General features: G+C 52.0%; 3 protein-coding genes and 1 long non-coding RNA gene across 9 annotated transcripts; 1 reads left to right on the top strand and 3 right to left on the bottom strand.

Moving 5' to 3' along the window:
- Nucleotides 1-3,342: 3,342 nt before the first annotated feature.
- On the bottom strand, nt 3,343-38,000 carry NECAB2 (N-terminal EF-hand calcium binding protein 2). 3 transcript variants are annotated; one of them, XM_054452632.2, is made up of 13 exons: nt 37,397-38,000; nt 34,092-34,116; nt 27,558-27,666; nt 25,299-25,324; nt 25,036-25,133; nt 15,527-15,663; nt 11,760-11,878; nt 11,466-11,545; nt 8,835-8,888; nt 7,782-7,894; nt 5,328-5,405; nt 4,179-4,270; nt 3,343-3,794 (listed from the first exon to the last, which is right to left on the bottom strand). In XM_054452632.2, the coding sequence occupies exons 1-13, from the start codon at nt 37,595-37,597 to the stop codon at nt 3,766-3,768; spliced, it is 1,161 nt and encodes a 386-aa protein (XP_054308607.1). In that variant the 5' UTR covers nt 37,598-38,000; the 3' UTR covers nt 3,343-3,765. The 3 variants fall into 3 exon arrangements, with proteins under 3 accessions (XP_054308607.1, XP_063510210.1, XP_063510209.1); XM_063654140.1 differs by lacking the exon at nt 25,299-25,324 and having other exon boundaries at nt 37,397-37,598; XM_063654139.1 differs by lacking the exons at nt 25,299-25,324; nt 34,092-34,116 and having other exon boundaries at nt 3,346-3,794; nt 37,397-37,626.
- Nucleotides 38,001-40,119: 2,119 nt separating this feature from the next.
- On the bottom strand, nt 40,120-78,615 carry OSGIN1 (oxidative stress induced growth inhibitor 1). Of its 4 annotated transcripts, none has more exons than XM_054452627.2 (7): nt 74,764-78,615; nt 56,218-56,321; nt 48,742-48,840; nt 47,093-47,229; nt 45,729-45,920; nt 45,417-45,508; nt 40,120-41,391 (listed from the first exon to the last, which is right to left on the bottom strand). In XM_054452627.2, the coding sequence occupies exons 3-7, from the start codon at nt 48,806-48,808 to the stop codon at nt 40,446-40,448; spliced, it is 1,434 nt and encodes a 477-aa protein (XP_054308602.1). In that variant the 5' UTR covers nt 48,809-48,840; nt 56,218-56,321; nt 74,764-78,615; the 3' UTR covers nt 40,120-40,445. The 4 variants fall into 4 exon arrangements, with proteins under 4 accessions (XP_054308602.1, XP_063510208.1, XP_054308603.1 ...); XM_063654138.1 differs by lacking the exon at nt 74,764-78,615 and adding an exon at nt 56,608-56,678; XM_054452628.2 differs by lacking the exon at nt 56,218-56,321.
- On the top strand, nt 74,939-81,034 carry LOC129015048 (uncharacterized). The gene is made up of 3 exons (XR_008494499.2): nt 74,939-75,090; nt 77,620-77,688; nt 78,603-81,034. It is a non-coding gene; the product is annotated as an uncharacterized LOC129015048 (long non-coding RNA).
- Nucleotides 81,035-88,689: 7,655 nt separating this feature from the next.
- MLYCD (malonyl-CoA decarboxylase) lies at nt 88,690-105,712 on the bottom strand. The gene is made up of 5 exons (XM_054452630.2): nt 105,130-105,712; nt 97,743-97,855; nt 96,571-96,727; nt 92,479-92,628; nt 88,690-89,908 (listed from the first exon to the last, which is right to left on the bottom strand). The coding sequence occupies exons 1-5, from the start codon at nt 105,655-105,657 to the stop codon at nt 89,375-89,377; spliced, it is 1,482 nt and encodes a 493-aa protein (XP_054308605.1). The 5' UTR covers nt 105,658-105,712; the 3' UTR covers nt 88,690-89,374.
- Between the last annotated feature and the right edge of the window lie 16,184 nt (nt 105,713-121,896).

The raw sequence follows: 121,896 nt of genomic DNA, 5'->3' as shown, positions 1-121,896 counted from the left end.
ACTATCACTACTCAGGACAAAGGCTTCTATCTCGATTCTATGACAGGTCGATGTGATCCTCCCATGACTGGATGCAAATTATCACAACGCAAGGACACAGCTCATGCAATCACAGTGGTAGAAGCTGGGATCTCACCTTCCAGCCAGATGTCCTCAGGGGCCAGGTGACAGTGTGTAGGGCTTCCAGCACACGGGCTCTGGGGCTGGCAGATGACTTGACTCTGCCTGCCACTTACCAGCTATGTGGCCTCGGCAAAACCTGTTCCTAGGATGGTGACTGCAGGAAATCCCTGCCAGCGCTCTCCTCGGGCTCAGCACGCTTCCTCTGGATGTTTTCCAGCCTTCCAGTTCAGACCTTTTTGTCCTTTTCCGAAATGAAGCTGTGGACAGCCTCTCCCTCCCAGGATGGCTGTGAGTCTGAGCTGAGGTCCTTGCAAAGCCCTCGACACAGAGTGTGTCCTGTTGCAGCATCTGGCCAAGGGTGACAGCGGTGTGTCAGTGTGGAGAGTCAGAAGTGACAGCTTTGAACATGACCCGGTGATGCTTCATAGTGCAAATGCCCTGTGCTCCCGCTCTGAGCATGGTAGGCTGCAGAGGAGACCTCTTTCCCTTGGCTCAGGGGCCCAGTCCAGGGCACTGCTGGCCCTAAGCGCCTCAGGAGGAGTTGCCCACCCACAGATGCTTCCTAGGGACAAGTGGCAGGTTTTGAACCGGGCCTGCTGAGTATGCAGCTCTACTGGCTAAGTACAGATGGTGAACTGTTTTTGAGAGTGATTTGAGATTCTTAAACATTGAAATGCAACTCACATAGCGTAAAACTAACCATCTTAAAGCATAGGATTCAGTGGCCTTTAGTACATTTGCAATGCTACGTCACCATTACTTCCCTCTAGTTCTAGAACATTCCATCCCAAGGAAAGCCCCCTGCGCATTAGCCGTCCCTCCCCTTTTCCTCTTCCCCATCCTAGAGGCAGCCACTCTGTGCTTTCTGTCTACGTGGATTTGCTTATTCTGGATGTTTCATGTAAGTGGAATATTAGATGCCGTCTGTTGTGTCTGCCTGCCTTCACTCAGTGTGGGGTTTTCGAGTCACCGACAGCCCAGTCCTTCACTCCTGTTGATGACCGAATGATAAACTGTTTGGAGAGACCGCATTTGTTTATGCCTTCATTGGCTGATGAATATTTGGATAGTTTCTACCTTGTGGCTATTGTGAATAGTGCTGTTATGAGTACGTGGGCCAAGTAAGTGTTTGGATGCCTTTTTCCATTTCAGGTAGAGTATATCCCTAGAAGTGGAATTGCTGGGATACGGTACTTCTACGGGATACGGTACTTCGCCATTAGCATTTGGAGGAACCTGATTCTGATCTTAATGGGTTAATCTGAAGCCGTTCTTCCTCGTGGGTTGATGCTGTGTGGCGCAGGGGTTAGGCACAGAACTCTGGGTTTGGATCTGACTTGAGCCACTTACTTGCTGTGTGACCTCTGGTGAGTTGCTTGCCCTCTCTGTATCCATCTCCCCACCCTGCCAAGAGCAGGACAGCATAGGGAGCATGGAGGGAGATGGGCCTGCCAAGTGCCTGACTGTGCCAGGCTCTGAAGTGTGAATTAAGTGGGAGCTCTTAGAGCTTTTAGGCTTGAAACATGTTCTTGTGACAGCTCATCCCCAGCCACTCAGGTTCTGAGGGGTCCCCCGAAGGCTTTCAGTGCACATGGGCTGCAATCAGCAGAGATATCACCCCCCATGGAGGGCTGGGCAGATGTGACATGTGGGAGGGGAACAGGGCCAGCTAAAGGAGGTTCCTCAGCTGTACCCCAGAAAGCCTTAGCCCTTGAGAATGTTGTTCTTAAAATAGCTGAGCTGGTTGGAATGTACCAGCCTTGTGGGTGGGGCAGGAGGAGCCTGTAAGTGGCATTCTCGTGTGCCAGGCAGTGAAGCCCCTGATCCTTCAAGGGAGGGGTCTTTTCCCCACTTTACAGGTGAGAAAACAGGTCCTGAGAGGCTGGTATAGGGACATTCAGCTTGGAGACATATAGATGGTTCTTGAACCCCTTTTCTTTTCTTACAAGCTCATGTCGTGTTTTGCTGGTTTTGCAGTGGCGGGCATCACACCCCGCAAGGAGGTGGCAGGACCCAAGGGGGAGGGACCTGCCCTGGGAACAGGGTTTCAAAGCTCCTGGCAACCACAGGGGGCTGGACAGTGTGGGCAGGGACCTCGCTGGGTGGCGAGTGTTAATAACCACATGTGGCGCTGGCCAGCCCTCCAGGCTCCACGCAGGAGGTAGAAAGGTGCCCATTCTGGGTCCTGCCCCTTCCCCCCTAGGGCTCCCCGCTGTGCCCCGGCCTGTGATGGTCTTGGCTCTGCCCTGTTTTAGGAGAGAGACCCACCACTCTCTTTGTCCTTTGAACTTTTGTGTGTGATTTGTTTTGAGACAGTCTCACTCTGTTGCCTAGGGTGCAGTTGTGTGATCTCGGCTCCCTGCAACCTCCACCTCCTGGGTTCAAGTTATTCTCCTGCCTCAGCCTCCCAAGTGGCTGGGATTACAGGCGTGAACCATCATACCCGGCTAATTTTTAGTAGAGACGAGGTTTCACCGTGTTGGCCAGGATGGTTTGAAACTCTTGACCTCAGGTGTTCTACCGGCCTCGGCCTCCCAAAGTGCTGGGATGACAGGTTGAGCCACTGCACTGGGCTGTGAGTGACTTCTTTGCTGCTAACCAGGACTGAGAAATAGGAAGAAGTTACAAAGCTTCCAGAATAAGACTTAAGACATGATTTCCAGTTCATAGGTGGGGTCTCCTGCTGTGTTGAATGGCTAATGCACAGCTGTGCCAGGAAGTATTCACCCGTCCCTGGAGCGTCCTGCCTGGTGAGAGTGTCTGTGTTGGGCCACACTGCGTGGTCTGTGCCAACCATGTGATTTATGGTGGGGTGTTGAGCCATGAGGTGTCAGCCGTGTATGCGTCACTGAACCCCAGTAAGACTCGGGACTACATCCCTGATTGGTGATGCTCTATCCGCTGAAGCTGGGAGGGTTCAGTGCTATGGGCCTTTACTGGTAGCCCTGTGCCTGGCCCCCACTCCGGGAGCCTCTTTCTTTGCTGGATTTTGTCTGTCATCTACCCTGACTGTGACTGACAGGTGTGCCCAGTCCTTTGAATTACTGACCTGAGGGTAGGTGTGGTGCTGAGCTCCTGAATAGGCATGAGCCTAGTTACCAAATACCACATAGAGTGACCACCACCATTTTAGGGTTCGGAAAACTGAGGCTGGGAGCACTTGCAGGTCCCTGGCCCCCTGCTGTTGTCAACCAGGAAACAGACACAGAGCACACAGCCCTTCCCAACCAGGGTTTATTTGGCGCCTGGGCGCAGTGGCGGCTGCCTGGCTAGCTTGGGCACTACAGGGTCACGACTCCTACCAGGTAGAAGAATGTCACGGAAGAGGGCAGGGCGTGGTGAGTGTGGGTCATGCGTGGCCGTGTGAGGGTTGGGGGAGAGGCCAGGAGGCAGGGGTGCTGGCTCCAGGAAGCCGCCCCCTTCACCCACAACCTTGGGCTTCACCAGGACCTGGCAGCGCAGACACTGCTTTGCCTTCTCAGGTTGGGGCAGGGGAGGCCTCCTTCACTTCACAGCAGGGACACACCTTCTTGTGGAGGATGGATTGAAAAGAAGCTTCTGCACCAAAGTTTCTAGAAAACAGGGGATTTCCTTCACAAGCAGAAGGGCTGGTGGGCTCCTCCACGGGCCTCTGGGAGGCTGTCAGTCTTGTCCCACCGTGCACCAAGCAGCTAGGAGGAGAGAGACACGTTAGAGAGAGGATTGCCAACGTGGGCAGCCTCGTAGCTGGTGGTGGTCGTCTTGAAGGGCAGGTGGGGGGATGGCTTTGAGTCCTTGCTAGTCACCCCGGTGCAAACCACACACCTGGGAAATTCAGTCTGGCTTGGAAGTAGGGGGCCGTGGAGGGGGTGCTCTGGTGCAAGCTCTGGCCGGCATACCTGTATGTGGGGCCACCTCAGGGCTGGCTCTGAGCCTGGAGCCTGGCATTGGTGTCAGGAGCTCACAGTGGGCCCACAGCAAGCAGCCAAGTCCCCGGGAGATAGGGGGCAGCCTCTAGGCTCTTGCCCTTCTCTCCAGTCAGGTGGCCACTGCGGTTCCAAGCCTTCGCCCCCTACCTGGCACCGAGATCCTAGAGAGGGCCTCAGGCTGGCTCAGTGTATCCACCTTGACGTGCCGGAAAGCCTTACACACAGGGCTCTGCAGGTGCCTGTGACACAGGGATACGCGTTAGTCAGGGATGGCAGGAGTGGAGCTCCACGTGTGGATCCCCTGTTAATCCTAGCTCTGCCCAAAATGGGGAGCTTATCAATCAGCAAGGGGGGGGGGTCTGTGGACTCAGAGCCTTTGTGGGAAGGTGAGGGAGTGCCCAGGGAGGCTGACTCTGGGGTGGGCAGTGAGCTTCTCTTTTCCCTGTGAGCCATATATGGGCAGCGGGATCCCCTTCTTCAGTGCCCAGAGCCTCTACCTCCCCCTTTACCCTAGGAGGAGGAGTGGGGCCATCCTCTGGCTGTGACCCATGACAACACAGAAGCTGCAAAGGGTTTTAGTCCCTCGTTTTATGAGTCACTGAAGTACAGACAGGGAAGGGGTACCCTCACTTCTCCTGACAGCCCCTGTTCCCACGGGGGTCCTGAGTTTGTCTGCAAACTGAGTGTTTACCAGGGAAGCAGGAGATGGGGGCATGGGCTACCCCTAGGCCCCGCTTCCGGCCTGGCTTCCTGCCTGTGGGGTCTGGCGCATCAGAAATAGTCTCCACCCAGAGTGTGGAAGAACCTGTCCCAGATGTGCTCTGAGCAGAGGACAAAGGCCTAAAGCCCATCAGAGCTGATGACACCCTACCCCATCTCCCTCCCTAGTACCAGGCACGCAGCTGGAGGGGAGGTTAGTTGCTGGAACAATTGATCACATGGGGACTGAGTTACCTTCTAGGTCAGGCCCTCAACTCTACAGGGTGGTAAAGAAGGCAGTGCCTCACCCCCCAGGGGTGTTCCAGGAGGACAAGCTGCTCTAGGGGCACAGAAGCAACCCTGGGGAAAGCAGGAGAGCCCAGCTGAGTGTGGTGGGGGCTCTCACTACCCCCCAAGAGCTCCTGCCTCTGCCTTCCACCGGGGTTTACTGAGGAAAGCATGCCAGGGGGTAGATGCCTTGGGAATCTGCTCACTGGACTCAGCATTACCCTCCGCTCCAAGGATGCCTGGCTCCAGGAAGACAGTCCCCACCCTTCCCTCTGTCCCCTCACCTGCTGTGGGGACCCAGCATCTCACCTCTTCCATGCCTCCTCTGTGTCCCAGAACTCATAGATGACAAAGGTGAAGCCGTCCAAGAGCCTCATGGCAGTGATGCTGCAAAAGGAGATTGGGGGCGGGGGGAGGCTGGAGCTCAACCGAGGCCACCTCAGTGCTGCTCCCCTGGGGTGGCCTGAGGCCCACCACTATACACAACGGCTGCCTTCAACGTTTCTTCCTGTCTTGACCTCCATTGAGACGCGACAGGGTGACCCCACCACAGGGAATAAGGCCTGGCTTCTTATAGTGGCCAATAGCTATTTGTTAAATAGAATCAATGCAAATAGTTTTTCTTTTGAGACAGGGTCTCACTCTGTTGCCCAGGCTGGAGTGCAGTGGCGCAATCAATTCAGCCTTCCAAGTAGCTGGGACTAGAGGTGTTCACCACTTGGCCTAATTCAAAAAATGTCCTAGTAGAGATGGGGCCTTGCTATGTTCCCCATGCTGGTCTTGAACTCCTGGGCTCAGGCAGCCTTCTCGCTGTGGCTTCCCAAAGTGCCAGGATTGCAAACTTCAGTCACTGTGCCCAGCTGAAATGTCATGTTAAAGTGTGAACGTTTATTTAAACAAAACCAGTTGGCTGGATGTGATGGTTCACGCCTGTAATCCCAGAACTTTGGGAAGTCTTGAGGGGTCGAGGCAGGTGGATTACTTGAGGCCAGGAGTTCAAGACCAGCCTAGCCAACATGGCAAAACACTGTCTCTTAAAAAAATAAATACAAAAACTTGCTGGGCCTGGTGGCACATGACTGTAATCCCAGCGATGCAGGACACTGAGGCATGAGACTCACTTAAACCCTCTGGGGGGAGGCGGCAGTGAGCTGAGCTTCCACTACTCCACTCACACTCCTCTTTTGAGATTTGGTCTCAAAAAATAAAACCTTATCTTTACAAATCAAAGCATCTTCCTTCTACTTGTCCTCTCATTTAATCCTTGCAACAACCCCACTGCACTGTACCTGACCTGACCAAAGGAGGCGGAGGGGAGGGGGTGTTGGGCCACGGAGGAAGGGGCTGCAGGCAAGTCCCCAGTTGCTCTATGGGACCCAGGGGACAGCACTCACCTCATTTTAAAGGCGCAGATAGTCTATGCCACCCCAGAATCCTCTCTGCAAGTGCACTACAATGAGGAAGCCCCAAGTGACCATAAAGGGGGGCCAAGAGCTGGGGGTGAGGGGCAACAGTGCTCATCCTGGAAGGAGGGGGCCAGGCTGGATTCCGTCTTGGGGCAGACACACCTCCATGCAGCTTTAGGTGCACCGTGCCTGGCAAGTGAAATCTCACCAGGCTCTCCAGGCTTGCCGTCTCCAACTCAACAAACCAGAGCCTCTAAGACCACCTTGCCTCCTCTCCGCAGTGCATCGGGGTGGTCCTACTTCACCCTGAGGCCTCCCACTTACTCATGTAATGGAAAAAGATCAAGTCTGGCCCCTGCTCCTGTGCAGTCTGTCCTCCTGGAGGGGAGGACACCATCCTGGCTACTTACTCAAGCATGGTCCCTTGTGGCCACCCCAGGTCTTGGCAACAGCCGCACTCCTGCCCAGCCTGCTCCTCCCCTACTACTACAGGTCAGGCTGTTGTCACTCACGCCTCAGTGCACAGGGGGCCTAAGAAGACCCCTCCCGAAGACCCTGTGCTAAGACTTGGCCCGCCTGGTTCACAGCCGTGCCCCCAGGCAATGGGGTGAATGAATGTGTGCTCTGGGGATGGAAGAAAGCCCTAGAAAGGGAGGGAGTTGGGCACAGCCTTGGTATAGAAATGGGGGGCGGGGGGCCACTACCAGCAAGAACAAAGGGCTGTTGTCTTCTACAGACCCCTCCGCTCTGGCCATGGCCACGTGGCTTAGCTTTACCAAGGAGCTACAGCAGCCTGGGGGGATGAACGGGAATTTAAAGGTAAGGCCGCTTGCCCCGCCCTGGACAACTCGGCACATCGTGGGAAGGAGGGGATGAATGGCGACTACATCGCTGCGGCATTTCCCTTCAGCCTCACCGACTCCCCTTTCCTTCCTCGGTGGTTAACCGAGCACATGCTACATTCTGGGCCTGGTATTAAGTGTGCAGCAACTCCTGCGAGAGCAACAGCTGAGGCTGACTGAGCGCGCGGAGCACACCAGGCCCAGCTGGAGCCCTTCACACTTGAGTTTCACACACTTGATTATATATGCATTCATGATCACCCCAGCAAGGAGTCCTGTGGGTGGCCCCCCTTTACAGATGAGTAAGCTGATACCAGAGAGATGAAGGCGCCCGCCACATGTGCATGGCTGGGAGGAATCTCAGTACAGACCTGAACCCAGTTCTTGTGCACCCAGCTATGTGTGTCCCTGGGGTGCGACTCGTACTTAGGGGTAAGCCTAGTCCTACCCTGTTCCTCCACTGCCAGGCAGAGCTCCCTGCCACCATCCCACCCACGCCTCGACAGCTCACTCACTGGAAGCAGTTCCTCGCTCCAGTGGTCTCCCGCAGATACTGGCGCAGAGAGTCCAGAAACTCGCTCAGTTGCTCGGGGCACACGGCCATCTCCTGCCGGACCAGCTGTAGGTGCTGCCGGGTCACAGCAGGAGTCAGTGTGGGGCTCCATGCCAGGCCTTCTCCCTAAACACCCCATCCGGCCCCCATGACCTCCCTTCCTTGGTCAAAATAAAATAACCCTCCCCCACTTTTCATTCTTACCCATGAATGTATAAGAATAGACTAAAAATGGGCTAAGAAAGGACTAGAACCTCAAGAGCCCAGGGCAGAAGTAGCCCCCACAAATGGGGAAAACAGACGAGGTTGTTTACAGAGGCCCCACCCATGTCCATAGCCGCCTGCACAGCCTCCAGGGCCTGGAGACACAGCACATCCACTGACAAGAAAAACTCATAGTTGATGGACTCAGCATTTTCACATCACTGTCTGGCTGACCACTTTGCTCTAGGCCAAACTTTTTTTGGATCAAAGTCCAGGAACCTCTGGGCCAGGTGCGGTGGCTCACGCCTGTAATCTCAGCACTTTAGGAGGCCAAGGTGGGCGGATCATGAGGTCAGGAGTTCGAGACCAGCCTGACCAACATGGTGAAACCCTGTTGGTCTCTACTAAAAATACAAAAAAAATGAGCCAGGCGTGGTGGCACGCACCTGTAATCTCAGCTACTCAGGAGGCTGAGGCAGGAGAATCACTTCAACCCGGGAGGCAGAGGTTGCAGTGAGCTGACATCACACCACTGCACTCCAGCCTGGGAGATAGAGCGAGACTCCATCTCAAAAAAAAAAAAAGAGAAGAAAAAAAAAAAAGGTCCAGGGAGCCTCAAGAAATACCCCTGGAGTCAGTGGGGTGGCTGCTGGGCCAGGGCAGGGTCTGGGGGCCAAGTGCTGGGCTACATCTCCCCTCATGGTGGTCCAAGCAGGGAGATGGGGGTCAGGGGCATTGAGCCACTTGGATCTTGGCAGTCCTGGCGTGGGCAGGGATGTGGTCCCAGGAGAGAGGTGGGAAGGGGCCTCACCGTGGTGGTGCCATCTTCATCTGACAGGCGTTGCTGCAGGTCGAACCACAGTGCCTGAAACAATCCAGCACACAGTGATGCTAGACCCAGAGCCCTACTCCGCCCCAGGGCCAGGAGCTCTGGGATCCCTGGGGCTACTGGGAGCTCCCAGGGACCCGGCCCTGTTGCACAGGGCTGGGAGACCAACCCTAGGAAGTGGCAGAGACTCCCTCTGGCCCTGGCATCTGCGGGCAATGGGAGGCAGAGAAGCCCAGGTGATCCACTGCGGGGGGCCTAAAACATGTTGCTGGGGTGAGGATGGCTTGAGAGAAGCAGCAATGAGGACTCCAGAGGCCTGAGTCCAAGATGCTGGGGTTTGCCACAATGATGAGCAACAGCCCTTAGAGTCCCTGTAACTTACAATTCACCCCAAATCATAACCCCCAGCACCTCAGGGATCTAATGGGGTGGCCTGTTCTCTCTGGCCTTCCCCAGGCTCTGGTTTACAAATACACAATCTTCCAGACTCCCCAGGGAAGGTGCTGCCCCACTGTAAGTTTCAGTCTCCAGGAACCACATCTGCTCTGTTCACCCACGCCTGGTGGCTACACAGGGCCGAGCCCTCACAGATGATCAACAGTCACTATGTCACGGCAGAGAACCCCAGCTCTGAAGGCACGAAGACATGTGTCAGTCAGAGCTTGGGTCTGAACCCAGTGTCTCTACCTGATGCACAGGCTCATGCTGCTGCTTCCTCTGGCTTGGGCACCCCACTAACCACCTCTTCTGTGGCTATCTCTGTCCATCCTCAATGAGGACAGACCATCTATGGGGTTACACAGGGCACAGGTAAAGCACACTGGCTAATAAGGAAAACAGCAGCAGGTGGATGAGTCTGTGCAGTCACCACCGTGACATTCTAAATGTTTGAGCAAGGGACCTTGCACACTCATTTTGCACTGGACTCTGTAGTAGCTGATCCTGGCAAGGGTATTGCCTTCTGGGGGCACACAGCATGAACACGCCTTGGTAAGTGGTGAAGGTGTGCCTGGCAGGAACAAGTCTGTTTCCACGGTTTTACAAGCATACGTGAGGAGTCGTGCAGGGCTGGGGCTGGAAGAGCCATAGGACGATGAGGAGAGGCACTGTGGCCCCCGTATCTGCCCCATTCTTCTCCCAGCCAGCGGCCCCTAGAGTCTCCATCCTTCCAGCCCACAGGCAGCTCAGGTTGGCCTGTGAAGGGCGGGGCCTGAAGCCAGGCCCGGATTGGCCCCTGCTGACCGCCCGGGCCAATTAGAGGCTGGGGAGGAGGACCTGGTCCCACCCCGTCTCCAGGACGCCCAGGTACTCCGTGGTTACCAGCCAGCCTGGTTGTTAGGGCGACGGTGCTCTAAAAATAAGCTTCAAAGAGTCTCCCTCCCGAGGCGCCCGCTGAGTTGTTATGACAACCGGGCCACGGGGTCCCCTCCGAGCCGCTCCCGCAGCTGGCTTCAGGAAGGGGGTAACGCCACCTCAGCCTCATCCCTGCAGGAGGGAAGTTTGAGCTTCCTCCCTCGGACTTCGTTCCACGTCAGCCTCTGTCTCCCTCCGTGTGGGGAGCCCCTTGTTCCTGCCCCCATGAATTCCTCAGAACCCCCAAACTAAAAGTAGCAACACCCTTTACAAAGGGTGTAAAAAAAAAAATACACAAAAGTAGGAGAAACATAAAACCGCCTCAATCCCAGGGTTCTGAGAGCTCAGTTACCTTGGCTTATGTGGGTATACGGGTGTGGTGTGTGCATGTGGATAGGTTTGGGTAAGAGAATGCCTCATAATAATTGCTAACATTGCTAATATTAAATGCAAGCTACAGCACCCGGCCCTGTGCTAAACCAGAGACATCATTTTGGTTCATCCTAACGACACCCCTATGAGGGTGGGGTCCCATGCTCCAGGTTATCTTCTTGATGATCAGAGGAGGAATCTGAGCCTCAGAGAGGACGAGTCCCTGGCCCAGGGTCACACAGCTATGAAGTGGCACAACCAGAATTCTGACTGATACCTGAGCCCATCTGTCTGTAGGCCCTAAGACAAACTTTTCTTTCCACCAAATGGTCATATTGTGAGCACTCTATCCCAAGTCATGAAACATTCTCTGAAAATGTTTTCTGTAAGGGCTGTGCCATTTTCTATCACCTGTGGACGTCCCATATCACACTTAATACATTTGCTACTGCTGGTCACTTCCTTCCTTGTTTCGAAACTCTCCGGAATCATCATGTCTCTCTCTTGTCCTGGGGCTGCCTTTTTGCCAATACCTGCACCAGCCACTTCAGAGCAAAGTCTCCTTGAAGCTAGGGCCTTGCAACACGGGACCCTGCTGACCACCCTCTGCTCCTGGAGCTGCTCCTGCTGCCTGCCGGCCTGCCCGACCCCCCAACACTCTCTCTCCCCAGGCGTCCCCTCCTTGGGCCTGAACAACACGAGCATCCCCCGGGGTTTGATCCTTAGCTTCGTCCTCGGCAGCTCCACGCCCCACCTGGGGGATGTCTTTTTCATGGTTCCCTGGCTCCTCTGCAGCCCAGACTTTTGTCCTGAACTCCAGGCCTAACTCTGCACTCCACTCCCTCAGGGGTTGGAAGGAGCAGAGGTGGGGGTCAGGCCAGGGCTTACTTTGCTCTCCAGCCTCCCAATCAGCTCTGCCAAGCGGCTGATCTGGGCTTCCAGACCCTCTTCCTTTGCATCCTCAGTGGCTGCGGTAGAGAAAGAGACACACAGACTTCAGTGGTGGAGACACACAGACTTCAGTGGTGGGCAGGGCGAGGGCTTCGGGGGGAAGCTGGAAATACCCAGCCCCTCCAGGGGTGTCAAACTTGCTCCTCATCTCCCCAGTCCCTGTCAAAGGACTCTCAGAACTCCTCGGGACCCCTGGCCAGTACCCCCACCAGGGCCCCCGCTTTCTCTCACCAGATGGAAGGCTCTTGCCTTGTTCCATAGCCATGAGCTTGTGGTTGGGGGCAGAGGCGGGAGTGGGGCTTCCATACCAGGTCTGTGCCACGCTGTGGCTGGGTTTGCTGTGGTTCTGTCTGCAGTTTGGATGGGAATACACACAGACTATGACGGTGGCTTCAGGGCCCTTACCACTTCCAGCAGCTTCAACAGGCATTTTTAAGCACCGACAGTGGGCTCACACATGCACAGAACTTGCATCATGGCCTTTGTTTTGACAGAGGAGGAAATGAGGTTCTTAAAGCAGGTGACTCAGCCAGGGTCATGCAGGTAGCTGGGCAGAGCTGGGATTTGAATTCAGCTCCATTCTAGGACCCCACGGCCCAGGACTTTTCCCCAAGAGATTCAGTTCCAGGGTGAGGCTGAGTCAGTTGCCCAACCCCACCCTAACAGCTCAAAGCTTTTGGGCACCTGTAGAGCCCAAGCTGTGGAGTGACCAAGTCCCCCCTTCCTCCCTCATAATAAGCCCATTTAATGTTTGGTGCCCTCTGGGATGGGGGACCTGGTTTCAAGATCCCCCTCCAACACATACACATAAAAGCGAGACCTAAAGAGACATTGACAGTCGGGATGTAGCAGGACAGAAACTGTGATCCTGACCTGGGACTGGCCCCATCTGGCCCTGGACACCCCTCTCCTGTGCATACTCATGTGCATACACACCCCTGCGTGCCCTGACGGGCACAGCTAGCCACAGGCAGACAGACACAGACACACACACACACACGCACACTGCTCACCTTGCACTGTGTCCAGCACATAGTAGGGACTCAAAAAATGCTCAGTGAATGACCAAATCCTCCCATGCAAAAGGATGCTGAAAAGCTCCCGGCAGACATACAGAAACACAGACACTCCCCCCAAAAGACACACAGAGTGCCCCTGTGCACGGCCCCAACACCCCCTTGGTCTTTGTGCATCACGGTCTTGGTGCATTCTGGAATCTGTCTCTTGTGAACCTTGAACACTCAGCCAGGCTCTCCCCCGTGCGGAGGGAGCAAACTCGACTCCCGCCTTGGGAGGGGAGAGGCTGGCAGAGTCTTTATGGTGTCAATCACGGCTTCTCTATAAACCAGCAGGAAATTAAACGTGTCCCTCAGACCATGATGGGTTGCTCAGGGCTCCTGGGTGGTGGGGTCTGAGCCAGTAGCTTGTGCTAGAGGTGACATCCTGGGAGACTGTCCTGGGGCTGGGAAACAGGATCGTCCTCAGGGACCCACAGCCTACAGCCAAACTAGCTGAGATTTGGGGAAGTTCGAGGGAGGGACATGCGTGGAACAGAGGTAATCACGACAAGCTACCCCGTCTGACAACATCCCCAAGTAAGGTCCCACCATGGCGGCAGGTGGGCGTAACTGCCGACGTGTGATGGAGCTGGCCCAGGGCGGGAAGTCAGCCCTGAAAACTGCGCAGCCATGCTATCTGTTCTGCGGCAGGAGAAAAACAGCAAGTTTTTCATCAAGATAGTAACAGGAAAACCAAGGAAATCTTAGTGTCAGCTTTTTTTTTACAGCGATGACTGCTAATTCTAGGGCACCCAAGAATCACAAGACTGACCACATGTACAGTGTTCTGGGCTCCCGTCCAGGGATTCTAGCCAGTGAGTATGGCCAGGAGCCCGGGAATCTGTATTTTAATTTTCCCAGGTAATTCAGCAGCAAATGCTCAGATCAAACTCACTGGGAAAGTGTGTCTCCGAGTTACCTTCACAATCATATCTGATCAGGACCAGCTCTTCAACCACGAAGAAACACACGATCAAACCCCAGTCCCCCAGCAAACCAACATCCTGGTCCTCAGGTACCTCTCTGCCTGGAAAATTGAGGGCTCAATCGAGCTTGGGTGCCGACACTTGGCTGTTTCCCTCATCTGTTTGCATTTTCTCTTTTTCTTCTGTGTCAAGCACATCAGCTGTTCTGGGAAGAACTGAGCAAAGAGGGGTTTGTCTCAACTTGAAACAGCAAATGGAGGTGGGGGGTGCTCGTGGTCCCCAGGGGGCTGGGACTGCTGAGCCAGGAGAATGCCGCTCCTCTCTAAATACCAGGTCACAGCGCTAACACAGCATCCACCACCTAGGAGGGGACCCCAGATGTATTCCTATGGTTCCAAGCACACAAACAAGGCCTAACACAAGACCAAATATTGTGAGAAAACCACTCCGCTTCCACGTCTCTTTCAGTCCTCCTGAGAAAGTCTCAACTTGCTACCACTGTCTTCAACACCTCTCTGATTTCCCAGTTTCTCTTTTTAACAGAGAGGTGGCAAGCCTCAGGATTCAAGCTGGATCGTGAGCAATGACGGGTGCTTATTTTTACAGTTACTTCACTTACGGCCTGTGATGCTGAGAGTGCAGTTATAACCATATGCCACTTCCTAAACTGCTTTCTAATTTTCAAAAGTGGGCTGGGGTGCAGTGGCTCCTGCCTGTAATCCCAGCCCTTTGGGAGACTGAGACAGCAAGATTGCTGAGACCAGGAGTTTGAGAACAGCCTGGCCAACATGGCGAGACCCCATCTCTAAAAAAAAAAAAAAAAAAATAGCTGGGTGTGGGTGGGACTATGTGCCTGTAGTCCCAGCTCCTTGGGAGGCTGAGGGGGGAGAAGTGCTTGAACCTGAGTTGGAGATTGCAGTGAGCCACAATGGTGCCACTGTACTCCAGCCTTGGGGACACAGCGAGATCCTGTGTTGAAAAATAAAATAAGGCCGGGCTCCATGGCTTAAGCCTGCAATCCCAGCACCTGGAGGCCGAGGTGGGTGGATCACCCTCAAGACCAGCCTGGCCAACATAATGAAACCCCATCTCTACTAAAAACACAAAAATTAGCTGAGTGTGTGATGGCAGGCACCTGTAATCCCAGCTACTAGGGAGGCTGAGGGAGGTTGAGGCAGGAGAATCGCTTGACCTGGGAGGCGGAGGTTGCAGTGAGCTGAGATCTCGCCACTGCACTCCAGCCTGGGTGACAGAGCAAGACTCGGTCTCAAAAAAAAAAAAAAAAAGAAAAGAAAAGAGAAAAGAAAAAGAAAATAGAAAAAGAAAAAAGAACGAATGAGAGAGAAAGAGAAAATAGGCTAGCTGCGGTGGCTCACACCCGTAATCCCAGCACTTTGGGAGGCTAAGGCAGGTGGATCACATGAGGCCAGGAGTTCAAGACCAGCCTGGCCAACATGACAAAACCCCGTCTCTACTAAAAATACAAAAATCAGCCAGGCATGGTGTTACACACCTGCATTCCCAGCTACTCAGGAGGCTGAGGCATGAGAATTGCTTGAACCCAGGGAGGGAGAGGTTGTAGTGAGCCAAAATCACGCCACTGCACTCCTGGGCAACACAGCGAGACTTTTTGTCTAAAATAAAAATAAATAAATAAAAATAAAACGTGGGCCAAACAACAGAATAGTTCTGCATAAACAATAAGTAGTATGTGGATGTGGCAAAACAAATTAGAGTCTGGGAAATGGTGTCTTCACTGTATTAATAAATATGTACACCAGGCATTCTCCTGAGCATTTACTATCTCATTCAATCCTTGCAATGGCTGAGGTTTTAGGTATATAATTGTGCCTATATTACATAGTGGAGCACCAAAGGCACAGAGAGCTGTGGCGACTTGCCCAAGGTCACCCAGCTCTTAGGTACACAGACACCCCCACCAAGCAGCAGGTGGGCACGTGTGCGTGCACGGCATACCCTCTCCATGGGACCCTGCAGGGTCTCAGAGACTCACCGGAGCTGGCTAGTCTGTTCCTCGATGGCCTCCACCGCACTCTCCACTGAGCTCAGCAGCGACTGGATCTGATTGGCCGTCTCCTTCAGGAGGAAGCGGGTCACAAACTGGTCCACATTGCTCCCGCCCTCATATACCTGTGGAGGGAAGAGAAGAGGCACTGAGGGGAAAGGGGTGGGAGGGAAATTGGAGGTGGGGTCTAGCACAGGAGTCGGGGGAAAGCTGGTGCTGGTGAATTTGCTTTGCAAAGGGAAGGGAGGACCCCACGGCCTCCTAGGGTCCAGTCTTAGAGCCTGCAGCGTTTCCAATGCAGAGGCTAGAGGTTTAGAGACCAAATTTGAACTCTGGCTTCACCACTTACTAGCTCTGTGACCTCCCCGAGTATAATGCGGTCACTGAAGTATCTATCTTACAAGGTTGTAGTAAAGATTAGACACCAACATATGTATAAAATGCTCTGCACAGGGCCTGCCACACAGCAAAGACTCAATCAACAGTAGGTGCTACAATATAGATGACGGTGATGGTGGCAGTGATAGTGACGGGTGGTTTTGTTGTTGCTGTGACAAGGATAATGATCAGGCAAGAAGAATCCACAACCTTCCCTCCCTCTTTCCTCCTCCAACAAGGATTCCTAGGGCTCCTGGATCTCCAGGCTGCTACTAAGGAAAACGACAAAATGGAATCAAAAGCAGCTCAAGGGAGGAAACTACGCGGGGCTTAGTAATCAAAAGGAGGCAGCCAGAGAGGAGCCTGGGGGGAATCACAGAGGGAGTCTTAGTGGAACTCTGGGGAAAAGACAAAAAAGAGAGTTTTCTCCAAGTTTTGCTCTGTGGTGTGGAACAGAATTTCCACCTCTGTCCTGAGATTCTGCCAGGACATTTCTCAAGGCTTTTGGATCCAGTGGAGATGCTTTGGGCTGCAAAGACTTCACAGCAGAAGAGAGAAGGCTCTGCTTATCCACGTCGCTCAAGGATGGGATGATGAAAATGATGCTGTGTTGGGGGATCCTGGGTCTCCCAAACCCTGCCCTGCTCTCCTGGCCTCCTCTGCCAAGACCCCGCCTTCCCAAGCCACCTGCCCCAGGCACCTTGGACTTCTCTCCAGTCCCTGGCAAGGCAAGGAAAAACAGGGCTCTCAAGGAAAGCAAATTAAACCATCCATCACTCTGACTGGGAATTAATTAGCAATAATTGCACAATGGGAAACACGGCTGACAGACAGACTGAGAAACAGAGGAGGAGGAGTGGCACATCACAAGACAGCTAAGGCGTGGTGAAGGTGGGCGACCCACCCCCCGAGCCGACGGCCAGACCAGGGCCTGCTGGGGACAGACCCTGACGGAGTACATGGCCAAAAGTATGTCAGGTTCTTACAGCCTGGCAGGTTCCCGCAGCTGGATAAATAGCAATGACCAAAACCACACATGATCCAGTGATGAACAGACTCCAGACACGTGAATGGCCAAAAGTGGACACGAAGACATAAGTTGGTAAAATATTGAAACACAAAGAAAAAGGCTGCTAGAAGTGATCAGCAGAAAAATGGGCTGAAGTGTGTTAAAAGCACCCAGACCAGTGACTGAAGATGTGGTCAGTGATCAGTAACTGTTACTGGTTAGCTGAATTCCAAAGAAGACAAGTTATTTTCCAGGGAGTAAAAAATGAAGCTTTTCCTGATTTCTCCTCCACAATTGAAAAAGCAGCTTACATTCCCCCACGTAAAGATACAATCCCAGATTTGACACGGGGGTACATGTGCCTATTTGTTACATGGATATATTACATAATGGTGGGGGGACTGAGCTTGCCTCAGACAAGGGACCAGCTCCACAGACTCCACAGGGAAAGGCTCAGGTGGAGAAATTTTGCACCCAGTGGACAAGTTACTCATTTGTAGAACAACTGGGAGATCTCCAGAAACCTGCAAATTTCTGAAATTTTACCAGATGAGCACCTTTTCTGCAAACAATGCTTTAGAATTTGTCCTAAGTCACTTGGGCTTGAATTAGAGAGAGTTCTTCATATGGGGAAGTTGTGACAAGAAGTAACAGTGATCGCTCAAATTAAACATTCAGGTTACAGAGGTTAGGAAATAAAAACATTAACCACTAATGGTTTAATTTCAACTATACTGGATTAAGTCAATAAAGCATAGGGAAAAAAAAAGCCTAAAATCTTAAAAATTATTTTTATTCCCAAAGGGAAGAGAAAGTGTTTATTAGCTAAGTATAAAAATAGGATTAAGAATCTTAATAATAATGTATTTTTTAAAGTAACTAATAAAGTGAAAACTAGGAATTGTACATTCCAAATCATAATCCCTGATATAAACAGGGCAGACCACCAAAAGGTAAAATGTAAAAGAGATGAAGAAAGCATAAAAAAAGGGAATAAAACACAACAGTCAGATCGAATAAAACAACCATAATAAAAAAGGCAGCCCGAATTCCCTTGTATAAAGACACAATCCTAGATCTGATTAAACAAGGTCCATCAGAAGCGCATCTAAACCAAAACAGCACAAAGGACTTATAAAGAAAAGCCTGTGTAAAGATTCAGTAACCAACTGTGATTGAACAGCATAAGGTGGAATATCACTATCAAGTTAGAATTTAAATGAGAAAGTATTGCCCAAGAAAGGTAGGAATATAATGATAAAAGGCATAAAGTTGTAACAAAGACGTGCCATTATTAAATCTTCATGTACTGACACAGGATATAGCTATGGGGACTTCGATGCTTACAGCCATCTTATATAGCCATTTTGCTATATATCAAGGGCCATAAACTGCTCAGATTCCTTAACCCAGTAATTCCCCAACTCTGATAAATTATCCTCAAGAAATAGTGCAAAATATGGACAACTATGTTTGCCACAAGGTATTAACTACCTATTACTCATAATAGCAAAAACTTGGAAATAATCTAATATACCTAACAAAAGAGGAAAAATAAGTACGTTAAAATATTTAAAATGATGCTTTTGAACAGTTTTAATAACATAGGGAAAATGTTAAAATATTAGGTAAAAGAGCAGGAAATAGATTTTTGTACACAGATTATAAATTTAAGAAATACACATAAAAAAAGGCTAAAATATTACCAGTGGTTAGGGATAGTGGGAATTAGAAGCGATTTGAGTTTTCTTTATACTTTACTCCCTAAATTTTGCATATCAACTACGTACCATTATATAACAAAAATACTGTAACAAAAGTCTATACGCATCAAACAACATGGCTAAAAATATAGAAAGGAAAACCATTAGAAACACAAAGATTTAATGACAAAACACAATTTAGTATGAGAAATTAGCTAACCACTGTCTCACAGAACAGATACATTAGATAATAATAAATAAGGATGCAAAGGGCACTGTTAGAAAGAATACTGAAAGTCTTTGAAGTGGGCAAAAACGACTCTTGGGTTTCTTGTTTTTCCAAGTTTACTATTTTTTCTAGTTTATCTAAGTCTTTCCTTATTCAGGAGCTACTTTATTTTGTTTTCCAACATTTATTTATTTGAAAGATGGATTTGAGAGCTTGTTAAAGGAGGGAAGCAGAGGACAGAAAGTTGGGTTTTATGTTTTATTATTTTTATTTCAGATTCAGAGGGTACTTGTGCCTGTTTGTTACACGGGTATGTCATAGTGGGGGTTGAGTTTCTAGTGTACCCGTCACTCACATATTGAAAATTGTACCTACGAGGTAATGTTTCAACCCTAACCCCACTCCTACCCTCCCTGGAGTAACTTTTAAAACTCTGTGGATAAAGACCATTTCTAATAATTCAAAGAGTTCTCTTCTGGCTGGGCATGGTGGCTTATGCCTGTAATCCCAGCACTTTGACAGGCCAAGGTGGGAGATGATTGCTTGAGCCCAGGAGTTTGAGACTAGTCTAAGCAACATAGGGAAACCCTGTCTCTACCAAAAAAATAAAATAAAATAAAAAAAATTAGCCCGGAGTGGTGGCACCCACCTGTGTTCCCAGCTACTTGGAAGGCTGAGGTGGGAAGATCACTTGGGTCTGGGAGGTTGAGGCTGCAGTGAGTAATGACTGTGCCACTGTACTCCAGCCTTGGCAACACAACAAGACCCCGTCTTTATCTCTTCCACAGAAATGCACAGGAATTTTGTCTGGCTCTCTCCACGGGGCAATTGGTTGTTGCCCTGGGATAGTGACCATTCATGCGTTTATTCACCAATTGATTTTGGAATTGCTATTTACCTATGTATTAGTGCACAAGTTCTTTCAATTCTCCTTTGAGCCAGTTCCAACATCTTACTGATTCTCATTATTGAGTTAAAGAAAATCTTTGGGCTGGGCACAGTGGCTCACGCCTGTAATCCCAGCACTTTGGGAGACCGAGGCGGGTGGAACACCTGAGGTCAGGAGTTCAAGACCAGCCTGGCCAACAGGGTGAAAACCCGTCTCTACTAAAAACACAAAAATTAGCCGGGTGTGGTGGTGCATGCCTGTAATCCCAGCTACTCAGGAGGCTGAGGTGGAATAATCGCTTTAACCCGGGAAGCAGAGGTTGCACTGAGCTGAGTTCACGCCATTGTACTCTGGCCTGGGCAACGAGAGAGAAACTCCGTATCAAAAAAAAAAAAAAAAAAAAAGAAAAAAACAAAAAAGAAAAAATATTTGATGTGTGCATTTTAATACTTGCAGAAGAGACATAATTTTACCTTTAAAAAAGTGCCTCTTAGCAGCACATATTTCATAACAAAGAAAGGATAGCTGTTTTCAAATCTGATAATTCTGCAAGCACCATCCATATCATCTTAAGCATTCATGAGGTAGTTATAAAAACAAACACAAATGTAATGGAAAAATCTCAGTACATTAAAAAAATAGAATACAAACCTTTCTGGTCATTCAGTTTTATCTTAATACAATGAACTGAAAAATAAATGAGAACATAACAGGCTGCTCGAAGAATAGAGAGGGTGAAAATACTACACATTAACATCTGTGATTGCTATGGGAACATCAACAGTAATTTTTTTTTTTTTTTAATCTGAGATGGAGACTCACTCTTGTTGCCCAGGCTGGAGTGCAGTGGGGTAGTCTCGGCTCACTGCAACCTCCACCTCCCAGGTTCAAGTGATTCTCCTGCCTCAGTTTCCCAAGTAGCTGGGATTACACGCACCTGCCACCATGCCCAGCTAATTTTTGTATTTTTAGTAGAGACGGGGTTTCACCATGTTGGCCAGGCTTGTCTTGAACTCCTGACCCCGTGATCCACCTGCCTCAGCCTCCCAAAGTGCTGGGATTACAGGCGTGAGCCACCGCACCCGGCCGTAATTTTTTTTTTTTTTTTTTTTTTTTTTTTTTGAGACAGAGATTTGCTCTTGTAGTCCAGGCTGGAGTGCAATGGCATGGTCTCCACTCACTGCAACCTCCACCTCCTGGGTTCAAGTGATTCTCCTGCCTCAGCCTCCCAAGTAGCTGGGATTACAGGCGCCTGCCACCACGCCCGGCTAATTTTTGTATTTTTAGTACGGACAGGGTTTCACCATGTTGGCCACGCTGGTCTCGAACTCCTGACCTCAGGTGATCTGCCCGCCCCTGCCTCCAAAAGTGCTGGGATAACAGGCGTGAGCCACTGCACCCAGCCCCCATCAAAAGTAAATCTAAAAAATTTCAACATTATCAAAAAAAGTAAGCATTCCATTTCACATATGAAAAAGAACAGCAAAAACAACAAACCTAAAGTTATAAGAGGGAGGAAATAATAATGATAGGAGCTATAAATAAATGAGAAAACATGTCATGAAATTTAAATAAATGTGCCAGGAGCTTGTTATTTGAAACAGCTAATTAAAACAGGCAAAACTGTCAAATAGAAGGTTTTAAAATGTAGAAAAATAGGAGAAACTTAAGATGTGCGCTATAGCAGCACATTTAATTTTTTTATTTTTGAGAGACAGGGTTTCTCTTGTCGCCCAGGCTGGGGTGCAGCGGCATGCTATGCCTCACGCAGCCTCGACCTCCCAGGCTCCAGAGATCCTCCCACCTCAGCCTCCCAAGGAGGTGGGAACTACAGGCACATTCCACCATACTCGGCTAATTTTGTTTTGTTTTGTTTTTGGTAGAAACAGGGTCCCACTATGTTGCCCCAGTGTGGTCTTGAACTTCTGGGCTCAAGTGGTCCTCCCGCCTCGGCCTCCTGAAGTGCTGGGATTACAGGCGTGAACCACCATGAGTGGCAGATCTTTTATTGAACTTAATCTGCATTAAGTGCCCGCTTGTGTCAAACAATGTTTTAGATTTTTAAAAATAATCATAAAACATTCCATGCATGACTGATTGTGAAAACGACTATGCCCAGGGAAGTTTTGTTTAAAAATATTTGGCCGGGCACAGTGGCTCACGCCTGTAATCCCAGCACTTTGGGAGGCCGAGGCGGGCAGATCACGAGGTCAGGAGATCGAGACCATCCTGGCTAACACGATGAAACTCCGTCTCTACTAAAAATACAAAAAATTAGCCAGGCATAGTAGCGGGCGCCTGTAGTCCCAGCTACTCGGGAGGCTGAAGCAGGAGAATGGCGTGAACCCGGGAGGCGGAGCTTGCAGCGAGCTGGGACTGTACCACTGCACTCCAGCCTGGGTGACAGAGCGAGACTCTGTCAAAAAAAAAAAAAAAAAAAAAAAATATATATATATATATATATATAAAACAATGGACAAGTGAAAAAGTTGACTAAAAGTAGGGATGACCTTAAAATAACTATGAAAATAATCCCCCTCCCCTGTTTAACACCGAGACCCAAGAGTTATGGATAAATTCTATTTTTATGCAGAAAAATGATTCTATGTTAGAGAAGCTGATTCATACACAGAACACATTCAAAACCACCTCACAAAATCATTCCCAAGCTATCATCTGATCTCCATTCCCAATGGAGACAGAGATAAAATTCTTGGCTCATGACAAGGACTCAGTAATGTGATAAAAGAATAATATACCAATTAGGGTTTATCACAGGGAGTGAAGGATTGCTCAATTTGAGACAATCTAAAAATAGCATCCACCCCATCAATAGCTTAGGGGAAAAAAAATCATATGATCATTTAAAAATACCAAAAGGCACTTGAAAAAATTCACTACCACCCTCCTAAGACAAAATGGAAAAAAGGGAATGCAAAAATATTTCTCCAACACGCTGACGAGGATTCTAAAATAAGAGCTGGTATTAATATGATAATCAGCAGAGAAGTACTAGAGATGCACTCGAAAATCAGGAACCAAACAAGCATGCCTGGCCGTGCCCCACCATGATGTTTTGGAACATGAGAGAAATGACACAGGATAGACAGGGAAGCAAGAGGCGCACGTGTTAGAATGCGGAGACAACGGCACTCTTAATAACTGATGCTACGGCTTGACGAAAGCAAACAGTACATACGAGAAAAGCATTCAAAACAACAACCGACAAGCTGCATTTCTACAAACAAAAACCAGTTAGGAAATACGCCAGCAAAAGAAATGCCAATCACATCACACCTGTAATCCCAGCACTTTGGGAGGCCGAGGTGGGAGGATCACCTGCGGTCAGGAGTTTGAGACCAGCCTGGCCAACATGGTGAAACCCCGTCTCTACTAAAACTACAAAAATTACCCAGGAGTGGTGATGGGCGCCTGTAGTCCCAGCTACTTGGGAGGCTGAGGCAGGAGAATCACTCAAACCCAGGAGGCAGAGGTTGCAGTGAGCCGACATCGTATCACTGCACTCCAGCCTGGACAACAGAGTGAGACTCTGTCTCAGGAAAAAAAAAAAAAAGAAAAAAAAAGAAATGCCAATCACGGATGCAACAACCTATCATCGCCACGACTGCCAAAAAAACCACCAAAGACCACCCCTGACATCATACGCGTATGACTTCCAAGAGCAAGATCTCTAAAACCGGTCTAACTTGTATCAGTAGACACTGATGGAGAACTCTGTTATGTTCCTGAAAAGTCTGACTAAAGACCAAGATGCAACCATGGATGTTATGAATGCCTCACAGCATGGCTAGGACATGGGCCCCTTCTAAGGTGAGAAAACCGAGGCTCAAGGAGGTGGTTTCCATTTCCCGGGGTCATCTGTGAACATATGGTGACCTCACACAGCCTGTTTGGAGCACAGCTGGGGTTGCCACCCTTGTCTGGGTGACTCAGAAGCCTGGGGTCTTTCCACGCTACCTTCTAATCCACCACCTATATCTTGATACTTTGAGATATCAAACGATATTCTACAAAGATTAATACTTGAAGGGAGCAGGTCTTACATGGTATTAAAATATACTCTAAAACAGCAAGACTCAAAACAGCATGATACTGGGACAGAAATGGAAATGTGGAATCGTGGAGGCCCAGAATGAGGCCCGACTATTTTTAGATATACGGCAAAACAGAGACTCTCTAATACATGGCGGTCACTGAGAAGCATGGGAAAATTGCACAGAATGGGTTTTAACGTCTGGCTGAGCATACAGTAGGAGCGTATTGATACAAACCAGCAGGTGCGTTTGCTCCGTGCTTAGTCCTGCATGCTCAATAGCTCAGAGGCCTTACTTCACTCAATCTCTGAAGGACTTCGTAATTCATAAGGTGGATGTCTCCATTTCACAGATGGAGAAACTGAGGCTCAGAAAGGGAAATGACCAGCTCAGATCCTTCAGCCAGGTCTGGCTGGCTTTATCAGCTAAGTTCCCTGGCCGCAACCGGCAGACAAGGCTGGGCTTTTCTGGGCTCTCATAGCTCAGGGTGCTGGTGGCTGCTGCCTCGAGCACCTGTGGGTCCCTCACCCTTACCTGCTCCCAGTTCCCTCACCGTGGGCCTGGACCAGTGTGCCCTATGGCTGCTCTCTGCTCCTGGTTGACTGACTCTCCAGTTGCCTCCTGGGTGTGCCTGGAGTCTCATGCTGCACTCCCATGCCTCTTGCCAGGTCCCTGACTCAGTTTCCCCACTCATCCCAGCCAGCAGCTATGGCTGTCTGGCCGTGACTCTGTTGAGTTCACCTTTGTGAGCCTGTTTCCATAGCTGTGAGATAGCGGAGGTGATAGCAACCACCTGTAGGGTTGCTGTGAGGATTAAACCAGGTGCTGAGCATTGAGAACCTGAGATGCAGCCGGGTTCAGATGCATGAACCACCATCCCCCGCCCCACCCCGCCCCCGCTTCCAGTCTTGTAAGCCCACCCTGGAGGGTACGACACCTGTCTGCGGACCCCTTAAGGGTACAGGGTGATTGCGGCCACCCTTTCTAAGACCCGAGCCCAGGATCAGGCCTGACTCCGGGAAAATGCCTCCTGCTCCCAGCCAGAGCCATTCACCAAGCCATTCCATTCCCTTCCCAGTTTATCTCAGCTGCTTGAAAGAGGCCCAGGCAAAGCCCAACCCTGAGATAGGCCTCCCTGGCGCCTGTCTTCAAAAATCCAGGCATCCTTAGGCAAGGGTGGAACTGAAGCAGCACTAGAGCCCTGGACCCCAGGGGGCCACCTACACCCACCAACCTTCTTGGTATAGCCCATGGCCTTCAGGACAGAGTGATTCAAGGTCTCCAGGGAGGCCAGGACGTCCTCATAGTCACCCATGTGGTCCACAAAGTAATCTGGGGAAGGAAAGGCAAAGGTCAGGGGTCACAGGTCCTGCCCCTCCCACTCAGCACTCCTGCACCTCCCGCCTGCGCTACCCCCAGCCTCCCCTGCCTCAGGCCCTTCTCATCCAGCCCCATCCCGGCATCCCCATCTTGGTCCCAGCATAGCCGGGCACCTACCACACAGCTCCTTGGTGTCCACATGGCTGCAGAGACAGACAGAGACAGAGAGGGGGTTAGCAGGCCTGACCCTGCACAGCCTGCGAAACACACATCCTGCTGCTCTTTGCAGCCTGTGTGCTGGCCCCACAAGCCCCGCCTTACAGAAGAGGGTGCAGCAGGCAGGTGACACCCCTGCCCCTGAAGGCCCATGTCTGTCTGACCCCCCACACCACCCACCCTTCTTCTGTTTTCTCTGAGTCCGCTGACCCCATCATGAATAAATGACACAAGGGGAGGGCCAAGCCAGGGACCAGGAAAGGGGTAAAGGGACAGAGGGTGGGGACCCACTACTGTGACAGGCTGTCAACAAAGCTCTCACCTGACCCACTGACCCACCCCCAGGAGACCCTGCCTGCTGGGTCCTGGAGTTCTTGGGGTTGTGGCAGAGCCCTTCTTGCTCTGGTCCCAGCCCCTGGGTCCCACATCCCCATTCCTGCAGCCTGGAGAAGGGTCCTGTCCTTTCTTGGGGGAGCAGGCTGAGCATGAGCCTATCCCCCATGGCAGTGAAGGAGCATAGACCGGCCCCAAGATCAGGGGTGCAGTGCTGGGAACTATGGTGGTTCTGCAGCTTAGGAGCAGATTTGATAAGCTGGGGCCCTCTGGGACTGGCTAGAGATGGTCTGGATAAGGAGCTACTGCCAAGTCAATGTGCAAAGGACCCAGTACGATGGTGGCCCTTTCTGGGCCTAGGTCCCTCATCGTGCTCAGTGGAGCCCAGGCTCAGCAAGGCATCTGCACTCAGAGGTTTTGCATGTTCTGTCAGGAGGTGCCTCCAACCTCCATCTCATATTCAGAGTTCTGGCAAGTCCTGCGGAAAGCGACCCTGTCATTCTGCTTTAATTCATGTTTCACAAAACTTTTTGATGGTTTGTACACTGTTTTGGGCACAAAGTCTATTTAACATCCCAAGGGGCTAATGTTCATGGCTCACACCTTAGGTAATGTTGGGGGAGATTAATCCTAAAAGTCTTTATAGAGCTTTGAACTTCCATAACCGCGAGTCCTCCCTGCACCCCCACCCACCCACACGTACTCTCACAGTTCGACTCTCAAACCAGTGCCGCCTCCTCCCTCCGCCTCCACCCTCTCCTCTACCCCGCTGGCCCTAACCAAAAGGCCCTGAAAGAGAAGGTCTAAATCAATGGGCACCTGCCTGGCCCCTTCAAAGCACCTCAGGAAGCTGCAGTAACAGCTCAGAAATCTCCATCTGGCCCCAGAGAGTTCTCCATTCTACAGTCTGCAGCCTGAAGCCATTTCTTTAAAGTGGCCTTTCCCAGAGGATGGCGTCTGCTCCACTTACCATATCCCAGTCCCCAGCCAGTGCCCCCCAGGACACTCTCAGCCCCAGCCTCTGGTCCAAGCCACCACTGTACTCTACCCCTTGCACACTAGTTTGGTGGTAGCTCCTTGTCCAGACCATCTCTAGCCAGTCTCAGAGAACCTCAACTTACCAAATGTGCCCTAAGCAGCCCTCCAGACACTTGGGTCCTCATCACATGAATAGGCCTGAGAAAGGAGACCAGGTGGGGCTCTGATCCCTCCTGAAAGTGGGGTTGAAGAGGGCTCAGACCTCATCCTGTCTGGGGAATCCCAAGAAAAGGGCAAGATTGGAGGTGAGGCTGGGAAGGATCAAGGGTAAGTCTGAGTAGAATCTGCATTTTCCACTTGATTTAGACATGGGGGGAGCCAGAGTTTTTGGCTGATTCTGAGATGCAGGTTAGGGTTATGACTGTGTTGAAGAAAAGATTTAATAAGGTATAATGGTAGATGTAGTGTTGAGTTAGGATTCTTATTTGGTTTAACACAGGAGTCAGTGTTAGGATGAGGTTCAACCTCACAGTTAATGTTGAGACTAGGAGGATGCACAGGCACTGGGGCTGGGGTGAGAACTGGCTGCTGGCTGAAGATGGCAGAAGGATGAAGCCATTGCCAACTTCCCATTTTCATAATCCCATGTCCACTGTGCAAAACCGGGAGTCTCTCCTTAGTCGGCCATGTGCACTCAGAAGAGACACTTGCGAGAGTAGCCAACGCAATATGAATCTGCACATGCTCCAATCACCCCAGGCAGTGAAGGACTGACTTTTGGATTAGCAAACTTGGGGATTTTCAGTTCTCCTACCCCTTACAGGGGACTAGGAATGGAGACTAGATGAAAAGATGCCTCCACCACGGCCCACACATGCCCCCGCTCTGCCAACCAGGACTGAGGCTCACTTGGTGTTGTCAGAATCAATCGTGTGAAAGAGATCCTCGAGTTCTTTCTCATTGAGGACGCCATCTGCAAAGAAGAGCTGGAATTCCTCCAAGGACAGCTTCCCATCATCTGCAAGGAAGGAAGCAGGGAAAGGAGCTGGTGTCTGCAGAGAGAAGGCTGGTGGGGCCAGTGCATGCACAGCCCCCAAATCCAGGCAATGCCCTGACTGACAGATCAACTCCGGCTCAGATAATCCCTACCCTCCCAGCTAATCCTCAAACTAAAAGACAAATTCCATTTTACATAATCCCTACTCACCCAGCTAATTCCCACACTAACCAGTAAACTCCAGTACACAGAGAATCACTGCCTCATCGAGCTAATTCCCAGACCAATGCCTGTTTACAGATAACCCTCAAACTAACAATAATGCGATAGCCAGCTTTCTTGGGCTCACCATGCACTCAACATTTTCCATGCATTCAACAAATATAGAGTATCTGCCCCCTGCCAGTGAATTTTCTCATTCAATTTACATGGCCACCTGGAGGCAGGTGTTATTTAAGATAACCCAGTGAGAGCAACTTGTCCCATGTCACACCATCGGTATGAAGTGGATCCAGAGCCCAGCAGCTGGATGAGCCACTACTCTATAGCTTCCAAACGCCAAGTGGTCTCCCCACATTCCCAACCCCAATCCCAGCCCCTAAGCCGTGACTCTCTCAGCGCTGTTCTTAGAGTACAGAACAACCCTTTCTTCTCCGCCCCATCTATGTGGCAAACTTCAGGTCCTTCCCCGAGGCAGCATGAGATGCCTGCCAAAGGCTGGCATGAGGTTCTCACTGTTACCTCCTCTCCCATGCCACAGATGCAGCCACCTAGATGCCAAGCCATGCAGGAAGGAGGTGCCAGGCCTGGAGGTGCCAATGCTCTGGCCAGAGGCTGTGCTTCTGAGGTGGAGCTCCACAGAGGGGCCTCCACAGCTGACACATGCCACCTGTCCCACCCATCGCCTCACCTTTTCCCTTCACTTGCAATTGCTGTGGGGACACTTTTGGCCCCACAAGGAAGGTCTCGTGGGTTTGGATCAGATTGGGCCACCAGGGCAGGTGGCTTGAGAAGAACATCAGGGACTCTGGGAGGCGGTCCCTACGCTTCCACCCTCAGCTCCTTCCACCTGAACAGACCTGCTGAGCAAATGCCAGCAAGCTCATCCCCACCTGCCCTGCAGCCACCTCCCCCTCCTCAAGGATCTGTTCCTCCTTAAGAGAAACTATGTGAGGGGCATGGAGGTCAGGGACAAGAGGGAGCCCATGACAGTTCCTGGCTCCCAGCCTCTCTGCATAAACCCCCGGCATTACTTCCAGAGGATCTGCATTCAAAGCTGGGTGCTTGGGACAAGGGCCCTGAGAGTCCACATGGCACCTTCCTGTGGATTAGAAAAAGACACTCCTTTCTCTGCTGAGAGGATAAGACCAGTGTCAGTGCACATGTGTTGAAAGTGGATTGCAGCCTGGATTTGAAACCCTCTACTTCCTGGGGTGGGTGCCCTTGTGCAGCGCACAACCTGCCTAACCAGACACGGCAGACGTACTTGGGTTGAGAATGAGTCATTCTTAAACTTTAAAGGCTCCAGTGCTTCTGTCTGTGCTCCCAGCAGCTCTGCTGGAGCTCAACACAGGGTGAGAGCATAAGCTCAGGAGAGGGGGGTCCTCAGATCTTGCCACGGTTTCATGCCACCACTTTTCTCTTTAACCCCACAGAGCATAAAGTATCAGACGCTGGTAAAGAATATGAACATGTGCGCATGGCGGGGTAGGGCCAATACCCCAAGATGCCCCCAACATCGCAGCTCAAATTTCAAGGTTACAGTGGGAAGAATTTCTGACTTTCAAAGGAAAGGCCAAAAAACCCCAATCCAATGACACATGCACAAACCAAAGACCCAAAACCTAACAACGAAAAGTCCGCAAAGTCAGCCACGAGATAAGTGAAATCGAAGTTGTGGCTTTCTGTGTTCTGTGACAGAGGACGCCTTCCAAGTGTCTTCGGCAAGACTGAAGATAAAACCCAGGAATCCCAGCATGGAGTCACACCACACGTGGAGTTGCTTCCACGGGCTCACTCCTTTAGTCTTCATAACACTCACAACACAGGTAGACTATCACTTCCATGTTACAGAGGGGTAAACTGAGGCACATAGCCCTTAGGGTACTTGCCTAGGTCCTACAGCTGAAGCTTGAACCCAGGCCATCTGGCTCCCAAGTCCAGGCTCTCAACCTAATCCAGGGGTAGGATCTTGTGGCAAGATCGCCACCTACCCAGCAGGGGGTAGGTGCTGGCTCAGGCACCCCTACTTTGGGTGAGGGACAGTCACCATGGGCATGACAGGGGCTGTGAGCCCCAATCCCAGCCTCCTTCTGGCTGCCTCATCTCCCCACGTGCCTGTCCAGGTACCTTGGGCCCCCTCTGCACACAGGGAGAGCAGGCAGAGGCCAGCAAGGCGCCCCCTCACAAAGCTTTCGGCTGACATTTATCCTGAACGCCTGACCACGGGCCTAATGAATTCACTAATGAGGAAAAAACATGCCCTACATAGCCCCCAGTCCAATTAGACAGGCCAAGCAGGCCCGCGCTGGCACTTTTGCCAGAGACCCCAAGCGGGCCGTTTGCAGGTGTCTTTGCTAATTAGCACGAACTGAGTCTCTGTCTCCACGACCTTTCAAATGCCAAGAGCCTGTCAGCCTGTCAGCGTCCATGTCCCTGGAAGGAAATGCTGTCTGGCACTCAGCCCTCTGCCACCCCGAGTTTATGTCCCAGGCTGCCAGTCAGGCCCCTCATGCTAACCTTCCCATAGGGACTGGGCATCCGGTATCCATCTCAGCCAAACAAGTCTGTCACAGGAGCCACCCTGACAGGCCAGCCCTGAGCCTTTGTTCCTGTAATCTCTAAGTCCTAAGGGCAGCCTGGGGGGTCCTTTGAGTTTGCACCCCATCTCCCAATCCCCTGAGGCATCCCATCCATCCTTCTTGTGGACACCTGAGGCAGGGCTAGCATGAGTGTTGAGCACTCCTGTGTGTGCTTGTGTGTCTATCAGCCTCCACATCTGCACCCCCTGCACACCTGTTCTCAACCCTGCACCCACACCTCCCTGCACACCTGTTCCCATCCCCGCACCCACACCTCCCACACACCTGTTCCCATCCCTGCACCCACACCTCCCTCAAAACCTGTTCCCATCCCTCCACGCACACCCCCTGCACACTTGTTCTCATCCCTGCACCCACATCTCCTTGCACACCTGTTCCTATCCCTGCACCCACACCTCCCTGAACCCACACCTGCCTGCGCACCTGTTCTCATCCCTGCACCCACACCTCCCTGCACGCTTGTTCTCATCCCTGCACACCTGTTCTCATCCTTGCACCCACACCTCCCTGCACCACCTGTTCCCATCCTTGCACTCACACCTGCCTGCACGCTTCTCATCCCTGCACACCTGTTCTCATCCTTGCACCCACACCTCCCTGCACCCACACCTGTTCCCATCCCTGCACCACCTCCCTGCACACCTGTTCCCATCCCTGCACCCACACCTCCTTGCACACCTGTTCCCATCACTGCACCCACACCTCCCTGCACACCTGTTCTCATCCCTGCACCCACATCTCCCTGCACACCTGTTCCCATCCCTGCACCCACACCTTCCTGCACACCTGTTCTCATTCCTGCATCCACACCTCCTTGACATCTATTCTCACCCCTACACTCATTCCTCTTTCCCCAGCCATTCTATTCCCACACACCACTCCCCTATCTATACCCACACCAAGTCGCATCCCCACTCCTATAAGCTTTTAAGCTGCTGTGTTGAATCAGAACCTGCCTGCACCGCTGCCCCCCGACCATGTGAAGAGTATCACGTGCCATCTCTGAGCCTTGTTTTTGTCATCTGGAAGGAGGGTGGGGGTTGATACTTCTTGTCTCAGTAGGATCACAGTGAAGATTAAAGGAAAAAGCACATTCAAGTCCTGGTGCATAATAGACGTTCAGTGACTGCTGGCAGCCTCCACCAGACCGAACTCCCTGCTGAGCACAGAGGAATCAAACCCCTCTGGACAAGCCACACCTGCAGACTGCCATTTCCGAGGCATTTGAGGCAGAGCAGCTGGGACTTATTGATATCTTCAATGAGCCAAGCCAGGAGAGCAACTATCTATCCTCAGACAGCCCTCTGAGGTGGGTGCTGTAATTATTCCCATTTACAGATAAGGAAACTGAGGCTGGAGAATTTGGTGACTTACCTGAGGCCAGAGCTGGTACACGGCTGAGCCAGGACTTGAGCCCAGGCAGTCAGGCTCTGGGACCTGGGAAGCTCTTGCTGGAACCCACATCTCACACCCACATTCACCCTGGTGACAGCCCCCAACGGTCACATAGTGGTGGCTGGGAAGATGTAAGCCCCAAGGAGAAGGAACAGGCTCGGTCTTTGAGGGGGCTGCAGTAAGGAAACTGAGGGTCCCACAGCTGTGCTCAGGGGGTGGACACATGGCCTCTGATGGGGGGAGCCTGCAGCAAGGACAGAACCCCATCTGTGCCCAAGGGGGCCAGGCACCACCCGCCCATGTGTATACACTGCAATGGCTCCTGCAGAGTTGCACACTCAGGAAGCCACACACGCACACTAACTGCACACACACTCGGGATGTACAGCCATGGCTAGAGACCCACACATGCTCTGCACACAAACTACACACGTACACAAACTGCACACACACTCGGGATGTACAGCCATGGCTAGAGACCCACACATGCTCTGCACACAAACTACACACGTACACAAACTGCACACACACTCGGGATGTACAGCCAAGGCTAGAGGCCCACACTGGATACACGCATTGCCAACAGCCACACGCTGCTGAGTCACCGAGATACGCATAGCCACGCTCTCACCAACAAACACGTCCGCCAAGTCTACAGACATTTACCGAGGACCTACTGTGTGCTGGGTATCAGGCCCAGGACAAGGGACAAACCCAAATCCCTACCTCTCAACCTGCTGGAGGGGCCAGGCCAGCACACAGGTAATGACACTGAGGGCTCCAGCGACCCCATCTCAGGGACAGCCCCGATTTCCCCTTGCTCATCTCCAAGGCTTTTCACGCCACGATGCTACGGCTGTTTTTCCAGAGCCACTTCCTCTCCCCACGTCCCTCTTATTCCTCCTCTGCTCCTTACGGAATCACTGCTGATGGTCCTTCTTCCCCAGAGGCCTGGGAGTGGTCACCGTCACCCCCAGGGATGCAGGAGGCCAGGGTGGGAGACTCGTCGGAACTGATTCCAGCCCTGGCCTGTGCACCTGCCCTCCCACCCCACCCAAGACCTCCAACTTCACCCTGCAACCGCCCTGGGTGGGAGCCGTCAACAGGAACTCCCAGGGATGAGGCGATGCTGGGGACCCAGGCCAGAGCTGCCATCCTCAACTCCAGCTCATGCAGGAGAGGAACCGGGGCCAGAGGTGTTGGGGACCAAGGGCCCTGGGGCAGCTCACGGGGTCTCTGTTGCCTGCTCTTCCCCTGCCACAGGCTTGGTACTTGATGTGGATTTTCTCAATGAATGAACACACCGGGAGCACGCAATTCTCTTTAAAAACATTTGTCACCCACACCGCCTCTCTGGCTTTTCCCCAAAACCCAGGGAAGGAGGCAGGGCAAGTGTTATGGCCCCACTTTACCCACGGGAAAACCAAGGCCCAGAGAGGGAATCTGTCGGTTCAAGTCCACAGTGAGTTGCATTGCAACTGTAATAATGACTCTGGTATTTTTAAGAAGGCGCTTTTTGTCAGCCGAGGCTCAGCTGGGCCTTCCTAAATGTGCTTATTCTCAAGTCCTAGGCTCCTTCTGCAAGTGGAGCCCCTCCAAGGAGTCGGGAGAAGTGGAGCGCTATGCATTCCGTGGCCACAACAAGGTGCTGCTTGCATTTTCGAAGAGGCTGAGAGAGAAAGGAAAAAGGGCCCGGGTCTTCAGGAGAGCCTCCGCTTCTTTCATGCAGCTGGGCAACCCTGGGGCAAATTGCTTAACCTCTCTGGGCTGCTATGGTGTCAACAGAGGCAATAGCACTGACTGCTCAGCTTGCTATGACGAAGAATTGCACCAAGGCTTGTAAAGGGCCTAGCGTGAGGCTGGGGGCTTCCTTTAAAGGAGGGTTTCTGGGCCCCAGCCTGGGCTCCTCTGGTCCAGCCCAGCTAGGAAAAGGCCTAAAGTACACCCAGCCCTTACCACGGCCAGTCATTGTTCTTGGCATCACAGACGTGACTCACTGAGCCCTTGAGTGGAGGTGTCCCTACTAAGTAGGCCCTACTAGGATTCCCATTTTACAGACAGGGAGACCAAGGCACAGAGCAGCAGCAGGATTTGGCCTTCTAACTTCAGACCCCTGCACTCCAAACCTTTAGGCTCAAGGTTGCACTTGTCTCCTATCCCTGATCCCTTCCCCATGAAGCACGAGGACAGAAGGAGCGGGGCGGCGGTCGGCCTGGAAGGGAAACTCACCATTTTTGTCCGCACGGCGGAAAATCTGCAGAAAAGAGAGGTTGAGTCAGCCCTGGGCCAGGGAGAGGCAAGCCCTTCCTGCAGCCTCTGACCGGATACTGGGACCCTTCTCTTCTCCCAGGAGCAGCTTAGGGTCCTGGGAAGCTGAGCCCCCCTTCCCTCTCCCCCTCCCTGGGCTGGGATCCAGGGGGAACTGATGAGGGATGTTGCAGACAGAGGCCCTCCCCTCGCCCACATGGAAGCAGCTGCCAGTACCACCAGCCTGCTCCCAGCCACGTTGACACACACACGCAGGCCCACGGCCATCCCTGCAGGTGTAGGTCCACGGTCATCAGTCCACGCGGCTTCACCCACCGCCAAACGCTCAGCTGCACACAACCACACTCCGAATCAGTGTCCCAGGGAGCGCCACAACCTTTACCACTGCAGTCCTTCCAAAACCCCTGGTGTGTTTCCAGGGAGGTTGGGCTAAGTCCGATGGAGGTGTTTGCAAGGCCTGGTGACAATGCCAGCCACGGGCAGGACTGCGTTAATTTTGGGGTGCAGGGGGAGAAACAGGATGTCAAGAGTTCAGAAAAGCAGCCGCAGACGAGGTTCTGGCTGCATTAGGCAGAGATGGGTGGAGGGCAGCTCCAAGGCTGGCCTGAACCTACAGACCAGATGCCTCATCGTTCTGCCTTTCCAATGACATCTGAATCCGTGGGACAGAGCTGCTCCCCTTTCCTCAAGGTCTGGCTGGCAGGTGCTGCTTGCCAGGCTGAGGCTCGAAGGCAGCTTTCCGCCCCTTCCAGCACCACCGCCTGGAGAGCGTTCAAAACCTCCTCAGTCCAGGCCACATCCCAGGGTGACTGAATCAGCTGTTGTGAGGCCCACTCTGATTTCAGCATTTTTAAAGCCTCCCAGGCCCAATGTTGACACCTGTGCGCTAAGACCTTGCTATTCACAGGAGCTGTTTGGGTCCTGCAGGAGCTTGTTTGCAATGCAGGATGTCCCACCTACTCTGCACTGTAGTGGAGTCAGACCTTTCACTGTAACCAGTTCCCACGGGGACTGATTTACCAGCACTTTTTTTTTTTTTTTTTTGAGATGGGGTCTCGCTCTGTCACCCAGGCTGGAGTACAGTGGCGCGATCTTGGCTCACTGCAACTTCTGCCTCCCAGGTTCAAGCAATTCTCCTGTCTCAGCCTCCCGAGTAGCTGGGACTACAGGCGCCCGCCACCACAGCTGGCTAATTTTTGTATTTTTTAGTAGAGACGAGGTTTCACCTTGTTGGTCAAGCTGGTCTCGAACCCCTGACCTCAGGTGATCCACCCGCCTCGGCCTCCCAAAGTGCTGGGATTACAGACGTGAGCCACGGCGCCCGGCCCGCCAGCACATTAAAGCCTGAGAAGGATCCCGGGGTCTGCGGTGTCCCCCACCCCAATCTCACCGGCTTGTTTTAGCAAGGAGGGTGCTGAGACGTAGGGAGAGACAGCAACTCGGGCACATTTCCCGACACCAGGGAGGGCTGCTGGGGCCAGGTCAGCCATGGAGGAGCAGCTGGTAATACTCACTCTGACCCTTCCACCCCCTGTCCTCGCCTTGGGGTAAAGTACAGATGCCCTCGTGCCCCCATCCCTCCAAGCAACGAGAAAGGGGCACCCTTGGTCATTTCTAGGCACCTGGGCGGTGAGACTGAAGCACAGCTACGGGAGGGCCTCTCAAACATCACCCCTCCTCCTGGCTGAACCTCAGACCCCCAGGCCCTCCTCAAAGATCCAGCCTGGGCACCCCGCAGCCCTGTTCCTGACTGGGCAAGCCTCCTCAAAGCTGGGGTTCCTATCTGGGTGTCCCAGATCCCCCTTGAGGCCAGGCACCAGGCAGGTGCCGGCTCTACGCAGGAATGCTGAACACATGAGTGACATGGCAGGGCTGACATCTGGTAATGTCAGCCAGCTCCAGGAGTCTGCATGAGCATCTCCTGCCCCACCCCCGCTCATCACTCCTTTTGGCAGGTGAGGAGATGGAACCTCAGAGCCCCCACCCTGACTGGGCAGGGCTTCCGTGTAGGGCAGCCTGGGGCTGCAGGGCTCTGCCCAGGGCTTTAGGTGGGAGCTCTGCGGGGGTCCTGAGGAGGGGATGGTGTGGCTGCACGGGTGTGTCTCTGGCTGTGTGTGCGTGCGTAAGCGAGTGCGTGAGTGTGTGAATATGTGCCTGTGAGTGTGGCACTCTAGAGCTCCCCCTGCTCTGTCCGGCCCTCCCAGTCCAGACCCCGCCAAGGGTTCCAGGAGCAGGGAAGAGGAGAGAGGAAGGGAGGGAATCCCCCGACTCACAGGGATCCGCGATACACGCGTGTACACATCACACACACCCACCACACAGGCAGAGGCAGCCCCCAGCCCCACCCCAGCAGGACCCTCGCTGAAACACGCAGTCAACACCCCCAGAAGCCTCCTCCACCTCCTCCTAGCGCTCTCTGCCGGGAGAAGTCCTCCTCCTCCGAGCCGCCCCCTGAAGAGTCCTCCCTCCCGGGTGGGGCGAGTGGGAGGGTGAGGTGGGCTTCCCAGAGATGGGTGATTTGGGTCCCAGGGGAGTTAGGAGGGGTGAGGGGTGAGTCTGGTCCATGAAGAGGACCCAGCTCTCGGTAGGGTAGAGGGGTGTGGGGAAGGGAACAGAGGACTTGGAATGGAAGGGGGCGGGGTGGGGAAGACCAGAGGGGTACCGGCTCAGGGCTGATGGGCGATGGCTCTGGCTCTATGGAAAGGAAACGAGAAGACAGAAGGTGGGGAGGGGGCTTCACTTTTAAAGCGGCAGTAGCTGGGGCAAAGGGTCGTTGGGCGTGAGATGAACGGGGGCTCAGGGTCTAGAGCGAAGAGAGGTGGACTAGAGGCAGGGGTTGTTGGGGGCCTCAGAAAAGTATCGCTCCGGACAGGATCCGGGATGGAGAGAAGGAGGCGGCTGGACGTGGCGAGGGGCTCCGGTCCCGCGGGGTAAAGGGTGGGGGGTTGGCTTGGACAAAACTAGGGGGACAGTGGCCGGGTCGGGGGGCTCACGGGCCCCCACTGTGGGCAGGCAGGGACTCCGAGAAGCGCCGGTGGAGGGGCGGAGGAGGGGGGTCTCCCGGTCCAGGCAGAGGACTGGGCTGGAGACCGGCCTGGACGTGGCGGGGCTGGGGGCTCCCGCTCTGGCACGCGGAGGGGCCGGGGGTCTCCTGCCCGGGTAGGGGGGGCCTCGCGGGTCGCGGCGTCGGGGTCCGCCCGAGGGGCGGAGGGGGCTCCGGGTCCCAGCGGAGGCCACGGCGGGGGTCCCGGCCGGCGCGTACTCACGTCCAGGATGACGGCGGTGCCCCCGCGGGGCGAGGCTGGGCCGGGGTCCGCGGGGGCGGCGGGGGCCAGCGGCTCCCGGGGCTCGCCCATCCTGGCGCCCACCCAGCGCAGCAGCCCGCCCAGCGCCCGGCCCTGCTGCGGCGGCTCCCGGAGCAGCCTGTGCGCGCCAGCCCTGCACAGGCGCGCCGCCCGCTCGCACATCGCGCCGCGCCCGCCGCCGCCGCCCGGAAGCCCGCCGACCCCCGCCCAGCCGCGGCCCGCCCCCGCGCAACCCCCTCCCCGCGCTGCCCGCGCTGCCCCGCCCTCTCTCCCGCTGCCCCCGCGGCCGCGGACACCGCGGGGACTGGCCGGCGCCGGGGGGCGGGCCGGCCGGACCCCGAGCCACGTGCCCGCTCCCCGCCTCCCCCGCCCCCGCCGGCCGGGCGCGGGGCCTGAGGACTGCCCGCCGGGGCGAGGGGCGCGGGCGCAGCCACAGAGGGGGCTACCCGGAGGCGCGGGGTAGGTGGGGCCTGGGGGCGGGGCGGCGCCCCTGGGGTCTGCTCCCCAAAAGTCTCCTGCTGTCCCCGCTTCTAAAGTCCCCCCTCCCACTCGCGGCGCGCTGCAGGGGGGCCGAAGCGCAGGTGTCCAGCGAGCCCGGAGCGCCCTCTGCCGGCTCCAGCCCCGGGGAGCGGCGCCCACGCACCGCGGCCCTGTCACACCCGCGGGCGCCCACCCTTAACTCCCGCGGGCGTGCACGCCCCCTCAGGCCGCCCCCTTCGTTACAAAACGCCCAGAACCAGTCTTCACCCCAGGACATCTTTCCTCCACACTCCATCCACCCATCCATCTATCCACCCACCCACCTGTCCGTCCGTCCGTCCATCCATCCATCCATCCATCCATCCATCCATCCATCCATCCATCCATCCATCCGCCCGCCTACCCGTCCATCAATCCATCTATCCATCCATCCGCCCACCCATCCTCCCATCCATCCATCCGGCCGCCCGACCGTCTGTCCATCCACCCACCCACCCTCCCATCCATCCATCCATCCATCCGCCCGCCCACCCGTCTGTCCATCCACCTACCCACCCATCCATCCATCCATCCACCCACCCACCCATCCATCCATCCCATCCATCCATCCATCCTCCCATCCATCCATCCACCCACCATCCTCCCATCCATCCATCTATCCTCCCTCCCTCCCATCCATCCATCCATCCGCCCGCCTACCCGTCCATCAATCCATCTATCCATCCATCCGCCCACCCATCCTCCCATCCATCCATCCGGCCGCCCGACCGTCTGTCCATCCACCCACCCACCCTCCCATCCATCCATCCATCCATCCGCCCGCCCACCCGTCTGTCCATCCACCCACCCACCCATCCATCCATCCATCCACCCACCCACCCTCTCTCATTCATCCATCCATCCATCCAGCCACCCACCCACCCTCCCATCCATCCATCCACCCACCATCCTCCCATCCATCCATCTATCCTCCCTCCCTCCCATCCATCCATCCATCCATCCTCCCTCCCATCCATCCACCCACCCACCCTCCCTCCCGCCCATCCATCCATCCATCCACCCACCCACCATCCTCCCATCCATCCAACCATCCTCTCATCTATCCATCCATCCACCCACCCACCCATCCTCCCATCCGTCCATCCACCCATCCATTTAAAAGATGAATTAAGGAGAACCCACTAGGTGCCATGCAGGTGCCCAAGCACTGAGTTCCAGCAATGGGCAAAATAGATGGTGTACTTGGTCTCCCGGAGCTCCTGGAGCTTACATCCAAGTGGGCAGAGCCAAACACTGAAATGATTCCACAAACAAATGAACAATTAAAACTGAACTGCTGGAAGGGTGTGGTGGCTCATGCCTGTAATACCAACATTTTGGGGAGCCAAAGAGGGTGGATCACTTGAGGTCAGGAGTTCAAGACCAGCCTGGCCAACACGGTGAAACCCCGTCTCTATTAAAAATACAATAACTAGCTGAGCGAGGTGGCGGGCACCTGTAATCCCAGCTACTTGGGAGGCTGAGACAGGAGAATCATTTGAACCCAGAAGCAGAGGTTGTAGTGAACCAAGCACCACAGCACTCCAGCCTGGGTGACAAAATGAGACTCTGTCTCAAAAAAAAAAAAAAAAAAAAAAAAAAAGAAAGAAAGAAAAAAAACTGAACAGCTATGAAAAGGTAGAACCTTGGACCATGAAAGGAGTGTTTGCTGTGATGGCAGTGGAGGGGTTTGCGTCAGAAGAGGCTTCCTAGAGGAAGTCATTCTTATGCTGAGACATCCCAAGGAAGAGGAGTTAAAGAAAGGTGGGAAACTGTCCTGGGCTGGGGACTCTCTGTGCAAAGGCCCTGGGGCAGGCAGAGACCTGGCCAGCAGGAGGGACTGAAAGGAGGCCGCATGGCAGAACAGAGAGGAGGGAGGCCTGGGACAGGCTGTGGAGGGGGCGGGGCTGCAGTGCCCTCCTGGACACCACTGTCTGCACACACCTGCCACTCCCGCCCCCAGGCTCTAGTACAGCTGCCCGCTCAACTGCCCCCACACTTGGGGCACCATCCTTTGTACCCCAAGGCCCCAGCCATGGACCTCATCCAGGACCACATGCCCCAGGACTCCTCCCACAATCCCCTTTCCTCCCTTCCCCCCAGCCCAGTGCAGGGTTCCGGGAACGCAGCTCCCTGCCTGAGCACAGAGTCCTCAGACGCATGAGTGCAGGTGGGCACTGGCTTTATTTGGGACCTGCTTCTCGAAGGCGCAGGCCTGCAGGTCTCCTGGCTGGGTGCTCAGCTGGTCACACCAGCAGCTTTCCCCACACATCCCAGGTCTAGGCCGACCCTGGCCTGCGGCCACTGTTACCACCTCAGACACTGGTCTAAGTCCGGGGCAGCCTGGGATCCCTACTCCTCTTGACCCCAAAGGCCAGCAACGTGGGCTGACGCCCCTCCCTGGGGCATCTTTGGACGGGCCCTGCATCCAGCAGGGATGTGGTCATCTTTGTCCTCTCAGGGCCTGGGAGCCAGCAGGTCTGGCCAAGTGTTAGGGTGGCTTCCTGGTCTCCTTCCTTAGCAGGGAGCTGGCCACAGCCAGGGCACCCCCCTGCACAAACCTCACGAAGTTGTCCCCGGCCAGCGGCCCCACGGCGTACAGGCCCTCCTGGTGGGTGCTCTGGTAGGTGAAGGGGTCCACGTCAATGGGGTTCCTCTTGGCGCTCAGCGGCTGGTCAGGATCCACTGCAAAGTCAGCCCCTGCCCCAGGCAGGAAGGAGAGGTTGGGGTGGGAGCCGATGAGGACCAGCACCAGGGAGACCCCAAACACCTTCTCGACACCCTCGAGGTCCTGGAACACGGCCTGGCAGTCTTCCTTGAAGCACAGTAGCTGGTGCCTGGGGAGGCTGCGGTAACCCTCGTAGGGGCTGGGCGACAGGATGGACTGCTCCCGCATCATTTGGTGCACCTTGTGGTACTCGGGGTACAGCATCTTGGGCAGCTGGTTGAACACCAGGCCAGGGTCGTCCACAGCCCGGCGGAAGGCATGGATCACCGGGATGTTGTAGTGGCGGGCGTAGAGGACCGCGTCGGCCGCTGACAGCCCCGCGCCAATGATGAGGACAGGGTCCGAGGCCGGGGTCACCGCACCAACCCTTGTGGCCGCCTCCAGGGCAGACAGCTCATGGTGGATGAAGGGCAGGGCCTCCCCGGGGATGCCCAGCCGGGCCGGGCTGTCGAATGTGCCTGTGGCGAGGACCACGTTGCGGGCCCACAGTGAGAACGGCTGCTGGGCCTGGTTCCTGGTCAGGAAGCCGCTCACCTGGAAGAGGGGGCTGGAGTCCTGGGCCCCACAGCTGCTGGGATCAGGGGTCCCCCACTCCACGGCTGTGACTACAGCACCGGACACAAAGTTATGCCCCAGACCCTTCTTGACCACGTAGTCCCTGTAGTAGTGGGCGATGTCCCCGGCCGTGGCCCGGCTGTTGCGAAGGCCTCTGTTGGGGAGGATGCAGGACGCCAGAGTCAGACACTGTTAGGGGTTGGGGGGCTGGGTGGGATGGGAGATGTCCAGGGCGGTGTCAGGCCCTGGGGCTGGACTAGGCTGTAGCTGTAGGACTAGGCCAGGTAATTCAACCTCTCTAAGCCTCAGTCTCCTCTTCTGTAAAATGGAGCTAACAAGGGTGCCCCCCTCAGGAGAGGTGGTGTAGGGCGGGGTTCAGAGTGCAGCCTCCAGAGCCACACTGCCTGGGCTCGAATCCCGACTCTGCCATCAGGGAGCTGTGTCTGTTTCCCCAGTTTGCAAAATGAGGAAGATGTTGGTGGCAGGACCTATTTCGTGAGGTCGTGGAAAGGATTTGGTGAGCTGACAAAAACAAAGTGCTTAGGATGGAACCTGACTGGAAGTAAGTACCATGCAAGGATAGGTCACCATGATTGTCACCTCAAAGGATTAAATATGGTATGATTCCGTTTTTATAGAGTTCAGAAACAGGCAGAACTCATCTATGGAGTTGGATGTCAAGAGAGGGGTTACCTCTGGGGATGGGGAAGGGGGTCCTGATCAGAAAGGGCATGGGGGCTTCTGGGAGGGGGTCTGCTTCTTGATTCTCTGTGCTTACCTTGAGAAATTTCATCAACCTGTACTCACAGGAATTACGTACTTTTCTATATGTAGCCAATTTATTTTATTTTATTTTATTATTTTTTGAGACGGAGTCTCACTCTGCTGCCCAGGCTGGAGTGCCGTGGTGTGATCTCAGCTCACTGCAGCCCCTGCCTCCCGGGCTCAAGTGATTCCCATGCCTCAGCCTCCTGAGTAGCTGGGCCTACAGGCGTGCAGCACCACGCCTGGCTAATTTTTGTATTTTTATTAGAGAAGGGGTTTTGCCGTGTTGGCCAGGATGGTCTCGAACTCTTGACCTCAAGTGATCCACCGGCCTCGGCCTCCCAAAGTGCTGGGATTACAGGCTTGCGCCACCGCACCCGGCTTATATGTAGTCAAAAAGTTGATTTAAAGTTGATTTAAAGACTCCCACGTGATGCACTCACCATCGTTCCCAGCCCACGCGGCAGCAGGAGGTATTTTATTATTGTTGTTGTTGTTCTGATTGTCACTCTTTCCAGGGGCAGTGACTGCAGGCCCATTCTTGTGGGGGTTGAATGACAGGCTTTGCATCATCCTAGCACCTTCCTGTATCTCACTGTGTGACCTTAGATGAGTTAATTTACCCAGCTTGTGGGCTCATGGCTCAAGATGAACTCCCATAGGGGAGAATCCTGTGCCACCTGCCGTCCGGCTACACGTAGCAGGAGCTGACAATGGACCCCCAAGGCCGTGCCAGTCAACCCAGCGCAGCCCGTCTGCGACCCTGGAATTTATCTCTGTGGGCAGTCATTCTTCTTTTCTCAGTTTTTGTAAAGATTGTGATACAGAACGGTCCCAAGAGCATGTTCTGTGCAGAGTTATTTATAATAATGACACAATGGAAAGAATGAACGCTCCAGGGCTGGCAGGGGCTGGGTAACCTTGCCAGTGCCGTGAGGGCAGGGGGTGTGTCTGCAGTGGTTTTGTGCTCTGACATCTAAGCCCAAGGCCTGGCACATAATAAGCATTCGGGGAAGATTTGCTGGGCTGGGGGTGCTCTCTCGCCTTTGGGAATATTGTCAGGCCATGTAAAAGGATGGTTTTGAACCCTGTGACTTCGCCACATGAAATGCTTGGGATACAATGTGAAAATGCGAAAGGAGCCTATAAGAGGCTGTGCTTACAAGCGAAATCTAAGTTTCTGGCTGTCTACTAACACATAGCTACACAAACCTGGAAGTCTTCCTGCCAAACATGCAGAAGAGTCTTTGCATCAAAGAGATAGTGAGGCCTGGAGGGGGACGCCTGGAGTGCCTGCCGCTGGGGACACAAGCCTGGTCACAGCCCTGGGGGCGGAGGAAGTAGGGCTTCCCGAGAGGCAGACTGCACCCAGGTATCTGCGCTGGGGCAGCTTCTCATTGAGTGGACGCACCCCAGGAGGAGCAGGGACTGGAACTCCTTTATTCAGTGATTTAAACTGTGAGAGGAAAATCAATCCTGGGGCCCTCAAATCACTAAGTTAAAGGAAAAGTCAAGCAGGGAACTGCGTAGGGCAAAGCTGCCTCCCATCCTACTGAAAGTCTTCCCTCTGCTCACTGAGATAAATGCACATCTGATTGCCTCCTTTGGAAAGGCTTATCAGAAACTCAAAAGAATGCAACCGTTTGTCTCTCACCTGTCTGAGACCTGGAAACGCCCTCCCTGCTGGAGTTGTCCCGCCTCTGGACAGAACCAATGTCCATCTTACATGTAGTGATTGATGTCTCAAGTCTCCCTAACGTATACAGCCAGGCTGTGCCCCGACCACTTTGGTACATGTTATCAGGACCTCCTGAGGCTGTGTCATGGTTGTGCGTCCTCAACCTTGGCAATTAAACTTTCTAAATTAGCCGGGCGTGGTGGCTCACGCCTGTAATCCTAGCACTTTGGGAGGCCGAGGCGGGCAGATCACGAGGTCAGGAGATCGAGACCATCCTGGCTAAGGTGGTGAAATCCCGTCTCTACTAAAAATACAAAAAAACAATTTAGCTGGGCGAGGTGGCGGGCGACTGTAGTCCCAGCTACTCGGGAGGCTGAGGCAGGAGAATGGTGTGAACCTGGGAGGCAGAGCTCGCAGTGAGCTGAGATCACGCCGCCTCCCTCCAGCTACTCGGGAGGCTGAGGCAGGAGAATGGCGTGAACCTGGGAGGCAGAGCTTGCAGTGAGCTGAGATCGCGCCACTGCACTCCAGCCTGGGCGACAGAGCGAGACTTCATTAAAAACAAACAAACAAACAAACAAAACTTCCTAAATTAACTGAGACCCGTCTCAAATATTCAGGGTTCACAAATCATTTCTCTAGGGTGGCCATGATGGGGCAGGAAGCCAGATGGGGAGAAAATACCCCAGGAGTGAAAGGGCAGGGAGAAGTGTGGGTTTGGGGTGAGCTGTTTTCCTTCTGCATTTCCAATAACCTGCGTGACCTTAGGTGAGTTAATTTACCCAACTTGTGGGCTCATGGTTAAGGATGAAACTCACCTGTAGCAAAAGCATTAAAAAAAAAAAAAAGAAAAGAAAAAAGAAAGTCACCCTATTAGCTGACCCAGAAAGATTGTTCTAGGCCAGGCTCAGAATAGAGGGAGGGGCTGAAGGGAGACCACAAGGACTGGGGGACCTGTGCCAGAGGCACGGGGCAGGGCGTGGGGCTCAGGGGCCAGGTGTTACCCCCTCCTTAGAGGCTGTGGCACTACAGGGAGGCCCAGTTGGGGGCCATGTGACAGGGTGGTTTGCTGCTTGCCCGGGACAGGGAGTCCTTGGGCGAGCCCAGCTCTGCTGCTCACCCTCATGTGGGGTGGACAAGTTCTTTCCCTATCTGAGCCTCAGTTTCTCCCTCTGGAAGAAGAGGAAGACAGACCAGATGCACTCTGAAGCCCCTGTACCTCTGGCTCCAGGGCTCACTGTGGGGGGCCTGTGAAATCCCCCAAATCACTAAGCTAAAGGGAAAAGTCAAGCTGAGAACTGCTGAGGGCCAGCCTGCCTCCCATTCCATTCAAAGTCACCCCTCTGCTCACTGAGATAGATGCGTATCTGATCGCTTCATTTGGAGAGGCTCATCAGAACCTCAAAAGAATGCAACTGTTTATCTCTCATCTACCTGTGACCGGGAAGCCCCCTCCCCACTTCCTGCCTTTGCTTCAAGCTGGCCCACCTTTCCAGACCGAACCAATGTACTTCTTACAAATATTGATTGATGTCTCATGTCTCCCTAAAATGTATAAAACCAAGCTGTGCCTGATCACCTTGGGCACATGTCATTAGGACTTCCTGAGGCTGTCACGGGCGCGTCCTCAACCTTGGAAAAATAAACTTTCTAAATTAACTGAGACCTGTCTCAGATTTTCTGGGTTCACAGGCCCAACCTTCCGTGTCCCCCAAGGCGTTCCGGGCCGGCCTCACCTTCGCTTCTTCTGCATCCAGTCCTTGACCTCCAGGTCCGGGAGCCCCATCCACTGGCCTTGGCTCAGGGTCACCATGGAGCCTTCGATGGACTGCAGGGAAAGGAACCCTTTGGTCCAGGCCTCTGCTCACCTGAACCCATTTGGGGCTAGAGGGCATGGGAGGCCTTTGCTGGGGCTGGGTAGAGGGAGGAGGGAGAGGCAGGGTTGGGGGGTGGAGAATGAGGAAAGGGAGATGCCAGAGTCCCAGCCCCAAGTAGGGAGAACAGGGGAGAGAGCCCCCCACAGGAAATGCCCTCGCTGCCGCACTCACGTGCCAGGCTCCCCCGGGGAGGTTCCGGCCCAGAACCACGTGGGGGATGGCGTGCTCCTTCCGGTGCTTCCAGGTGAGGACTGACTTCATGTTTCCCCCAAAGTCTGTGTCCGGGCGCAGAAGGGCATCAAAGAGCAGGGCCACGGGGCTTTGGGATCGGCCTTCGAGGCCTTCGGACAGGTAGTCCAGGTCCTGGAGGGGGGCATAGGTCAGAGGGGCTGCTGGAGGAGGGCGGGGTCGTCTTCCCAGAGCCTCAGGCTGGGCAGGAATGTGGGGACTGGGGCCGGGCCATTTCCCTGGCACTGGAGGGTCTCAGAGAGATGCGCACACTGGGGGCGGTTTGAAGCTCTCATTTTGAGGTCTTTCTAGGAGGCCAAGGGCCCCAGAGTACAGACCAAATGGGCAAGCTTAGATGAGACTGGAGCGATTGCCTGGTCCTACATCCCTACCCTAATATCAGCGTGGTCAGATCAGCTTGGGAGGTGCTGCCTCTTAACAGCAGATAACACAGATGGGTACATTAAAGGCTCTGACAAGTCCTGCAGCCATCATTTACCTGTTTAATTTTGTCAAACCCAGTGTGTCCCTGTTTTACTGGAGTGTGGACATTTTTCTCTGTATATTATACTGAGGAACTAGTATTCTATAGAGAGCAGTTTGAAAAATGCTGATCTAGATCAAATTGTCGAGACCTATTTCCTCATCTCCAACTCAAGGGCGGGAAGGGAACAGGAGGATGTACGCTGCCTGATGAGGGAGGTCGACAAGGGGAGGTCGTGGAGGGGCACAGTGGAAGACAAGGGGTACAGAGGGAGGATTTGCAAACCCTTGTGCGCAGGAGGTAGTGGGACTGAAATATCTGTGGTGGAGCTTCTCAACGTTCGCCGCACTGACATTTGAGCCAGATCATTCTTTGTAGCTAGAACAAAGTCATCCAAATGTCAGTGGGGAAAAGGTTGAGAAATTCCACTGCAGATATTTCAATCTCACCACCCTCGTCGTCCTGTGCAGTGTTGGACATTTGCCAGCATCCCTGGCGTCCACCCTGCTGGATTTGGTAGTACCGCCACCCTGCCATGACAACCCAAATTGTCTCCAGACATTGCCAGGTGCCCCCTGAGGAGAAAAATCATCCCCTCCTTGAGAACCACGGGTCTAGGGCATAGTGAGCCCTAGACCATGTGGCATTTGTGGGTCTCCGATTTCTCTTTCACGATCCCCGTGGCTGACTTTGTGGACTCTCGAATTCTGTGTTTAGTCGTGTTTCCAGAAAACACACACTCTTGTTTTTCCCTGGGAAAGCTGTGGTAGTTTTCCAAGGGCGGGTGTGTCCTACCCAGAGCTCTGGCCCCAGGCTGACCCACCTGGTCCAGGATGGAGACCCCCGGGGCCTCGGTGAGCTTCCTCTGCAGCAGGGGGTGTGGGTGGACGGCATCTGGCTTCACGTATGGGGTGTAGCCGGAGAGCAGGTAGGACAGGCAGATACCAGAGGGGCCGTTACCTGGGGAGAGAGGGTGGAGGTTAAAGGGGGTGGCCTTTTCAGGTGGGGGACACTACTGTGGAGGGCTTTGATCTAGATGTGGCGCCTTCATTCACTTATCCCTCATTCATAAAAATAAAATATTTATTAAGCCTTTAGCCTGTGCCAGACACTGTGCCTAATAATAATTTTAAAAAGAAGGAATGAACAACTGCTGAGAGCTTACTATGTGCCAGGAATTGTACTGAGAGCTTTCACAACAGCCTCACAACAGCTTTAGCGAGGTTAGTGCCACTCTTTTCCTCCTTTTATACTTGAGGAAATGGGCACAGAGAGGTTAAGTTATTTGCCTGTGGTCACACAGCTGGAAGGTAGACGAGCCGGGATTAAAACCCAGACAGCGGGAACGTCTGACAACACGACTGAGATTCTGAGATTGCTAAGAACTAGGTCAGATGGATGAGTGAATGTAGCACAGATTGCTACGTGGCCTGGGGGCGAACTTGAGTGGTGGGTGCTCGTGGGCGCTCAGGGGTGCTGAGCCACCTGTTGGGTCTGCTGCTTGCGCGTCTGAAGAACTGCGCCGCCATCTGTGGCGCTTCCTGGGCAATTCACCAGGCACAGCCCTGTGATAGCACTTCTCTTTTTATCTGTCCTTTCCCCTCTTCTTATCTCGTCTGATTTGGAATATTACTCATATGTAGGATACCAGGAGGAACCATATGAAATCACAGGCACCCATCTGCTTTTGCCTTACAGAAATGACCATCTCATGTGGCTTAATTAGATGCCTGCATACTAGAGGTCATCTGTCCCCATTTTTTGCAGACAGAGGACAGGAATCATAAGCCGCTGCTGTGTGTCCTCTCGTGTGGGCACCTAGCACAGTGCTGGGCACAGGTTAGTCATGGGACCAGTGTGGGCTCAGGACCAGGCCTCCCTGCACCACGCCGGGTCGCCTCCAGCTGATGGGTGTGTTCTAGACCCCTGGGTTCTCGGAAGTGTGAAAAGGAATGATAGTTTATAAACTGCTAAGCCTAGCACTGGCCACATAGTAAACGCTCAATGGCTTAATTTAAAGACCACGGTAAAGAGGCCAGGCCTGGGCCAGGCATGGTGGTTCACACCTATAATCCCAGCACTTTGGGAGGCTGAGGCAGGAAGATAACTTGAGGTCAGGAGTTCGAGACCAGCCTGGCCAACATGGCGAAACTCCATCTCTATTAAAAATAGAAAAGTTAGCTGGGCATGGTGGTGGGCACCTGTAATCCCAGCTACTTGGGAGGCTGAGGCAGGAGAATCGCTTGAGCCCGGGAGGAAGAGGTTGCAGTGAACCAAGATTGCACTACTGCACTCCAGCCTGGGCGACAGAGTGAGAATTTGTCTCAAAAATAAATAAATAAATAAATAAATAATAAACCCCAAATACAAAAAAAGAGGCCAGGCCTGGACTTGTCCAGCTCCTGCCCTCAGACCTGGGGGATACCCGGAAGGCTCAGCGGAGCCCCTCTCCGGCTGGGACCTGACACTCACCCACAATGATGACTGGGAGGGGCTCTGAGCTGCTGGCACCGAGGTGGTCCTTTCCGGAGGAGCTCATGGCTGGTGGGGGGCTTAGGGCTGGCAGCAGACCTGGAGTGGGGGAGAGGGGAAGGAAGAGTCCATTTGGGTGAGGCCTGGGTGTCCACACAGCCACTTCACCTCCCAGCTAGGGTGGCGTCCTGTGGCCCTTAGGGTCTGGTCCGGGGTCCCCATGAGGCATATCTGACGGGACTCCCTTCTTGCTCTCACACAGCCTCTGCTCCAAACAGGCCGTTTGCCCCACCGCTCCCCAGTCATGCAGAATGTGCCCTCCCCTCCTCAGGCCTGGTCGCCCCAGGCAGCCACTGTCCCTCCGAGCCTCACTCTACTCTCCCATCTCACTGGGGCAGTAACAGTCCCCGAAACTCATTATCTGTCTTCCTGAGAGGCCATTCCTGCCCAACCCAGGAACAAGCCGTGCCAGGCCCTTCTGTGGGCCACAGTCCTCGAGTCCCAGTGTGGCCTGGTGGACTTTGGAGTCGTCATCCAGCCCTGGCAAGTTGCTTCCTATCCCATTCCTGGGCCTCTCTGGGTCTCAGTTTCGTCATCTGTAAAATGGAAGCAATGAGTCCTACCTCCTAGGGTGGTTGAGGGACACAGCAGGATCACAGACAGGAAGCACCTGCCTGGAGTGAATTTGCCACGGGGAAAGGGCCAGTGTTGTGGCCTGCCCCATGGGCTGGGCTGGACTTGGGGAAATGGAAGCAATGGCCAGGTTTGGGGACGTGCTGGTGAACCTGCCATCTCTGGGACAGCCGCGCCCTCTGCTGGCCCCAGGCCCAAATCGCTCAAAGGGACCCAAGTGCTGGTCCTAGAGCTGCCGGTGCCCAGAGGGGCATCAGACCTACCTTCTCCCCCACACCAGCTAACAGCGGACACCAGCCTCACCCAAGGGCCACATGCTGCCATCCTGGTGAGGCCACATGCTGCCATCCTGAGGGCCACAAGGCAACACCCTTGTGGGCACAGGGATGGTGAGCATTTGGCACTTACTCTGTACCGGGTATTTGACATGCTTTTTCTCATATCCGCCTCACACTGACCCTGTGCAGTCCTGGTTGATGTCCCATTTCACAGATGTGTAAACCAGGCTCAGAGAGAGGTTGCACAAGCTTCTCAGTGTCACGCAGCTGGCTTTGAAACCCAGGGCTCACTGGTGCCAAGGCCCTGCCAGTGCCACCACCCATGCTACTCGGCCTGTCCCTCGTGGAGATCCAGGGCTCATCCAGGTGTCACACTCAAGTGGGCGGGCACAGGGCTTGGACCACCCAGAGTGGGCAGGGGTGGGGGCCCAGGGTCACCTGCCTCCAGAATTCTTCCAGAGAAAGTGGGAATCTGGATTTCTATGTGAATGATCTGATTTGAAGAAGTGGGCAATGAAAGAACGCACAGTTTTGGAAGATCCTTAACAGGCCAACCAAACACAGCTAAGACCAGTGTGTGGCCTCTGATGTGTGCGGGGTGACAGAAACACCATCGTCCACCTCCGGGCAGGTCCCGAGGAGATGGATGAGAAACTGCCATACAGATGGGCCACTGAGAGGACCTATGTGTCGCCCCCACAGTGACAACAACTGACCTTCTCACAGCACTCTACAGTTTGCAAGGAGGTTGCATCTAAGCAGTAGCATCCAGCCCGCTCAGCAGCCTTGAGAGGTGAGCCCTGTCACCTCTGTCTTACAGGTGAGGAGAAGGAGGCTCCGAGGGTGAGGATGTGCCCAGTGGGGAAGGGGTCTGTCAGGGACCCCTGTGTGGGTGCTCTCTGCTCCCTTGAGCATAGCCTTTCTTGCCTCTGCTGGCGTGGGGGCCAGGGACAGCCTCCGTGTCCTGTCTAGGCAAGCCCGTGTGCCCAGCACCAAAGACCTCCTCCTCCCTTTCCAGAGAGAAGGAAGGTGACATCCTGCAGTCACCAGGGACCACATGGCCTCTTCATGCTCAGCTCCCTAGAAGACCCCAGGCTGCCTGCCTGGGGAGGGGATCTCAGGGTGACGCCGCCACCAATTATAATAATAGTAGTCACGAGAATAACAAAGACAGCGTGTGGCTGACATTTCCGTACTTCTGTGGAGTGGGCTGGGCACCAGGCATGATCTCAACACTTAATACATGTTAACAAATTGAATCCTTATTTAATCGGGTTGTTGTACGTACTTGGAGAGCCAGAGAGTTTCTCACAGCCCTTTATAGTTTGCAAGGTGGTTGAACCACCTCTTGCAGGCTGGGCTGGATCAGAGACCAGGCCGCCCTGCTCCAGAGCCTTCTCTGTGCCCCAAGTGCTGTGACAGCTCCTGCTGAGACCCCTTTGCCGGGTGGAACGTGCAGTGTCTGTTCCAGGGTCCCCCACTGCTCTGTCGCAGCGCTAGTGGCAGGTGGGGAGGCAGAGGGACAGCTGATGACCTGGTGTTCTGGCTGGGAAGGGATCATTTCTCATTGACCCTGGGCGCTGGGTATACCCAGAGGCCTTGGAGAACAGGACTGCGGGTCCCAGAGCACTTTCTCTGGCTTGCTCCTGGTACCTTTCTCTGGCTTTCTCCCGGTACCCTCGAATGGCTCCGGGCCCCTCAGTCCTCATCATGGTCCCCGGGAACAGCAGCCACTGGGGAGCATGGGACCTCCTGGTAAAGGGCTCCTCCTAGCAACCCACTTTGCAGATGAGGAGACTGAGGCTAGGAGAGGTGAAGCCATGCCCTGAGGCTATAGAGCCCGTGGGCGATGGAACTGATATTTGATCCCCGTGGCTGACACCCCCAGGCACCCCAGCCCCTTCACCAAACGAGTGAGCCAACCTGCTCCATCTGCCCCAGTGCGCCCGCCCTGGGCCATGCCCTGCCCCTCCTTTGTTCTTTCGGATTTTCCCACCACCCCAAGAAAGGCACTTGCAGGAGCCCCTGTTGGCCAATGAGGAATCAGAACTGGCTGCCCCTTCTCACCCTTTGCAGGCAGCAGAGGACACTGATTTACCACCAGGGCTTTGGGGCTCCAAGTCCAGGGCTCCCTCCTGGGACTGTCCTCAGGCACTTGACTAGAAGCTTCTGGATGCCACATACATGAGGTCACCACCCAGGGGCTGGACCTGAGAAGTCACTTCCTGTGCAGAGTGACACAGGACGCCCCAAAGTCTGAAGCAGCTTGATGCTGTCACTCACGACCTCGGACAAATATGCTGCCAACTTACAAAAGAGCGTTCAAAAGTTTCATTTCAATTCCTTTTGTGCTTTTTAGTTTTATGGAGTTGGAAGAATCAATTTTTAATGTTATCTTTTTAAGTCCCTTTAATTGAAGATGGCAGATGTTGATGGAAAGAAGTTAACATTAAAAATTGATGTTTCAAATTTCACAAAGGCAAACAGGATAAAAGAAATGAAAACATTTGCACCTTCGACTGACTTTTCTTTCAAGTGTGCAGCATTTGTACTTCTGAGGTTGTTAAAGCTGCAAACTGCTCTGAGACTCTGGGACACCTGTATGTCTGCATTTCTTTGGCACCTCTAGTGGCCATTTACTCATTTGCCTTTGAAGACACCCCAAGAGGTGGGTGTTCTTATCACCATTGTGCAGAGGAAGAAACGCGGGTCAGGAGGAGTGGGCGTCTTGCCCCAGGTCACCTAGGAGGGTCCAAGACCACAGCCATGTGAGAAATCTTAGTTCTGCCAAGACCCCTCCAGTAAAACAGCTGACTACAGGGAGACCAAGAAAGTGACATGAAGCCCTGGGGGGGCTAAAGTGTGAGGGGGTGGTCTGTCCGTGCAAGCGGCACCTGCCATTTATCACAGATGAGCCCTCACCCCAGTGCCGCACACCTGGAGCCCAGGATCTCCTGCAGCTTCCCAGCCTCCCAGGGGCCGCCCTCCCAACCCGCCCCACTCTTGAGCCTCCTGAGAGAAGCTAAGTCGCTGGGACCTCCGGGGGTGGGGTCTGTTCATGGGCACCCACGGGCTCTGTCCCTCCTGAGCAGGAGAAGCAGAAACCCAGAGGGCACCCAGCCTGGCTGCCCGACCCAGTGGCCTTGGAACAGCTAGGCAGTAAGCCCGGGCTGGCCACACCCCTCTTTCCTGCTAGGAGCGGCGGTCACGTGGGCCAGAGTACCCTGGGACTGTGGCCGCTTCAGCTCTCGGCTGAGGGTACCAGGCACCTGGACAGGGACACAGCTGAGGATCTGGGAGGAACCTAGGGTAGGGCAGAATCCTGCCGGGCTCCAGAGAACCCAGGGGAGGGCCTCCACTCAGGACCACCCGGGATCCCTGCCTGGCGCCAGGGCTCTGCAGACCCTCCGGTCCAGCTGGGCTTGCCACTGGTGCCTGGGATGTGCCTGATTCCCTCCCCCGGAATCTGGCCCCGGACACTCACCTGACAGGCAGTGGTGCAGCAGCCCAGTGAGCCCGGCCAAGCTGTGCACTAGGAGGGTCAGGGGATCACGGATCACAGAGTCCCCCGCGAGATCGGGACACCCATTACCCTGTGGGGATCCAAGAGGCTCTGAGAGGCCAGAGGGAAGTGAGGGTATTTCACGGGGAGGGAGGAGGCGGCGCAGGCGGTGGGCGGGGCCAGGAAAATCACTTTCATAAGCGTGAGTCAGCAGGGGCCTGTGATGAATGAACTTGCACACTGGGCGGGTGTCACGCTGCCTGCCTCATGGCCAGCCTTAAAGGGCCCCTGCTGGGCGGCCTGCCAGGGGGCCTAGGGTGGCGCTCCCTCCCAGCCACCTCCCCCTAGCCAGACCCCCATCCCTGGGGCTCAGTCTCTGGAGGAGGAACCAGTGACCTCTGAATGAGCCAGCCTGGCCTTTGCCATAAGGGAGGAGGAGAACGCTTTGTCCCGCACACAGTTAAAATAACAGTCCCTTTAAGTGGCGAAACCCCGTCCAGTTCCCGCATTCCACCTGGATTCTACTGCACCCTCCAACCCCCAAAAGCCCTCTGGCACCAGCCTGCCTGGGCTGCGAATCCAGCTTTGCCATTTCCCGCTGCAGGGCTCTCGCAAGCTGCCTTAGGGCCCGTACCTCAGTTTCCTCATCTGAAAACTGGGGCCAAGTCACAGATTGTCGCTGCCAGACTGGCTGTGAGGGTTTAAATGACATCCTTCTTGGCTGCCATGCTTAGAACTTGAAGCCTGCTCCCCGGCTCTTCTCTCCTGTTTTGTGTGGGTAGCACTGCACACCCCACACCTTGCTGTTTCTTAATTATCATTATTATTATTTTGAGACGGAGTTTCACTCTTGTTTCCCAGGCTGGGGTGCAATGGCGTGATCTCGGTTCACTGCAACCTACACCTCCCGGGCTCAAGCGATTCCCCTGCCTCAGCCTCCTGAGTAGCTGAGATTACAGGCATGGGCCACCACGCCCGGCTAACTTTGTATTTTTTAGTAGAGATAAGGTTTCACCATGTTGTCAAGGCTGGTCTCGAACTCCCTACCTCAGATGATTCGCCCGCCTCAGCCTTCCAAAGTGCTGGGATTACAGGCGTGAGATGCCACACCCGGCCTATTTCTGAACTATTTTATTGTCTCTCTTCCCAAACCAGAATGTGAGCTCTGTGTGGGCAGGGAGGTGTGTTCGTGACTGCTCTACCCAGTGTCTAGAATAGTGCTTAGCACACACAGGCGCTCAACATCGGTTAGACAGAAGGGAGGCAGGGAGGGACGGAAGGAGGGAGGCAGAGAGGGAAGGAGGGAAGCAGGGAGGGAGGGAAGGAGGGAGGCAGGGAAGGAGGGAGGGAGGGAAGGAGGGAGGGAGGGAAGGAAGAAGGGAGGAGGGAGGGAAGGAGGGAAGGAGGGAAGGAAGAAGGGAGGAGGGAGGGAAGGAGGGAGGAAGGGAAAGAGGGATGAAGGCAGGGAGGGAGGGAAGGAGGGAGGCAGGGAGGGAAGGAGGGAGGGAGGGAGGGAGGGAGGAAGGCAAGGAGGGAGGGAGGAAGCTGCCTCGGTTCACACAGGACTTCAGTGTCCATTCGCTGTTGTTTTCAGTGTTGATGTTGTTGTCGCCCTCGTCCTCCCGTCTGCCACCCCGCAGGGGTGGGGGATGGGGGTGTACCTTTGAGTGCAAACTTTAAGAGGGAGCCAAAACTAGTAAACAAAATATTTTGAGGCAATTAAAAAAAATCTAAATGAATGCAAAAAAGCCAGGATAAACCCAGACGGGTTCCAGAGCAGTGCCTTGGGGCTGATGCAAAGAGGAGAACCAGGACTTCCGATGCTTGTCTGTGTTTATAATAAAAGTTTGATATTTTTTTCATTCTGGATTTTTTTTCATGAATTTTGATTTGTAAGAACACTGCATGGACACAGTATGTATTCTGGTGATGAGAGTGCTTTGGTGCCCCTAAAATTTTGTGCCTGAGGTGATGCCTCACCCTCCTCACCCTCGTCCTGGCCCTGGTGGCCACAGCCCTGCCCTGGAGTCATGCACAGCCTGGAAGCCACAGCCCAGAGCCCCGGAGCATCTGCCGGAGGGGCTGGGGCTGGGTCCTGGTAGAAAACACCTCTGATGAGGTGAGAGTAGCAGGAACCTACAGAGGGCGAGAGAGAGAGAGAGAGAGAGAGAGCGCGAGAGCGAGAGAGAGAATGAGAATGTGTGAGCATGTGTGCACATGTGCTCATGTGTGTATGTGTGCATGTACGTGTGTGCCAGTATGTGTGTGCATGTGTGCACATGTGCTTATGTATGCATGTGTGTGTGTATGTGTGTGCTAGTGCTGGCACTAAGGGAGGGCCCGAAGGCTGGGGGTAAGGGTTTAGGGGGCAGAATGAGAAGCTGGGGTGAAAAAGCCTTAGGGAAGAGTTTAGGCACAGTTGGGGCCATGTGCACAGAGAGCCTGGAGGGCTGGGGAGGGAGCCAGGACTGAGCTGGGTCTCTCCTTCCCCTCCTCTGCTTCCCTGGGTGATCTGTGCCCAGGGCCCTGTGATCAGAAGAGCCCGGAGTTGGTTTAATGCTCTGCTGCCACTGCCTTAAAATTGTTAATTTTGACATGAACGTCCTGAATTTCCATTTAGTACTAGGCCCCCAAAATCACATGATGCGTCCAGCCTGGGGCTGTACCCTGCATGAGGCTGGGTAGGTGGGAGCTGTCTGTGGGTTCAGCCCTGGCAGGCTGGGTAGGCTTTGACGAGGCATGGTCCCCTCAGTCTCAGTTTTACCCAGGGGAAATTGGCCCTCGTATTCCTTTCCTCCCGGGGCCCTCAGTAGCAGTGCCCCACATGGTGGAGGGGCAGCAGGAAGCCCCTTGCTCTGAGCCTCAGCTCCTGGCCAGTGTCTAGCCCCACCACAGGTGTGCTGTATGACCTGGGGTGGGAAGCCTCCCTCTCTGGGCTTCTGTTCCAGCTGTGGCCTTGTGACCAACACTCTGACATTCTGAATGTGCAGTTCCAACACACCAGGACCTAGACAGCGGTTTTGAAAATGAGGGCAGGGAGGGATGCAGCTGCGGCCGACGTACCTCTTGTCTGTACTGCATACTTCCCCGGCAGCAGCCTCTCGGTCTCCACTTCCCCATCCCACGGCGCCTGGTCTGCGGCTTCCCAGTGGTTTTGAATGTGTAAACTGAGGCAGAGAGAGACATGCACCCAGGATCAGAGACCCCCCACCCTGGAGTGCTCAACTACTTAAGGCTGGGGCTTGAGAAGGCCCGAGGCTGGGGGTCTGGAGGGGAGACCCAGGAAGGAGGTGGGCTTCCCTGGACCCTGTCTCTTCTCCTGGGCTTGGCCTGGCCTTCCTCCAAACCTGCCCTGCCCCTGCTGACCCTGACCTTGTTCTAGAATTTGAAGATTTGCTGATATGGAGAACTGTGGGGCGAGACATGGACTTTCCTCCCTGCCATCTTGTTTACCTGTTAGGTGATTATTGGAAACAGAATTGCTGAGTTGCTCCTAGAAAGCTTGACTAAGACAAAGACCGATACTGTTAAAGGCAGGCAAAAGGGCGATGGTTAGAGGGGCTGTGGAGAGGGCAGGAGCCAAATGGGTCTTTGCAGGTTGACTTGAGGGGGCTGGCTGTCTTGGGTGCCAGTGGGTGCCCTGGTTCCCCTGGACCTGCCTTGTGCTCTTTAAAGCCATGAGTTCAAGTGGCTATTGAGAGCTTGCGACGTGATCCTCCAAATTCAGGTGTGCTCACAAAAGGGTTTCCAGAGGCAGCAAAAGAAGACAGAGGTTCCAGTGAAATTTGAATTTCAGATAAATAAGAAACAAACTTTTAGAATATCTTCAATATTGCACGTGACATACTTACACTAAACGTTTATTTCTTGTTTATCTGAAATTCAAATTTCCCTGGCAGCCTGTATTTTGTCAACTCTAGTTGTAAATGTAAAATACATACCAGAATTCAAAGAATTAATACCAAAAAGGTAAAATATCTTATTCATAATTTCAATATGGATTACATGTTGCAATGAAAATAAGGAAAATATCTGACATATTGGGATAGATAGAATATATTATTAAAATTAGGCCAGGCTTGGTACCTCATGCGTGTAATCCCAGCACTTTGGAAGGCTGAGGCGGGTAGATCACCTGAGGTCAGGAGTTTGAGACCAGCCTGGCCAATACGGTGAAACCCTGTCTCTACTAAAAATATAAAAATTGGCCGGGCATGGTGGCGGTCACCTATAACCCCAGCTGCTCAGGAGTCTGAGGCAGGAGAATTGCTTGAACCCGGGAAGCGGAGGTTGCAGTGAGCTAAGATTGAGTCACTGCACTTCAGCCTGGGCGACAGAGCGAGACTCCATCTTAAAAAAAAAAAAAGAATGTATTATTAAAATTAATTTCACCCATCTCTTTTTATTTTAACTTCGCTACTGGGACATTGGCAGACACACACGTGACTCTTGTTGGGTCTTTTTTGGACACTGCTGGTGTGGACTTCGGCACTGTTGCTAATAGGAGCTGGGACATTCCAGGGTTTCTCACTGAAAGCCCCACTCTGTCCCAGGAACCTCCAGGCCTGGGTAAGCCAAGACAGTTGGTCACACTGCAGTGCTGCAAGTGCCCAGGCAGTTCAGTAGAGGTGCTTTCCTTCTGAGCCTCGGTTTTCCCATCTGTGTACTGCTCCTGCCAACGTGGAGTGTTGGGGTGGTGGCAGCTGATCCGTGCAGGCTGAAGGAAGGGGCCTGGCACTGGGGAGGAGCTCACACACAGCAGCCCCTGGTGCTGGATGGCAGGCCCCCTCCGCAGGCCTCCCTCGGCCCCCCTGCAGGCTGCCTAGGAGCTGAGAAGCCAGGGCAGAAGCAGGTAGGGGTGGCCTCAGGTTGTATCCCTGGTGTTCTTGGTATCAAAATGGATCCCTGGGCCCCTGTTGGAAAACCACCATCCCTCTCTGCTTAAGAAATCCCAGAGCTATTCAAAGGGGCCTCTCTTGACTCCTCCTCATCCCTTCCCACCTCTGTTTCTTGCCTCCCTCTTCCTCAACCAGTGGCTCCCACAGCTCTGCCATTGCTGGGCACCTGCAGGCACGGGGCACTGTGAACAGAGGGTTCTTCAGGCACAGCTGAGGCTCAGAGAGGCCGATCTCAAGCCTGAGGCCACAAAGTGCGAGTGGCAGAGCTGAGGCTCGAGCCCAGCTGCAGATCTGGGCACCTCCAGGAAAAGACATACAGCAAAGCAATGAAGGAAGCCTCCTTCTTGCCTCAAGTGCAAAGGCACGGGTCCAGAAACACGGCCATGTTCGCCACGCCACGGCCTGCAGGTCCTGAAGGGCCTGCCCATGTCCACGGCCACCCACACTGTAGGTGCATTTCTTGGACCCATGCTTTAGACCTGCACACCAGTCCGGCGAGGAGGGCACGGTGCTATTATTTTCCCCACACTACAGGTGAGGAAATGGAGGCCCTGAGTGTAAGGTGTGGCCCAAGTCATGGTCAATGGCAGAGCTGGGGCTGTCAGCCCATCCTGCCCGGAGCTGTGGCATGAAGAGATCAGGCCGTTCCAGCTCATGAAACAACTAATATTTGTTTGGTGCCACAAGGTTTACAGAGCCTGTTCACCCACACTGTGTCATCGATTCTCCCCGACACACAGAGGTAGGCAGATATTTACAATGCCGATTTTAGTTTACAGACGAAGAAAGCCGGAGGAGCCTTCCCAAGGCCATAGGAAATGAAGTGGGGTAAAGGGATTCAGACTTCAGTCTGTCTGGAGGCAAAGCCACTGAGGGCACGGGTGTGAGCTGTCAGCGCCCTGCTCGGGAGAGAGAGCATCATCCAGCTCCAGGGGGTGGGGGTGCAGGGTCACTGTTGCCCCCTGAGGAAGATGGTGTCACAGCTGGGGACCCAGGGCCCAGGGAACGGGGTAGAGGGGGGTGAGGAGCCCTAGGACGAGGGTGGGAAAGGGTGGCCGCACAGGGGTGAGGCTGGGGAGGCTCCCGTGTCTTCAGGCAGCCACATCCTGTCTTCCCTGATTCGTCCCTCTTTTTTCTAAAACCCAGGGGAGAATCTTGGCGGGAGAGGGAATGTGCCTGCCGCAGAGTTCAAGTGGTCAGGAGGTCCGGCCCAGCTGTGTAAAAGCCCTCCACTTTGGCGTCAGACAAGCTGGGACTGGGCTCCGTCACTTTCGGCTGTGTGACTCCGGGCCTGTGGCTGAACCTCTCAGTGCTTCCATTTCTGTGTGTGAGACGGGGATAGCGGCACCTGCCTGCTGGCGGAGCCTCTGTCTCCGCTGCACATTGCGATCGGCTGGGGAGATTTTAAAATACACTGATGCCCAGGCCCCGGCCCAGAGGGGGTCTGACAACCCTGGGCTGGGGTATGGCTGGACATGGGGAGTTCTGTCCCAGGCAATGGCCTGGGCTGAGAGCCTCTGTCCCTGCGGCTGTTGGAGGATAAGCCGAGATGCAACCTAGAAATTGCCTGGCCTGTGGAGGTGCCACATACATCACACCCCCCTCCACCCGGCAGCCCATCTGTTTTGTAAAATACATTCATTGCCCCATTGAAGGAACAGCCACAGGTTCTAAAAGAAAAGTTCATCTTCAGAGGAGCCAGGCCAGCAGGATGGCAGGGGCCTGCTGGTGACCCTGGTTGGGGAGGGGGGGTGGCTCATGGGAAGCCCAAAGGGCCACTGAATCGGCCACCTGGAAGAGAGAACCCTGTCGGCACCTTGCTCATTCACCGCGTGCAGGATAAGCCCTTTCCCTGACTCAGTTCCCATAACACTGACTTTGAACTCAATGGACTTTGAATTTGGCGTTTCCCCTTGGGCGTTTCATGTCATTCATCCTAAGCGTGGCCATACTCTGAGCCCCCAAATTACAATCTTTTTTTTTTTTTTTTTTTTTTAGTAGAGATGAGGTTTCACCATGTTGGCCAGGCTGGTCTGGAACTCCTGACCTCAAGAGCTCCACCCACCTCAGCCTCCCAAAGTTTTGGGATTACAGGTGTGAGCCACCATGCCTGGCCCAAATTACAATCTTAAAGGAAAAAAGTCCCAGGGGAAAAACCCCCAATCGAGAAATGGTTACAATAGACAAGGAGGCATCAACTGCAGCACTAATACGAATATTAATATTAATAGTGAAAAACTGGGAGCAACTTCCGTGTCCAACTATGAGAACCATTCAGCAAACACTGGCAGATGCCCAGAGAGGAAGATGATGCAGCCTTAAGAAACAGAGTTAGAGAACTAGGCGGCAGAGGGGCAACAAGACAAGCAGATGATGAGACCGGGCTGATGCCGTGTCTGATGTGGAGGCTGCTGGGCAGGAGCTGGAAAGGAATCAGGAAGAAAGAAAGTAGCTAGACTGATTGCTGGGGCCAAGGAATTTTATGTGAGTTTTAAAAATTCTAATTTCCATTATATTTGTATAATGAACAATAATCCTAAGGAAAGGCAATTCGGTGGGACAAGGACCTTCTGTGTTTTGCTGAGTTCACTCGGTGTATCACAGATGCCTAGCACAGGGCCCAGGGCATAACGGTAGCTCCATAAATATTAATTGAATGAAGGAATGAATCCCGTTGCTTTCAGACTTTGCTGATAGACTTTTTATTTTCTGAGATGGAGTCTCGCTCTGTCACCCAGGCTGGAATGCAGTAGTGCAATCTCTGCTCACTGCAACCTCTGCCTCCCAGGTTCAAGCGATTCTCCTGCCTCAACCTCCCAAGTAGCTGGGATTACAGGCGTGCCCCACCATGCCTGGCTAATTTTTGTATTTTTAGTACAGATGGGGTTTCACAACGTTGGCCAGCTGGTCTCGAACTCCTAACCCCAGGTGATCTGCCTGCCTTGGCCTCTCAAAGTGCTGGGATTACAGGTATAAGCCACCGCGCCTGGCCAACTCTTAAAACATTTTTCAGCAGGCGTGGCTTCTCTTGGCTTTATACTGTATGCATATGGATTGACATGCCTTTCATATACTTACTTTTTATTTTTTTGAGACAGTCTTGCTGTGTCACCCAGGCTGGAGTGCAGTGGTGCGATCTTGGCTCACTGAAACCTCTGCCTCCTGAGTTCAAGCTATTATTGTGCCTTAGCCTCTTGAGTAGCTGGGATTACAGGCATGTGTCACCATGCCCGGCTCAGTTTTGTATTTTTAGTAGAGATGGGGTTTCACCATGTTCTTCACGCTGGTGATCTGACACTCCTGGACTCAAGTGATTCGCTTGCCTCAGCCTCCCAAAGTGCTGGGATTACAGGAGTGAGCCTGTCAATATGTTTACATGTTTGGTAATAATTTTGAATTGGCCAAAGGTGAATACAGAGCCCTGTGGTTCACCATTAGAGATGCTGTCTCCAGTGGGAACAGCTCTGTTACGGGAAGAGGGCTGAGTGGAAAGGATCCTGTCCATGGAGTCAGGAACTCTGGGTTGCATCTAAGCTCTGGAACTTCCTAGCTGGGTGTTCTTGGGCAAGTTGCTTCTCTTCTCTGAGCCTCAATCTCCTCATCTATATAATAGGAATAGTAATACCTGTTCCCCAAGGTGCCTTGTTGCCTGACACGTCCTAGCTCCTCCGTAAACGGTGGGTACGCCCCGCCTCTGTCCACCAAAGCCTGGGCCTTTCCCTGTGGGTATTAATCATCCAGCTCTCTGCAGCCAGTGACTTTCCTGTCATGCAGCCTGCATTTCCCAACAACTGCCCTCCAGGGCAATCATTCTGCAAGTGTGGGTCCCTGGAGCAGCAGCAGCAGCAGCACCAGCAGCACCTGGAAACGCATCAGAAATGCAGATTCTCAGGCTCACCCGAGACCCAGTAGATCAGAAGTTCTGGGTGTGGCGCCGGCCATCTGCACTTTCATGTGCCTTCTGGGTGGTTCTGATGCTGGCTTGAGTTTGAGAGCCGCTAGTGTAGGATAGGATGAGAAACTCCACCAGTGGCCTCTCTGCCTACACCCTCCTTGGGACCAGTCCATAGGCACAGCAAGAATGACAGGCATGTGGCCTGGCCCTCCTGGGGAATCCAGGGTAGACCCTCTGGGTGACAGCTTCTCCATTCCTACAGGATCCTAACCCATAAGCATGTGCTAGAATTCTGCCTGGAAGGGCTGTCAGTCCCCATGGCTGGGGTTCTTGCACATGCCTCCCTCATTCTGCAGAAAACTGGAGCCCCACCTGCGTGTCCCTGCCCCTAAGGGCCCTGCCGGTTTCCTGTGACCCAGGAGTGACAGTGGCTCTAAGGGCGAGTGCCCGGCTCCCCTGCATACCAGGAGGTCACTGTGCAGCATGAGGAGGTCTGCAGACTCCAGTCCTTTGCCCAGACTTCCATTCCTTCCTAACAAGTGTGTGACCATTCCAGCATGAGTCCCTTGCCCTCGACAGAGAGGTCGTTGTCCCTCTAGAGGGGGAAGGACCATCACTTTCCTTTTTTTCTTTTTCCCACAGCTGTTTTAAACCAAACCAAACAAACCCTGTGTGCTGCTCTTATCAGACTCCACAAACATTCGAGGCCTTGACTTCTGGCATAGGTAAGGTCAGTGACATAACTGACAGTCATGTGAGCCATGCCCCTCCCCAGACACAGGGCCAGCCCAGCCTGTGAGCATTCCGCATCTTTCTTTTTTGTTGTTGTTGTTGAGATGGAGTCTTGCTCTGTTGGCCAGGCTGCAGTACAATGACACAATCTTGGCTCACTGCAACCTCTGCATCCCGGGTTCAAGTGATTCTCCTGCCTCAGCCTCCCAAGTAGCTGGGATTGCAGGCGCCATGCCCGGCTAATTTTTTTATTTTTAGTAGACACTGGGTTTCACCATGTTGGCCAGGCTGGTCTCGAACTCCTGACCTTGTGATCCACCCACCTCTGCCTCCCAAAGTGCTGGGATTATAGGCATGAGCTGCCATGCCTGGTCCACTCTGCACCTTTCTCTGCAGAGGAGCCATAGTGCTGGGCCTCCTGGCATTCTGGGGAGTTTCCTGGCCTTTGTGCTCCTGTCGCTAGGCAAAGCAGGATTCCAGAGTCCTGTCCTTTTCTACCAAGGCTCTGATACCTGCAGAATCTGATATACTACAAATTAGACCCTGCCCTGCTCTACTGAACATCCGGCAGGGGTTCCTGCTGTCCCCAGGCCCACTCCAGACTGATGGCCCAGCACTGACAGGCCCCTGCAGGGACTGACCTGGGAGGACCTCCCCACCCGGTTTCTCTGCTCTGTCCTTCCAGGGCGTGGGCTCGCCTGTGGCCGCCTACCCCCACCTGCACTGCGCAGCTCTGCCTGGAGGCCCTTCTTTGCTTTACCTTGGTCTGGGCAGCCCTCTCTAGATTTGTCTCTAGTTTTCCACTGTCCAGAGAAGCGGGGGGAATGGAGCTTGCATCTCCGTGGCCCTGCTGTGGGTGGGGCTTGTACCAGGAACTTTGTAAGTGCACCCCTGGCTAGGAGGTTCTGAGGCTCCTGCTCTGAAAACCAGACCAGACCAGCCAAAAAGTGATTCCAGGCCGGGCGCGGTGGGTCACACCTGTAGTCCCAGCACCTTGGGAGGCTAAGGCAGGTGGGTCACTTGAGATCAGGAGTTGGGAGACCAGCCTGGCCAACATGGTGAAACCCCGTCTCTACTAAAAATACAAAAAATGATGATGCATGCCTGTGGTCCCAGCTGCTTGGGAGGCTAAGGCAGGAGAATAGTTTGAACTCAGGAGGCGGAGATCACACCACTGCACTCCAGGCTGGGTGAGACCCAGTCTTGGAAAAAAAAAAAAAAGGCATTCTGGCTGGGTGCGGTGGCTCACGCCTATAATCCCAGCACTTTGGGAGGCTGAGGTGGGTGGATCACGATGTCAGGAGTTCGAGACCAGCCTGACCAACATGGTGAAACCCCGTCTCTACTAAACATACAAAATTAGCTGGGCGTGGTGACGTGCACCTGGAATCCCAGCTACTCAGGAGGCTGAGGCAGGAGAATCGCTTGATCCTGGGAGGTGGAGGCTGCAGTGAGCCAACATCGTGCCATTGCACTCCAGCCTGGGCAACAGAGTGAGACTGCCTCTCAAAAAAAAAAAAAAAAAAAAAAAGGCACTCCTGCCGGTGTGCGCCGTGTCATGTTGCCCAGGCTGGTCTCGAACTCCTGGGCTCAAGTGATCATCCTGCTTCAGCCTTCTGTGCTGGGATTACAAGTGTTGGGATTACAAGCGTGAGCCACTGGGCCCGGCTCAGCAGTCAACCCCTTTTCTGACTTCCGTCCCATACATCAGTTGTGCCTGTTCTCGATGTTGGCATAGATGGAACCACACAGGACGTTCTCTCTTGTGCCTGGCTTCTGTGGCTCGACATCGCGTCTGTGCTGGTCACCACACTGATGTGCAGACCAGCGGTTCCCCCTTCTCACTGCTGAACGGGTCCCCTGTCTGAACACATGCAGCTCTGTTTCCCGGGGATGGAGGCTCACAGTCACCAGCTTGCTGCCGGGCCGTTCCCGTGGGAGTCTTTGTGTGCCATCTGTTTTCATTTGGGCATTTGGGTGAAGACTGAGAAGCGGCACTTCTAGGACACAGGGAAGGTGAGGGTGATGTGTATTAGAAACTGCACCCACTTTTCCAGAGGGCTGCCCCCACTGCACCGGGGTTTCCACAGCAGCCTTTCAGCATCCTGCCCCCTGCTCCCTGCTACCAAGTGGGCTTTCTACCTGCAAAGCAGGCCGCACCCCTCCCTTGCTTACAGCACTTTGATGACTGCTCGGCCTTCAGAGGAAAAGTTTAGACTCAGCTGAACCACAGACCTCCCATCCCCCAGCCCTGCGGGTCTCCCCAGCTGGACCTCTGGCTCGTTCCCACCTTGGACCTCATGTTCCAGCCGTACTGAAAGCCCACTGTTCTCTGAGGACACGCCGTTTCTGTCCTTCCGCACAAACTGTCGTTTCTGCCTGGAGCACAGGTCCCTCCCTCACCCTCCTGGGGAGAGCCTCCTTGTCTTCTAAGATCTCTAAAGCATCTTCTCACCCTGCTAACTCCTCCGAGGCCCTGACCGGCATCCTCTGGCCGCCCCCACCTGCCTCCTCGAAGCCACCTTGGTTTGGGCTGTCTGAGCACACTGGGTTTGTGTTGTCGCTGAGGATGCTGTACAGTCAGGGCAGGGATGGTGACTTTTTCCTCCCCAGCTGTGTCCCCAGAGCCCAGCAGGACAAGGAGGCCTCAGTAAACATGCAGCCAATCAGTGAAACTGAGTGTGGGTGGGCACAGGCTGAGGGATGAGTTCCACGCTGAAGGGGGCAGCAGCGTGAATTTCTGCAGATGCCTGTTCCTGTGACCATCACCCAGGGCAAGACGGGGAGTACGCCCAGCCTCCTGGAAGGCTTCCTTGGGGCCCCTCAGGTTTTTTTTTTTTTTTTTTTTTGAGACAGAGTCTCGCTCTGTGCCCAGGCTGGAGTGCAGTGGCACGATCTCTGCTCACTGCAAGCTCTGCCTCCCGGGTTCACACTATTCTCCTGCCTCAGCCTCCCGAGTAGCTGGGACTACAGGCGCCCGCCACCATGCCCGGCTAATTTTTTGTATTTTTAGTAGAGACGGGGTTTCACCGTGTTAGCCAGGATGGTCTCCATCTCCTGACCTCGTGATCCGCCTGTCTCGGCCTCCCAAAGTGCTGGATTACAGGCGTGAGCCACCGCGCCCGGCCTGGGACCCTCAGTTTTTTGACCCCTTTCTGCTTTTTGTCCCCACAGATTAGTTTTGCCTGTTCTGCACTTGACATAAATGGAATCACACAGAGTGTCCTCTCTTGCGTCTGGCTTCTTTTGATGTTGTGTCTCTGAGATTCAGCCACACTCCCACTTTGAGAGGCAAATTCCTCTGCCTTGACATGTGGCATTTTCCTTAGCCTGGACGTGACTGTTTCTCTCCCTAGACTTCTCTTCCGACTTCCTGTTTCCTTCCTCTGCCGGGGTGGAGCTTGGTCTGTAAGTTCCTGGTTTCTGAGTAGACAGGGCCTCTTCTTCTTGTTCTCCGCAAGTTATCCTTCACATTCAGGACATTTGAATTTGAATATCCTTGAAATACACGGGCCGCGGTACTGCCCCGGCACCTCGCGGAGGATTCCTGGGCAGGTTGCCCAGGGCTCCCCATGTCTGGTGCCCTCTTTGCAAACACCTGGCCTTTCATTCACTGCAAACCCTGGTCCACGCTGCCACCTAGATCCACGAGGAGGAGGCCCGGCCCCTACTCCATGCCTGCTGGGGTGATAACACAGCCAGCCACTTTGTATTTCTCAGAGGAGTGGAGTATTACGGTTTAGTCTACACGCAGCAGTGAATTCTGAAAGTGGGGTGCCAGGAGAGCAGCACCTGGGGATTTTGAAATCCAAGTTCGTGGGCACCCTTCATCCTCCCGACTCACAGAATCAGAAACACTGGTCTGACTCTGGGGCGCAGCAATCACGTTTGTTTTTTTTTAATTCGAGACAAGAGTTTCACTTTTGTCACCCAGGCTGCAATGCAATGGCACGATCTCGGCTCACCGCAACCTCCGCCTCCTGGGTTCAATTGATTCTCCTGCCTCAGCCTCCCAAGCAGCTGGGATTACAGGCATGCACCACCACGCCCAGCTAATTTTGTACTTTTAGTAGAGATGGGGTTTCTCCCTGTTGGTCAAGCTGGTCTCGAACTCCCAACCTCAGGTGATCCACCTGCCTCGGCCTCCCTAAGTGCTGGGATTACAGGCCTGAGCCACCGCGCCCAGCTGCAATCATGTTCTTAACCTCCCCCCTACCCAGGGGTTCTGATGTATGCTCAAGTGTGAGAGCTTCTGACTCCTGGCCTAGGAATGTGTCAGAGATGAATCAATCAAAATGGAGCATCGCTTTCTTTGAGTAGATGTTATCACTATTCCAAAAAATTAAAAAGAGGTTCTAGTACATGGGGCTGACATGGTCTATTACATAAGCAGGGCACCAGAGCCTCCTTGATGGATCATCCAGCTACCAGGTGGTCGCCTGGCTCAGTGCTGGCATGCAGGTCTGCCTCATGCAGAGGAACATGGTGACTGCAGGTGTCATGTCTCCCTGAGAGCAGGTGTGGGCAGGCTGATCATTTTCTACTGGCTTCCCCCATCCATTTTCTACCTCTGTCCTGCTCTGAGCTACAGGAGGCTGAGCCCCAGGCTCTGCACCCTTACGTGCTTTGGCCAGCTGGCTTCCGGTTGGGTTTGATCAATGGGTGGCTGTGACAAGAGTTCAGAGGGCGAGAGGAGCGGGTGGTCAGGACAGTGCTGTGTCGGCAAATGTTTAACAACCAGTCTTGGGGCTGGGCGTGGTGGCTCATGCCTGTAATCCCAGCACTTTGGGAGGCTGAGGTGGGCGGATCACGAGGTCAGGAGTTTGAGACCAGCCTGGTCAACATGGTGAAATCCTGTCTCTGCTAAAAATACAAAAATTAGCCGGGTATGGTGGCAGGCACCTGTAATCCCAGCTACTCAGGAGGCTGAGGCAGGAGATTCACTTGAATGTGAGAGGTGGAGGTTGCAGTGAGCCGAGATCGTGCCATTGCACTCCAGCCTGGGTGACAGAGTGAGACTCCATGTCAAGAAAACAACAACAACAACAACAAACAACCACCAGCCTTGGGGGGCACTGTGGAAAGCCCTGTTTTGCAGTGCGCCAATATCTGTTGCGTGAACACTCCCACCATGATCAATTTCACGTTACCAGTATAATATTTCTGAACAGTGGAGTTGGACAGATGTGCAGCTTTGCACTCTGCAGCACTAGTGCTCCCTGGAACACACTTTGGGAACCATGGTTAGCAGCTGGCATAAATGCCGACTGTCACCCTTAAAGGCCTGGAGACCAGGGACTTAAGGAGTTAGGGATAGTTGTTGGGGCTCAGAGGACTAGGAGGCCATGGGACATCAGCATCTCCATCTTTTGGTTCTGGCTACCCACTGTAATCACCTGAGACCATCTCCAGAGATGATAATCCTGGATTTTTTAAATTCTCAAATGATTGCATTGTGTAGGCTGGGGAGAACCAGGGCCTTAGAGCTAGGATCAGTGGGAGAGGCAAGAGGATGATGATCTTTCTATATTGCAATCTTGGGTCACATTAATAAGGGCATAGTCTATAGAATGTGGGAGGTGATGGTCCTGCTTGATTTGTCATTGATCAATGATACCATGTTCTGAGCTCCACAGCTTAATGGAAACACCAAGTCGGAAAATGTTCAGAAAAGAGAAACCAGTAAAATAAGGAGACTTAAAACTTCGTCTTGAGGGGCTCAAACTAGGCCTGTCCTCTGCAGAACTCCACAGATAGCGGCCATTCTGGGAAGCATGGGAGCCAGTTCAGGGCATGCCATCTGCCACACTGGCCCTAAGCTCTGTCAGTTGAGGGCTCACCTTTGAAGCCACTCTGGTGTTTCTGCCTTCCCACTGAGGAGTAGGAGGGATTTCCTGAGGGTGGAAATGGCAGATGCTGGGTGGGGAGAGCCCAAGATGAGGGGGACCTAGGGGCAGGGCAACAAGGATTCACTTGGGTGATGACAACGATCAATGATTCTCCAGGGTCATGCGGGAAGACCAGCTAATCTCAGGCACAATCTGATGAGCTCATGAATATTTAAGAAGGAGGATGGAAAGGAGAAGTTCAGATGACAGTGCCGGCCATGCTGGTAGCTGTGCCCAAGAACGCACACCCTGTGCCAGAGGTCAGGTCTGCCAAAGCTGGGACCACGCTGTCCTCATTCTCTGTTTCATCCCTGGCCCAGACGGCACCCAGGGCATGCTCAGTACAGCGCATTCAATGAATGAGTGAGCAGGAAGGCGAGACGGGGTCCCGATGTGGGGAGAATATGGGCCACCAGGGCTGGCCTTTGTGAAGAGGGGGCTTTTCCACTGAGGCCCGAGGAGTGGGTGGGGAGCCGGCCACGGGAAAAGCACTCCAGGCGTAAAGAAGAGCACAGGCAGAGGCCTGGGGGCTGGCAGGGCTCTGTGGGTCTGAGGTCAGCAGTAGGACCCGAAGGTGTGGAGCTCTGGGGGTGAGGATGGCAATAGCGGCGATGGGGACAGAGGGTTGACTCCACAGGGCCGAGAGGCAGTGGAGTCAGGAGCCAGCCTCAGGGGCTGCTTCCCAGCTGTGTGGCCCGGGCCAGTGACTTAACCACTCTGGGCCTCAGTTTCCTCAGGGCAAAATGGAGAGGAAAACAGCAGCCATCTCCCAGGACTGAGAATGACGGGTGGCGCTGGGAATGGTGCCTGGCACACAGTAACCTCTGCAGCAATGGTCACTGCCATCATTATTATTATTGTTATTAGCAGCAGAGGAGCTGGGTAGACAGAGCTGGGCCTGGATGCTGGGTCAGCCGGCCTAGGTTCAGGGTCTTTTCCCCCGATTAGGAAGAGTCTGCAGCTGGCAGAGGTCCAGAGTTTCTGGGTGCTGCCCAGGCCCTTAATTGGGAGCTGTGTCTCTGACACTTCCACGTCCTGGAAGGAGGGCTCAGCGGGCCTGCCCGTCCCTGCAGGCTGGGTGCCCTGGCAGGCATGCTGCCTCCTGCTCTGGGTGGCAAGGAGCAGGCAAGTGGGCGGAGCGATGACGGGGCTGGGAGTCTTGCTGGGCTGTGAGGGTAGTGGGGCTGTGTCCCAGGTGCTTAGGGACACGGTGTCCCTCTGTGTGAGCCACTCAGCTCTGGGTGGGCCGGGTCCCACCTGGGTGGGTGGGTGAGGCCTGGCCTGCAGGCTCAGCAGAAGAAAGGGGCTTCTGGGTGAAGGGTGAACCCCGGGCAGGACGTGCCCAGCTGCCTCCTCTCCCTGGGAACTCGCACTACTCCCTGCCTGGGCGCCAAAGCCGGCGCTGCCCATGCCTCCTTCCTTCCCTCTCCAGCCCTGCTTTCTTGCTTCAGCGGCTCAGGCTGAACCCTGAGTCAACCTTGCCCCCTCTTTCATTGACACCCCAATCCCTTAGTGAACCCACCAGCCCCACCTGCAAATAGATTTGGATTCTGACCCCTGGGCCCCTCCCTGTGACCCTGGGTTGCTGCAAAGCCTCCCAGCTGAACGGTGCCCCCACCGCACCCTCCACACAGCAGCCGGGACACCCACACCAGAACAAAGCCCTCTGCTGACCACCCCGGATATCGACAAGTCACTGCTGAGCTGGATCCCTTGTTCCCGTCTCCATCTCCCTGGGCTCCTCCCTGCTCCTGATTAACTCTTACCCCAGGGCCTTTGTACTTGCTGTTCCCTGTGCCTGGAACACTGTTCCCTCAGACGCCCACACGACGCTGCCTCAGTGAGTTCAGGTCGGTGCTCCAGCGTCTTCTCAGCCAGGCCAGTGCTCCCTGCATGAAACCGGAACTCCCTCCCGCTCACACAGCTGCATTTTTCTACACAGCCTCATTGGCGCTTTAGGTGCTACACACTTCCTTGTTCATTTGTTTGTCTGAGTCCCCACCTTGGGATGCAGGTTCCCAGAGGGCAGGGTGTCCTCTGCTCTCTTCCCTGGTGTATCTCAACTGCCTGGCACATAGTAGGTGCTCCCTATGTACCCTTGCCTGAATTGGGCCGACGTGCATTCTTTTTTTTGGAGGGACTGGTTCTTTATTTCAAAAAGACACTTGTCAATATTCAGTATCAAAACAGGTGCACTACTGATTTCTCTTTCTCCCAGTCGGCCCCAAAGAGACCACATAAAAGGACAGTACATTTTAAGCCAATAAGCTGCAGGATGTACACCTAACAGACCTCCTAGAAACCTTACCAGAAAATGGGTACTGGGTAGGGAAAGAAACTTTAAAAGATCAACAAACTGCCAGCCCACGGACTGCAGAGGCTGTCACAGCCAGATGGGGTGGCTAGGGTGCCACAAACCCAAAGAAGCAAAGTTTCAAAATAATATAAAATTTAAAAAGTTTTGTACATAAGCTATTCAAGACTTCTCTAGCACTGACTGATACAAAGCACAATGAGATGGCACTTCTAGAGACAGCAGCTTCAAACCCAGAAAAGGGTAATGAGATGAGTTTCACATGGCTAAATCAGTGGCAAAAACACAATCTTCTCTTTAAGCAAGAGACGAACAGGGCCACGGTCTCCTCCCTCTGGGACTGGCCTTTCTGTCCCTGGAGACACAACACCAGAAAGGTCAGCCCTTGCAGGACCCTTTAAGCCCCTGGCTCCCCAGGAGTGGCCGCTGGCTATCCCTTTGCAGGAGCCACAACGAGCGCTGGACTGAGGGCCAGCAGGCCAGAGCTGACTTCTTTCTGGCCCGGGGATTGGCGCAGGACACATGTTACTTGTTCATCCGGCACGGGGCTAACTCTGGGGGGGGCAAATGCCGAGACCCGTCAGATGGTGCTCACAGGCAGAGGAGGGGAGCAAGCGGGAGGCGAATGCCACACCCATGGCTCACGCTGCTGGGCGGGCTGAGAAGATGCCCCCCAACCGTCTAGGGGGCTTAGAGACTTTCTGCAGGAGTAAGATTAAGGACCAAAGACCTTAGCCAGGAAAGCTGGGCCCAGAGATGCCCCGCAGCGGGGAAGGAAGCTGAGGCCGAGACAGGAGGAGACGGGGCTCTGTGGGGTTCAGCGCCAAGGCTGAGCTTTGAGGTGTGCGGGGCAGAGATGGAGGCTGCTGTCGCCCCGAGGGGGGCTGGGGGTGGGAGGAAGAGCAGGGCAGGAGCAGACTCTCATGGGGTTGCAGAAAGGCCACCATCGGCTGCTGGGAGAAGGGCCTGTTGCTGCAAAGGTTGAGCCAGAGGTGAGGGTGGTGGCGAGGGTGCAGACAATCAGATGGATTTGCGAGCTTAGTTCAAAAGCCACAATCTGGGCTTCAGGATTCTCATCCATAAATAAGGGGGCCGGTCTGGGTTCTCTCCAAGGGACTTTATGTCTTGAAGATCTGGGTGTTTATTCTTCCAACCCCCTCTGCTCCCGAAGGAACATGAAGTGGTGTGGGAGTGGGGAGTGTGTCATCCACTGTCGGTAAGAGCAGGAAGCTTACCCAAGTGAACAACCACAACAGAAACCCTGCATGGCTCCAACTCGCTGCTGAGATGCCATTGCATCTGCGGGGAGAGGAGACTGGATGTTGAGGACGAAATGGTGGCTTCCCAGTGACGTGTCCGGAATCTGTAAATGCGGCCTTGATTGGAAAAGGGGTCTTTGCAGAAGTCATTCAGTTAGGGATCTTCGAATGAGATCATCCCGGATTTAGGGTGGGCCCCATATCCCATGACAAGTGTCCTTTTATGAAAGGGGGAGATCTGAGGACCCAGGGAAGAAGGCCACAAGACCACAGAGGCAGCGGTTAGAACCAAGGGACGCCTGGAGCCCCCTGAAGCTGGAACAGCCAATGAAGATCCTTCCCTGGAAGCTCCAGAGGGCGGGGGTCCTGCTGATGCCTTGAATTTTGACTTCTGCTCCAGACGATGAGAGGGTATGTTTCTGTTGCTTTAAGCCACTTAGTTTGTGGTCACTGGTGATGTCAGGTACAGGAAACTCGTTCAAGAGGAATTGCAGGGGGATTAAACCCCGACAGAAAGATTGATGAGGAGTCTGTGGAGGATCATCTTTCCTTCAAGTTTCAGGTCTGGGCTCCAGCACTACTGCGGGCCCTGTAGGGGTCGGGGAGGCGCATCCAGGAGACAAGGGGCAGGCGCAGGGCAGGGGCTGGGGGGGGTCGCTCGGCGCCTCTTCCCTCCCCAAGCTGGGCACCTGCAGCTGCCCTGGCGGAACATTCTGGGCCTTGTGTTTGCTGGAGGCGAAGTCTCACAAAATGAAGGGAACAAGGGGGGTGGTGTGGCTGTACTTGATCTCATCTGCCCTTGGCCGTGACCTTGGAGCCCCAGAAGCCTTTGCTGTCAACCTTGGAGATGTTTAAAATGGGAAAGAGACGGCACGGGAGGAGAGTGACACTGCTCACACAGGGCGAGCGTGCGCCGAGGCCATGCTGCTCCTACAGAAGGCGCAGGAAATGGTGGCCCAAGTGCAGAGGCTCTGGCATACAGTGGAGTGTGGGGACCATTTCTGGAGCACTCATTGCCCCCACCCCACCGGCAGAGCTCAGCATCTTTCCTGTGTTACACCATGGGGCGTCTCAGCCTCCTCATGAGGGAGCTGCTGTTCTAGGCATTCTACAGATGAGGAAACTGAGGCAAAACAGCCTTCCCAAGGTCATCCTGCCAGGAAGTGGCGGGGGTGGGGTCAGAGAGGCTGAGCCTCCTGAGGTGAGATCAGAGCAGCTGAGGCCCCAAGAGCCTCCACCTAACAGGCTCCGTGGCCTTTGTGTGTGCAAGGGACCAGGTGTCTCTCCAAGGAGTGGGGCTGTCCAACTTCAAGCCTGGCTGGACCTACGAGGCCGATAAGGTCCCAGCATGGGTTCCCACACTCAGAGCTGAGGGTTCCGCAGTGCCTGCCACCGTAGGAAGGACCAGGACAGGTTTGGGGGTTACTCCTGGGCAAAGACTCCAAAACCAAGTGTGAGCCTGGAGTGCTGGGAGCCAGGGCTGAGGGGTTGAGGAGCAGGGCTGGAGCACCCCAGCAGGGATGGGAGTGCACTGAGGCCCTGGACCCCTGATCTGCTGCCTCTGCTGGTGGAGCTGGGATCACAGGGCTAGGTGGGACCCCTGACCAGGGACTCCACTTGTGGTCTGGGGTTGGGAACTGGGTTTCAGTGTTGTCCAAAGCTTCCCAGGTGGTTCTCATGGGCAGCCATGGGTTGTAGCGGAACAGTCTGAAGAGATCTGGGTTCAAACCGCAGCCCCACCCTTCCTTGTGGGATCCGGGAGGCCATTCTTGCTCAGCCCTGAATGGAGCTCGCTGGACAGAGAAGGGGATGGTCTTGAACACTTGGGAACCAAAAGCCCAGCGGGGCTGCAGCATCTGCCGTTCTGTGGTGGGAGAGGCTGGGGGTGGCCATGGGCATCCTTGGAGGGCCTGTAGTTTATTCTCTGAGTCACACACTGTGGGGCACACAGAGTCCCCTGGGCAAGCTCGTTCACAGATGAGACTCAGGGTCAGAAAACCTAATGCTAGGCCTCTGCTGGGGACCCAAGCCTTCCCCCAGGTGAATGCCACCCACAGCCAGGCGAGAATGACAGCATGTAGACGCAAAGAAGCATGCGGGGGAGACCTGCTCCTGCTGTCTGCTCTCCCCCATCCACCAGGATGAAGGGGCCAGGCCCCAGCATGGCAGTGGGTGGGGAATCAACGAGGGGCTTGTGACCAGAGGACAGCGCCCAAGCCTGGCTGAGATAGGCATGAGTGTTGGTCGGTTCCAGGGCCTGATGACAATGGCCGATGTGTATTGAGCATGTTCTGCACATGGGGCGAGTGCCAGGGCCTCCCGTGGAGGGGCTCACTGCACCTCCCAGGACCCCTGCGATGAAGGGACCCGAGGAGCCATTTTACTGCCAAGGAGATGGCAGCTCACAGGTTATGGCACTGTCCCAAGATCACATGACGGGCAAGCAACGGCACCGGGTTCCCACCCAGGCCACCTGCGCCCCAGAGTCCACAAGCTGAGCCTCGTCACTCCAGGGTCACTGCCTGGGAGCCCCTCCTCCTGCCTGACCCTACCAGGCCCCTCCAGCACACCTCACCCCTTCCTGGAGCAGCCCCTGCCCCTCCCTGCTCCAGGCCCTCCTTACCTGACAATGAAGGGGCCGGGTGCGGCAGAGGTGACAGAGGTGACCAGTTGGCCAGGGAGGAGTGGACACAGTGGGGCTGGCCCTCCCCCAGGTGACACCCCCTGACGTGGTAACAGGGGAGCTGGGGGACAAGAGGCCAGGCTGGGCCATTTGTCGCATCACAAAGTCCTGCCCTGGGCTTGCTGGGGTGCCTGGTTAGTGGTGGGCAGCCTCAGGGTGGCTCTGCCTGAGGGCCCAGCTGGCCCCGCTCCCGTCCTCTGCCGCAGCTCCTCCGGAGCATCTGCAGCCTCGGTGGTAGCACCTGGAAAAGGGGCACATCTTGCCAAGGTGTGCCCAAGGGGCAGGTGGGGTTGCTGTGCTGATGGGTACACAGGGCCCTGCACACAGTAGGTGCTCAGTAAACAACTGCTGAAGGACGTGCCTTTCCCACGGTCACACGCGCGCAGGTGCTGGCACAGGGCTCAAACCCAGACCAATCTCGGTGCCCACCTGGTGCCTCCTCCCAGGCAGCCCTGCTGGCTGTGAGGGTGTGGGAGCCCTGGGGATGGAGGTTTCTACCAACCTCGGTGCCCTCCTAGTGCCTCCTCCCAGGGGGCGGCCCTGCTGGCTGTGGGGATAGAGGTTTCTACTTGTCCTGCCTCCATCCCACTTCCCATAAGGGAGGAAATTCTCCGCGGAACTCCCCTGCTGGACTGACATTCCTCCACCACTCGACACACTTAGAATCGGGCCAGGGCTTGTCAGCTCGGAGCCTTCTGCCAGTGGAATGAGGCTCAGGAGGCTGCTGGCCTTGTGGGGAGCTCTGGGCGAGACCCTCCTTGAGGGCTGAGACCCCCTCACCACATTTCTGCCCACATTTCATTGTCTGCCCGTGGTTATTCTCCTAAGAGCTGCCCTTGCATGGGCAGCCGCTGCGAGGGAGGAGAAATGCACACCCGTCTCTCCACCGCTTCCTCTCGGCAGCCATCTCCACCCAGCACTGCTTCCCCATCCCCAGGGACACCTCCTACCCCCTCCTCACGTGGACACCAGCACTTTGCCCCAGATCCCAGGGTGAATAGCGCTGCTGCTTAAGGACAGCACGGATGACATCAGAAATGTTCAGAGGGTCGTCCATGCCAGCTGTGGGAACAGCCCCAGAGGCCAGGCCTGTGGGCACCTGGGCCTCTCTGAGAGGCGGCCTTTGCAGATCAGAAAGAGCAAGTGTCCTGTGTTGATGTGGGCTTTCTGGTCAGAGCTGCAAAAGGAGACACAAAAATCACAACTCATTCCAAGAGGTGCCTGGAGCCAGCAGCACCCAGCCCAGCAGCATTGTCACCACTGCAAGCAGCCACCGAGAGCCGACCTGAGAATGAACATGACGGCCAGGGAGGAGGCGGCTCAGCCTGCAGCATCAGCAGTGCAGTTCGGCAGGGCCTGCTAGTCGTCTTGCTCAAGTTTCAAACTCTGTTTACCAAACGACCACAGAAGCATTTTAATAACAAACACGTCACTTGAAGGCCAATATGAAAAATTTTACATAAAAAATTAATTTTACTGGTTTACATTGTTTTTATACATTAAAATGGATACATTTACTTATTTTTTTGAGACAGGGTCTCACTCTGTCACCCAGGCTGGAGTGTAGTGGCATGATCATAGCAGCCTCGACCACCTGGACCCAAGCAATCCTCCCACTTCAGCCTCCCAAGTAGCTGGGACTACAGGTGCTCACTGCCACATCTAGCTAATATTATTTTTATTTTTTGTAGAGATGGGGGTCTCATTATGTTGCCCAGGCTGGTCTCCAGCTCCTGGACTCAAGTGATCCTTCTGCTTTGGCCTCCCAAAGTGCTGGGATTAAGGCATGAGCCACCACGCCCAGCCAAAATGGACACATTTACTTACTGCAAATTTAGTAATGGCCACACAGCTCATAAATGACGATGCCAGGCTCAGGACCCATCTTTGGGTTCTAATAAAATATTTTCTAGCCTCTGTCCTGTCTAACAATACAGTTGTAAAAAAACTGGGTACAGCTATGTTTTTATGTGCCTACGGGTCAGCAAGATGTCAGAGATGACTGTGCATCGTATGGATGGGCCGGCACCGTCTGGATGAGTACCTGAATGCAGTCGAGTGAGATTCATAAATTACACCTGCTCCATGGCAAGCTGGACTTTGTCAGGCAAGAGGCTCTTGGACTCCTGCTATCAGAGAGGAAGGACCAGACAATTCAATGACTGCACCTCTTGTCTCACTTCAGCTCTTCCACCTCTCAGACCCTGCCTCTACTCCAGTGCAATGTCTGTCTCTGTTGGTGACACACAACCTACCTGCCTTGACAGCATTTAGACGAAGTGGGCTTTTGTTTCAAGGTTGTCAAGCGGGAGACGCAGACAGCGTTTCTTCGAGGCTTGGGTGGTCGTTGTGCGAGAGTGGAGGCTAAGTCCGGGCCGGCACTGAGTGCTGTATCCCAGGGACATAGGAGCCCGTCCTGCGTGTGGGTCTGTGACACGTAAGGGCCTCTCAAGCGTGGGGTCCATGGCAGGTGCCCTCCTACCTGGGTTCAAGGCCAGTGCCGATTATTGAAAGCCCCACATTCCTTTCAGAAGAGCTTTGGCAATCTACTGCTTTACCATAGGGTGCTGCCTTCATGATCCTGAGGTCATGGGTAAAAATCTCCACTTTCAACCACAAGGCTGCTTTGAGGATTGCAACACTTGGGTAGCAGAGGTTTATGTCCGCTGCTGGTTTCTAAGCCAGCCTGTGTCTGTGCTTGCACAGGAATGGACAGGAACTCTGATTCATACAGATAAAAAGCTGCAAATTATAAGAGTTTCAGACTGTTCTCTCTGTGTGTGCTCCAACTCACAGGTTTTGGGAGAAGCCTGGGTATGCTGAGGGCTTACGAAGTCGAGATGACCTCACACCACAAGGTGACAGGTTGGTGGTTCCAACGTGCTAATCTCTGATGCATCACATTTGTGAACTGGCCACTTCCAGTGCAGTTACAAATGAGATTTTAAGTGAAAGCTTAATAAGTAAAGTATTTTGGAGCTCTGCAAGGCCTGCAGGATTTGGCTGGTCCCCAACGCCACTGTGCCAAGCAGAGGCCAGGTTCTGCTGGGGTCCCCCAACTCCTGGTCACATAGGGAAGCTCCTCCTCCCAGGATGCCAAGGTCTGGCTTCTACCTGCATGTAGCTTCTCCTCCTGGTCCCAATGCTTATCACTGGGTTTTTGAGAACACATCTAAGGGTCGGGCCTGGTGGCTCACACCTGTAATCCCAGCATTTTGGGAGGCCAAGATGGGCGGATCACTTGAGGTCAGGAGTTCGAGACCAGCCTGGCCAACGTGATGAAACCCTGGCTCTATTAAAGACACACAAAAAATTAGCCAGGCATGGTGGCGTGTGCCTGTAGTCCCAGCTACTCGGGAGGCTGGGGCAGGAGAATTGCTTGAACCTGGGAGGCGGAGGTTGAAGTGAGCCAAGATGGCCCCATTGCACTCAGCCTGGGCAACAGCACAGGACTTAGATAAACCCAGGGCATAGTGCACTTTGTATGGCTAGAGACAAAATTCTTCAAAGGATTGCCCAGGGTGTGAGATGTGTGATAATCTGTTGGCTCTCGGACGAAGCAATAATCTCATTTAATCCTTTTCCAATTCTTGCTCCTTCACGAGTCTTTTGAGGACTTTCTGAGTCCTCAAAGAGAAAGTCTGTTTGGTACTTAATATATGTTTAAAAAACCTTAACATTTATTAATCCTCCCCCCCCGATTTTTTTGAAGAGAGAAAGCAACTGTATCTAACTGAAGTTTAATGCTGTTTTGTTTTTATATTACTTTTTACTTTTAGCTTCTACTTAATGAAAAAATCCAGCTTTTATTGATGGGAGTGATATAAAAAAACTGCAACAGTGCTCAGCAAATGACTGGTGTTTGGGACCCGTGGCCTCTAGATTTAGCCGGGTTTGGATTTGTGATCTGGGCTCCATGCCTGAGGCAGAAAGTCGTGCCCTCAGTCAGCCCGAGTTGAGACCGATGTGAAGCGGCTGGAGGGGGTCCTCTGGGACATTTGCAAATGACCACGCCCCTGCTCTACTGCAAACGACGACTGGGCAAGGAGGACTGACCATGGGGCTGGACAAGGAGGAGCTGACCACAGGAGGCTCGGACTGGGAGCCAGAAGAGCCCCCGGGGAAGCTTCGGAAAGCAGGAAGAGCAGCTGGTTTGGGCAGCCCCAAATGCCTGCTCTAGGTCTGAATATCGTTACCTAATCCCTGCGAGGGAGTGGGGAGCGGCTGTGCAGGTTCTGAGTGCAGGTTTAACGCCTGGCTCGGTTTGCTACCTGTTGGGATTTTATTTTATTTTTTTGAGACGTAGTCTCGCTCTGTCGCCAGCCTGGAGTGCAGTGGCGACATCTCGGCTACCTGCAACCTCCGCCTCCCGGATTCAAGCGATTCACCTGTTAGGAATTTTAACATTCAGCGCCCACGTGCAGAGTAGAGGAGGCTGGAGGGGCGCAACACCGCCGTCTCGCGGCGACGGGGTGCACAGCGCCTGTGAGGACCCAGGCTGGGAACCACCTGTCCCAGAGACTCATCTTCAGCATCAAAGCGCGTCCCCGCGCTGTTCGTAAAGAGCTTGCCATGCGGCAGGTACCGCGCAGGACTCCAGACCTGCCTTATCTTTCGAGATCCCCACAGCCCCTGAAGGGAGGGACCACTAATATCAACATTCACAGGACGGAATCGGAGGTGTCCTTGTGTTCACAGCCGGGCAGCCCACCCAGCTGGAGGGGGGTACTTGGGGAACGCTGTCTAGCTCGCGAGAGGTGGAAGTGGGCTCCTGAGAAGGGCGGCCGCGTGTGGCTTCACTGTCCCCTTTTGCGTTTAAAGGGAACTTCTCCGGATGGATTAGGTGTCACGGCAGCAGTGTGAGAACGGAAGCACCCAAGCCCGTCCCCTCGGCCAGCCCCTTCACCTCTCTGGGCCTCAGTGTCTTCACTTGTCAAACGGGAACAGGGACGCTCCTTCCCAGTGCAGGGTGGGGTCCGAGTGAGCTAGGGCAAGCCAGCGTTCAGTGCAGAGCAGCTGGGGTCTGAGTCCTTGGGGAGCTGGGCTTGGAGAAAGTGAGATCTCGTGGGCTCTGGGAAGGAAGGCCTGTGCTCTGTTCCCACACAGCACCCGCAGCGGCAGGGCTCCTTGGGGAGGCCAGACCAGGGCCAGGCATGGCCAGAAAGACCCTGCCTTTAAGGGGCTGTGGAACCCTGGGCAAGGAGTGTACCCAAGTAACCAGCGTGGCCCAAGGCCAGGGGTCCCCTCTGTGAGCGTCAGATTGGAGGGGGCCCTCACGATCTTGCAGACCCTGCAGCCACCTCGGGCCAGAAGCCAAGCAGGGTCCCTGCCCTCAGAGAGCTTCTAGTCTAGTGGAGATACACACATGAAACTGCCTTGTTTAGAAGCTACCAGGAAGGAGAGGCCCCAGTGAGAGGACAGCAAATAAAGGGGGAATGTGACCTGGTCAGGCCATCAGGGAAAGCTTCCTGAGGAGAGGACGATGGATGAAATTTGGAGGCAGAGTGGGCACTGCCTGGGAGGCAGGGAGGGGAGAGCGTTTCAGGAAGAGGAAGGAGCATGTGCTGGGCAGGAAGAAGGGAGGACCGGGAGTCCCAGACTGAGGGAGGACAGTGCCAGGAGGGCCTGGAAAAGCAGAGAGGGGAGGGTCAGGCCACAGCAGGCTCGAGAGGCCACGGAGGGGGCTGTGTGTGAGAGGGAGGGTGACAGGGATGGTGGGAGGGAGGAAAGAGAGGAGAGATGGAACCTGATTTGCATTTCACAATGACAACTCTGCCTGCTGGGGTGGAGAAGGATCTAGAAGGGTCTGGCGTAGGCAGGTGGGCAGAGCACCTGCGAGGTTAGTTATTGCAGATGATCAGGAAGGAGACTTTGTAACCTGGGCCAGGGAAATGAAGGGAACAAGGCCAGTGGTCAGTCCAGGGGCGTGGGGACAGGTGGGAGGCGGGGGTGAGGGGAGCCCCAGGGATGGCACCCAGGCTTCTGTGTTACACAGTTGGATGGCTGGAGGTGGCCTCGCCAGGAAGGAACAGCTGGAGGAGGCCAGGTTTTGGAGGGAGGGCATCTGCATTCAGCCTTGGCCGTGCTGAGCCTGAGCTGCTGCTGAGCTATCCAGGGGAAACACACAGGGATGGGGGGTCTGTGTCGCCAGTGAGGGGACTGTGCAAGTGACTGTCCTAACTGAACACTTCAGAGTGAAGAGCAGCTCTGTTAACAATGATGCCACAACAGGGCCCCAGACAGGGCCTGTCCCCGGCAAACAGGGGCACTGGTGCCCTTGCTATCGGTAGTTAGGAGACAGCAGAGACATGGATGGGGGTGAGATCCTTAGAGGAGGAAGGGACTCCCGGAAGCCAAGAGGAATGGCTGACCAAGAGTGGCGGAGCACAGGTGGGGATGGCCAAGAGGGTGTGCGTCTGCACCAGTGCCGGGAGCATGTGGGAAGTGCAGAGTGGCCCACGGTGGCCCCTGGCCATTGCTGAGGGGGCACCTGGCTGGATGTACACCCTAGGAGGTCACTGGGGGCCTCGGTGAGAACTGGCAAGGAGAGGTGGCATCGTGAGTCACACCGGGGTGGAGACTGCAAATGGCCAGTTCTCTCTGGAGCAGCGCCGCTTAAATAAACATGGCTTCTGGCATCTTTGAAGGCAGCTCTCTGGTCTTCCCTCCTGCGAAAGCGCTCAAGGAGGCAGTATCTCACGTTTAGGAGGTGCTGTCTGAGCAGCAGGAGTGAGGGCTGCCTTTCTTCAGTGAACCAAAACTATTTGCCAAGCCTCTCGTATGTGCCAGGCGATGCAGACAGATTTACGGCAACAGACTTGAGAGAACAAGCCGGGGGTTCAAGCCTCTGTCACAGACGCACGGGAGCTTCAGAAGCAAGCGCTCCTGCTGGGTGGGATACGGCCCACTCCATCTCCCCAGTTCTAGGAACTGCCTGGGCCACTCATCTCCCCTCGTCAACATGAAGAGGGGACACCAGCTGTTCTACTCAACTGCTCCGGAGAGATACCTGCTCTGGCTGCACTCACCACAGGGCCAGATCCCCCATCTCCAAACCGGGCCAACCATTGTTCCCACCACAGCCCGGGCTGAGTCTGGGGTCATGAGAGGAGGCTGTCTCTGGGGCGGTGGAGCTGTGCGCAGCCTGCTTCCTGCATGACAGCCAGGTCCATGCGGTCTGGCTGCCCCTCGCTGGCCTGGATTTTATGCTTTGGCGGGAGCTCAGCTTCTGTCCCTGGCAGCCGAGGGCTCGGACCGATATGGCCAGCACCGTGCATGCTCGGGTTTTAGAGAGGTCACCCCAGCCTGGGGTTGTCTTTCACAGATCCCCGCCCCCTTGCCAGAATGTCAGCACCCTAACACCCCCTGTCCTCAGTCCCTCAGCCCAGCCGGGCTACCTTTCTGACCTATTCCCCTCCAGGCTTGCCAAAACCTGCGGCCCACTCTGTTCCACCCACGGCTGGCCTTCTCCTCTCTTGACCTTCGCGTGGGTCTCCGCACGCGTGCTCAGGAGGTGGACCAGTGGGGTGGAAGGACAGCTGGGTGGTGGTCGGGCCTGGGTTTGAGTCCCCGCTCTGCCCTCACCAGCTGCTCAGCCCTCTCCCAGCTCGCCGCCTCATCTCTAAGTGAGGAACTCTCGCTCCAGCTTCAGGGTTAGATGTGGTGATCCGCTAGGGAAGGAGGGAGGCTGGGACCAGGAACGTGTACAGAGAATGCCTGGCCCAGAGCAGAGAATCTCGTTTCTCTCTCCCTTCCTCAATGATCAAGAACTAGCCAGGCGGGAAACGCAAACGCAATGTGGAAATAAACCAAACAAAGGCGAGAAAGAGATCTAGGGTCACCTCTGTCGAGTCTGCTAAACTGCAAATGCAGCAGACTTTCTGTGGTGAAATCACTAGCAGCTTTTGTTTCTAAGAATAGATCAAAATGGACTTCATATTTCAGTAAGCGCCTCAGAATCCAACTGGAAATCACAGAGGTGTTTGCTCGATTTAAATCTTCAGTACACCTCATGTTTAATTTCAAACAGAGCGCAGAATAAGCAAATGCCTGCACAAAGCACTGAGATTCCCCCACTTCTGAGGCCACACAGAACGAGGAGGAGGGAAGCCCTCTTGGGAGCGACTCTTGGTTGTTCTCGCCCTGGAGGTCAGTGAAGGTCAAGCCCTCAGAGGGAAGGAGGGATGGAGGGGTAGAAAGAGAAAGACAGAGACAGACAGAGAGGCCTCAGAGTGACCACAGTGAGTTCAGATTCTGAGGCCCTGCAGAGCCAGTCTGGAGCTAGCTGGGTGGCCTGGGCTCTCCCTGAGGAGTATGACAGGGGTGCTCAGCCATCAGGGGTCGGGAGGTCCCCTCAAGCCCCCGTGCAATGCAGTGTACACAGGAGCCATTCCAACCTCTCCCGGGAACGAATGATCCACTTAGTCACCTCTTAGAAATTGTAAGCAGAAGCCAGAAAACCAACAAATATTCAAATATCCAAATAAGGGCTGAAAGATCCCAGAACCCGCATTCAGGTGAGCAGGATGGTGGCGCCCAGGTCCAGATGTAGAAACGCCTATCATGACAGGGACGGGTCGGCTTCCCAGGGCAGGCATCAGTTAACTGCTTTATATATATCGTCTCCTTTGAGCCCCTCAGCAGGCTGTGGGGTCGGTACTATGGTTACTGTCACTTAAAGACGAGGAAACTGAGGCAAAGCAAGGGGAGGTGGCTTGCCCTGGGCCACCCAGCTGGAAGCGGTGGGGCCAGGATTTGAACTGGGCAGTGGCCGGAGCCAAAGTCTACAGCTCCCTCCATGGTGCCTCACGCTGCATTTCAGGAGAAAAAGGAGCCCATGAACAGGTCAGAGCAGGTGCACCCCAACTCCAGTGGCACCCCTCAAGTCTGAACCCCAGCAGGGTGCAGGGCTGGGCCTCTTGTGAAACCCTGTGGGGGGGATGGAGGGAGCTGGGGAGCATCTGACCCACAGATGACAGGGCTCCAAGAGATAAGGAGAGCCAGAACTTAGGTCTGGGATATGGGGGGAATGGAGCAGAGCAGCTCCTGAGATGGGATGGGACACGGGCTCTGGAAGCACAGGTCGGGCCTCAGACTGAGATGGGGAACACTCAGGGGGGCAGGCTCTGTGGCAGGGGTGGGATCGTGGCTTCAGTCTTGAACTTGGGACACAGTGGAAAGTACTCATGACAATTTATTGTGCACCTTCTGTGAGCCCAACACTGCTGGGCGCTTTCCAGAGGAAGACACTGTGGTCAGAGCGGTGGCCCAGGGTTCCTGAGAGCAAGTGGGATGGAAACCAGGTCTGTGAGACTGAGCCCCTGCCTCTTAGCCACTGTGTTCCTCTTGTGATGATGTCACCTGGGCACTAAGTAGCACTTTCCTGTAGGGTGTAGTTCAGAACACTAGGCTCCAGTGAGTAGCCTTTTATCACCCTCAGACCTGGCCACTATCTGCTTTTGTTCTGCTTTTGTCTCCTGCTCTGCACTGCCACTGTGTGAAAGACGACATATGTAAGAATGGGTGGTCAGATCATCCCTCAGGAAAAGCGAGGAGCTGGAAGCCACCTGCCTTTCTAGAGGTTCTACAGTAAGGGTGAGAGGTAAACAGATGATGAGAGGTTTGTAACACCCATGAAGTGAGGGGAATTTTGGTTCAGTGCAGTATCATAGAGGGACTACAGGCTCTTTCTCCTTATGATGGGGATTGAGGCATGGAGAAGGGATGTTAATACATCCATCCACCCATCCTAACATCCTCCGCCATCAATTCATCTGTCCACCCATCCATCCATCTTCCATCATCCATCCAGCTTCCTTCCATATACCCTGCACCATCCATCCATCCATCCATCCATCCATCCATCCTCCTTCCTTCCATCCACCCTCCACCATCCATCCATCCTCCTTTCCTTCCATCTACACTCTACCCTCCATCCATCCATTCATCTTCCTTCCATTAACACTCTGCCCTCCACCATCCATCCATCCATCCATCCACCCACCCATCCATCTATTCATCCATCTTCCTTCCTTCTATTCACCCTCTACCATCCATCCATCAATCCATCCATCCATCTTCCTTCCATCCACCCATCTTCCTTCCATCCATCTATTCATCCATCCATCTTTCAACCATCCATCCATCTTCCTTCCTTCCATTCACCCAGCCATCTATTCATATATCCATCTTCCTTCTATCCACCCTCCACCATCCATCCATCCACCCATCTTCCTTCCTTCCACCCACCTATCCATCTTCCTTCCTTCCATTAACCCTCCACCATCCATCCATCCATCCATCCATCCATCCATCCATCCATCTTCCTTCCTTCCATCCATCCATCTAATCTTCACTGAGGACCTGCTAAATATGAAGCATTGTAAGAAGTACAAAGATAAAGTTTGATAAAAACAGAAAACCACTGATGACTGTGGAAGCTGGGTGATGGTCTCTAGGTTCGTTATACAATTTCTTCCTGCTTTTACATATGTTTGAAATTTTCCATAAGAGGTTAGAGAGATGAGGTGTGAAAGGTGGGAACTAGGAGTTGCAGTCTTGGACATGCCTGCCACACAGAGGCAGCGGATGTGCAGCTCTTCGTGGGCTCCCTGAAGGCAGTGATCTTGGAGCCTGGGAGGCCCTGGCAGAACACAGCCACCTGGAGAGGCCTTGCAGATTCGAGGGCAGGAGGAAGAAGGGGAAAGGGAAGAGGGAGAGAATGAGAATGAACCTCAGGCCTGAGAACGGGCATGGGCTGGGGGTCTTCCTGCGTGTCTCCCAGCTCCGCCCGTTGGACAGGACTCTCTGACACAGAACATTCTGGCTGCCTTTGGGTCTGTCAACTGTTCACAGGCAGTGGCCTCAGCCTGGTGAGATGAGCTGCTAGTCAAAGCTGCTAGCTGCCCAAAAAGGTTTTGAGGAACCGGTGCCTAGCCTCACGTGAGCTGGAGGAGATCTGTTTTTATCCCAAACAGAATGGGCTCTATGAATGGCTGTGGGAGGCCAGGGAGCTCCCTGGAATTGCAAAAGCAAAACAAAACAAAACTGTGCACAGGGTGTGTGTTCTGTGCACTAGGTTCTCCTGTGCACTGCGGGTGTTCTGTGCACTGCAGGTGTTCTGCTGTATACTGTGTGCTCTCTTGTGGACTCTGTGTGTTCTGTGCACTCTATGTGTTCTCCTGTGCACTGTGCGTGTTCTCCAGTGCGCTGCGTGTGTGTACTGTGTTCTCCTGTGCACTGCGTGTGTGTTCTATTGTGTCCTATGAACTGCATGTGTTCTCCTGTGCATGCAGTGTGTTGTGTACTGTTCTGTGCACCACTGCATGTATATTCTGTGCAGTGTGTGTGTGCTCTCTGCACTGTGTTCTCCTGTGCACTGCGTGTGTTCTTCTGTGCACTGTGTTCTCTTGTGCACTGTGTGTTGTCCTGTGCACCTTGTGTTCTGTGCACTGTGTGTTCTTTGCACTTGGTGTTCTCTCCTGTGCACTGTATGTGTTCTCCTGTGCACTGTGTGTGCGTGTTCCCCTGTGCACTGTTTTCCTGTGCACTGTGTGTTCTCCTGTGCACTGTGTTCTCCTGTGTACTGTGGGTGTTCTCCTGTGCACTGTGTTCTCCTGTGTACTGTGGGTATTCTCCTGTGCACTGTGTGTGTGTTCTCCTGTGCACTGTGTTCTCCTGTGTACTGTGGGTGTTCTCCTGTGCAGTGTGTGTTCTCCTGTGCACTGTGTTCTGTGCACTGTGTGTGATCTCCTGTGCACCGTGTGAATTCTCCTGTGCACTGTGTGCGTGAATTCTGTGCACTGTGTTCTCCTGTGCAGTGTGTGTTCTCCTGTGCGCTGTGTTCTCCTGTGCACCGTGTGTTCTCCTGTGCACTGTGTATATTCTCCTGTGCACTGTGTGTTCTCCTGTGCACTGTGTTCTCCTACGCACTGTGTTCTCCTGTGCACTGTGTGTGCATGTTCTCCTGTGCACCGTGTGGTTCTCCTGTGCACTGTGTGTGTTCTCCTATGCTTTGTGTGTGTTCTATGCACTGTGTTCTCCTGTGCACTGTGTGTGTTCTGTGCGCTGTGTGTGTTCTCCTGTGCACTGTTTGGGTCTCCTGAGCACTGTGTGTGTGTTCTCCTATGCACTGTGTGTTCTATGCACTGTGTTCTCCTGTGTCCTGTGTGTGCATGTTCTCCTGTGCACTGTGTGTTCTGTGCACTGTGTGTGCGTGTTCTCCTGTGCAGTGTGTTCTCCTGTGCACTGTGTGTGCATTTTCTCCTGTGCACTGTGTGTGTTCTGTGCAGTGTGTATTCTCCTGTGCAGTGTTCTCCTGTGCACTGTGTATATTCTCCTGTGCACTGTGTGTTCTCCTGTGCACTGTGTGAATTCTCCTGTGCACCGTGTGTGCGTGTTCTCCTGGGCACTGTGCGTGGTCTCCTGTGCACTGTGTGTGCGTGTTCTCCTGTGCACTGTGTGTGTTCTCCTGTGCACCGCGTGTTCTCCTGTGCGCTGTGTCTGTGTGTTCTCCTATGCACCGTGTGTGTGTTCTCCTGTGCACTGTGTGTGTGTTCTGTGCACCATGTATGTGTTCTCCTATGGCGAGGCACACCTGGCTTTCACCAGAATTTCAGTGATCTGTAACTCACAAAAGGTTAAGAAACTCTGCCTTAGTGATAAATAAAACCGGGAGGGTTACATTTGGCCTAAAGATTAACGTGATGTGATGAGCAGCCTTGCTGGAGGGAGGGCTCCTTGGCCGCAATAGTGAAATGGATTTGAACACTATTCCGAGACCCACCTCAGGAGTGCTAGTTCCTAGTGACTTGGGGATGACTGACATCTACAAACTCCTCTGGTGAGCCAAAGCCTCCACGGATGCCACCTGAGCCTGTCCTCCCAGTGGCCTGTGCGGCGGGAATTCCTATCATCCCCTGTCCACACAGGACAGAACCAGACAGCACAGGTGAAGGACACAGCCAGGAAGGGCGCCACCGGATCCAAAAGGCTGCCGGAGTGATCGGGAATGGGTGATCCATCCATGGCATTCTGGAGGCAGCAGGATAAAGCACAGAAGACTGCTGGTCTTTAAAGTCTAGGCCAAAAGCTAAGCAAAGACGGTAAGGCCCAGCAGGTTTCTGCAGGCCTGAGGGTCTGGGGATGCTTACAGTAAAGAACTCTGCCCGCAGGAAGGGCTGGCAGGTTGCCAGGACTGCAGTGCTTGACCTGCAAGCCACTCTTTCAGAATCAGACCGGAGAACAAGAGGCATGAGACAGCTTCCACCATCACACCGTCTGTCATGAAGCAACATGCCATACGCAGAAGAGAGAAGGGGCCTGGCGGGAGGTGAAAGGCAAGGAAGGCGAGGGACCTGTCTGCCAAACTGAGGACAGCGAGGACAGGGCAATTGCGGACACGCACACACAGACACACAAAGACACACATGCAGATGTGCACATGCACAGAGATGCACTGATACACACAGAGACGCTCGTGCACGTGCACACAGACGTGCACTCATACAGAGACGCTCGTGCACGTGCACAGACGTGCACTGATACAGAGATGCTTGTGCACGTGCACACAGACGTGCACTGATAGACACGCTCGTGCACGTGCACAGACGTGCACTGATACACACAGACACGCTCATGCACATGCACAGGCGTGCACTGATACACACATACACATACACAGACACACAAACACACCTGCCTTCCTCCCACAAGCACAATGACTGCCCCTTCCTTCATCTTTGTTCTCATCCCACACACCCCAGGCTCCTTCATCCCAAACTTCCCGTAGGCTGGCTGGCTGATTCCAGCCTTCCCAGGTCTCTAATCTTGAAGATGACCACCATTACATAATCAGATGTTCAATGCTTTACAGAACAAATGTGTTCTTTACTGTGAAGTTCATTATGAACCTGAATCCCTGATCATTTAAAGCCTATTATCCAACTTATGCCTCAAGCAGCAACATTCTTGTGTTCAACGATTTAACTTACTACACACACCTTGTGCAAAATCACAAACCTTTTCATACATTTATGAGCTTCAGAATTTAACTGGGAAGTGTAGCACAGCCCTTTATCCCTCTGCATTGCATGGTGAGAAATGGCTAAAGCAACCATTGCCGCATTCTGTTTTATGAGCGCAAAGGAACACCTATTCTTATCTGGGCCACTCGCCCTGGTCCTTAGGAGGATGCCGGATCCCCCTGGGATGACAATGGCAGAGGCTGCACAGCTTCCTGAAGATGTAGGTACCACAGCACCAGCCCCGGGCACGGAGCCAGGCCAAGGGCAACGACAGAATCTTCTGGAGACAGCACAGCAACCCACCCATCTGTGTGCACCCGCACCCACAACCGTCTTGCAATGGGTGCATGCCTCGCCCAGGGCAAGGGAAGTTGAGGCCTGGCCTCACAGTGTGGCCTGGCTGCGGGACAAGAACACAGTCAACTTTGGCTTTGCTTGGAAAGCTCCTTCAGATACATAACTCCCGGCCTCTCCTGAAAATGATCATTTTCTTAGCCGGGGCCCTGTGCTTTAGGAGAGGTTTACTGTCAGAGCTTGCTGTTCCTCTGAAACTGGGCCACTAGGCTGAGGACCTGCTCAGAGGCTTTGATGTTCTTGGAGCCGAGGTAGGAGGTGCTGTTGGGGCCTGTCTCCTCCAGGAAGTAGCGGTAGTTGGCCATCAGGCCGCAGGAGCCGGTGATGCCTTTGAGGCTCACATCCGCCATCCAGTTGATGCGCCATAACACCGCCCCGTTCTGAAGGTGGAAGTTGGCCACCGGGTTCAGCGCGTAGCCGCGGTGCTTCTCTCCATACAGGTACCAGGCGCACAGCCTCATCAGCGGAGTCTGCAGCGCCCGCACCAGCTTCTCCGACTGCACCCACTCGCTGCTGCTGAGGAGGAGCTTGAGGGTCTCATTAATGGGGCCACCTGTGATCTCCGAGATTTCCTTACATTCCAAATCTGTAAAGAGTTCATTCCTCCCGTGCTCCTTCGTTTGCGAGTTCAGAAGCCCCAGAAGCCATTTGGTGAATCCAGGTATAGGTGACAGACTCGAAAACACCCCAAGGTGAGGAAACTCTCTCTGTAAAGCATGGTTGGGGTGAAAAGGAAGGCGGAGAAAACACAAATTCAGCAGGTATGTTACCAACAGAGGAGCACCTCTTAACCTACGGCTCATATGCTGCTGTGTAGCGGTCAGAGTGACATCTGATACATGATATTTATCTTCTTTCAAGGAACTTTTTTTTTTTCTCTTAGAGTCAGGGTCTTGCTCTATTGCCCTGGCTGGAGTGCAGTGGCATCATCATGGCTCACTGCAGCCTCGATCTTCTGGGTCCAAGCCATCCTCCTGCCTCGGCCTGTTGAGTAGCTGGGACCACAGGCACACGCCACCATGCCCAGCCAGAAATATTTATCAGGAACCTGATGTGTGCCAGACCCTGGAGGCATCCTGACTCCCCAAGGCAGGGCGTCTCCGTCCCCACCATCCCTTCTCATGTCGGCAAAACCGAGACTAGAGTGTTGGGGGACTTGCCTAAAACCAGACAGCTGGCCAGTGGGGAGTGGGGCTTGGTGCACCACAGCTACTCACTGCAGGCCTTGTCTTTCCCGAACACCAGGCTCCTCCCATGGCCACCTGTGAGGCCCCAGAAGCTACTCTGCTGCTCGGCAGACGAGGGGCCAGGGACTGGTGAGTGAGCGACTAGCTGCCCAGCCACACCACAGTGAGTGCAGAACGGGGTAGAGGGGAGGAGGGGGACGCTGCGGGGATCTCTCCACATCACATGAAACGGTTCAATCGTTATTGTCCCAACTAGATAGAGATCTCATGATCGTTTCAAACAATCTACTACTTTCTGATTATAAACGTAACACACGCTCACTATAGATATATATTTTTTTAAATTAATGACAGAAGAAAATAAAACCATCATACTCCACTACATTGCGAAAACTACTCTCGATAGTCTGCTCAAGTAAACTCCTGGTGTTTCTTGATGCGATTTTTGCATGGGTGAGACATTTTACATTTTGCATTATGAATTTATATCGTGAGCATTTTCTCATTATCATTTAAAATTCAAAAACAGAGAATTTTAACCACAGAGTAATATGAAAAGAGAAGACCATTATGATTTTCCTCACCATGTTCCTCTCGTTGGGCATTCGTGGTAGCTCCCAGGTTTTTTGCCCCCCACCCCCTTTTTTTTTTTTTTGAGACAGTCTTGCTCCCAGGCTGGAGTGCAATGGTACAGTCTTGGCTCACTGCAATCTCTGCCTCCTAGGTTCAAGTGATTCTCCTGCCTTAGCCTCCCGAGTAGCTGGGACTACAGGCATGCGCCACCATACCTAATTTTTGTATTTTTAGTAGAGATGGGATTTCACCACGTTCGCCAGGCTAGTCTCGAACTCCTGACCCCAGGTGATCTGCCTACCTCGGCTGGGATTACAGGCGTGAGCCACTGCGCCCAGCTGTGTTCTGCTTTTGTAAACCCTGACGAGCGCCTCCATGCAGAGGGGCCATTCGTTCCCTTCTGGACTCCCTTTGAGGACTTCTAGGCTGGCCGCCCAGGGGCAGTTAATCGGCACCCTCAGGACAGCTGCTGGGCTAACGCCCAACTCCCCTGAATCCCGGGATCTGCTCCTCCTCTTCCTGCCTTCCTTACCCTGATACATTTCCCCACCCCGCCCTGCTCATCACCACCCTCAGCGAAGACAGAGGAATGAGGAAACTGTGGGAATGAGCTACAGCTCATTGTTACCCGGGGGAAACATGGCGGCGTGGTAATGAAGCCCACACCCAGCTGAATCCTGAGGGCTTCAATTTGAAATTGATTATGAATTTACTAGGAGCATGTCCCCACTCCACACTGTCATCCTCAAAGGAAGGGCTCTGCTGCAGCCATGTGCAGCCCCCAGCGCAGTGAACACCCTGCTCAGAGCCAGTCATTAGCAAACATCTAGCTACTGCACCTAATCATTAGATTCTACTCATTGGAATTTATCCAAGTCCCTGATGAGGTTGGTGGTTTTTGAAAACCTAGGCCTGGAGTGAACATCAACTTTCTGATGTAGGATGGTTAATATGTTTTTCACAGGGCAGCAAAGAGAGGAGAGTTAGATCAAAACTAAGCCGATGCATTTACCTTCCAGCTGTCTGGTCTCACCTCAGCACTCCCTCACAGGCCGTGAGAAGGCCCAAGCTAAGAGCACATCAGGTGTCAGAGGCCCTGAGAGTGTGGGCAGGGGCAGGGGGAGGACAGGTATGGTAGGATGACTACCAGCTGTGCCATCTGGCTGGGACATTTCAGAGTGACACTTACACCAGGATGACACATGAAATCAAGAGTGCCCTGAGCAGGTCAGAATGAGGTCGCCCTAGAGAGAGCTGATGACCTCAGAACACAACTGTGTCTTGCAGGCAACTGGGCGGCTGGGTTGAAGGCCTCTCTTAGCATCATTCTCATCTCTCTGGGAGACTCATGGCTCCTAGGAGTTGCCAAGGGGCCTCTGGCACCTTTTCTACTCCCTGCCCCTCCCTTTAGCTCCTGTCTTCATCTGTGTCCCTCATGGCACCTGACACCCCACGAGGTTCGCCGACCTGACCACATGGAAGCCAAGCGTGACTGGGGCTCCCCGCGTGTCGCTTACCTGCAACTCCTTGACGACTCGCTTTATGAGGAATGTTCCCAGCTCCACCCCTTGGAGTCCCTGCTGGGTCAAACTGATGGAATAAAAGATGGCAGCAGCAATTTTTTTCTTCTCTTCTGTTTCTGATGGAGGACGTTCTTTCACGATTGCCTGGAAAACAACAACGATGGTTCTAAGGATGGCTTGGCCGCTCTGCAGCCCACGCGGCAAGCCTGTTGCTGGGACCAGAAGACAATTCTCAGAGCACTGAAGGAGTGGAAGAGACCTCGGCTCCCCAACTGGGGTTCAGGCTACAGAGCCTAAAAGCTGCTCTGTTTTGAAAACTCTCTAGAGGAGGCGACTCCACAGCGTGCCTGGGAGTCCTCAGCGCTGCATCGTTTCCGCCATTTTGAATTTTTCATGCAAACTTTGTTGAAGAGCAACGTATGCCCGTTTCCGTCTCTTTTAGGCCCTTGTGCAAACAAAAACTTGCTCCATAAACTCTCCGGCCAACACTCAGCGATAACACACGGATCCTTCAGACCAAACAGCTCCAGTTCCTTCAGCTTCTCCTAAAGGACTAATGTTTCCCACCACTAAATTGTTTTTCCTCCTTTTCTCTGAACCCTAGGTTTTTCAAATTTCTCAAGAGGCCATAAGCAGTCCTGTATAATTTTCTTTTAGGAAATATACCTTTGTTTGACTTTTTCATGTACCTTTTGGGTTTTGTGCCATTTTTGTTTTTCCTAAATGGTAACACATTTGCAGACATCCCTGCGAGGCATTCTAAGAAACGAGCTAGACTGGGAAGTAGCTTAGCTGAAGTCTGAGTTTATTGCCTCTCATTCTGACGGCAGCGTTTTCTAATCCCTTATACTCTGAAGCATAATCCTTAATACTCCAAAGCTCACTGGATAACAGTGGAATAGCAGGGGGCTACCTTTTCATTTGCTTTGAAGCAGGTACACTAGCTTACTTTTGAAGAACCCATTTAAACTATTTTAACTTCTACCAGCTACCTTCGATTCTGGAAGTAGGAGTGTTTAGCTCAGACTGCATAGATGAGGTCTCGTAGTCAGTCCATGAACTGTCTGAAATTGCGTATGGAGGCTGGGCGTGGTGGCTCACGCCTGTAATCCCAGCACTTTGGGAGGCCCAGGTGGGCAGATCACAAGGTCAGGAGATCGAGACCACCCTGGCTAACACGGTGAAACCCCATCTCTACTAAAAATACAAAAAAATGAGCCGGGCGTGGTGGCGGGTGCCTGTAGTCCCAGCTACTATGGATACTGAGGCATGAGAATGGTGTGAACCCGGGAGGCGGAGCTTGCAGAGAGCTGAGATCATGCCACTGCACTCCAGCCCGGGCACAGAGCGAGACTCCGTCTCAAAAAAAAAAAAAAAAAAAGAAAGAAAGAAATTGTGTATGGAATGTGTGAGTCTATGCATATCTGCCCTGAGGAAAACATCCTCAGCATTTTTCCCTCCAGATTCTTAACAGGGTCTGTAACTCCGACAAAGTGAAGAAATGCTGCTGTGAGGAAAGGGGGAGAGCTCCCGATACGAAGGACATATCCTCCGAGGCCCGAGAGGGGCCTGCTGTCCTGCACCGTGCTCTATGGAAGAGCTCTGTGGTTCACAGAACAGAGCTCACTTCACATCACTCCCAGGCTTATCTCCTATCTTTTTCTTTCTCTTTTTTTTTTTTTTGAGACGGAGTCTTGCTCTGTCGCCCAGGCTGGAGTTCAGTGGCACGATCTCGGCTCACTGCAACCTCTGCCTAGTGGCAAGTGATTCTCATTTGTGTCTCAGACTCCCAAGTAGCTGGGGCTACAGGTGCACACCACCACACCCGGCTAATTTTTGTATTTTTAGTAGAGACGGCGTTTCGCCATGTTGGCCGGGCTGGTCTGGAACTCCTGACCTCAGGTGATCCGGCTGCCTCCTCGGCCTCCCGAAGTGTTGGGATTCCAGGCGACAGCCACCGCGCCTGGCTCTCCTTTGTTTTTTAAGAAGTCTGCAAGTTATCTTGTGATTCCTCATGCAAAAATCCCAGCAATCTTTTTTTAAAGTTTTCAAAATAAAAACAAAAGTTTCTTCGGTTATACAAGTGAGGCATGTATAATGTCAAACAGGCAAAAAATTTATAAAGCAAAGTGAATAAAACAAAAAGAGGCAAAAAAAAAAAACCACCATGCATAAAAAAAAAAATAACCAATTACTCCAAAATCTAATCTCCATGCCTGTTGCTACTGCCCTTTTGATGAACAGCTTTCTAGGCCTGTCTCAGAGGCTCTCGGTACGCACACAAATGTACACAGGACTGCGTACCCACGCACATTCTCACGTGCCCTTAGAGTCAGGATGTGAGCTGGGTCTGAATTCCAGTTCCACCCTTACTCGCTTGATGATCATGGGTAAGTTGCAGATGTTCCCCTAAGCCTCAGTTTTCTCATAACAATACCTAAATCAGCTGGGCGCGGTGGCTCACGCCTGTAGTCCCAGCACTTTGGGAAGCCACGGTGGGCAGATCACCTGAGGTCAGGAGTTTGAGACCAGCCTGGCCAACATGGTGAAATCCCATCTCTGCTAAAAATACAAAAAAATTAGCTGGGCATGGTGGCACATGCCTGTAGTCCCAGCTACTCGGGAGGCTGAGGCAGAAGAATCGCTTGTACCCGGGAGGTGGAGGTTGCAGTGAGCCGAGATAGCACCACTGCACTCTAGCCTGGGCAAGAAGAGCAAAACTCCGCTTCGAAAAAAAAAAAAAAACACCACCACCACCTAAATCACAGGGTGCTCAAAGCAATAACACACAAAATGTGCTTCACAGACTGACAGGCACAGAGCACATACTCAACAGATATTATTAATATTATTCATAAGACCACACCATACACATGCTACTGTGTAAACCTGAACTTCTCCTCAACAATAAGTCAAGGCTGGCTTTCCATGTCAAAATATAAACCTACAACAATATTTAAATACATGCACAGATATCTGATGTACGCGAGGCCGCGCCACGTGTCTACACCGCCCTCCTGGAGCCCATTCTCTCCTGATGGACCCTAGGTTATCATCTCCAGCCTTCTGAACTGTCAGCAATGCTGCAGGAATAGCCATCTGACTCTCAGGGCTGAGCATCTCCGCAGGAGAAGTTCCTAAGAGTGGAACTGTTAGGCCAGAAGGAATGCACATTCTGAATTTTCATCCATGTTGCCAAATTGCCCTCAGAGAAGTCAGAATGGCCCCCAGTCCCACCAAGAGGGCGTCGGAGTGTGACTCTTTCACACACAAACATTGTAAGGGAATGTGTTTCTCCTTGGTGATCAGGAATGTTGCTCATTTGCCCTACTCAGCTTCTCTAACTTCTCAGCAGGACACCTGCTTAGGGCACCTACCTTGTGACGGGCCATCATCCACTTAGCTTCCTAACAGCCCCTCATGTCCTCTTGGTCTGAGCAAACCTACACTGCCCCAGGGGTCTCATGCTCCCTGCCACTTGTCTTTAGCACTCCTATTTCCAGACCCTGCAATGTGTTCCCTGGTTCTTCTGCCCCCATGGGCCTGCAGGAGTGTTTCAGACATTCTTGCCAAACTCATCCATGAGCAGAGCAGCTTGCCACAGGACGGGGCTATAAACCACAAGTCCCATAACCTCTACTCGCCAAGGAGTGTCCTGGGCCCACATCAGGCATAAGGGATGGAGTGCCTCTTTCAATTTGCTAATCAAGTATCTTTCAAAACTCCCCACAGGCACTTAACAAAAGCTGTAAAGGTGAACCATGTATGAACCAGGTATCTGTCTCTTCTTCCTTCACAATTATTTTCTGCCTCACTAAGATGTTCTGTGATAGACTTTAACTGTATCTGAACCTAAGATCAACACAGCCAGATGAATGCTCACCTTGCTCCATAACTGTCTGCCTGCTACACTTCTACACTCTACACCTACAAATCTAGAGATTTTATTTAACCAATTTAAAAAAGCCCAAAACATTTGAAGAAAAAAAAAAAAAGAGGGTAAAATCAAGTAAAAATAAAACAAAACAAAAACACAAGGGGCTCTGTGGGGTGCCTATCTTGTCCCAAATTGACCATCGCAGGTACCTGGATGTTGCTGGAGATGTCACCAGTCAGTGCCACGTGCAAAACGACCAGGGGCTCCCCAGGGGTCGAACAGTGAGAAAAGAAGTAACATCTTCTGTAGGGCCCAACGCGGCGCTTCATGTCCATCCAATTTTTTACAGGATGCACAGCCTCAGCCCTGGGGCGAAATTTATAAAGAGATAAGACAAATGCATAATTCACAAGCAACGGCTGCTGACTCCTATTCATACTATTCGTCTAAGTCAAACAAGTTCTTTAAATAGAGCTTTAATGGACTCTTCTGGAAAATTCAAAGAAAGTCATTTTCATGAGAAACAGCACCCACTGAAAGGAACTACAGTGAATGACCATTTTACACACAAACTGTGCTCCAATTTTAATCCCAGTTTTAAGAGGAGTTTGTGAGGCTCTGGGGAAGGATTCATGCAGATGTTCACGTGAAACCTAATCAAATGCTTGGTGTTGAACACTGTGTCTTTTCTTTCCTCGGGATCTCTGTGAAGCCTTGTCAGTGCTGCAATCAGGGGGCTCATCTGGTGTCTTCCAGCAAGCTCACCCCACCGCTATTTTGTGAAATAGCAGCAAGCACTGTCAGCCCTTTGAATTGAATTGGTTACATTTCAAACAGGACACTTTTCAAACCTTGGATTCCATGGGACAACATGTAATGTGAAAATGCCTACGTGCAAAGGTTGTGAGGGCACCATGACATGCTAGCCTGTGTTATACTGGGTCCTGGATGTAACACACGATGTAGTTTGTTTAGAGATTTTAACCCAGGGAGAAATCTTAACCACCACGTGGGCTAAATGCTGTTTTGATTATGAATGTAAATGCTTGGTCCAGTGAGTTTCTACAACTCTGATCATGGGGTCTTGGGACGAGAGAAAATGGGTGTGTTTGCTTTAAATAAGAGGACACAAATAAGACCTCATGCGCAGGTCACTGACAGATGCATCAGTTTCTCTTGGTACCCTTTCCTCTTCCTCCATGATCTTCGTATCATGTGTGGTGACAGCTGCAGCATTTGCAAATACTGTGTTTGGATTTTATTAGACTTGAAATAAACTGTACATGTGAATGGAGACAGGTTAGCTTTTAGCCAATATAAAACATATATAAATATATATGAAAAATATATTTACAAAGAAAATGAAAACCTTAATACTTACTCACTGATTTTCTGAAGCACTTCACACGGTGAATGCCAGGTAACCCGTTCTAGGTTCAGGAACCCAGAGGAAAACCATTCTGAGAGCATTCCCTTCAGTACCCCATTCATTTCCTGAAAAGGAGAAGATAAATCCCAGGCCTTCAATGCGCAACAGATCAAGCCCATCTCTGTGTTGTGGTCAGTGCAGGGAATGAAAACGTTCAAGCACGATACAGAAGCAACTGTGCAAGACGATTCTCCAAACAGCTTTTCCCAAGATTCCTCTGTCAGACTCTCACCTCAAACCAAGCCAGGCTTTCATTCAATGCTCTATTTAGACTTAACTACTTCAGTCTGTTAAGACCTCTGAATGGAAACAATTCAATTTGAACTAAGTTGCCCAAATCAAATAATATGTTCCAATTCGTTCACCATAGTGAGCATACTAATCATATAAAATCAACATAACAATGAAAGATGCACTGTAAGGGAAACACTAAGACAGCAAGGGTGTCAACAGCACTGTCCTCATCCTCTCGGGAACCTTCTTTGATACGTCAAAACATTACGCCTACATTTCCTAAGAAAAACAAGTACTTGGCTCAGGAAACCTATTTCATCAACTCAGAGATGTACATTTTCATATTTTAACATCTCTCAAGTCAGGATGCATCTTTCGAATGATGGCGGGTCACAGTCTAATTGGCAGCATTTTTTTTTGAGAGACGGGGTCTCACTCTGTCACCCAGGCTGGAGTGCAATGGCATGAACACGGCTCACTGCAGCCTTGACCTCCTGGGCTCAAGTGGTCCTCCTGTCTCAGCCCCCCAAGGAGCTGGGACTGTAGGTGAGCGCCACCAAGCCTGGATAATTTTTTTTTGTATTTTTTGTAGAAATGGGGTTTTGCCACGTTGCCCAGGGTGGTCTTGAGCTCCTGAGCTCAGGCAATCTGCCTGCCTTGTCCTCTCAAAGTGCTGGGATTACAGGCGTCAGCCACTGTGCCCCGCCGTAACTGGCAGCATTTTTAACCTACCTTAGAGGGACGTAAAATAATAGTGTGTCTGGCAACCAATGCATTTCAGAGTTGACGAAATTATCCTAATTTTGCTTCACTTATTTATATTGTATCTACTTCCAAAAATGATGTGAATTGACTTGACCCAAGATACATCTGCACTGAAGCTTTTCCAGCAAGAGCAGAACACAAGGCCCCGAGCAGGAGCAGCGTCATCTCGGTGCTGCCTGCACAACCACGGCTTGTTGTTCCCCAGTGGCTGTATCCCTTTTCTTCCAAATTAACAGAAGCCTCACTTTTCAGCTAGGGACACAGCTGTCCAGAACAAAGATTGCACTGCGGCTGGGGGCAGCCATGTGACAGAGTTCTGGCCAAGGAGGGGTAAGCAGAGGTCTCCTGCAGCCACTTTGGGGAACTTGAAAAGACAGCAGGAGCAGGCCCTTGGCCCATCTTTTTCTTTGTCCTTTCCACTGCAGACTGGAAGGCGGTGTGATGGCTGGCACTGGAGCAGCCATCCTGGGCCACGGTGTGGCTTTGGAGATGGTTTTTCTGGGCAGAGCAACAAGATTCAAGTCTGGATCCACCAAGAGCACCAAAGAGCAGAATCAGCTCTGGGCTGCCCACCTCTAGACTTTCACATGAGAGACAAACTTCCGTCATATTCAAATCACTGTTATTTTGGGTCTTTGTTACTCATAAACTACATATTAACAGATCCACTGAACATTATTATTAAATAACAGTAAACATCTCAGGACATCTGATACAAGAATGACCTTCTGAATCTCTCTATAAGGGTCACGAAGAACACAATGGGCAACACCTATAAGAATGGCTTTACAACAGCTACAATTTTTTTTGTTGTTGTTGAGAGACGAAGTCTTGCTCTGTCACCCAGCCTGGAGTGCAGTGGTGCAATCTCGGCTCACTGTGACCTCTGCCCCCTGGGTTTAAGCGATTCTCCTGTCTCAGCTTCCAAATTTTATAGAAAAATTTTACATTTTAATCCCTGTTAAAGGGTGAAAGGACTCAGAACTTTGTCGCATGAGGAAGAGTTGCAGGTTTTGCGGTGATGGCTCAGAGAAGTTTTCGGAAGGAGGTGAGGTCTCCTTTTACATGTTTAAGCACTAGGGCACGAAAGAGGCAACAAATTTGTTCTGTGTGACCCCATGGGGGCTGGGGAAGGAAATCTAGGACTGCCTGGTGGAAGTCATGGGCAGTCAGACGTGGACTCAATTTAGTGTAAAGAGGAACTTTTGAATAGCTGGAGCTGTCCACAGAGGTCATCCTGGGAGACGGTGACCCTCAGCACTGGAAGTCACCAAGCACAGGTGGACAGAACTCAGCGGAGCTGTTTGAAAGGGGATTTAAGCATTGGATAGACAGCTGGACCAGACGATCTTTGCAATTCCTTTTAACTCTATATTCCATCACTGAATCTCCTTTACTTGGTTGTAAACTCCATAAAGGCAGGGTCCACTTCTGATTCATTTCTATGGTTCGCAAAGCATTCACTAATAGATGGATATCAAATGAAAAAGATGGAAAAATGGAATGAATGGTGATTAAGAAGTAGCAAGAGGGGAGGATGAGAGAGATTGTTTGCTAGATGACACAGAATGGCCCTTTATAAAACTGTATTTTCTGCATTTGACTACAGCAATCCTTAATCTTTCTGGGATCCTCTCACACTCTTGAGTATGTGCTAAAAACCACAGGTCCTACCCCTAGAACATTGCAAATACATTAATAAAATTGTGCATACATTTTCCTGGGGTTCATGGACTCCTCTGATACTTATCTATGGACCATCCCAGGGGCCAGGAGGGCTTCTGTACCCCAGTTTAGGAACGGATGAGCTGAGCTCTGCGTAAGAGGTACTGGTATCTGTCTTACGTTCGTGACAGGAAAAAAGCTGGAAATACCCAGTTTTACTATCAATTTAATATTAATTATGAAAGAAATGGTTTGGCTGATGAAAGCTCCTCCCCTACAAATCTCTTCATTCTATTTTGGGCTCCTGACAGCTACAAAATGTGACACTGGTACACGAGAACTGGGAATCTAGGCTAAAGGTTAGAAGTCTCCGTTGCTCAGTTCTAACACCGGCAGCAGCTGTTCAGGCTGGGATGAGCCACAGCACGCGGCAACGTTGCTGGGATACAAACACCAGGGAAAGAGGCCTCTGCGACTTGTACGTGCATTAATTCAGGTACCATTTATCACCAATACAAGACTGAGAAACATAACTGTGGGGAATATCCTGGTGATGCTAAGGGCAGCGACAGTTCTCAGTGTATTCTGCTGGAGTGCTTCTTATTTTTTTTTCAGAGGCAGGTCTTGCTCTGTTGCCCAGGCTGGACTTGAACTTCTGGGATCAGCTGAACCTCCCAAGTAGTAGGGACTACAGGTGCGTGCCACGGCACCCGGCTCTGTGTATTCTGTATTGTTAATTCCATTGACTTGTATGACCCTGTTTAGACCAGTCCACTTTTCCTTTTAAAAGAGAAACTGGTTCCCTCTCTTTTGAAGCTCTATCAAGATCTGCTTATTTTGGTATGTGAAGAAAAGTTACCTTCCCTTGTCCAGAAGCCCTGTGCTGGGGAAGGGAGGGTAGAGTCATGGATGAGGGTAGCACTGCAGAGGCTGAGAAATTTGGGGACAATTCCCACTCACATAAGCTGCCACTCCGCAGGTGTACACTTTATACTATGGGTACACTTTCTTATCTACAAATAAGTATTATTTAGCATAGCTAAGCACAGAATTTACTAGAACCAACAAGGAGTACTCAGTTAACTAAAAGGCAGAGGGTACACAGGTGTCTAGCATGGCCGGGTGGCTGTGGCAGTGGGAACCAGGTCCCTTCTCTAGTTTCTGTGCCTCTGTTAAGGTTTGAGCACCTCTCATTCCACCCTAACTCCAAGGTCCAAACCGCCCATCAGGAACCCTTTCCATGAATTAAAGGCCAACCTCCCTCGAGTGCCCACAAATCACTGAACCTCGCTCAGACCTTCCCCTCTACTGGGGACTCGACTCGGTTTCACTGGGATTTCACCTCTAAGAAACTGAAGTCATCAACCAACTGGGCCTCTGGAGAAAAACAAAAAGCCTATAAACCACCATCCCCCAGACACATCACATGCTCATACCCACACCTACTATGCAACCACAGGGACACACATACCTACAAACTCCTCTACGTTCAGGAGGCCACAAATCCAGGCAGTAATAAGCCTCCAAACTCACTCGGACCAGAGGAAAAGAACATTTTAAAAAGTTAAGAACGCAGCCGGGCACAGTGGTTCACATCTGTAATTCCAGCATGTTGGAAGGCCAAGGCAGGCGGATCATCTGAGGTGAGGAGTTCGAGACCAGCCTGGCCAACATAGCGAAACGCCATCTCTACTAAAAATACAAAAATTAGCCAGGCGCGTTGGCAAGTGCAAGTAATCCCAGCTACTCGGGAGGCTGAGGCAGGAGAATCACTTGAACCTGGGAGGCGGAGGTTGCAGTGAGCCAAGAGTGCGCTGCTATACTCCAGCCTGGGCAACAGAGAAACACTCTGTCTCCAAAAAAAAAAAAAAAAAGGTAAGATAAAAAAAGTAGATCGGATCATACCACATTAAGTGATCCTGGTGACAGGTTACAATATCAGATCCCAATTGATAGTTTATAGGTACAGAACAATCTAACTGTATTCTAAGTCTTATTTAAATGACAGGGATTAAAAAAAAATTACATCTGGGCTCACACCTATCTATAATCCCAGCACTTGGGATTGGAGGATTGCTTGCTTGAGGCCAGGAGTTCAAGACCAGCCTGGGAAACATAACAAGAAAAAACATAAACAAAAAATATAAACAAAAAAACCATAAACAAAAACCCATATATATATATATACACACACACACACACACACACACATACACATACATATATATGTGTATATATGAGAAAACTTAACTATGTAGAACAAGGGAAGGGGAAGGGAATTAATAGGTTCAGCTACTAACAGTTCCATGCACTGAATATAAGGCTGGGGTTTCTAGGTAAAGAAATGGAAGGGGCACAACAAAGCAATCACAGAAAGGCACCTGCAGCCATTATGTCCAAACCATATGCAGAGGCAAAGATCAGGCTGCCGTTATTCACTCTGTTTGATAAACATCTCTGGTCCACAGGACTTTTGGCCTAGTATTACAGTATGCAATGTTATTTTCCCTTATGTATATAGACAGCCTTGGTCAAAAAGCAAGGAAACTTGTGAATGTCTGAGGACTCAGCAGCCTCTGTATTTCCCAGGGGCCAGCTCCTTTCTCTCAACAGTCAAGTCTGGATATGAGTGTGTTCAGTTGCCATAAAACGTGTTCCTTTCCAATGATGCACTAACCAAGAGTTTTCTTGAGTGGGGAAGAACAAAAGGATGTATTCCACAACATCTCACAGAACCAGAGATTTCAGAATTGGACCGGATGTGAGAAATCAATGAGGGACAAAGTTGTCCAAATGTCTGATATGAGGACCCTCTCAGCTGCGCAGAAACCTTTCAAGTCCTTCATGGCTTCCTCTCAGGCTCACAAATCTATGACAGAGTGTGGGGCAGTCTCACCTCCACACAAATGCTGAATGATTAGTGTGTCAAGTGTGTCTTATGCCAGGACACCCAGGAATCTATTGCAATGATTCATTCATCATTCTGCTATGCAAGAAATTTAAAGACAAGTTTCCCAGTTTTCGAGGAGCTGATCATTTACTTGGGGGGATGATATATTGCAAGTACTATGTCCAACTGTGGATCAGAAAAGCTCAGCTATTCAGACTAGGCTTGAGCCCAGAACATGATAATTCAACACAGTAAGAATTCATGACTGATTCTGTGTCATGCAATTAGCAACTGTGGGCTTTCTGTCTGAGAATCTTATGGCCAAAGATGCCTGGCCCTCAGTAACACTTAGCACTGTAAATTAACCAACTATCATGGGGAATCAAATCACGGCCACTGTTGTCTCTCTTGACATTAATCCCATACTTAATTATGCCCAATTTTATGCATCTAAGTATCCAAAAAAGAAAGTTTCTAATAAACATCTGATTAACAGTAAGACAGTGATATAAAGCGTAGTGCAAATAACCCTGGATTTGGGTGGGTGATCAGCAAGAGCTTTTTGCTCTGAATTTAAGGACAAGTCACACAACCTCAGCATGTTCTCCTTTACTGTAAAAGGGATACGTGTTATCACCCACGTAAGACTGAAGGAATGAAAACTATTAAACCAGTATTAGAGTTCTTAAATGGGTCAAGTCATAATCATTCAAGTGTTCAATTTTTTTTTAAACACCAACTGCACACAACAAACTTCTGAATGTCCAAAACCTCCTGAAACATTTACATCATTTTTCGTTCATTAAAAGGGCAGGTTAAGCCTGCGCCACATGGTGAAACGCCCTCTCTACAAAAAAAACACAAAAATCAGCCGGGCATGGTGGCCTGCGCCTGTAGTCCCAGCTACTCAGGAGGCTGAGGTGGGAAGACTGCTTGAGCATGGGGAAGTCGAGGCTGCAGTGAGCCGTGATAGCACCACTGTACTCCAGTCTGGGCAACACAAATAAAAATAAAAAAAGGGCAGGTTAGTTTTTCGCCGTATTTAATACTAACAGTATAAAAGAAGAGTATATGTTGCTCTAGGCCTTCTTTCGGGTCATAATCATTTAAATCTCAAAGTATGTAACTGCATCTAACATGAATGAACTGTGCTAATGCCTGATTACCTCAAGTCAACTGAGAATCATCACATTAAGTACTGAACTCACGGAGTTAAATGCCCTCCCAAAAGTCATGGAGCACAGAGAAGGCCAGAAGCCATGGAGACTCCTGGGTGGTGGTGGTGACCTTGAGTCCTATTTACCTTTGTGCATTTCACAGGACTTCTCAGGACAATGTCTCACACATAGCGGGTGCCCAATGAACTTCTGAACCACCATCCAGGGTCTCAGAAGACTGCCTGATGCTCAGTCCGATACTCTAGTTCAGGTATACCATATAGATGAAACACTTCTCAGCTATAATAATTTAAAGAGACTGTACAGCACACACTAATCAGGTACGAGAGGTGACAGTTACCTTAAAGGCCACCAAGTGCTGAGTATTTAGTAAACACTATACAAGTGAGGACTTCAAGGACAGACTGGAGGGAGGCGGGGGTGTGCTCTGACGAGGCCAGGACTCAGCGTGGGAAGGGGACACAGCTGGCGGGCGGTAACTGCGGGCGAAGTGAGCATGGTTTCAGGCAGGGAAGGCGGGGTGTGTGGGACTTGGAAGGGGCAAGTGAGGACTACTCGAGGAGGGCGGCCAGTCCGCGCTGCCGGGGGGTCGAGGGCGGCCCCTTACCCGGACGTCCGGCCCCTCCACCAGCTTGAGGGCCTGCGCCTCCAGCAGATCGGCCCGCAGCTGCACCAGGAAGCGCACGCCGCCGTCCAGCTTGCTGATGTGGTGGAAGAGGCCGCGATAGCGCGGCACCAGCGCGTAGCGCAGCCGGTCCTCGGCCTGCAAAAGCACCGCCGCCTCCCGCTGCTGCTGGCGCAGATGGAGCACGCCGGCGCTCTGCTCCGCCACCTGGCCATGGTCCACGCCGAAGCCCCGCGCCAGGCGGCCCAGCAGCTCGGCCCGCTCGGCCGTCTCGGCCAGCCCACCGTAGAAGCTCACGAAGTCCGCGCACTGACCCTCGGCGGGCGCCGGTGTCTTCTCGCGCAGCTCGTAGGCCGGCGTCGGCGGCACCGCGCGGCGCAGCAGCTCGTCCATGGCCCGCTCCAGGGCGCCGGCCGCCTGCCCGCTCGCCAGCCGGGGCCCGGGCGGCCGCGGGGGGCACCGCAGCGGGAGAAAACGCCTGGCCGTCAAGCCTGGCCCGAGGCCTCGCATGGTGCCGGACAACAGCTGCTGAGGGGGGAACGCCGCAGCCGCGGCCGCGCTTCCGGCTTCCGGCGCGCGCCGGTCCCATTGGCCGAGGCCGCTGTCCCGGCTGGGGAGGCGGCCAATAGCGGGGCGGGGCGGTGGGGGCGAGGCGGCGGGGGCGGAGCGGCTCTGGCGGCGGCCGGAGGCCAAATGTGGCCAAAGGTTACCGCCCTGTGGCTGGGCTGCCTCGGGGCCCGGCTCCGCTCGGCTGGCGGCTTGTACTCCGGTCCTAACACCTGGCCGCCTAAAGGCAACGGCCCAGCCCCTCCTCTCTTTCCCGACTGCACTGCACAAGTGCCGCCTCCTCTCCAGATCCGAGCGTCTCCAGCCTCCCGGTGCATTAGATCACCTGGGAACTCCTGCACCCGAGGATTCCTGGGCTCCGAAATCAGAATCCTAGAGATTCAGATTCAGTGTGTTTGGGAGGAGCCAAGGAATCTGCTTGCTTAAGAGGTGTTTGTGGCAATCCTCTGGCATGGTAGGTAGCCTTTGACCCCTGCCTAGGCACTCACCATTCGCGTCAGTGTCTTACACACATAACTCCCAGAGCCAAGGAGGTTGGAGGGGGTGTGAGTGTGTGTGGAAAGAGAATATGTCTAATGTATGCATGTATGTACACATATGCACGCATATACACATGCATATGTATGTAAGAGAGACATAGAGACAGAGAGGCTGATGGAAAGCCATACCCTTGAGCAAATGCCAGAATGAGGCAAAGAGTTTTCTTTGAAATAGTTTTCAGATAATTGCAGTTATCAAGAGAGATTTATTTTGTCCTCTAGAAAGATAGGCCTGAACTCTAGTTCCCCCTCCTTCCCCAATCCATTACAATGTGTAGAAGAGAATGTCACATACCAGCCATGTCTCTCACATGCAAAATTGCAGGAGGCATTAGGAACACAGTGGGATTTTGTTCCACTCTGATGGAAATATGGCATCTTTGGTTGGAGGGTGAGGGAGCCATGTACTTGGTTGACTATGTCTAGGTGCTAGGATTTCTATAGGTAGAACCCTTTGGTGCAGGTCTTGCCGTATAAAAGACACCTGGAGGTAGTTCTGTATGAGGACAGCCTTTGCTGGGTGTGTCTCATCTTATGGGGCACGAAGAAACTACGTTTGGCTCATTCTGCCAAGACACAGACACACAAAACATTCTGAAAGCCTAGTGGTGGCTTTTGAGCACACCTCTCCGTTCCTCTTTTCTAAGAAGTGGTGAAACCATATTGCCAGCTGGCTAAGCAAGTTGGTCTGGTCCAAGCTCTGGTGTTTGTCTGTTTGCCTTGTCGAGTGAGCTCTTGTCTGTCCTAGGATACTCCTACCTTGCTTTAGGAATCTTGTCTTGAAAGCTTGACTTTGCTTAAGCATTTGCTAAGTGTAGTACTCCCACAACCCTGTTCTTTCTCAACTTTCCCAGTGCCTTCCTTTTTATGTAATTTCTGGCTTCTGGTTTTTTTTTCTCTGTGTTTATACTTTTTTCTCTAGGTGTCAACAGCCATCCTCTGCTTTTTCCCACTCATGTCCTTATTTCAAAAGACTGCCCCAATCCAAAAATGAAATTAAGGAAACAATTCTATTTACAACAACATCTGAAAGGATAAAAGAAACATGTTTAACCAAGGAAATGTGAGACTGGTAGATGGAAAACCACAGAACAGTATTGAAGGAAATTAAAGAAGATCTAAACAAATGGAATGGTCCATGCATGGTTCATGGATTGGAAGATGTAATATTGTTAATACAGCTAATACGGTTTGGATCTGTGTCCAACCAAATCTCATGTCTAATTGTAATCCCCAGTGTTGGAGGTGGGGCCTGGTAAGAAATGATTGGATCATAGGGGCAGAGTTCTCATAAATGGGTTAGCACCATCCCCCCTTGGTACCCTACAGTGAGTTCTCAGGAGATCCGGTTATTTAAAAGTGTGCATCACCACCCCCTCTCTTTCTCCTGCTCTGGCCATGTGAAGCTCCGCACTCCCCCTTTGCCTTCTGCCATGAATGGAAGCCTCCTGAGGCCTCCCCAGAAGCAGAAGCCACTATGTCTTCTGTACAGCTTGTGGGACCATGATCCAATTAAACCTCTTTTCTTTATGAATTACCCAGTCTCACGTATTTCTTTATAGCAGCGTGAGAACAGACTAATACAATGGCAATACTCCCCAAATTAACCTACAGATCTAATACAATCCCTATTAAAATTTCAACTGCCTTTTTTTTTGCAGAAATAGGAAAACATATTCTAATATTTATGTACAAATGCTAGGGGCCCTGAGTGGCCAAAACAATCTTTAAAGAGAAGAACAAGCTTACTACAAAGCCACGGTAATCAAAATAATGTGGTATTGGCAGAAAGATAAAACACAAAAATCAATAGAATAAAATTGAACATTCAGAAATAAACCCATACATCTAAGGTCAATTGATTTTTTTTTGAGACGGAGTCTCACTCTGTCACTCAGGCTGGAGTGCAGTGGCATGGTCTTGGCTCACTGCAACCTCTGCCTCCCAGGTTCAAGTAATTCTCCTGCCTCAGCCTCCTGAGTAGCTGGGACTACAGGTGCATGCCACCACACCCGGCTAATTCTTGTATTTTTAGTAGAGACAGGGTTTCACTATGTTGGCCAGGCTGGTGTCGAACTCCTGACCTCGTGATCTGCCTGCCTTGGCCTCCCAAAGTGCTGGGATTACAGGCGTGAGCCACCGTGCCCGGCCTGGTCAATGCATTTTTGACGAGGGTTCTAAGACCATTCAGTGGGTAAAAGAGAGTCTTTTCAACAAATGGACTGGGACAATTAGACATCTACAAGCAAAATAACAAACATGGATCCTTACCTACCTCACAGCATATATAAGAATTAACTCAAAATGGATCCAAGACCTAAATGTAAGAGCTAAGACTATAAAATCCTTAGAAGGGAAAATAGGTGTAAATCTTCATGACTTTGGAATAGCAATTATTTCTTAAATATGACATCACAAGTGCAAACAAAAAAAGAAAAGTAGATAACTTGGACCTCATCATAATGACAAACTTTTATGCATTGAAGGACACCATCAATAAAGTAAAAAGACGAGACACAGAGTGGGAGAAGTATTTGAAAATCATGTATCTGATAACGGTCTGTATCTGGATTATATAAAGAACTCTGGCCAGGCATGGTGGCTCACGCCTGTAATCCCAGCACTTTGGGAGGCTGAGGCAGGCGGATCACGAGGTCAGGAGATCGAGACCATCCTGACTAACACGGTGAAACCCCATCTCCATTAAAAATACAAAAAATTAGCCGGGTGTGGTGGTGGGCGCCTGTAGTCCCAGCTACTTGGGAGGCTGAGGAAGAAGAATGGTGTAACCTGGAAGGCTGAGCTTACAGTGAGCCAGATCGTGCCACTGCCCTCCAGCCTGGGCGACAGAGCGAGACTCTGTCTCAAAAAAAAAAAAAAAAAAGAATTCCTACCACTCAGCAATAAAAAGACAAACAACTCAATTAAAAATGGACAAAAGATTAGAATAGACGTTTCTCCAAAGAATATATATATATGTGTGTGTATATATATATATAAATAAATATGTATGGCCAGTAAATGCATAAAACAATGCTCAACGTCATTAGTCATTAGGGAAATGTAATCAAAGCCACGAGTTACCACTTCACATCCACTAGGATGGCAATAATAATAACAATAGAATAACTGGTGAGAATGTACAGAAATTAGAACCCTCATACTCTGCTGATGAGAATGCTAAATGATACAGCCACTGTGGAAATCAGTTTGGCAGTGCCTCAAAAAGTCAAAGAGAGTTGCCATAGAGCCCAGTAATTCCACTCCTAGGTACCCAAGAGAATTGTGAACATACATTCACACAAAAAATTGTGCACACATTTTCCTAGTATGTAACTTATAATAGCAAAAAGTAGAAAGAACCCACGTGTTCATCAGTGGATGAATGGGGTAAACCGAAGGTGGTCTCTCCATACCATGGAGTATTATTCAGCCATAAACACAAATGAAGCCGTGGCCCCTGCTATAACATGGATGAACCTTGAAACCTTTTTGTGCTGAGCAAAAAGAAGGCAGTCACAAATGGCCATGTGCTGTATTATTCCATTTATATGACATGTATAGAAAAGGCAAATCCATAGAGACAGAAAAAAAGTCGATTTGTAGTTGCCAGGGGCTGTGTGGGGTCGGGGATGGGGAGAGGGGAAAGACTGCTTATCAGCACAAAGTTTCTTGTTGGGGTGATAAAAATGTTGTGGAGTTAGGTAGTGGTGATGATTGCATAACATTTTGAATATACTAAAAACCACTGCTTTGCACACTTTAAAATGGCTAAAATGGTGAATTTTATGTTATGGGTATTTTGTCTTAAAAAAAAAACAAAACTGGCTGGGCATGGTGGCTCACGCCTATGATCCCAGCACTTTGGGAGGCCGAGGCGGGTGGATCACGAGGTCAGGAGTTGAAGACCAGCCTGGCCAAGATGGTGAAACCCCGTCTCTAGTAAAAATACAAAAATTAGCTGGGCGTAGTGGCAGGTGCCTGCAATCCCAGGTACTCAGGAGGCTGAGGCAGAGAATTACTTGAAACCGGGGGGTGGAGGCTGCAGTGAGCTGAGTTTGCGCCACTGCACTCCAGCCTGGGCGACAGAGCAAGACTCCATCTCAAAAGAAAACAAAAAACAAACCAAAAAACTACCTCGGAGGCATTATCATTTCTCTACCAGTTTCAAAGACTCAGTAGAGAGAATCTGATTGGTTCAGTTTGGATCAGGGCTAGACTGGGATACAGGATAACACGGAGCCCTCAGAGATGTTAGGGATTTAGCCTTTTGGGTGGGGACACAGTGTTCGGACAAGAGGGGTGTAGGCTAGGCAGTTGTCCCAAAAGATGTCTACTTTAAGTACAAAAAAAAGTTAGGCTGGGTGTGGTGGCTCACGTCTGTAGTCCCAGCACTTTGGGAGACTGAGACGGGTGGATAACCTGAGGTCAGGAGTTCGAGACCAGCCTGGCCAACATGGTGAAACTCCATCTCTACTAAAAATACAAACAATTTGTATTTTTTGTACACCATAGGCGTGGTGGTGTGCGCCTGTAATCCCAGCTACTGTGGAGGCTGAGGCAGGAGAATCACTTGAATCCAGGAGACAGAGGCTGCAGTAAGCCCAGATTGCACCATTGTACTCCAGCCTGGGCAACAAGAGTGAAACTCTGCCTCAAAAAAAAAAAAAAAAAAAAAAAAAAAAAAAATTAAAGAAAATCTGAGAAAAAAGAAAAAATAATCACCCATAATCCTAGCATCTTAATCACCACAGCTTTTATTTCTGCAAATCCTTTCAGTATTTGTCCACAGGCCAACATATTTTTTAGAGTTGTAATCACTGTGTTTGTGCTGTTGATTTTGGTTTTTTTCACTTGCCATCATATCACAAACACTTCCCACGTTTCTAAATCACCTTCATAATTATCCTTTTTAATGGCTGCATAACATTCAATTGAGTGTATGTACCATAATTGTTGTAATCACTTTGCCATTTCTGGATATTTACATAATTTCTAATTATTTTTTGCTATTTTATATATATACATACATCTCATACTGTAGGAAATACTTTCATGCATACTGATGTTTTTTTCTTTACTTGAATTGCCCACATTATTTTAAAAGACCAAATAGGATAAAATTTCCCATGAAATGTCAAGCTAACCAAGCAGCCTAGAAAGAAGAGAGACTCATAAACTCACCGGGGATCGTTGGGAATGCAGCTGCAATTCTAGGAGACCCCCTTCCCACTAGGGAAGCCCCTGTTCTCTCACCCCTGCTGTTTCTGCCTCTTTCCCTCACCGACAGTGCACTGACATTGTCTGCACTATGAATGTGCTGCTGTAGATTTATATTTTCATTGGCATGGTATCTGGGTTGGTTTGCCTGTGCTGCTGCAATGCTGCTATGAACATCCATAGACATGACTCCCGGTCCTGGGGCACATGTGTAAGGGTCTTTCTAGACCAGTTTCTCAACCTTGACGTGACAGATATTTGGGGTTGGGCCCTTCTTTGTTATGGGGGCTGTCTGTGCATTGTGGATGCTCAGCAGCACCCCTGACCTTGACCCTCTAGAAGCCAGGAGGAGTTCCTGGTAAGAAGACATGTACTGAACATGTCTTCCTGCTACTGAGAATCGCTGCTCGGGACTAATGCCCCTCCTGCTATTGAGAATCACTGCTCTGGACTAATGCCTCTCCAGCTATTGAGAATCACTGCTCTGGACTAATGGTTTTCACACCTTGCTAGACTTTAGAATCACATGAGGAGTTAAAAAAAAAAATTCACTAGCCTGGGCAACACGGCAAAACCCCATCGCTACAAAAAATACAAACATTAGCCAGGTGCGATGGTGCACACCTAGGGAGGCTGAGGTGGGAGGATCACTTGAGTCCAGGCAGGTTGAGGCTGCAGTGAGCTGAGATTACGCCACTACACTCCAGCCTGAGTGACAGAGTGAGACCCTGTTTCAGGAAAATTAAAAAAAATTAGGCCCAGCACGGTGGCTCACACTTGTAATCCCAGCACTTTGGGAGGCCGAGGTGGGTGGATCACTTGAAGCCAAGATAATTTGAGGCCAACCTGGCCAACATGGTGAAACCCTGGCTCTACTAAAAATATAAAACTTAGCCAGGCATTGTGGCTCGCACCTGTAATCTTAGCTACTTGGGAAGCTGAGGCACAAGAAACGCTTGAACCTGGGAGGCAGAGGTTGCAGTGAGTTGAGGTGGCACCACTGCACTCCAGCCTGGGAACAGAGTGAGACTCTGTCTCAAAAAAATTAATTGAAAAAATAAAAATGTTAATGCTGAGACTGTATCCCAGACCAATTAAATCAAAATCCCTACAGGCACAGTGCTATGGAATCACCTGAGAGCTTTAAAAAAACTGATGCTTGAGCCAGGTACCCAGAGGTTCTCATTTAATTTGTCTGGAGGAGTGCATGCAGATTTTAAAAAGTGAAGCCTTAGGTGAGTCTAATGTGGAGTCACATTTAAAACCACAGGGGCAAATGCCTATGAGCGGAATTGCTGGATTGCAGGCCTGGGCTTTACTAAGTAATGACAAGCTGCTTTCCAGGGACTTTTTTTTAAAACACACGTCTGCCTTCCACCCTCTATGTCCCAAAACTGAACTCCCCAAAGGCAAGATCTATGTCTCACTTATCTTTAGATACCTGCTGCCTAACCAAGTAGCTGGTATATAGTAGCTGCTTAGTGTATATTTGTTGTTGAATGATTAGAAGTAGGTTATCATTTTGCTGCCATCAGATAATATTTTGTTGTTGTTGGAACCAATAAGAGAGAAGCAGGATTATAAACAGTGATGGAGATGGAATCTTTTTTTCTTTTTTTTGAGACAGAGTCTTGCTCTGTTCCCAGGCTGGAGTGCAATGGTGCAATCTTGGCTCACTGCAACCTCCACCTCCCAGGTTCAAGCAATTCTCCTGCCTCAGCCTCCCAAGTAGCTGCTGGGATTACAGGCATGCACCACCACGCCTGGCTAATTTTTGTATATTTAGTAGAGATGGGGTTTCTCCATGCTGGCCAGGCTGGTTTCAAACTCATGACGTCAGGTGATCTGCCCACCTTGGCCTCCCAAAGTACTGGAATTATAGGTGTGAGCCATCACGCCTAGCCAAGTTGGAGTCTTTTAACACAACACCTCAGACTCAAGCTGAGAAAGGTGGTAACTATCAACAAGTTTGAGAACTTGTAGATGCTTCATTTTCTAAACTCTGAAAGACAGAAGTCCAGGCCTTAGAGAATGGTAAGCAGCCATGAGGGACTTCCATGCTGTCTGAAGAGGGTGCCAGGAGGCAGAGGCTCCAACCTTGAGCATAGGGAGTCAGGGTTGAGGTGGGGAGGCCTGAGTAAAGAGAAGTGGAATGGGGATCAGACTGACAAGGCTCTTAGTTACTGGTCTGTGGTTGGCAGAAAGATGTACCCCCAGATATGTCCACGTCCCCATCCCTGGAATCTATGAATATGTTAGGTTACATGGCAAAGGGGAATTAAGGCAGCAGATGGAATAAAGGTTGCTAATCAGCTGACGTGGAGATGGGGAGATTGTCTTGGATGATCTGGGTGTAAGAAGGAGGTAGAAAAGTCAGATTCAGGGAAAAATGTGAGGATTATATGCTGCTAAAATGTGGGGGGTGGGTTAGGTGCCGGAAGCCACTGCAGGTTGTCTCTAGAAGCTAGGAAAGGCAAGGAAACAGAGGCTCCCTCAGAGCCTCCAGAAGGAACAAAGCCCTGCTAACACCTAGATTTCAGCCCAGTGAGATCTGCATTGGATTTCTGACATCCAGGACTGTAACAAAATACATCTGTGTTGTTTGAAGCAGCTGAACTTGTGGTCATTTGTTACAGCAGCCACAGGAAACTCATACATCTTTCAAGGCTGGCTTTGTTCGCTCCAAAAGGAAGTGCAAAGGGGAAAGTAATACTTTGTATCAAGCTCTGGACTCTATGAATAGTAGTCATAACTAATGCTTGGTATTGCTCTTACTAAGTACTACACATCGTCCTAAGTGCTTAACATAAACCCATTCATTGAACTTCCCCAACTTTTTAAGGTAGGTACTATTTTTATCTACATTTTTCACTAATAGGGTAACTGAGGTACAAAGAGGTTGTGTAACTTGTTCGAGGCTGCCCAGGCAGTCTGGCTGCAGCGTCCCTGCAACACACTGCCATGTTTGTGTCTGGTGACTTGAAAGATTGGTTTCTTTCAAGTAAGACATGCAGCCTTTCTAGATATGGTAGAGCAAAACTGTGGGGGCAAATCTGTTGGGAGAGCAAGCTCACAATTTCTGACTTAATAACTATAATAAATACAAGTCAGTCTCTTCTTGATAACTCACCAAACCCAAATTGGTGTGAAATTATTGGCGATAAATTCATGTTGTATGGGATGCACTTTGTCATGCTCCTGGGGGCTCCTGCATTGACACAGAAGCTCACTTGTTACCGTGGAGCAAGTCAGCTTCTGCATCAGGCAGTGTGGGTTGAAATCCTGGCTTGTTGGTTTATTAGCTGTGAAACTCCAAGCAATCTACTTTACCTCTCTGAGCTTAAGTTTCCTCTTCAACAAAACAAAACAAAACAAAAAAACTCTTCCTTCAAGGGTTGGCACTTCAGTGACAGGAGGAAAAGTATGAGTGTTACAGGAGGCAGAAAGAAATTATTTAGGTAGCCAGGGTAAAGAGAGTCCCCGGCAGAAAACTTTCCTTCTAACAAAAAGCAACTCAGAAATAGCTCTCTTTCAGGCCAGGTGCAGTGGCTCATGCCTGTAATCCCAGCACTTTGGGAAACCATGTGGGCGGATCACCTGAGGTCAGGAGTTCAAGACCAGCCTGGCCAAGATAATGAAACCCTGTCTCTACAAAAAAACCCCATAAAAATTAGCTGGACATGATGGCAGGTGCCTGTAGTCCCAGCTACTTGGGAGGCTGAGGGAGGTGCATCACTTGAACCCAGGAGGTGGAGGTTGCAGTGAGCCAAAATCACACCATGGCACTCCAGCCTGGGCGACAAAGCAAGACTCTGTCTCAGAAAAAAAAAAAAAAAGGGCTGGGCTCAGTGGCTCACATCTGTAATCTCAGCACTCTGTGAGGCCGAGGCAGGTGGATCACTTGAGGTCAGGAGTTCGAGACCAGCCTGGCCAACATGGTGAAACCCTATCTCTACAAAAAATACAAAAATTAGCTGGCCGTGGTGGTGGGCACCTGTAATTCCAGCTACTCAGGAGGCTAAGGCATAAGAATTGCTTGAACCTAGGGGGGCGGAGGTTGCAGTGATCTGAGATCCTGCCACTGTACTCCAGCGTGGGTGACAGAGTGAGACTTCGTCTCAAAAAAAAAACCAAAAAACAAACAAAAAAAACAGTTAGCTCTGTTTCTAACCTCATGCAGTTCAAATAAATCACTTCTCTTCTAACAAGCAGCCTGAATGATCAAGCTGTAAAACACAGATAAGACAGCTCAAGCATAGAAGGGGGCGGAGTCTCCTGGGTAATCACCGAACTTCACACTCATACAATGGGCCTCAGTGAAACAGTGGGCCTTAATAAGCACATTCCTTTCCTTTAGGCACACTGAGTAAGATATGGAGCTAAAAGTGGATTGGGGTTGCTGGGGCTGTCTACCGCTGCAAGAAGCTGTCTGGGAACAGACACAGAAACTCTCCCTCCCAGATAAGCAACACAGACTAAGAGTTGGCCTAGGTGGTCAGGGAATGGGGTGAGAGCTGATAAAAAATCTCTGGTCTATACAGATAGCACACCAACTAGACCGTTGGGCTCTAGGAGTAGAAGACATCCCCTCCTCACTAGCCCATTTATAAAAACCCTGACATTTTTACTACCACCTGGAAACCCGCTCAGGACCCCTCTCCATGATGGAGAGCTGTTCTTTCCTTTTACCTGTTCAACTCCTGCTCCAAACTCACTCTGTGTGTGTGTGTGTGTGTCTGCAACCTGGATCTCCTTGGCTGTGAGACCAAGAACGTTGATACTTATCCCAGACAACAAGGCTGCTTCATAAGGAAGCACTCACTAAATGTATTTCCACCTCTTGTCTGGTTCTGTAATTTAGTACAGTGGTTAAGTGGTCGGGGAGAGACACTGAGTCTCCTTTCCTTCCTGTGTTCATATTGTGTCCATTCCTAGATCCATCACTTGCTTGCTGTAACAGTAGGCAAGGTACTTAACCTCTCTAGTCTCAACTTCCTAATCTGTAAGATGGGCATGCTGGTGACAGCATCTCCCTCTGACTTCCTTAGAGCAGTTGTGGAAAATGAATTGGGATACTTTATGTAAACTGCTTGAAACAGTGCTGGGGACCCAGGGACCCAGTGGTGTTAGTCCTCCTGCTTATCAGAGATGAGAAGAAGGGAAGGGAGTCAAACACCCTTCAGCTGAGGTGGGGAGAAGAGTATGTGATGCTGTGGTCAGGGATGACCAATAAGAGACCTTGCGAGAGACAATGGCTCATCGGACTGAGAGGGGAGAGCTGAGCTGGACAGGGATGGGCTTCCGGGTCAGAGATCCAGGCATCTCCAAGCATGGAGGGTGGGCGGCTGCAGCGTCAGCTAAGCCTGTAAGGACAGCCAGCAGCCCACACAATGGTGGTCATGCAAAGGATGAGAGAACAGCAGTGCAGTCTTTGTCTTCCTGTCTCCTTGTGAATTCCCCGCTGATGTCTGTGTCAGCGTTCACTCATCTGGTGGCCGTATGTTGCCACGTGAAAAATATCCAGTTACAAGACATTATACCATGATGCTATTTTAATTTTTTTAGAAAAGCACTCTGAAAGAAGGTTCACCAAAATGTGAATAGAAGTTATTTCTGGGCGATGGGTTTTTTAAAGCTGTCTTTTAAATATATTTTTGAGTTGCCTGGGTTTTTTTAATTACGAGCATGCATGACTTTTAGTAATAAGAACGAGTCATATTTTTTCCCATTTCCATTTTGGATAGGAAAAAGAAACTATATTTATCTAGCATCATAAGATGTTATGAATCTATGTATCTTCCAGCGAGCCAAGTTTTATCTTTATTAGATGCAATTCAATGCCATGAACATTTGGGGAGCATTGACTCCATGCCAGCTGTTGGCCCTGGTGTTATAAGAACAAATAAAGCACAATTCCTGCTTTTAGAGAGCTCAGAGTGCTGAGCAATGACTTCTGTTCTGTGTTTATAAAAGCTCACAATTTCTGATTTAATATCTATAATAAATACAAGTCAATATCTTCTTGATAACTCAGTGTCCTCACCAAACCCAAGTTAGTGTGAAACTGTTTGTTGGGAATAAATCTGTATTGTACGGGATGCACTTTGTTATGCTCCTGGGGGCTCCTGCGTTGACACAGTGGGTCACTTATTGCTTAGACTAAGTGGTCTTGGACTGTTATGATTTTCTTGCTACTCAGTAAATAATAATGACGTACTTTCCCTCCTGAACACTGACTACAGGTTAGGCATGGTGCTAAACTTTTACATGTATGATCACATTTTATTCTCAGAATAACCCATGAAGGATGGGCTTTACTCTTTTCTCAGTTTTACAGATGAGAAAACTAAGGCGCAGATAGGTTAAGTAACTTGCCTAAGGTCACACAGCTAGTCAGTGGACATGCCAAGACTTGAACCCATTTCAGGCCAATTCCAAGGCCTAAGACGTTCATCTCCAACCTACGCACCGTTCCATGCTCAAGGTATGTTTGCATGTTAGAACACATTTTAGGTTCCAAAGAATTTGGAATTTTCCTAGAATCAATTCTTGTCCCACGTGTTCTTCTACAATCTCGCCAATTCCCCATCAGGGGGTGGAACCTAATTCTCTTCCCCTGAATCTGGGTGGCCTTGTTTGGTAGCTGAGGATTTCACCGCTCAGATCTCCCTTCAAGAAAAAAGTTACTTTTCAGCTGCAAGGAAAGTGCTCAGCTGCGGTCTGCACCTGTTAGCACCACAGGGTGTGTCTTCGCCTTCAAGCCAAGGCCACTCTCTTTCTGGACAGTCTCAGCCAATGACTGAGCAGGGTAGGGGTCTAGGGCCTGGCTGTTTCTGTTCATCATGGGACTCTTTGTCCCAGAGCATTAAGTGGATTGGCCAAGACCCTGTCTGATCTATGCTGCCATTTGAGACTCTCCTGCACCATCCCGTGTCCCCTCCTTTCCCTTTACAGCTGTCAGAGCCACACTGTGTCCTGAAGGCCTTTCCAGCCTCCTTCTGCTTCCTCTTCCCGTTCTTTGTCTCAGGTATGACCCCCAATCAACTTCTTGACTCCTAACTCCCATCTCAGGGTCTGCTTCCCAGGGGACCCATCTGACACAGCCTTTGGCTTGCTTGTGACCAGCAGAGTGTTGCAGAAGTGATGCGGCGTGACCTCCAGGATAAAGCTATAAAAGGCAATGCAGCTTGTACGTTGTTTGCTAGAATCCTCACTCTTGAAGCTTTCAGCTACCACTTAATAAGCAGTAAGCTCAACTCCCCTGAGGATGCCACACTGTGAAGAAGCCCAAAGTAGCCCACATGAAGAGACCATGTGGAGAGGCCCTGAGAGAGAGAGAGAGAGAGAGAGAGAGAGACTGATCAGCCCTCATGAACTCTAATTCCTTGGCATTTTACCTCCAGCCATCATTGAACTAAGACCACACAAGAGACCCTAAGCCTAACTCATCCTGAATCCCTGATCCACTGAGACCCCGAGAGACGAAATATTGTTGTTTTAAGTCACTAAGTTTTGGGCTGATTTGTTACCGAGCAATAAATAGCTGGCACAAGTACCATGTGGGCTGTGGTATGTGAGCATGGGGACTGTCATTTTTCATAATCCTTCTGCAACTTTACTACTGTATGGGAGCTCAGCACAGTAGGTGTTCCATGCCCATTTGTTACTGTTTTGTATGCTCAGTGAGATTACAGATACGGGCCAGTTCTGAGTTGCCTGGAAATACATGTGTAGCAATTTAAACATTTCCTTTCTTATTAAATTGTGATGAGAATCCATTCTAAGACACCCTCCCAATATTTGTTGATAAGAAAAACAAAGGGTGCTTCTGAGGTTTAGGATTAAAATTATGAGAGTATGAAACTCAAAATTATGAGACCCCTCATGTTAAATAAGCAGAAATGACTGTCCATGAGATACTGGCTCCTGGCCAGTCTCAACATAGTTATAAAGACATATGCAATCAGTGCCAAGGAAAGAGAAGTCATCCTTGTATCTCCTTAGCCCATCCCAAATCTTTACACAGGCTATGACATTGATTCCGAGCTGGGCAGACTTGGGTTTGAATCCCATCTTTACCCATGTAAATGTAACCTGGTTTGTAAAACTGTTGGCAGAATCTACTAAAGCTGAACATACGCATTCCTATGACCCAGCAGCTCCCTCCAAGGTATCTACCAAACATGACTATATATGTATATTCACCAAAATACATGTTTTGCGGTGGGCAGGCCTGTGCAAACCTACCCCAAAGTGCAAGGAAGCCAAGAAGCCTAAGAAAAAGGCTGACAAATCCAGTTTCTTAGTAAGAAACATTTAATAGGGACTTAGGAAGAGAAGCCATGTCTGTGTCTTGGGTGGCAGTGAGACAAGATGGTGGATCCCTGTGCCACTGCTGCTGAGATCCAGGGCTTATATACCACAGGGCAGGGGTAGTTCAGAAGGGTTGTATGGGGCAATTGAAGTACTACAACATCAGCGTTGCCTGACCTAAGGGCAGGATTCATGGCGAGTACCTGGTCTCACACAACGAACAATAGATAAACTGGAAATCTTAAAGGCCTTCCCCAGAACAGGGGTTAATCACCAGCCAACATGGTAGATTAGCATCCAAGATGGAGTCACTTTGGCTTCCACAGACATGTACTAGAATGTTCATGGTAGCCCAGGGTTTAAAAAGCCCAGATCTGGATACTATCCAAATGTCCATTGTATTAGTTTTATATTGCTACATAACAAATTGCCACAAAATTAACAGATTAAAACAACACATATTTTTGACCTCACGGTTTCTGTGAATCAGGAGTTAGGTCGTGGACTCTGCTTCCAAATCTCACAAAGCTGCAGTCCATGCAGGCTGCTGTACATAATACCACAGACTGGGTGGCTTATAAACAATAGAAATTTATTGCTCACAGTTCTGGAGGCTGGGGAATCCAATATCAAGGCACCTGCAGACTCAGTGTCTAATGAGGGCCCACTTTCTGGTTCATAGATGGCAACTTCTAGCTGTGTCCTCACATGGTGGAAGGGATAAGGGGTCTCTTTCGGGCCTCTTTTATAAGGACACTGATCCCATTCATGAAGGCCCCACCCTCATGACCTCATCACCTCCCAAAGACCCCATTTCCTAATACCATCACCTTGGGGGTTAGGATTTCATATGTTGGAATCCTATTGTAAACACAATTGCAAGGTGTCTGCTAGGCAGTAGTCTCATTTCAAGGTTCAGCAGGTGTAGGGTCCACTTCCAAGTTCACATGTCGTTGGCAGAATTCAGTTCCTTGTGGCTGTAAAACTGACGGCCTCAGTTTCTTTCTGGATGTGAACTGGAGGCTGCCCTCAGTTCCTTGCCACAGGGGCCTCCCCAAAATGCCACCTGCTCTAACAAGGCCTACAAGGGGGAAAGTGCTCTTGAAAGGTGGAGGTCACAGTCCTGTGTAACTGTGAGTGAATTCCATCATACTCACTGTATTCTATTGGTTAGAATCACATCACACACTCTGCCTACTCTCCAGGAGAGGGGCTCACACAGGCTCATGAACCCCAGGAGGTGGGCATCGTGCGGGCTACCTTAAGTTTGCCTATCACATCCATCAACGGCAAAATGCATAAATAAAGCGTGGCATGTTCACACGGTGGAGCAGTCCAAGGCAACGAGAATGAAGTCTCAACCTATGCAGCCATAGGGATGCATCTCCAAACAGATGATGGTGTGAAGGTGGCCAGACACAAGAGAGCCTATTCTGTGTGATCTCATGGTATAAAGTTCAATAATTGTCAAAGCCTCTGCTGTCAGGGTTCAGGACGGTAGTTACTTGGGATGCAGTTAGTGACTAGGACCATGCACACCTTGCTTGTTGATGAGAGGCAGCTCAAGGCCCTCTCGCTCTCCCAGCTCATGTGTGAGAGAAGAACCAGCAGGGGCTGAGAAGCAGCTCTGAACCTTGTTTCCGGCTTCAGAACCAAGTGTGTAACTCTGATCCAATCGGCTGTGGCCAGAGGCAGTTCCTTCCAAAGGCAGTGGGAGCAGATACACTATATAAATGGCTCCAATGGGCCGTGCGTAGTGACTCACACCTGTAATCACAGCATTTTGGGAGGCCGAGGCAGGCAGATCACCTGAGGTCAGGAGTTCAAGATCAGCCTGGCCAACATGGTGAAACCCCGTCTCTACTAAAAATACAAAAATTAGCCAGGTGTAGTGGCAGGTGCCTGTAATCCCAGCTACTCAGGAGGCTGAGGCAGGAGAATCACTTGAACCCAGGAGGCGGAGTTTGCAGTGAGCTGAGATCGTACCACTGTACTCCGGCCTGGGCGACACAGCGAGACTCCTCAGAAAAAAAAAAAAAAAAAAAAAAAGGCTCCAATGACAGCCCCCAAAACTTCCCATTTCACATTTGTTAGCCGCCAAGCCTATGCC

Source organism: Pongo pygmaeus, chromosome 18 (genome assembly GCF_028885625.2).
Source record: "Pongo pygmaeus isolate AG05252 chromosome 18, NHGRI_mPonPyg2-v2.0_pri, whole genome shotgun sequence".
NCBI classification, from domain to species: domain Eukaryota; kingdom Metazoa; phylum Chordata; class Mammalia; order Primates; family Hominidae; genus Pongo; species Pongo pygmaeus.
This window is presented reverse-complemented; position numbering and strand designations above follow the sequence as displayed.

Coding starts and splice junctions, on each gene's coding strand:
- OSGIN1 (XM_054452627.2), bottom strand. CDS start 48,808: ATGAGCTCCTCCGGAAAGGACCACCTCGGTGCCAGCAGCTCAGAGCCC. Junction 45,921..47,092: donor GGGTCTCCATCCTGGACCAG/GTGGGTCAGCCT, acceptor GCCCCCCTCCAG/GACCTGGACTACCTGTCCGA. Junction 45,509..45,728: donor TCCCCGGGGGAGCCTGGCAC/GTGAGTGCGGCA, acceptor CTTTCCCTGCAG/TCCATCGAAGGCTCCATGGT.
- MLYCD (XM_054452630.2), bottom strand. CDS start 105,657: ATGCGAGGCCTCGGGCCAGGCTTGACGGCCAGGCGTTTTCTCCCGCTG. Junction 97,856..105,129: donor TGGAGGGGCCGGACGTCCGG/GTAAGGGGCCGC, acceptor TCTCCTTTTCAG/GAAATGAATGGGGTACTGAA. Junction 92,629..96,570: donor ACATCTCCAGCAACATCCAG/GTACCTGCGATG, acceptor GTTGTTTTCCAG/GCAATCGTGAAAGAACGTCC.
- NECAB2 (XM_054452632.2), bottom strand. CDS start 37,597: ATGTGCGAGCGGGCGGCGCGCCTGTGCAGGGCTGGCGCGCACAGGCTG. Junction 27,667..34,091: donor CCGCCGTGCGGACAAAAATG/GTGAGTTTCCCT, acceptor CCTTCCTTGCAG/ATGATGGGAAGCTGTCCTTG. Junction 25,134..25,298: donor GGACACCAAGGAGCTGTGTG/GTAGGTGCCCGG, acceptor TTCCTTCCCCAG/ATTACTTTGTGGACCACATG.